Source organism: Geotrypetes seraphini, chromosome 16 (genome assembly GCF_902459505.1).
Source record: "Geotrypetes seraphini chromosome 16, aGeoSer1.1, whole genome shotgun sequence".
Lineage (NCBI taxonomy): Eukaryota > Metazoa > Chordata > Amphibia > Gymnophiona > Dermophiidae > Geotrypetes > Geotrypetes seraphini.
This window is the reverse complement of record NC_047099.1, coordinates 25,541,671-25,685,849: the sequence shown is the minus strand read 5'-3', so window position 1 is coordinate 25,685,849 and position 144,179 is coordinate 25,541,671. Positions and strand designations below refer to the sequence as shown.

The following is a 144,179-nucleotide window of genomic DNA, read 5'->3' as shown; positions in this document are numbered from 1 at the left end:
TTTGTAAAGTGGTGATTGTTATGTATCATTTTTTTCAAATTTACATCTACTGTCTTTATATTTTGCACAGTATTAGAGGACATGTGTTACTGTTTTTGTGATGTTGTGGTGTTGCATTGTATGCAGAGTCTGGTTTTTTGGCGGTTCAGTTTAACTTTTATCTACATATTTCTATTTTTAGTTTGTGATTATTCCTTATTGGGTGAGGGTGTATCTCTGTTCTGTGTGTATGAAAAGAACATAGTTTTCAGTTGGCATTGACTGCAGGATCAATTGACTGTGCGGGATCTGACTTGTTTAGTTTTACAATGTATGTGTTGGTGTTCTAGTGCTCACTGCAGTGTTTAAGATGCTGCCTTTTCCTAGGTACACTCTTGTTGTGCGATATGTGGATTGTTACTAAAAATCATATTTTTCATATGGGGGGTGTGTCAAAAAACGATGGGCCCCGGGTGTCACATATGCTAGGTACGCCACTGGAGAAGACAACTCTTTGGGGAGGCGGGAAGATTTTGGAAGGATTGATATGCTGCTATCCTCAGAAATTGTAGCTAAGAAAATTTACTTTCTGAGGACAAGTAGGATACAAGTTGTCAGACATGGATATCCTTAGCTACAGGCTGCCTTTAAACTAAGAAGAGAAATAATTTCTACAGCAAAGTCAAAAGTTAAACAAACCATGTTAACATTTTCTCTCATGTTTTTTAAAGAAAGAGAACCTGAAAATAATATATACTGACACCTGGGGATTACAGCTGGGTTTTAGATTTCAAAGAGATGTTTGCAAGACATTTTGAGCAAACCTCTTGTTACAGGACAGATAGGGAAAATGCTTGAGTACCTGATTGTAAAACCGCTTAGATAACCTTGATAGACGGTATATAAAATCCTAATAAAGCAAAAGCAAAAAAGCATCTAAACATATGAAAGGAACGCCATGTTGCAGCCTTGAACCTAATCTCAGGTGGGCTGCTGATGCCATGGTAGCTCAGACACTGGGAACCTTGTCATGCCCTTCCAGAGTCAGACTTATATTGGTATAACAGAGAGATGCAATCTGCTAATTACCCAGCAAGCATTTACCATAGCAGATTTCAGGTCTAATAGAATCAACAGGGAAAAAAATTTGTTTGGACTTTCCAAGAGCATCAATCAGCTCTAAACAGAGGGTTAAGGCTCTTGTGGACATGTGGTCTCAGAAGGAAAGAATGCTGACTGGGTAAGGTAGAACTCCAATACATCCTTCTGTAGAACTTAGGAAACATGTGCAGAATCACCCTATTAGGAGAAAACTCTGAATGTGGCAGATAAGTCAATAGGGCCTGACATTCTATGATATTGTGTGCCAAAATGACTACCATCCAAAATAAGACCTTCCAGGTCAGATACCTCAGCTCATAAACCAGAGAGGCTCAAAGGGAGCTTTCATCAGCTGGAATATATGGTTCCTGGACACAACAGACAGTGTGATAGGAAGCAAACTTCATATAAGCCTAACAACTAAAGACTTATCAAAAGTGAGTTCATACTCTACTGGACTCTTAAAATAATCACCCTTTCTACTGACAAATGAATGAAAGCTAATACGGTACTCAGAATTTACCACAGTTAAATGGATTCAACAATACTAGTAAAAGAAATATTAGAGGTTTTTTTTTATATGTGTATTTTTTATTAGAAAAGGAGATCCTCAGAGATTCACTCATACAACATCTATGCTTTAAAACCACTTAGAGGTGAATTATCTTATTTATATCTTTCATCGGGCTGCCTTTATGTGCGCCAGCGCTTAAATCTAAAAACTGTACCTCTGTGATGAACTTTATACTCTCAGTTTTCTCCAAAAGTTTAAAACATAAAATATGACTACTTATCTTATTCATTTTGCTTATCCAAAGTTCATTGATCATGCTCCACCAGGAAAGCTTGATTATTTTCTCATTTCTCTAGGTGCCCTTTCATTCTTATCTCACACCCAAGCAAAGGTTTCATTTTTCACAACTTTCTCAAGAACTCAGGTGGCAACCTTCAAGCTCATATGGCATTCCAGCTTCAAAGCTCCTGGTTAAACTCACTGAGTTCACAATGAAAATCATGGCATAGTCCGCACCATGATTTTCATTGTGAATTCAATCAGTGAGTAGATTTCTGGGAGTGATTCATCATTGGCAAGCAGCAGCGTCTGAAGTCAGACATGCTGGAAGAGGGTGGAGGTAGAACTCAAGGCCTTAAAAAATGCACGTGGAAGTGGTGGAACTATCAGACCCAGAGCCATGCACAAAGGGATCCAAGCCTGAGAATGAAGCAAAACCGACAGATCCTGAATTCCTGAATAAAAAGTCAAAAACTAGTCTTAGGGACATTTGGAGCATTGAGACAAAGCAGCATATTTCTGCATCTCAATGTCCACGAATTTGAACTTGGAGGATAAGATGTGTGGCGTGTGAGGGGAGTGTGTGGTGCAGTGGTTAAAACTACAGCCTCAGCACCCTGGGGTTGTGGGTTCAAACCCACACTGCTCCTTGTGACCCTGGGCAAGTCACTTAATCCCCCCATTGCCCCAGGTACATTAGGTAGATTGTGAGCCCATTGGGACAGACAGGGAAAAATGCTTGAGTACCTGAATAAATTAATGTAAACCGTTCTGAACTCCCTTGGGAGAACGGTATAGAAAATTGAATCTCTATAATAAAACCCTAAGCCGCACATGCACACTTCCACTTGCGTGTTCCGTATGTCTGTGGCCTGAAGAAGTGCACATGCGCGACTACAATACACTCGCGGCCCTGTGGGGCAATGGCAGCAACCGAGTGGTGGAGAGCAGCCCCGCTCCACCCGTTGACCCTCTACAAACCTCCTGGCTCCAGCGGCATAGGCAGCACTTTAAACACGCTGCTTCGCACCCTTCTACTGCCGATTTCCTCTGCCGCATCTCTGATGACATCATCGTAGACAGACGCGGGAGAGGAAATCGGCAGTAGAAGGCCGTGAAGCAGCGTGTTTAAAGTGCTGCCTACGTGGCTGGAGCCCGGAGGTTTGTCGGCGGTGGGAGGGTCAGGAGCAGGCCAGATCAGCAGAACAACGGCAGCAAAAGAAGGGGGAGGGGCCGAACGGAGCAGGTAAGAGAAGAGCAGATGGCGGTAAGAGAAGGGAAAGGGGGGTGGGGGAAAATGCTGCTACTGCTATACAGGGACTTGGAGGGGAAGGGAAATACCGTTGCTGCTTCTGCACAGGAAAAGGGGGGGGGGATAGGAGGGAAGTGGGATGGAAATGCTGCATAGGGAAGTGAGATGGAAATGCTGCTGCACAGGGAAATGGGGAAAAATGACAGACAGACAGCGGGAGGGAGAAAGAAAGAAAGAAAGACACAGGGGCAGGGAGAGGGACAGAAAGACAAACAGAGAAAGGGGGCTAGGGAGAGAAAGAGAGTCAGCGGGAGGAAGACAGACAGACATATATTCTAGCACCCGTTAATGTAACGGGCTTAATGACTACATAATAAAACCCTAGGCGCATGTGCACTCCTACCTGCATGTCCCGTATGTCCGTGGCCGGAAGGAGTGCGCATGCGCGCCTACAACTGCCCCACACTCGCGAAGGGAGAAGATACAGAAACAAAGAAAGACTGACAGACAGCCAGGGAGAGAGACAGTAAGACAGGGGGCCAGGAAAGAGACAGAGATACACAGGGGGACAGAGACAGAAAGAAAGGGGGGCAGGGAGAGAGATAAAAAACATGAAGTAAGAAAGAAAGAAACGCCTCAGCGATCCATTGTGCTAAAAGTCTACACATCTATTCTAGCACCCGTTAATGTAACAGGCTTAAATACTAGTAAATAAATATTAGACAAACATGTTTGTTTGTTTTTTGTTACATAGAAGTTTCTGGACCCCTGTTCGTTTACAAAAATTAGATAGTTCTAAATCTAATAGATACTGGCACTGTCATCTTGATGTAGGGACACTGGATCATCTGCTGTTCTATTGTCCTTTGATACTTAACTTTTGGAAGTCAATATGGGGACATATTAATACCATACTGGAGGCATCAATTCCATTGAAGTAGATATATGCGGAACGTTATTACATATTGACCGCTATAAATGCCGGCTTTTCCTTATTATGACCAGGATAGCCATGCAAATGATTACTCACAATTGGAAGAATTGGGATCACCTTAGTTTTCCTTTTTGGTGGGCGAGCTTATGTTTAACTTATAAATATGAGAAAATGAATGCTGACATGCTGGGGCATAATAAGATATTCAAATTAGTTTGGGGTCCATTGACGTCTTTTGTAGATTTGCTATAGTTGTCCTTTATCTTTATTTTCCGTTGTTTTTCACCCACACATCCAGGGGGGATGGGAGTGGGAGGGGGGTATATCTTTTGTTTTGGCATTATTCCTGATGGTAATGATGAATGGGGAAGGGAATTTTTATCTTTTGTATAGATACTGATTGATTATAAGTGCTTGGTTGATCATCATTACTTGTATATAAATTGTATTGCACTTTTTGTTGGCATTAAAAACTAAATAAAGTTAAAAAAAAGAATTGTCAGTGAAACACAGAGAGAGCGTGGGGTGCCCTTGTTGAAAATTCAGATACTCGGCATTCAGAGTTCTTTCTGAACAACAAGTGCATTAATTTCACTAACAAGGGTTCAGTTCCCAGCTAACAAGCCTCAAGAATGCAGTTTTCAACAAGTACTACCAAGCCTCAGCAGGAGCCCTGCTGGGAACTCTAGTCAGACAAAGCAATGGTCAAATATGATTATCTATTAGGCTTATGGGCCCAATAAGCAAATCTGTATGTCCCCCCTCCAGGGAGGACATACAGATGGAGATGGTGGTGGTGGTGGAGATGTAGATTAGAGATTTTTCTGTGAATGAGACCAGACCCCACCTCATCAGTACATGGTCCGAAAGACCCTGCCGTGACAGAGCATCTTAACCGGTATCAGGAGTGGAAAGTGAGGCACTTGGTGCATCTGCTTTGAAACTGAGCACCATAGTAACAAAGTAGATAATGGCAGATAAATACCTGCATAGTTCATCTAAATCTGTCTAGCCATAATTGGAGCACAGACCATGGAAGTCTACCCGGCACTGGCCTTATTCCCTATCTACTGCGGTTGCCTTTTGAGCACCACTAACTTTGTTTAGATTCCATTCTCTTTCCATGTAAGAATCCTTTCTGCTCATCATGGGAAACCTTTTCAAGTCCATTCAAATAACATAGATACAATGCCAATACTGGAATATCTTAATAGGTAGCCAAAGGGGCAATTGCAGTTGAAATATATAGGCAGGACAGAATGGGCAGTACAGAGTCATTGGGATAAATAGATGGGAGGAAGGAGGCTAAACTGAAGGCAAATTATATGTACAATTCAATAAGATATGAGGAACTGGCTAAATTACAGGTGAGCAGCAAGCTAGTCCAGGTGCAGAGTGAGCTGACAGGAAGTCTGCACATGTATTAAAGGCTTGGGAGAAGAGCCAGGCTTTCAGCTGCTTCCTGAGGTAGTTTTAAGTTTGGTGTAGCCCCTCTGGGAGTGAAGTGTGGATAATGATGCTTCTGAGAGGACCTTGGAGGCCTCAAAAGGTGTGTAGAGGGCCCATTTTGACTGAGGACCTTGAACAAAGACAGTTTCAAATTTGGCCTTGCAAGGTACTGGTAGCCACTGCAGTTTTTTCAGAAATGGTATGATGTGGTCAGTCATGCTGCAGCATTCTGAATTAGTTGGAGCTGATGCAAATTATTTTTGGTTTGACCAATATACAGGTTGTTACAGTAATCTAGCTGTGATATTATCATAGCATGGACTAGTGATCAGAGTTGTCTTCTTGATATATGGAGAGAGACTTTGTAGCTGCCACAGATAATAGAGACAGTTTCTAAAGGCTACTTGAATGTACAGAATTAATGTAAATGATGAGTCTAGATCCATATTTATCACTTATATAGTGCTGAAAGGCATACACAGCGCTGTACTGACCTATGATTTTGGGAGAATTTGTACTTCCATAATCAGGAACAATGCGATGATTGGTCTCTTTGAAATAAATGAAACTTAGAAGGGGAACCCAGGCAATAAACTACACATTCTCAGTGAACATGCTTCTAAGTTACGCTCCAGTAGCAGGATTCGTCCATTACCCATGTGTGAGGGCTTCTATCCTGTTTCTACTCTGAGAAACACTGTTCTAGGAATGTGAAACTTCTCTGGAGCTGCAGATGGAAAGCCAGGAGATAAATCCTGTTCCATATTGTTCTGAAGTGCCTCTGTTTTCATTGGAACCAACTGTATATCCGCTGCCTGTAACCACTGATTCACTAAGCCCTGTCAATTCCAAGGACTCTAGCAAAATATTTCAGATTCCATGGCAACAAGGGAGAGAATGCAGCTTGCCAGGGCGTGTCGAAAGCTAGAATAACCTTCATTTTATATTGTACAGTTTATTAGTCACAAGAGATCTTGAGACAGCCTGAATTATCCAGGTTTTCTTTCTTTTGTCAACAAAGAGAAAATGGCAGGTCAGTGAAGCCTTAAAAGTGCAAAGGAACTGATTTAATGATGCTTTGCTTGGAATAATCCAAGATTGGGGTTTTTTTCCTCAAGCTATATTGTTCCAGACAGTAGTCAGGATCTGTTTGACCAGCAGCTTCCCTCTTATTCTCTCTTTGACTGTCAACTTTTTTTTTTTCTATTTTCTTGATACTGCTTAGTGTTAATAATGTAAGCCACTTAGAAGAATCTTCCCTTTGGCGGGATATTAAATAACCTGTAACCAGAAGGGAAAGTCCCAGGAGATGGGCCCTCCCTGTCCTCTAGTGACTAGGATGTTTTTCTGCCATAATAATACTAATAATTTATTCTTATATACCGCCAATAATCAAACATTGTAGAATACGTCCAGGGCACAATTTGGACATTTGGAGCTAGACCTGTTTTAACAGCAAATAAGAGACAAAAATGTGCCAAAACTGACCAGATGACCACTAGAGGGATATAAGCATAAAGCCCCACAATCTCCCAGTGGCTACTGACCCTCACCCACCCCCCAAAGATGTAAATGAAACAGTACATATCTGTCTGTATGCCAGCTTCAGATGTTATGGGAAATCCTAGTGGAGCTGCAATCGGGTCCCTGGAGTAACCTCGTAGTCAGTGCAGTGGACTACAGAGAAAGGGACTTAGGCCCATATCTACTCTAACTAGTACACCAGTGGTAGATGTGACTCCTCCAAAACCTACTGTACCATCACATAGGTGACACCTGCAGGCAAAAAGGCTGTTGGTGTGGTATACAGTTGGGTCCAGTAGTGGGTTTTGGAAGACTCACCATACAATATAAGGGAGTTATGGTGAGGTATGTACTCAAGACCTTTTATATGAGTGCCCCCTGAGATGCTCCTCTGCTCTGTGACCAATGCTGCTTCTTCCCATCAAGAATTTTAAAAACTCAGTCTTTTATCAATAAAAAGAGATTATGTACCTACCCTGGTAAGCTCTTTTCTAGTAGATAGGTGAGACATTCTAGACCAGTGTTCTTCAACCTGTTTACACCTATGGACCGGCGGAAATAAAAGAATTATTTTGTGGACCAGCAAACTACTAAGACAGAAATTTAAAAAAACCCCATCTCCACCCGTCCCCACAAACCATCTGATCCCATCCGCACAAGCCTCAAATAGTTATGATGTTATATTGAACGTATTTTATTAAAGTATAAAAAGAAACAATATTCTCTATAATTGTCATTTTATAAATACAAATAATACAGAGCAAGGATCAACAAAACCCCCGTCTCCCCTCCCCTTCACATATATCTTTTCTACTATCAAGAAAACTGAATAAGCCAAATTATTACAGAATGCTACACAGAAATATCATGCTAACAGAATACCGCAGCCCCACATGACAGGAATAGTGTTAGGGGAGTGCAACTATGGCAACTGCCCCCTAGTCAGAGAGAGCCCTAAGCCAGCTGGAAGCTAAAGATGCACTGTCTGGGCTTTGCAGTCCCCAGTTATTTCTAACACCAGCTCTAGCAGAATACATATTTCAAATCTGATTTATTCTAATCACAAAATGGAAATAAAATTATTTTTTTCTACCTTTTGTCATCTCTGGTTTCTGCTTTCATCATCTTTTCACTCTCTTCAATCCAGCATCTGCCCCTTCCATCCACTGTCTGCCCTCTCTCCCTTCCATATGGTATCTGCCTTCTTTCTATCCCTTTCCATCCAGCCTGCGCCCACTCTCTCTTTTTTACTTGATTCATTCCAGTTTCACTGCTCTCTTCATTTTTATCTACACCAGATCTTGCATCTCTTTGTCCCTCTCTCCTTATTTCTCTGCTGACCCCCTTCCCAGCATCAGTCTCTCTCTACTTTCTCATTTCTGTCTTTTCATTCCATCCTGATCCCTTCCCTCCTCTAATCTCCCTGCCAGCTATTTCCGTCCTTTTTTCTTCCTCACCTGTCCCCTTCTCCCTTCCCTCCACCCCTTATGCAACAGTAACTCTCTTCCCTTCTCCCTTCTCTCCTTCCCTCTCCAGCAAATCTTTCCTCTCTCTAGCCTAGTGGCAGCTCACTATGTGCTTTTAACTTCGCCACACAGCTGCCGCTAGCATTAGTTTAGCCGTGGTTTCATCAGGCAGCCTCTGAGCCTTTACTAGGCTGGCCCACCTTGCATCATCGAAGCAGGCTGGCCTAGCAAAGGTCCCGAGACTAACTCATGAAACCGTGTCTAAACTATTGCTAGCGGCAGCTGTCTGGTGAAGTTAAAAGCACACAGAGCTGCCACTGCTGGTCTGGGGGTGCAGAGACAAGGCGAAGGCAGGAGTCCCGGCAGATATGTGATGGCAGCAGGAAGTTGCAAGTCAGCTGATGCCGGCACCAAAGCTTCTCTTCCTGCCCAGTGTTCAGTTTGCGATACACTGAAGGTAACTGCCTGGAGGGGACCCGAATCCTTCATGGACTGGCAGTCAATTTTTGCAGACCGGCGGTTAAAGAATACTCACATGGACTGCAGAAGGAATCCACTTGGGATTTTTTTTACTCTGCCTCCAGTGTACTTCACAAATCAGCTTAGTTCCTTCTAGCAGTCAGTACCTAAGCATAGAAAGGCACCCACACATGTGAAGTAGAGGCACCAGTAACCATAGGCTAAACCATTGTTCTGCTCATAAACAATTAACATCACCGTTAACTGCCAACACAGGCATCAAAGGAGCTCAGAAACTACTCCCTAACAAGTTGAACATATGTACAGATTCTTCACAACCCCAAAAGGCTGGCTGGTCACCAAGAATCAACTTGGAGAAGCATAAGTAGACTGAAAACTGAAAGCAGGCACAGGAAGGACAGGGCAGGAAGTCTAGAATGTCTCACCTATCTACAGGAAAAGAGATTACCAGGGTAAGTACATAATCTCTTTTTCCAGTGCAATATGTGAGACATTCTAGACAATAGGGAGGTACAAAAGCAGTCCCCCTTAAAATAGCTAGGGTAGGCTTGCTGCGCAGGCCCTTAACATAGTAAATGACAGCAGAGTGATACTCATTTAAGACCCTCCTCCAGTCCGAGCAGTAGCCTTTTACTCCTACCCTCTGCTTCCTCCCCGCCAACCAATTTCTGATCCATCTGTGTACGTCTCCTTCCACCCCATGGTTCTTCAGTTTCCGAAGTAGGCGTTCATGGGGTACCTTGTCAAAGGCTTTTTAGAAATCTAAATATACAATGTCTATGGGGTCCCCTTTGTCCATCCGTTTGTTAATTCCTTCGAAGAAGTGCAGTAAGTTCGTTAGGCACGATCTCCCCTTGCAGAATCCATGTTGGCTTGTGATTAGAAGTTTATTTCTTTCAAAATGCTCATCGATGCTGTCTTTTATCAGCGCTTCCGCCATTATCCTGGACTCAGAGTCATCACTCACATTTCATGAACAGATAAACTCTTTGGTGAAAAAGTACTTTTTTAGTCTACTCATGTTGAAAAAAGTTAGATCATTATTCTTCCAGAAGCATTTTTCACTGTTGGTACAGTCCACTGTGTTTGCTCAATTGGACTACAGTAATTCTGTGTATCTGGGTATCAAGCAGGACAGTTTGCAACGTCTTTAGCTGATACACAACATGGCAGCGAAACTTATTTTCGTAAAACGAAAGTACAATCATGTCTCTCCTTTGCTCAGAAAGCTGCATTGGCTTCAAATCCATTTTAGGATTCAGTTCAAATGTGCATGTGTTGTTTTTAAACTTCTCTATGGAATATTTGATTCTTTGATCCCTTTACACTGGAATACTCTCAGATTTTGTTACTTGAGGAACACACAGAGGTATAAATTATCGTTCCCTTCTTTTAAGGGAATCAAATCTGCGGGGAAACTTAGTCAGTCCTTTGCTTTCAAGTTGGTAGAGATTTAGAATGGACTTCCTAACTATATTAGATCAATAGGTTGCAATGGTTTTGTAAAACCTTAAAAACTTTGCTGTTCTCACAATATCTAAACGGTTTACCTACAGGATCTACTATCTGACAACAATGCAAGGTCTATTACTATGATAGACTTAACTAATCCCTTTTCTCCTATCTTCTCATTTTTATGTTTTCTGGTCTTTGACCACTTGTAAACCAAGTTGAGCTTCGACGGAAGATGACCTGGTATATAAACTGAAGGCTAGATTAGATTAGAATGTTTGGACAGATGCTCAGATGGAGACTGCATCCCACGCGCAGCCGCAGCTGATCCGCATACCACGGTCTTCGAGGCCATTCAGGCGCCACCAGAATGACACGCCCAGGATGACTCACAATCTTCTGAAGGACTCAGCTGATCATTGGCCAAGCAAGAAAGACATAGATAAAAACTCCCGGAGGCCACAGTTGCACCAGAGCATCGAGCCCCTCGCTTCCAGGCTCAGATCTGCGACTGAATAACTATGCCTTCTTGTTCATTGCCATGGCCATGAGGTCGAAACTGGGCTGCCCCTAGTGCTGTACAATTGCTCACAATGCCTCCAGTGTGAGGACCCACTCGCCCGGATCCAGAGTCTGTCGGCTGAGAAAATCCACTTGAACATTGTCCACTCCAGCCACATGCGCTGCCATTAGCACCAGAAGATGATGTTCCACCAAAAGGAAAAGCAGGCGAGCTTCCTGAGCAAAGGAAGAGCTCTTGGGCCTGCGAGCCTCGGGAAGGTAAACACGGCCTGCAGCCATATTGAAAAAAACTCCCAGGAATTCTAGCGACTGCATGGGTGACAGATGACTCTTCCTGTAGTTGACAAACCAACCCAGGTCTTCCAGCACCTTGAGTACCTGCCCCACCATGTATCCCCTCTCTGTCAAGGAGAGGGTTCTGATCAGCCAGTCATCTAGATAAGGGTGAACTTGCAACCCCATCTTCCTCAGATGAGTGGCCACTACCACACTCACTTTGGTGAAGGTCTGGGATGCTGTGGCTAGCCCAAAGGGCAGGGCCAACACTGGTAATGCTGATGCAGAACATGGAAACACAGAAACTTATGGTAGGCTTGAAAAATGGGAATGTGCAAGTACGCCTCCATCAGATCCAAGATCCAGAGTCGATCTCCAATCTTCTGATCCTTTCTTTGGTACGATAAAGTATACAGAGTATCTGCCTGAGCCTAAGAAATCACGTGGCACCGGCTCTATAGCTCGAATATCCAGCAAGTGCTGAACAGTAGTCTGGAATTTGTGTGCCTTGTCCAGGCTCCCGGTTGAAGAATCCATGAACCAATCTGACAGAGGTTGGGCAAATTCCAGTTTGCAGCTTGACCAAATAATTTCCAAGACCAACTGGTCTGCTATAATGCGCATCCAGGCAGGCAGAAACTCCAGGAGCCGATGCCCTATCCGCAGAGGAGCAGGCGGCTCCCTGGTGTCATTGTGTCTCTCGGGCAGGTCTTGCAGGACAGGCAATGGAAGGTTGGGAACACCTGTAGCCTGCATACCAACCCTGGGAATTCTGTGAAGATCTCTTCAATGAGGAAGAAACATATTGCCTGTAGTCATGAAAATTTCTATGTGAGCCATAAAAATTAGAATGCCCAGAACCCCTGGAAGATCTGGCTCTACTTGTGCAGACCCTGAATGGCTCGGAATTCAGGATGGGACAGAGATTCTTCAATATTACATATGTATATGGGAGGCCAAATGACAAAGTCCCTTTCAGGGGCCATCTCAGAAATTCAGCGGAGGCAGGAAATGGCAGGTCTTGGACTTTTGCTCCTCACCAGCCTATAGAAACATGATGTTAGATAAAGGCCAAGTGGCCCATCCAGTCTGCCCATCCGCAGTAACCATTATCTCTTCCTCTCTCTAAGAGATCCCACGTGCCTATCCCAGGCTTTCTTGAATTCAGGCACAGTCTCTGTCTCCACCACCTCTTCCAAGATACTGTTCCATGCATCTACCACCCTTTCTGTAAAAAAAAGGCTCAGGCGTAATCTAAGGAAATACTATCACCTCTTAACTTCATCCTAAGCCCTCTCATTCCATAGCTTCCTTTCAAATGAAAGAGATGTGACTTGTGTATTTACATCACTTTAGGTATTAATAGTGCTACCAAACGCACGCAGCGCTGCAGAGTCACAAAGAGTAAGAAAACAGTCCCTGCTCAAAAGAGCTTACAATCTAAACAGGCAAGACAAACAGGATGTCATGGATACAGTTAAGGGGAACTGTTAATCAGCAGAGGAGTAGGGTTAAGGATTGAAAGCCATATCAAATGGTGGGTTTTCAGTCTGCTTTTAAACAAGGGAAGGGGCTTGACGGACAAACTTGGGTAATTTATTCCAGGCATAGGGGGCAGCTAGATGAAAGGAACAAAGTTTGGAATGGGCAGTAGAGGAGAAGGGTAACGTTAAGAGTGACATATCTGAGGAACGGAGTTCTATGGGAGGTGTATAAGGAGAAAGAAACGAGGAGAGATTGAGGGGCAGCAGAATAAACATACTTGTAGGTCAGCAATAAGATCTTGAAATATATGCGATGGAAGATAGGGAGCCAGTGAAGTAACTTAAGGAGAGGGGTGACATGAATGAGCATAGCGAGGTTGGTAGAAAATAAGTCACACAGCAGTTTTGCACAGATTGCAAGGGGGAGAGGCAACACTGAGGGATACCAGTTAGGAGTAGATTACAGTAATCTAAGAATGAGGTTTTGAGAGCTTGAACAAGGGTTTGGGTAGTATGCTCAGAGAGGAAGGGGCAAATTTTGGTGATATTGAAGAGATAGAAGCAGCAGGTCTTAGCAGCTTGTTGGATATACGTAGAAAATGAGAGGTCAGAATTGAAGACCACGCCAAGGTTGCGAGCAGAGGAGACTGGAACAATGACAGTATTATTTACAGAGATGGAGAAAAAAGGAGGAGGAGCAGAGGAAAGAGGAGCAGCTCAGTCTTGGACATATTTAATTTCAGATGACGGCAGGACATCCAGGCAGCAATTTAAACAAAACAAGCAGAGATTTTTTCTTGGACTTTAGGTGAAATTTCAGAGGTAGATCTGGGAGTCATCAGCATATATGTGATACTAGAAGCCATGGGAAGAGAGCAGGGCACCAAGGGAAGTGGTGTAGAGAGAGAAGAGAAGAGGTCCTAAGACAGAAACCTGGGGTATACCAACTGCTAGCGGGATAGCAACAGAAGAGGACTTTACAACACATACATTAAAGGTGCATTGGGAAAGGTAGGAGGCAAACCAGAAGAAGACAGATTCATGGAATCCAAATGAGGACAGCATATCAAGGAGTAAGCTGTGATTTACAGTATCAAAGGCAGCAGACAGGTCAAGAAGGATAAGGATAGAATAAAGACCCTTAGATCTGGCCATGAACAAGTCACTGCAGACCTTAGTGAGGGCAGTCTCTGTGGAGTGTTGGGGGCGAAAACCAGATTATAGAGGATTGAGAATCTGTCGAACTGAAAGGAAGTCCAAGCAGCTACAAAGAATAGCATGTTCGAGTATCTTGGATAGGAATGGAAGAAGGGAGACAGGCCGATAGTTGGACGGACAGGAGGGGTCCAGCAAGAGTTTTTTGAGAAGTAGTTTAACCACCACATGTTTGAAGGCAGCAGGGACAGTTGCAGTGGAGAGATAGATTGAGAGTATGGCATATGGGAGGGATAACAGTATGTGAGATGGGGTCAAGTAGAGAGGTGGGAATAGGTTCTGAGGGGCATGTAATAGTCTTGGCTGAAGACAGAAGTTGTGCAGTTTCTTCCTCTGTGATTACATTGAAAGCAGGAAAGTCAGCAGTAGTTGACAGAGGGACAAGCAGGCGGGACCCAGACAGGAGAAGCTTCCTGAGCTGTTTGGGTGAAGGATGAAGGGGAGGTGCGAGGTTGAAGTTCAGGAGAGTGGATGGTAGGTAGGGGAGGATGTGACTTTGTAGTGAACTCAAGGGCGATCTTGCAGACCTTGTCATGGAAGTAATCAGCCATAATATGGGGAGAGAGGAGGGGTCGGAAGTGGGGGCACCTTTCCTCCAAAGTATACAGATTGAGATCTTTAAGTCTGTCCCCATACGCCTTATGATGAAGACCATGCACCATTTTAGCAGCCTTTCTCTGAACCGACTCCATCCTTTTTATATCCTTTTGAAGGTGTGCCACACAATATTCTAAATGGGGTCTCACCAGAGTCTTATACAGGGGCATCAATACCGCCTTTTTCCTACTAGCCATACCTCTTCCTATGCACCCTAGCATCCTTCTAACTTTTGCAGTTACCTTTTCAACTTGTTTGGCAACCTTAAGATCATCACATACAATCACACCCAAGTCCAGCTCTTCTGTTGTGCACATAAGTTCTTCACACTTGTGCCACACTAGTCAGCACTAATTTTTAAGTGAGATATATAGAGTCAGGCATCAACAGGCGAAACAGAGGGTGTCACTGAAAGAAATTTCTGTATCTGAGGGCAGGGAATCTATGACAGAACTCTCTTACTGAATCAAGGGTGACAGTTCCTCTATATCGTAAGGGTTAACAAGGGAAGCACTGTGACTGGATTCCCTATATCCAAGAATGCAACAGGTTTTTCCGTATTTAAGAGTGGGTGAGTGACTGTGACAAGGTTTCCTTTAGGAAAGCATGGAGGGGAACTATAATAGGAGAAGAGTTGTCCTGTGCCTGCTACAGAAAACAAAAAACAAGGGAAAAAGTATAACTTTTTTTTTTGGTTTGTGTTATACCGAGGGTTATTTGTTGTTGGTTTTTTAACTGAGTGCTATAGAGAACAAGCAGGCACTGTTCCTGCTGTGTGATTCAGTCTGATTAAGTGCCATGTTCTATGCAGACAGGGATCTTGTGGTTTTGGGGTTGGAATATGGGCAGGGCACTAAGAAGACATTCCTAGGCCATGACATTTATCCACATCTCCCTTCTCCTGTACGTTTCCATGCAGGACAAAAACTGGCGGTGCTCCCAGGTGGTGTGAGCTGTTAGCAGTTCAGCTATTCAGTAAATGTTCTCCTATAATACTGCATCATCACAAGCTAGCCCAGCACAGTAAGGATGCAGATGGGAGGGCTGAGGCTAAATCTGCAGGGAAGTAGAGGAAGGCGGAGAATAGGGCAGCATCCAGGCTGAAGAGGAAGGACCTGGACCACATCCAGATAACTTTCCTGGCAGGATAAATTGTACATCTGTTCCCGCGGTAATAGTTAACAGTTAATAAGACAGTAGGAGATGGGTTCTGGAGGGGGAGGGGACTGATTATATTACAGAGTATTACTGCATTGCTCTATACAGTCACAATGTTAGGACACGATGTGTTAGTTGGTTATATAATCATTACTATGTTGCACTGTGGTTCTGTGACTAACCACACACCATTATTTTAACTAGTATTTCAAGCTGTCAGGCACTTGTTGGGCAGCCATCTTAAAATAAAGAAGGGAACTTGTAACAGGGATCTCAAAGTCCCTCCTTGAGGGCCGCAATCCAGTCAGGGTTTCAGGATTTCCCCAATGAATATGAATGAGATCTATGTGCATGCACTGCTTTCAATGCATATTCATTGGGGAAATCCAGAAAACCCGACTGGATTGCGTTTGAGATCCCTGTATGTAACAGGTACAGACACACCCTTTGTTTATATAGCTGTAATGCAGAACTTGGCTGGAAGAACAGGGTGAACTTTAATCTGAATCCTCTCATCAGCTGGAAGTAGACTACCTGGTTGATGTCATTTGCACAAACTGTACCATGTACTTTTTTGTAATTAACCTAACCACTGATAATCGTGACTTGCGATCTAACAGGAGTGGTTTGGCATTGGTTTGCCGCCTTTCTTCAGGATCGTACTTTTAGAGTAGTTACGGATGGTTCAACATCTAGAGATAGATTATTGAACTGCGGGGTACCACAGGTCTCAGCCCTTTCACCTATTCCGTTTAATATATTTTTGAGTCCTCTGGCAAGACGAATTCAGGAATTATGATTAACATGAGCAAAAATTGCTGTTTTGTTGTATTAAGTGGAGTGTGTATGTGAAGGTTGGTTATAATGAATGTGTTTTTTGTAATAAGGCTCACGGGAGGGAAGTAATTTATTGTATGTTGTATGTTGATGACAAGAATCAAAACAGCAATTGATTAACATGAGCAATAACTGCTGTTTTGTTGTATTAAGTGGAGTGTGTATGTGAAGGTTGGTTATAATGAATGAACGGGAGGGAAGTAAAGCATAGTTACTTACCATAACAGGTGTTATCCAGGGACAGCAGGCAGATATACTCACGTATGGGTGATGTCACCGACGGAGCCATGGTACGGACCACTTTAAAAGTGCATCGCCACTTTAAGTCTTTAGAAAGTTCGCAATAGCCCGAACCACACATGCGTAAGTGCCTTCCCGTCCAATGTAGTGCACGCAGTCCCTCAGTTAAGATAAGCCAGCTAAGAAGCCAACCTGGGGAGGTGGGTGGGTTGTGAGAATATCTGCCTGCAGTCCCTGGAAAACACCTGTTACGGTAAGTAACTGTGCTTTATCCCAGGGCAAGCAGCCAGCATATTCTCACGTATGGGCGACCTCCAACCTAACAGAAATGGGATGGTGGGAGTGTTGGCCTTTAGGAAAATACATTTTGTAATACAGATTGGCCGAAGTGCCCATCCCATCTGGAGAAAGACTCCAGACAGTAGTGAGAAGTGAAGGTATGAACTGAGGACCAGGTGGCAGCTTTACAGATTTCCTCAATGGGAGTAGATCTGAGGAAAGCCACAGAAGCTGCCATAGCTCTAATTTTATGGGATGTGACACAACTCTCCAGTGCCAGTCCAGTCTGAGCATAACAGAACAAGATAGAGGCGGCCAGCCAGTTGGAAATCGTTTTCTTAGAAACAGGATGCCCCAATTTGTTTGGATCAAAAGAGAAGAACAGTTGGGGGGGATGCTCGATGTGGCTTTGTCCAGTCAATATAATAAGCCAAAGCCCGTTTAAAGTCCAAAGTGTGCAAAGCGAGTTCTCCTGGATGAGAATGAGGCTTAGGAAAAAACACTGGTAGAACAATCGATTGATTGAGATAAAACACTGAGACAACTTTTGGTAGAAACTTTGGTAGAACCACTTTGTCATGATGAAAACTGTGAAGGGTGGATCTGCTACCAACGCTTGGAACTCACTGACCCTCCTGGCAGAGGTGAGAGCAATATGGAAGACAACTTTCCAGGTAAGAAACCTGAGATGAGCTGTGGCCATTGGTTCAAATGGTGGCTTCATCAAACTGGAAAGAACATTAAGGTCCCAGACAACAGGCAGAGGCTTGAGAGGTGGTTCACATTGAAAAGTCCTTTCATGAATCTGGAGATCAAAGGATGAGCAGTAAGAGGTTTTCCCTCGACTGGCGTGTGAAAAGCTGTAATAGTGCTGAGATGGACTCTGACAAATGTAGATTTGAAGCCAGAATCAGACAGATGAAGCAGATAATCCAACACCAAATCCACTGATAAAGAAGTTGGATCATGATGATTAAGAAGACACCAAGAAGAAAACCGAGTCCACTTTTGTTGATAACATTGCTGGGTGGCTGGAGGCATCAAGAATTTGTCGAACAGGCTGAGAGAGATGTAAGGCAGATGGAATCAGCCTGAGAGAAACCAAGCTGTCAGGTGGAGTGATTGCAGGTTGGGATGTAAAAGTGATTCCTGATTCTGAGTAAGCAGAGTAGGAAATACTGGAAGAGGTATGGGCTCCCTGGAGCTGAGCTGAAGTAGAAGGGAGAACCAATGTTGCCTGGGCCACCAAGAAGCAATGAGACTCATGGTGGCTGCCTCTCGTTTGAGTTTGAACAGAGTCCTCAACATGAGAAACAGACCCGTCCAATCCAGGAGAAAAGCATATGCTTCCAGAAGGAGGAGAGTAAAGTTTGGAGCAAAACTGGGGCAACTGGTGATTGTGAGGAGCCGCAAACAAGTTAACTTGTAAAGTGCCCCACTGAACAAAGATGGACTGGAGAGCTGCAGAGTTGAGAGTCCATTTGTGAGGCTGAAGAATTATGCTGAGGTTGCCTGCTAGGGAATTCTTCTCCCCTTGAATGTAGACAGTATTTAAGAAAAGGTTGCGAGCCATTGCTCAAGTCCAGATTTTTTTGGGCTTCCTGGCATTAACAGGAGAGAGCCCGTGCCTCCTTGCTTGTTTATGTAGTACATAGCTACTTGATTGTCCGTGCAAAGGAGGAGGACTTGGGTGTAGAGAAGATGATGGAAGGCCTTGAGGGCATATTAGGTCGCTTTGAGCTCCAGGAAATTGATGTGAAATTTCTGCTCCCTGGCGGTCCAAAGGCCCTGAGTCTGAAGATCGTCCATATGAGTCCCCCAGGCATAAGGGGATGCATCCATCGTGATGACCTTGTGATGAGGGGGTAAGTGAAAAAGGAGACTGCTAGATAGATTGGAAGAGGTCATCCACCATCGAAGCGACTGCAGAAGAGATGATGTTACAGATATATGTTGTGATAGATGATCCATCGCTTGAGACCACTGAGAAGGGTCCACTGAGGAGTGCGAAGGTGTAGTCTTGCCAGTAGTGTCACATGAACAGTGGAAGCCATGTGGTCGAGCAGAACCATTATGTGCCTTGCCGAGATGGATTGAAGAGGAAGCAGTGCTGACAAAGGCGGATGAGAGCCTGAAGGCGATCTTGAGGAAGAAACACTCTCATGAGAATGGTGTCTAGGATTGACACAATGAACTGCAGACACTAAGTTGGAAGAAGATGTGATCTGGGGAAGTTGACTTCGAATCCTAGAACCTGAAGAAAAGAAATGGTCTGAGATGTTGCTTTGACCACTTCCTGAGAGGATATAGCCTTGATCAACCAGTTGTCCAGGTAAGGGAAGACTTGGAGGCCATGTGATCGGAGAGATGCAGCCACTACAATCAGGCACTTCGTGAAGATTCTGGGAAAAGATGCCAGACCGAAGGGATCTTGTACTGGTAATGAAATAGATTTATTTGAAAACGGAGGTACTTCCTGGAAGCAGGATGAATTGGAATATGTGTGTAGGCTTCCTTGAGGTCCACAGAGCATAGCCAGTCGTTCTGATTGAGGAGAGGATAAAGCAGGGCGAGGGAGAGCATCCAGAATTTCTCCTTGACTAGAAATTTGTTGAGAGCTCTGAGATCCAGAATGGGTCTCAGTCCTCCTGTCTTCTTTGAAACTAAGAAGTAACGGGAGTAGAATCCCTGCGCCTGCTGATTGAGGGGAACTTCCTTGATGGCATTCAGCAGAAGGGATTGAACCTCCTGGAAAAGAAGGGAGGACTTTGCAGGGTCCAAAGCAGCTTCTCTCAGAGGATGGTCTGGTGACAGGGTGTGAAAATTGAGAGTGTAACCCTGACAAATGATGGTGAGAACCCAAAGGTCTGATGTTATGAACTCCCAGCGATGAAAAATTGGAGACGGCCTCCAAAGGACTGAGGCAAAGTCTGCAGAATGTCGACGTTGGCTATGCTCTGAAAAAACATGTCAAAAAGGCTGTGTAGGCTTTGGGGGAGCAGCCTGTGGTTTTTGCTGCTGATGTGGTTGCTGTTGTCTCTGTCTCCTGGGTTGAGACTGAGCAGGAGTTGCAGGTTTTGCAGCAAACCTTCTCTGATAGGAAGAAGCTTGTCTGAAGGAACGAGAAGATGGAGTGTCCCATCTGGTCTCATGAGCAGACATCTTCTGGGTAGCCGTGTCCATGGCGGGACCAAAAAGATCGTCTCCTAGACAAGGTGCATTCACTAACCTGTCTTGATAGTTGACATTTAGCTCAGAAACCCGAAGCCAGGCCAGATGTCTCATGGCCACCGACATTGCTGCAGCACGTGAAGTGAGTTCAAAGGTATCGTAGGTGGAACGAACCATATACTTTCTAAGCTGGAACAGGTCAGAAATTAAATGCTGGAAAGCAGGAAAGCTTATGTTCTGGAAGATATTTCTGGAAAGTAGCAACTTGTTTGACTAAATGCTTCATGTAGAAGGAGAAGTGAAAATTATAATTGTCAGACCGGTTGGCTAACATAGCATTTTGGTAGAACATAAGAACCATAAGCAGTGCCTCCGCTGGGGCAGACCAGAGGTCCATCATGCCCAGTAGTCCGCTCATGCGGCGGCCCATCAGATCCAGGACTGGTATAGTAATCCTCTATCTATACTCTTCTATCTCCTTTTCCTTCAGGAAATTATCTAATCCCTTCTTAAACCCAAATACCATACTCTGTCCTATCACACCCATGGAAGCGCATTCCAGGCATACACCACCCTTTGGGTGAAGAACTTCCTAGCATTGGTTCTGAATCTGACCCCTCTTCATTTTTCCAAGTACCCTCTCGTTCCTGTAGTTTTCGAAAGTTTGAAGAATCTGTCCCTCTCCACTTTCTCTATGCCCTTCATGATCTTGTAAGTCTCTATCATGTCCCCTCTAAGTCTCTGCTTTTCCAGGGAGTCGTTTACCAAACCAATCCATGGCCTTGCCCTCTCTGCCAGGAGGTACCGAGGCATACACACTAGCCCCCGAGGATTTCTTTAGGGTAGATTCTACCAGGAGAGACTCGTGTGGAAGTTGGGGTTTGTCAAACCCAAGAATAGGTACCACCCTATACAAAGAGTCCAACTTACGAGCCACAGGAATAGTAAATGGTGTCTCTAAATTTTTGTAAAAAGTTTCTTGTAAGATATCATGAAGTGGAAGCTTGAGGAATTCCTTGGGTGGTTGATCATAATCCAAGGCATTCAGGAACCGTTTAGATCTTTTAGAATCAGCTGCCAGAGGGATGGACAAAGTCTCAGACATCTCCCGAAGAAACTTGGAGAAAGAAGATTTCTCAGTGCTTCTTGGGCCTCTACAAGGTCAGCAGGACTTGGCTCACTGCTACTTTGAACTGCGGCCCAGATAGGGTGGGAGAACGCTTCTTAGCCAGCTTACCCACTGAAGGATGCGACACCGAAGATGGTTCCACTAGTGTCGAAAGTAGCGGTGTTGATTTGGCCAGTGCCGCTGACGTCGAAAGTGGTGTAGTCTCCTTCCATTGCGACACTGAAAATAAGCTGCTGTTGAATTAAACGATTCTTGTTCTTTTCTGTAGAGAACAGTGGGAACAGTTATCAGGACGGTGCTCGGGCCCCAAACACTGGAGACACCAGCAACGCGGGTCAGTCACGGAGATGGGGCGAGCACAACATCCACACTTTTTTAAATCTGTCTGCAGGCGGGACATTGAAGGAAAAACAGACTTGGCTAAATCAAAACCTGAGGCAAAGGTGGTCGAACAGGCCCCGCCGGGCTGAACCCGTGTAAAGAAAAAAAAAGAAAATTGTTACTTTTTTTTTTTTTTTTTTTACTGAAAACGATTAAACAAATAAAAGAAAACGACTGAAAAGTCAAAAGTCCGCGTGAGCGGGAAGGCAGCGGAAGAAAAAGTTTCAACAGTCGTTGAAAAAATGTGTCTTCTTAGCTCCGAAGAAACTAAGAAACTGAGGGACCGCACGCCCTACGTCGGGCGGGAAGGCACTCGCGCATGCGCGGTTCGGGCTATCGCAAACTTTCTAAAGACTTACCCTGTTTCCCCGATGGTAAGACACTGTCTTATTTTTTTTGGAAGGCCAAAATAGGCTCTAGGGCTTATTTTCGGGGGGATGCCTTATTTACATTTTTTTCTAAAAAGGGGGGGCTGTCTTATTTGACGGCTGAAGAATCGGTCGGCCGAAAAATCGTACCGTGTATGGCCAGCTTTATCCATCCTACCATATATTGTACCATTTAATGTCCCCAATGTTCTCCATCAGGGAAACACAGTAAAGAGATTATTCTGTAGTGCAGCATCAGAGGGGACTTGACAATGTGAAACCATTTTTTATATACTGTATGCATTTTAAACAGGCTTTATATACAGTAAGTGGTATTGCTCACAGCAAAAGAAACCTGTCTGCGTGTCTCACTTTTGGATGTTCTGGCCGTGAACAAACTCCTGCAGTCTCCGTTAGGGAGGGATGAGGGAAGCTGCCTGTGTTTCCTTGCGCGGAGTCACGTGCGCGCGCTGCAGTCCTGTCACTTCCTCCTCTTCACTTCATGACGAGGCGCGGCACGCAGTCATGGAGGCAAATACGGTAGACGGAGGGACCACACGGAGTCACCCACCGTACCACCCGATTCGGGTAAGCGCAGGTATCGGTGGGTGGCTTATTTGCGGGGGGGGGGGGGTGCCTTATTTTACATTTTTTTCTAAAAAGGGGGGGCTGTCTTATTTGATGGCCCTGCCTTATCATCGGGGAAACAGGGTATAAGTGGCGAGGAACTTTTAAAGTGGTCGGTGACGTCACCCATACGTGAGAATATGCTGCCTGTCTGTCCTGGGATCATTTTATTGTATGTTGATGACAAGAATCAAAACAGCAATCGATTAATGATTAACATGAGCAAAAATTGCTGTTTTGTTGTATTAAGTGGAGTGTGTATGTGAAGGTTGGCTGTAATGTGTTTTCTTGTAATAAGGCTCACGGGAGGGAAGTCATTCATTGTATGTTGATGACAAGAATGTGCAAAGTGTAAACAAAGTAACAAAACATGTTTTGCTTAACAAGTTTTGGATTATCAATATTTATTACAGTTGACAACGTTGTGCAAAATAGCTTACATGGCGTTTCGTTAAGCGTGCACTTTTTGCAGAGCCGCTCTGGTGGAAATGATCCCCGTCAGGAAAGCCGTTGCACTGAACGGCTGATTAAAGACAGCAGGAGAGGTTTCTCCTGGGGCGGGGCCGGTGCTGCCTCTGCTGCTCCCTCGCGCCCCCCAGCGTATGCACTGCGCGCGTGCCTCCGTCTGCTCTCAGTCTTGCGGGCATTTTACCTTTGAACTCTGAGTCTTTATGGTCCGACCCGTTCTCGTTTTGGAAAGGGGGGGGGGGTTCGAGGCGGGCGGACCCCCCCATCCTTCACGCTCACCGGGAGGGGGGGGTGTCGAACGAGGCGGCCCCACCCTTCACGCCCACCGTCATCTTTGGTGAGTACCTCGTCACGCGACAGGGGAAGGGCGGGAAGCGGAATGGCGTCACGACGCCCTCGCGTTGCCCTGGAGGCGGCTTGCCGGCAACGTCGCTCGGGTTTCTCGTCCAAGAGTAAGGGGGGAAGGGCGGGGAGCGTCGCCAAGGTCGATGCTGACGTCAGAGCAATTTTCACCTTTGCTGCAGTGACCCCCCCCCTCTCAAAGTTGGAAGCACGGAAGGTAAGGGGAAGAAAGTGAAGAAACTGGGGGACACCCGAGACGTGGGAAAAATCGGGGGGGGGGGGAAGGAGGGAGATGAGGAAGGGAATAGGGGGGAGGATGGGGGAGATACTTGGGTTGGGGAGAGATGAGGAAGGGGGAATAGCGTAGGGTTACCACACGGCTCCAGGAAAAGGAAGACGGATTGAGACATCCGGGTTTTACTTCCATTGCTTTCAGAAGAAGTAAAACCCGGATGTCTCAATCCGTCCTCCTTTTTCTGGAGCCATGTGGTAACTCTAGGACTAGGGGAGAGGAGGATGGGAGAGACACTGGGTTGGGGGGGAGATAAGGAAGGGAATAGGGGAGAGGGGACACTGGGTTGGGGGGAGATAAGGAAGGGAATAGGGGAGAGGAGGAGAGGGGACACTGGATTGGGGGGGAGATAAGGAAGGGAATAGGGGAGAGGAGGAGAGGGGACACTGGGTTGGGGGGAGATAAGGAAGGGAATAGGGGAGAGGAGGAGAGGGGACACTGGGTTGGGGGAGATAAGGAAGGGAATAGGGGAGAGGAGGAGAGGGGACACTGGGTTGGGGGGAGATAAGGAAGGGAATAGGGGAGAGGAGGAGAGGGGACACTGGGTTGGGGGAGATAAGGAAGGGAATAGGGGAGAGGAGGAGAGGGGACACTGGGTTGGGGGGGAGATAAGGAAGGGAATAGGGGAGAGGAGGAGAGGAGACACTGGGTTGGGGGGAGATAAGGAAGGGAATAGGGGGAGGATGGGAGAGACACAAGAGAGATAGGCAGGGAAGGGGATTGGGGAGACTTTGCAGGGAGAGATTGGAGATGTAGGATGGGAAGATGGAGAAACGAGGCATGAAGAGAGAGAGAGAGAAGGAAAATGGGGGAAAGAAAGGGAAAAGCAGTGTATGAGGGAGGCTAAGTTATAAAGACAGTTTGTTACCTTATTAAATAGGTGCTTCCTTTTTATCCTACTAGTACAATCCAGATGAATGGATTAAATCCCCCTACCAGCAGATGGAGGTAGAGAAACCGAGCTCTTCCAGTGATAAGTGCTGGTGCAGGTTGATGTGATGCAGCAGGTTTGTTTTACTAGACCTAAGTCCCCAAGGCACAGTCCACAGTTTGACCTAGATTTCGGGCCATGGACTTTATCCCAATTGCACTTGGAAGGGTCTGACTGTCAAGAGCCTCAGGCCTTAGCCAACAGACTTTCATTTACCTCCCTTTTTACAAAACCGCAAAAGCGGTTTTTAGCGCCAGCTGGTGTGCTGCTTTGACGCTCAAAGAACAGTGCATAGCATTTAGCGTGCCAGCTGGTGCTAAAAAAAAACGCTTTTGCGGTTTAAAAAAAAGGGGGGGTTAGTGAGGTAAATTAGCAGCAGCACCTAAGGTTTCTACCTCCTTTCCTCACCCACCCACTGCAACCCCAAATTAAATTGTCTCTGAGATTTTATTCTCTTAGGTGTGTGTTAGGGGAGTAAAGTTACTTTTAAAATGACAGAATAAAAGAGCAAAAACTAAGCAATGAGCTCACAGCTTAATATGCTTTTATGTACAATATGCATACAAAATAACTCTAAATAATGCCAAATGTCCTCAGATTTATTAGGGGGCCAGCATGGGTCTTTGAAACATAGAAACATGATGGCAGATAAAGGCTAAATGATCCTTCTAGTCTGCCCATCCAAAGTAACCATATCTATTTATCTCTCTTTTAATTTTAATTTCTCTCTTTTAATCTAATCTAATCTGAATTTCTGGATCATACTTATCCATTACTGGTTCAAGGCAATTTACAATTTAAGATACCCAAAGGTAGAATGAGTAGTATTAGTTACATCTCATCGATAAGAGAGGGTAATTCCTTGTGAGCAGATAGGACAAAAGGGGAAGGGAATACAATTGCATAGAGAATGGCAATTTCAGATACACAAATGGGATAAGAGGGGATGCAGCATTAAAGTTAAATAGGGGCACAGATTGATAGGGCAATGGAAAGAAGACAATTCTTAGCTAAGTAAGCTGGAGAAACTACTGAGAAAGAAGGAATTTGTCAAAGAAGTATGTATTCAGCTTTCTCCTAAAGGAAAGGTATTTTCTCTGTCCTTGTGGATGTGGGGAGGATGTTCCAGGTTCTTGTAGCAAAGTAAGCGAACAGTGTGTTTGAATATTTGTTTATACAGTATTTCACTCCTCTGGATGAAGGGATGACCAGTTGATGAGTGCTGTTAATTCTGGTAGATGTGAAGGAGGCACGAGAGAACAAGTGGATAATTTGTACGAGGCAGTTGGAATTGAGGTTATGAAAGATGATGCAGGATAGTTTAAACAAAATCCTAGCATTTATGGGTAGCCAGTGAACTTTGTGGTAGGCAGAAATGCGGTCATATTTCTTCAAGCCAAAGATCAGTCTAATTACAGTGTTTTGAATCAGTTGGAGTTTGTGCATATTGGAGGAGGTTATGCATAGAGGGAGTTGCGGTAGTCAAGTTCAGTTAGGACAAGCATTTGGACTAAACTAAACTAAACCTTAAGTTTGTATACCGCATCATCTCCACAATCGTAGAACTCGGCACGGTTTACAGGAACTGGTATAAAGAAGGAACTCCAAAGTAAGGGTTATAGGAACTTAGTATAAAGAAGGTTTAGAGGGATTTAGTATAAAGATGAAATACCATAGAGCGGGGATCTCAAAGTCCCTCCTTGAGGGCCACAATCCAGTCGGGTTTTCAGGATTTCCCCATTGAAGATGCATTGAAAGCAGCGCATGCACATAGATCTCATGCATATTCATTGGGGAAATCCTGAAAACCCGACTGGATTGCGGCCCTCAAGGAGGGACATTGAGACCCCTGTCATAGAGGGAGGAAGCATTACATTTTTGAGAATAGCCAAGTTTTCAGATGTTTTCAGAATAGTTGGAGGGAGCCCAGATTCCGAAATAGGACCAGTATAGCGAAGTGGTGGCTGTAGGTCTGTATCCATCTGCAAAACACTGAAAATAAAACGACAGGAAATTATGTCAACAAAAAAAGTGATTGAGAGAATAATATATCCAATAGGCAAAAAGCATCCCATAACAAAATAGTTTAAGTCTTAAATTTTGTCAAGCTGCATTCTAATCTTAAGCTGATGCATTCCATATGGAAGGTCCAGAACCACTAAAAATACAGGTCTGAATTGTATCCAGACAAATAAAGAAGGAATTGACAGATAATTCTGATTGGAAAAATGTAGCCTTCTGGAAGGGTAATATGGGATGAGTAGTTGAGATAAGTAAAGTGGTTCTGTGGAGTTGTATACTTTGATAATTAACTACAGAATTTTTGTAATTGTTTATTTATAACAAACAAAAAAAAATCCCAGCACAGCGAAACATCAATACAATACAGAAAACAATACATTCCGCCAATCTGCAAAACAGCAAAACCCATTAATGTCAACCCCTCCCCCACTTCCCTCCTACCCATCCCTCCCTGTGTTCAATAGGCAATTGATGTTCTTTATTTAACAATGGACATGGCATGATCAAATTTCCTTGACCCTCATAAGGAATTTTATGGCCATGTTTTGGACAATTTGTAATCTATGAAAGTCTGAATTTCTAATATTATTCAGAAGAGAATTGCAGCAATCCAATTTGCATGTTACTTGGGAGCAAGAGATGCAGGGCCTGTGGGAGTTGGCAACAAAGCAGTGCCATCAGCAGCGAGATGGGCATAAGGTTGGGGGGGGGAGGAACCTATTCCCATTCAGTAGAGACTCTGGCGTCGGAGGAGGAGCCTCAAAAAATTCAATCCATTTCTGACTGTATGAGGCAGGTGCTGGTGGAAGCCAACTCCCTAATTCCCCTGTGGCAATATGTTTAGTGATGTCATTGAAAGTATTCTATCTCTCTACCACCCTTTGCTGGTGGGAGACACTACCCATATGTCTGGACTGGGCCAGCAGGATTCAAGGAAAAGAAATTGGCATGTTTGAACACATTTTACCTTCTCTGAAAAATTATGTATGTATTTCTTTGGCATCTCATAAGCTACTGGAATAGATAAGGTGGAAGAGTTGATTATTTATTTAAGCATTAAGTAAAAAAACTAATTTTATTTTTGTTCTGTCTGTTCCTCTTCACAGCTTTGCCAAAACAGGAGTGGTAGTTATTCATAAGACAGGTTTCTTGGAGTTTGGACAGTGTGATACCAGGAGATTGGCACTTCTCTGGGAGTTTGAACAGCACGGTTCCAGGAGATTGACCCTTTTCTGGTTTGGGCAGCGCTGTACCTGGAGATGAGACTTCTCTCTGGGAGCTCAGGCAGTGTGGTACTAGGAAGCTGGCTCCTGCTCGGGAAAGCATGGTACCAGGAGACAAAGTGACTCAGTGCCAGTAGTGTGGTGGGATACTAACTGCTCAGTTGAAGGCTGCCTGGGAAGGGTCACCAGTACTCCACAGAGCTCAGATTGTATACAGAGAGTGTAACAGTATGTTTAAGTTCAGTGTGAGACTAATTAAGGGGTTGATGCAAGTTACTGCTTGGCTTCAGGAACAGCCAGTGCTTACAAACCTCCTTTATAGGATAAGTGGACCAGCCTCTTACCTTCCCTCCCGAGACCTCACGGTAAGTATCCCATGCAGCTGTGGCTCAGCTAAGCCAGTAAAATACCTCTAAGGTACAGAAATATTTAAAATATCTCTCCTATAATTTCTGCACTTAGATGAGGTGTAGTGCAGAACCAAAATCAAATAGCAGAGGAGTACTTTGTAATCACTACCTGATAACTAAGTTTTGTCTGTGCCTTTCTCATTGAGGGCCCAGGGTGCTGAAGGCAATGTTTTCACATTTCTCTTTTTTGGGGGGGTTTGTAGGTGACATGGCCTCGTGCTGAGGAGCACAAGGACTTCTCTCTTCCCAACTCTAGCTGGAGCCAAAGCATGAGGAATCTCTACAACAAGTACATGGAGCTGAGTCAGCAGGGGAGCTGGATACGACTTCCTTCTTACAATGCAACTGTGACACATTTTACAGGCAAGGCAGGAGAGGCTATTTGCAAATTTCTCCCCAGTTCTAATAGGATGTGAGCAGAGGTATATTTCAGGGTCACTCCCTTCCTCCGTTAGCTGAAGGAAACGGGACTGATGCCAGAACATCTGCTAGTGATGGCTGAAAAAGAGGAAGGGCTCAGTATTTCTTTGTGGCCACTTCCACCTCTTGTTCCCCAGTACCTCAGAAATTTGTTTTGTGATTGCATATTTGGGTGTATATTGTGTGTTTCTAGTGCAATAGGCACATCATTCTGGAACCCTCTAATCATGAGATCTGGTGTAAAGAGTCTCATTAGCATTTTCTGCTCTGCTTCCTATCACTCTGGGCTGTCCTGTAAATCCTCAGTTTTACTCTCAACACGCGAGATGATAGGAGTCTGTCTGTTCTGCTTCTGTTTATTTTTCATTTAATTTCAGCTTTTTTATCCGGTTGTGAGGCTGCTGCAGAGGCTTCCAGTTTTGGGACTAAAATACAGTAAAAAAGGGAAACAACCCTTCAGACCGGCACTACCTCAGGATTTTTTTTTTTTTAACAGAACAGACTCCACAGGCTCTCAAAGCAGTTTGCCTTGCTTGATTGCTCCTCTAAAAAAATGTGGGGAGGTGGAGGAAATGGGGGGAGGGACCCCGCTCAAGACCCGCTGGGTTTGACACCCCCGAGGTCAGACAGACCCCCAAACAGGGCCCACCCAAGCTCAATCCGGCCAAAAACAGGGACTAGAAACCCCTAAACAAATTCCAACAGCCCTAACAAGGGAGATGGGTACAGCTCACTCAACACCTGCTGGAGATTGAAAGACTGATAGGAATAGGGGAAGGTATCTCTTATGTACTATTCAACAGTTTTGTTTTCAGTCTCCACCTGCTGGTCATGATTGGGATATATACCCACTCGTAAAGATTAACCTCTACCGGTCTGGAGAGTGCTAAAGAAATACACATTTACTTGGTCACGTATGTTAATCTAATCTGGAATTTCTGAGGCGCACTATGTCCCAAACATGTTCAAGGCAACCTACTGTTTGAAAATATGGGAGTACAAATTAATGCATTGCAAACAAGATAGCAGGAGATACCATTCATAAAGAGATAAGGATGGCTCAGTTATTTGAGAAGTGCAGAGGTAGTTAGAAGGCTTGAGTTAGTAGGTTGCATAGTATAGGCAGTAGGGGTTCCTGGTTGGGTCCTATAGTTGTTGTTAGGATAAATGGAATCAAAAAGGTAGGTCTTTAGCTTCCGTCAAAATGTTAGGTAGTTTTAACATTGCCATTTTCTATGTGGAAAATCTTTATAAAATTATCCCCTTGTGTAAGATATGTTGGGGATGTTCTCTGTAGAAAGGCGTACATAAGAACATAAGAAACGCCTTCACCGGATCAGACCTAGGTCCATCTAGTCCGGCGGTCCGCACACGCGGAGGCCCAGTTAGGTGCGCCCTGTTAGAGACCCGGATTTCCCGTATCCCCGGATATGATTTGCAAGAAGGTGTGCATCCAACTTGCGCTTGAAACCCTGAACACTAGTCTCCGCCACAAGCTCCTCTGGGAGAGCATTCCAAGCGCTCACCACTCGCTGTGTGAAACAGAACTTCCTGACATTTGTCCTGAACCTGCTGCCACACAGTTTCAGGCTATGACCTCTTGTCCGTGTCACATCTGAAAATGTCAGTAATGCTTCTTCCTGATCTATTATGTCTAATCCTTTTAGTATTTTAAAAGTCTCTATCAAATCCCCTCTCAATCTTCTCTTTTCGAGGGTGAACAGTCCCAGTTTTCTGAGGCGTTCTTGGTAGCTCAAGTTCTCCATACCTTTGACTAGTTTCGTGGCTCGCCTCTGCACCCTCTCCAGCAGAGCCATATCCTTCTTGAGGTATGGAGACCAGTGCTGGACACAGTATTCTAAGTGTGGTCTGACCATTGCTCTGTAAAGTGACATTATGATGTCCTCCGACCTACTCGTGATCCCCTTTTTAATCATGCCCAACATCCTATTTGCTTTCTTTGCTGCCGCCGCGCATTGAGCCGATGGGGGGGAAAAAAGAGTAAAATACCCTACAAAAACTTGCCAACAAAATTCTGTAAAACCAGCAGAGAAATACAGGGCAGCTAATCGATCCTTTCCATCCATTCATTGTAGAAAAATTGGGAGAATCGGATAAAGAAAGCCAGTTAAGTGTGGCACTGCTGGATGTATGTCGCTTGTGAACTGCCTAGGTACTTAGGCGGTTTTTAGATTTTTAAAATAAATAAATAAATGAGGACTCTTCAGTTTGAAAACCTGAGCCCTCAGCACATGTGATTCTTGGATTGAAGTATAATTTCAAAGTATGGCCTGTTCTTATGTACAGGCTGAGACACTTTAATGATAATTGATTTTTTAACTTATTATACTGTACCACTTACTGCAAAAGCATTAAAGGGGTTTACAATCATAAATAAAAAGAAATACCATTTCACTAAAAGGAAGCAGGATGTTGGGCTTGATGGACCTTCGGTCTGTTCCAGTATGAAAAAAAATTCACAACAAAAAATAAGGCACGTAAAATGCACAGTACTAAATCCACATTCAGCAACATGAATCAGTACAGCCCAAACTGATAGTGATGCTAGTATTTCTTCTTGACAGAGCAATGTCCAAACAGTGCGAAACCCCAAGTGACCACTCGTCTCTTCACCAGAAACTTGGATGTGGAAGGCCTAGGCTTTGAATACGTCGTGTTCTACAACCAAGCTGAGCAGAGGACTGTCTGCATTTTTCAGGCAGGCCCCTACCTGGAAGGTTCCCATGGGTAAGAAGGTCCTCCCTTCCGCTGTGTCCAGTGCTCTGCCTTCAGTTAGTTCAAGAGAAGCAAAATGAGTCTAGCAGTAGAGTAATGCACATACATAATGCTGCAGGCTTAGCTCAGCTGAGCTATCAAGACTAATGCTTTCTTTGCACCTTACACTGTCCTTATACCGTATCTTGATATGTCCATTTGAAGATTATTGTCACATACAGGTAAACCAGAGTGGTTTCCAAGTTTTATTAAAATTTGTTATCCCATCAGTTGGCTACCTGGGAAGCAAGGGATGCTAGGGGGTCGTGGAAGCAGAAGCTCTTATTCTTAAGCATCTGGGAACCCTATTTGCAGTCCTTGCATTCCAAAGGCCATAGTACGATACTTATGTGATTGTCATAATTTGGGCCGTTCGCAGTTGAGTGGGAGGAGTACCTGGGGGGGGGGGATAGCTCTGGAGGGTAGTGGTCTATTTGAATTGGAAATTGGCTCTGAGAATGAGCTATTTGGGTGCGGAGGGCGTTCTTTGTCATTGGGGTTTTATTTTATGTTTTATTTTTTTCTTTTTGTAAATTTTGCTTCTATATCTGAGTGGGGGGAGGGATGATGGATGGACTTCTCCAGGGCTCATAACAGTCTAGGGCCCTGGTGTGCTTTGTTTTCCTAGACTCAGGTCTGTCAGTGGGGTAGGTGATTTTTGCATATTATTTATGATGACTGTCTCCCTATGTTGTTGGTATTGTTCCATTGTTTCTTACTTGAATGCGATATGTTTAGTTTGTTTATGCTGTTCTGCTATTCTCATCAATAAAAATCATTTGAACATAAAATTTGTTATCCCGCTTATCAGATTTCTAAGCGGTTTTACAAATTTTTAGATGGGGGATATACAAACTTTTGTCATTAAATTAAACAATATATATGTTTATATGGACATTTTGGACTGAGAATAATTACAGGAGGTAAGAGGAGAGAAACACAATTTTGAAAAGGATAGGAAGACGTAGAAGGGTAATACAAGTAGGAAGGGGAATTAACGTCTGAGATAGAGAATGGAAGCAAACTGTCAGATGTTATAAGTCAAATGCATCTTTGAATAGAAAAAACTTTAGGTTTGGTTTAAATTTTTTAAGGTTGGGTTCTTCCCGAAGGTGATTAGGTATTGTTCTATAACTGATGGGCTCTAGTGTCATGTATTATCTGTTGTGGTGATGGTATAACTAGTAGATGTTGAAAATCATTTTTATTAAGGAGTCAACAAGAGAAACAGGCAGGTTACAAAAGAAAATAGACAAACAGATGCATCAACGAAAAAGGAGACAATGTTGATTTTGAGATCGGAGTATTCTGTTAGGTGTGTAGGGAATTACTAATTTGTTTACAAATTCTGGTTTATTGGAGGTTTTAGATTTAAATGTTAGTAAAATAATTTTTTAAGTGATTCGGTATGAAATTGGTAACCAGTGGGCCAGTCTCTGTCATTTGTTTGTACCAGGTTAATTCACGGGGGTGCAATTGCAACAATCATCGATTCTACAGCTGGTATCTGCGCTATCTGCACCGCTGGGAAGGTGATGACCGCAAACCTCAATATTAACTACAGGAGGTGAGTGACTGATTGGGTAACACTGAACACACTGACAGTTACAAAAGGAAGTTCTACGGGTAAAATATGCTTCAAATGTTGGAAATAGAACCTCCATTTACATGAGCTGTACTTAAGTTTTGTGTTTATTCATTTTACAGAGCGGCTCACAATAAATAAAGCACACATTGCCATGTCACTCACATCATTACAATAGTTAGTGCCCATATTTCATACTGCAAAACAGATGTTTCTTCAGTAATTTCTTTTTTTTTAAAATTCTTTATTCATTTTATAATTCACAACAAGTGTACAGTAAATATCAATTAGAATACAATATCACTTGAAAATCTTTTTTTTTTTAACAATTCTTTATTTGTTTTCAAATTGAACAAGTGCACAAAAGAGTATATTACACTAAAATATTCCACAATATCACTTTGATATCTATACATAAAAATCTAGTACATCAATATCCCCCCTACCACCCACCCTTCATCATATTTTCAATAAAATACACTTGAAAATCTACCATATCATACAACAAAAAGATATAACCCCCACCCCCTCCCACTTCCATATACAACAAAAAATATACCACATGAATATAATATCTTATCATTCATATATATTATTGATAGAAATCCAACCCCCCGATCCACATGTAAGAATTAAAATTGGGAAAAGTGTAAATTATTCATTAGAATAATTTAAAAATGGCCCCCACACATCCTTAAATTTATTATAGTAACCTTTTTGTACTGTCTTCAGTAATTTCTTAAAATCACACAAATTTCCCTGCTGTCATATATATGTTGGTATTCCACTCCACTCTTGAGGACTTGCACAGGAGAACATACTAGTTCTAGAGCTCACCAGCCTAAGATGTTTAACTGGAAGAATGGACAGGTCTACACGAGTAATTGAATGAAGTTTGATAATGGAGCATAAGGAGGGTCAAGATAAGGAAATTGGGTCATTAGGGCATAGACAGGGGGTGGGTAAGCAGAGTGGGCAGACTTGATGGGCTGTAGCCCTTTTCTGCCGTCATCTTCTATGTTTCTATGTTTAAGGCAGAATGGAACATGCCAGGGCCATACCATGCACACACAAATAGACCATCACTAATAGTCTGTAGAGTATACGATCTTCCAGTTTTAGCCAATATAACTTGACGTAGAAATCGGTTACATGATCGGTCCTCTCTAGTCGAAACAACGTTCTGACAAGCAAATTTTGAGTGACCTGTAGTGCATTCAGCACAGTTTTGGGTAATCCCAAAAGCACTAGGTTACAATAATCTAACCACGACAAAACTGTAAGATTATTTTAAAAGTACCAAAACTCAGGTATGGCCTCAGTTTGCCCAACAAACGCAATGTGAAAAAGACTTCCTGTATCAACACCTGGACATGTCCCTTAAAAGTGTTTCTAGAGAGAGTGTTTAGGTGGAGCTAGGGCAGAGCTGCAATGCATGTGTGTATACTTGATAAAATACATCTATATTGTCTATAGTTCATTTTAGAAAGCATTCGAAAGTCTATTTTGTTCAGTTAACTTTTGGGGTTGAATTACAAGAAATTTGATATGGTGATAGAGTAAGATGGCAGAATCTATAAGCAGTGGAGAATACTTGTATCTGCTGCCTGAGGAAACTGGTGGCAAAACCTTTGCATCAAAGAGGCCATAGCACACTCTTTCGCATTCTACGGAACTTCTCTCGCCTTTAAATTATTTCTTCTTGCTCTGTTCTCATCATCCTCAATTTTCATCAGCAAGTCCTCACAATTTAGCTTCAAAACATTGAACGTTTTTGTAATCCTTCAGTCTCCTGGTCATGGATTATTACTCTTTCTTCGAAGTCGTTGGGTCATTGGCCCATATCATCTATTTTTCAGTGGAGCCTCTCCACGTCTGCTTTAAGCTCAGATTTCATTTCAAACAGTGAGGATTGGAAATCTGTTATCCAGAGGTCTACCTTACTAGTCAAAGTGGCTCCATTCCCCAGATCTAAATTGTGATCACTCTCCAACACAGCATGCTTTGCGGGCTCACTGTGCACATGAGCCGCCACCATCGTGTCAGTTCCGGGCACTGAGTTGCTGCTGGCTTGAAATGCAAAAGTTTGTAGATCCAAATGCAATTTTTTTGCCCACTATAAAGAAAAAGCGCTTAAATGGTGAGCTCCCACACTTATTAGCGCTAAATGCGCAATACAAAGATGCTTATAATGCCTAAATAGCATGGGTTTGGCTGGAGCACAACATGCTCCCTGATGACGTCACCAGAAGTTCCAAATTTCAGACTTTAAGTAACAGGTAGCTAGTGAGTGTTGATAGAAGGGAAATCATATAATCATGGCAAATCAGATTAAGAGTAGTTTTTTGGATAAGCTGCAGTCTTTTAAAATAAATATTTAGATTTATATCCCGTCCTCCCTAAATAGCTGAGTGCACTCCTTCCACCAAATATTTCTCAGCCATATTCTTCATGGAGAGTCTGAAAAGTGATGACCTAGAGTTTATTTTGAGGACCAGGAAGACATCTGCCCTCGAAGGTTTTATTTATTTCCACATGTTAAAAACCCACCAGGCAGCACCTGCCATAAACACAATCCAGCATGCCCCTGTTCCCTTACTACTATCCTGTGCTATCTTTGCAGCCCCATCGTGCTGGGTTCCACGGCGGAAGTACAGTGCAGAGTGGATAAAATAGAGGACCGGAAGATCTTCCTGAGTGCTGAGATCCGAAATGTAGATGGCCAGGTGCTCCACACAGAGGCAACCAGTAAGACAAACTGAAACAGTTCACCAACCCATCACCACACTATATATATATACACACTATATATCAGGGGTACCCAAAAGGTCAATTGCGAGCGACCAGTAGATGGCAAAGGCAACTTGAGTCGATCAAGGAGCCCATCCCGGGCTTCGCGATAGACTCTCGTTGCCTTTGCATTCTCCCTGTTCCCCGACGCCACAACAAGCCAGCAGCGACTACAGAAGCGCTGGGCTTGGCAGCCTTCCTCCCCCCAATGTCAATTATGACGTTTGAGAGGAAGTTCTGGGCCAGCCAATGGCTGCCTGACTGGCCCGGAACTTCCTCATTGACGTCGGGGAAGGGGGGGGAGAGAAGGCTGCTGGCCTGTTGCGGCGTCAGGAAACAGGGAGAAGTCAGCAGTGGCTTGGAGGCCTGTTCCGAGACGTCGGCAGTGACTTGGGGGCCTGTTTCCAGACAACAGCCCCAGCGGTGGCTTGGGGAGACAGAAAGAAAGGGGATGGGGGCAGGGAGAGAGGAAGAAAAAGTTGGGGGAGGGAATGGAGTGTGTTGGGTGGCAGGGGGCATGCAGGGAGAGAGGAAGAAAAAGTTGGACTTATGGAAGGACAGAGATGTTGGTTGGGGAATGGAATGAGGTCTGGAGGAGACGAAGTATGCAGGAGGCAGAAAGAAGGGAAGAAATGTTGGATGCAGTCAGAAGAAAGTGCAACCAGAGACTCATGAAATCACCAGACAACAAAGGTAGGAAAAATGTTTTTATTTTCAATTTAGTGATCAAAATGTGTCCGTTTTGAGAATTTATATCTGCTGTCTATATTTTGCACTATGGCCCCCTTTTACTAAACCGCAGTAGCGGATTTTAGCGCAGGGAGTCTATGAGCGTCGAGAGCAGCACAGGGCATTCAGTGCAGCTCCCTGCGCTAAAAACTGCTATCACAGTTTAGTAAAAAGGGAGGGGGTGAGGTGCCATTGCATATTTTAAAGTCATCTGCCTTGACCTCTTTGAAAAAAACCCCGAATATAAATGATAATTAACATTTTCTCTGTATTTTTTTAAATTTTATTGTTGGTAGATCATTTTGACTTAGTCATTTTAAAAGTAGCTCGCAAACCAAAAAAGTGTGGGCACCCCTGCTGTATAGTTATAGTATCTTATAGTTTAAAACATGGCCTGTAATGCTGGAGGAAGAGAGAGGGAAAAATACACCAGGGAATGCTGCAGTAGAGAGAGAGAGAAAGAAAATACCAGGGTGTGCAGCATTAGAGAGAGAGGTTGCCTGCCAGTAAGTACAGTACTGGGCACACGTGATGAGAGTGTGTGCCAGGACAGACTGCTAGACAGAGGCTCCTAGTGGTTAGAGAGAAGGAAGGGCAACACTGGGCACAGAGAAAGCACCAGGAGATTCAGGACCAGACACAGTGCTTGGGACACACATAGAGAGCAGGGGGACACCAAGGGGAACAGCGCTGGCAACAGAATTGCTGGCAGCTGCTGGATGGATTAGATGTTTTTATCTCGTAGAAGTTCCTAGCCAGGTCTTACTTCCTGTCGCTCTTCTCTTCTGCTTTTCAGTTTTATTTGTTCAAGTATAAATGTCTGAGTGAGTTGTTAAACTCCCCTCCAGAAGGAATGGAAGTGTCAGAGTCATCAGTCATTGTTCTTTTCTGCTGTTCACTGCCATCTCAGCCAAGGAAAACAGGATCACAGCGAGCAAACAGTTCAGAATAACACATCCTGGTCCACCTCAGGCTCATCTCTTCAGAAACTTCTGTATTTCTTCAGTATTATAGGCCGATTCCTTACAGTGGCAGCTTTGTGTGTACTATAGTGTGGCACTAGAAGAACTGTTTGACCCAGTGTGGGGTTCACAGTGCAATGTTCAGAGCTACGATCTTGGAGATCCCAAGGGCATGTGCATAGCACGAGTTAGGCAATTGTTAATATTCAGCCTGCATAGTTCCATCTAGCAAATGCTTCCCAGCTCCTCTTGTCCATGGAGAATTCCCTTTGCTCAGACTGCTGGAAAAGTGAAAGAAGTTGTGAGGAGAGAGGGTAGGCCACGGTCCAGCACTTACGAGTACCTTTGGCAGATGTTGAACCTCATTGCCTTTGTTAGATTTGTCATCTAAGCCCCTGGGTCCAGCTCAGAGTTAGGCCAAGAACTGCCTGACTGGTCAGCTTTGAGCAACATGTGTGGAAGAGACTAGCTATCCAATCAGGATTTGGCCACTATAACCAGCAACAAAAAGGCCCCAGCAAGGGATACCTATGGGGAAGAGTATCTGTCATTAGGAGTATTCTCTGACTGAGCCATTTGTAATGTGTCCCTGCAAAGCCTCGTAACACACACTGCCCTAGATGTACAGAAAAGCACTCGGAATTCATTCTCTAGACACAAAGCTAGAGATTCCACCACAAGAGACTTGGCTCGCTGGGACTGAAAGTGTTTTAAAATATTTGATTTTATGCTGTAAAAGTCAAAAGAATTACCGATTGTATTTTTGCACTGAAGTGTATTTTCTTAAGGTGCGTGCTCTCAGGGGCTTGCTGTCTTCTCTACTACTTGTTGTAAACTTTAGGAGACAGGGTTAGCAAAGCCACAGCTGAATAAACTGGGAATCAAAGTGGTGGTGGTGGTGGGTGAGCTCCTGGCGCTATTTCACAGTGTTTGTTAAAGCACATCCATATCCTGCAACACAGCCACTAGGAAGACTGTTGCAGGGTCCTTTTGAAGCTGTTATGGGCTGCAGCCTTTCTGCTAATAAACCTTTACAGTTTTGGAGCCACTGTGTCCATTTATTTTCAGAGTGCATTCTGAAGTTGGCAGTGAATGGAGTAGGCTTCATCAGGAGACAGATGTTAATCTTGTGACTCCTTTGCAGATTAAGAGAACAAGTAAGAGATGAAAATAAAATTGTGTGCTTTTTTAAAAAAATATCCCCTGTAAATTTGGTCCCACTACTACCCCAGGGCATTGTAGGAAGATGGATGGAATTGAGACTTAGGGGAGCTCTGCATGGTTGCAGTAATTTCCCCCGGATGTCTAAGTCCATTTGTGCATGTGGAGTGGTGGGAACAGCTGGAGTTTGCAGTGCCCTCCCTTCCTCAGCAGTTCTTTCTTTTTAACTGAAGTTGGGTTATTGAAAAGCACACACCATTACAGTGTTGAAAGATGAGGCAAATGCCTGTTAATGCAGAGTTCACATCAGTGTGGGAAAGAAAAGAAAAACACTGTGTGATCTTCAGGGTTAAGTAGGATAGTGATTAGGGATTTGTGGACTTATAACAGTAGTCCATGTATTCATAATCTCCCATTTGGACTACTGGAGTGCAGTCTGTACTGGAGTGCAGCCATTCTCAAGTTGCAACTGGCCCAAAACGCTGCAGTGTGGCTTTTATACTGAATCACATTGATGGCTGGTGAATCAGGGGCCAGTACAGGATTTTCCACTGGGCCTGAAGTACTTGCAAGAAACGATGTGTGATTATTTTCAAATTGAGCACCAAAATAATTTTAAAGGATAGCAGGGAAAAAGGAAATGAGTGGACTCACTCATGGACTAGTTTGAACACATTCTGTTTAATTACTATTATCATGCAATGTGCTCTAATGCAGGCCTACACATCTCTGGCCCTCGAGGGCCGAATCCAGTTGGGTTTTAATGATTTCCCCTCGTGAATTTGCATGAGATCTGTTTGCCTGCACTTCTTCCATTGCATGCATATTGATCTCATGCAAGGGCCGAAGTTGGGCACCCCTGCTCTAATGTGTGTCAAGCATTTATGGAGATGTGACACTTACTCCCTTCTGACATCTCTGTCACACCCAGCCTGATAAAAGAAAACATTAAGCAGCCAGAGCTTTATCTGTAAGAAAAACTCAGTGGGAAAGATAATGTTTTCCGTTTTAATTGTATAGTGCATAGAGAAGGAAACTTAATTCTGCACAATCTGGAGGGAAGAATTTCCTGCAGCGTTGGGCTGTAGGCTGATTGCTTCATAATGAAAAATTAGGTTCTTACCTGGATAATCTTTCTGTTAATACACACAGGAGTCGCTATGTTGTGGTAGGTAATCAATCTGTTCTCTCAAACTGTTTGCAGAAGAGTGTCAATCACATCTTGCAGCTCCTCCTTCACCAGTGGAGTATTGTGCTTGTTTATTAAAAACTTTCTATACCACATAACAGTCTAAAAAAGGATCCAAGCGGTGTACAATATATCATACACATTCATCAAGAAAGGAACTCCATTTAAAAATAGGATAGAAAAGAGTAAAAGCAAAAGTTAAAATTTTTTTGTTGTTTTTGTTTTGTTTTTTCATCCTAAAATACTAAGTAATCAAGATCTCCATAATAATAATTCTAATTCTAAAAGCAATTCTAATAAAAACAATCACATCTCAGTAAACTATAATTAATACATAGTTAAAAAAAATTTTTCCATATCAAAAATTAATCACTATATAAATACAGATTACAGTCCCAAACTCAATTATTCAATTTGAGAAAGCCAATTGAAAAAAAATGCGTTTTTAGGTGTCTTTTAAAGTTTATGTATGATTCTTCTTTTCTCAAATCTATGGGCAAATTATTCCATAACCACAGAACTAGATAAAAGAACGCACAATCTCTAGTTGGCACAAGATGTGCCTTCGAGATATGAGGAACGACTACCCTATTGTCATTCAAAGATCATAATAAACCAGGTATCTCAAAGTCCCTCCTTGAGGGACGCAATCCAGTTGGGTTTTCAGGATTTCCCCAATGAATATGTATTGAAAGCAGTGCATGCACATAGATCTCATGCATATTCATTGGAGAAATCATGAAAACCCAACTGGATTGTGGCCCTCAAGGAGAGACTTTGAGACCCCTGTAATAAACGTATTGGGGCATAAAATAACACCAAGTTGGAGAGATATGAAGGCTGTAGCTGAAATAATGCTCTATGTGCCAACATCAAGATGTTTTCACTTATTGAAAGTGTAAAAATGAATAAAGAATAAAAAAAAAAAAGATCTTAAATTTGATCCTAAATTCCATTGGCAACCAATGGAATTTTACATACAGAGTAGAGAATGACACGGTGACAAAATTCATCACCGTTCCCGTCCCCGCGGATAACCACGGGAAACCATCTTCATGTCATTCTTTAAAGAGAGAGGGAAGAATCGAAGTATAATTGGGCACAACCACTGACCCGCAAGCTTTGCTTTGAAGAATGCTGGTGAAGAAGGACTGAGGTTGAAACAGACACTACAATCTCTGGTATCCAGAGCAGATATTGTGATGTCATAATGCCTCATTCCACCAGTGCCTAAGAGCCAATCACATCAGTGATGTCACAATGGCTTCATTATCCTTGGCTCACATAAGAATCAGAGTATGAATGGCCACAACCACTGACCTGCAAGCTTTGCTTTGAAGAATGTTGGTGTAGAAGGACCGAGGTTGAAATAGACACTAGAAAATGACATGGAATTATTTCCTGCGGTTATCCGCGGGGACGGGGACGGTGATGAATTTTGTCACCGTGTCATTCTCTAATACAGAGGTGTCACATGATCACAAATATATGCACAGCCTAATAATCTAATCGCAGTGTTTGCACTGTTTTGTAAACGTTTCAACTGTCCTAACCCATACCTTGTACTTATTGACTGAGCAAGGTACTATTCTCTCCTCCCTCTCTAGGATTTTCTTCTGACTGTTGGAGTTGCCGTGTGTGATTACAGAATTCTTAGTACATGTTTACTATTTGAATACCTTATTTGTCCATTTATGTTCTCGAACACCGGCAATTACTATGTTTGTTTTATATGTTATGTTCCACTTGTTTAAAAATTTCAATAAAAATATTTGAAATCATAAAGCAATCAATCTCCAGTGTAACAGAAGATGGGGGGGCTGGGGGGGGGCACGGTGAACTTCTCTGGAGATATCATACATTTCTGTTCTGCTGTGTTACTCATGAAAAAAGAACAATAATTAGCATGAACTTGCAACACAAATGTATCCATGAACTAACCTGCTGTGTGCAACCTAGCACTAAAACACAAGGAGAACAAACTCTGATGCACAATTTGATGCACTACTTACTTGCCTCCGGCCTTGATGGCACTCTGATCAGCCAATCATCCAGGTATGAAGGTACGAGTCTTGTATTCCCGTCCTGTGGAGGTGAGCTGTGACTGCCACCATCACCTTGGTAAAGGTGCGTCGGGCCATTGCCATCCTGAAAGGTAGAGCCACAAACTGGAAATGCCTTTGCAGGCCATGGAATCTCAAATATTCCCATTTTCCTGGACCACAGGAAATATGAAGATGCGCCTCCATCAGATGTAGGGAGGCTAAGAATTCCTCTAGAGCATGGGTAGGGAACTCTGGTCCTCGTATTCCAGTCGGGTTTTCAGGATTTCCCCAATGAATATGCATTGAAAGCAGTGCATGCAAATAGATCTCATGCATATTCATTGGGGAAATCATGAAAACCTGACTGGAATATGGCTCTCAAGGACCGAAGTTCCCTACCCCTGCTCTAGAGCAGTGGTTCCCAACCCTGTCCTGGAGGACCACTAGGCCAATCGGGTTTTCAGGCTAGCCCTAATAAATATGCATGAGAGAGATTTGCATATAATGGAAGTGATAGGCATGCAAATCTGCTTCATGCATATTCATTAGGGCTAGCCTGAAAACCCGATTGGCCTGGTGGTCCTCCAGGACAGGGTTGGGAACCACTGCTCTAGAGCCACTACTGCAGTGACTGACCAAACCATGGTATTCTCAACACTGCTTTCATGGACTTTAGGTCCAGGATTGGTCTCCAGCCTTCTGTGCCTTTTTTGGGCACCATGATGTGTATATGGAGTATCTGCCAGAGCCCGATTCTTCTTTGGGAACTGGTTCTATAGCTTGAATGTCCAATAGTCTTTGTACTGGCCTCTTTTTCCGGCCAGCCAGCTGCCGAGTCGATGAACAGATCTGAAGGAGGGCGATAGAACTAGATCTTGTGGTCCTCTCAAATAATATCTAGGATCCAGTTGTTCAGAATGCCAACAGCTTCCTGCTAATGTACAGGGGTATGGCTGCTGACCTGGTTTATTCTGACTTCTTGGAGTTTATGCCAATGCAGACCCCAAGGGATGCTGGCGGTTAGGGTTGTTAAATCTCTGTCTTGGCCTGATTTTAGTGATATTGCAGCTCCAACCACCATATGTTCCCTCTGAGGCCAATCTTTTTATGCCCAATGTTCTTGATTGGCTCTACTATCCCAAAGGCATAAAAAGCAAGGATACTTTGTATAGCCACCATATCTAAGAAACTAGAGCTGATGCAGTCTATCCAGTGCAATTTTCTGAATCAGTGCCCCAAATGACCCCAGGAAAAGATCAAAAACCCAAGGCACCAAGAAAAAATGTGCTGTGATTGGAGAGGGTGGGCAAGGGCCATCATTAGTGGGATACTGAGCACTTGGTCTGCATTAAGTGTTGATTTGCTGAATGCCCAGCCAACTTGAGGATACCGTGCCATGAAGCATCCCAAATTACAGCACAAAAATCTAAAACCAGCCTCCCCAAAAACGCAGCTACTCAAAATTTCCTGCAACCAGCATTCCAAAGCAGCCCAATTGGGCGAGAAAACCATGGACCTGGCAACTATGACTATATTCTACTGATGAAGGAGGAGGAGCTGAAAAAAGTGATTGACTCTCTTCTGCAGTTTCTGAGCACAGATTGATCATCTAACGTAACTTACAGAAGGCATAAACAGATAAAGTGAACATGAGTGATTTTACATTAAAAAAAGAGGATGAGCACTAGGTGAAAGCAAGGGACAGCAGCAGCAGTCTACAGCACTTCCTCACCAGAGGGCGCTGCTTTTCCATGAGTCTGATCCTACATATAAGCTATATAGTTATAACAGGCAGCCTGGAAGCAGGAGTGGTCTTACTGGGGAGGATAGAACAAAAGGATATTTCACCAGGGAGAGCTCTGGAAGTGTTTTACTAGGAAGAAAGAAGGAGAGAGCTGTGAAACTGCCTAGGTCAGTGGTCTTCATTAATTTTTAAGATGGGGCTACTTTGGATTCCAATGAGTTATAGGAAAACCGCCAACTTTCTTGCCATGCAGGGTCATGACACTGCTGACGTCTATCCCCACCAGCCCAAATTTCACCAGGGGATATCCTCGAGGAGGTGTGCATTTCCAAATACAATCTCTTTGTCTATTGAGAAATGCCTTCACCTTCAAGCTTGCAGTTCTTCTTCCATCCACTTTCCCCCCTTCTGTCCTGAGCCTGGGATAAAGGCAGAATAGTAGAAAAAAACAACCCAGAAAGTCAATAGGGTCAGATATTTCTGGGGGCCACCACTGGCCTAGGTAGTCCTCTAATAGGTGGTATATCAAATGCAAAATAAACTTGATAGGTGAGAGCTGTGGAGGTATCTTACCAGGAGGGTAAAAGATGAGAGCAGGAGGAAGACATACGGGAGGTGTTACTGTGGAGGACTGTTTACAGGAATTGGTTCACCAGGAAAGGGGGAGGAGCATAGTAACAGTAAATTATGGCAGAGAAAACCTAAAGATGTGCTAAGCTGAATTTCTTCCATGTTGGTAATTTCTAGCTTATGTACTCAGGTATAAACTAATCCTAACTTTCTCTTCCACCATGCTTTTTATCTGTCAAAAATTACAAAGACTAAGGGACACTCGATGAAGTTACAGGGAAATACTTTAAAATTTTTTTTTCACTCAGAGAATAGTTAAGCTCTGGAACGCGTTGCCAGAGGTGGTGGTAAGAGCGGATAGCGGAGCTGGTTTTAAGAAAGGTTTGGACAAGTTCCTGGAGGAAAAGTCCATAGTCTGTTATTGAGAAAGACTTGGGGGAAGCCACTGCTTGTATTAAACAAAATGCAGGAGAGTAGGTTCTATTCAATGCACATAGTGAATAGACCAACTCTATTCTCTTGAAATCTTGAAAATAATTCTGTACCTCAGACAATCTTAAAACAAGCTTTTTCCTCCTTGTTTTAAGATTGTCTGAGGTACATAATTATTTTCAAGTTTTCAGGAAGCCACTGCTTGCCCTGGACTGGTGGCATGGAATATTGCTACTCCTTGGGTTTTGGCGAGGTACTAGTGACCTGGATTGGCCACCGTGAGAACAGGCTACAGGGCTTGATGGACCATTGGTCTGCCCCAGTAAGGCTGTTCTTATGTTTTATCTGATCTTTGAACTTTTTTCCAAGCAGCACCCTTCATATCTGTCCCAAGCATGTCTTCCAATTGTAATGTAATCCAGCATCTCCCTTGATAGACTGTGCCTCCAAAGGAGCAAATGGGCAGCTGTGAGCTAAGGAACAGTCATTTCCTATGCTACCTTCGGGGACTTGAAGAACGGAAAGAGATGGAGAACTAAGACCGAGAGAGAAAATAGGACCTAGTGGAGAGCATATGATGGGGGAGGTGCTAGAGATAAAGAGATTGGGGAAGGGGTTGAGAGAGTTAGATAGACCTTAAGGATTGGCAGGGTGTGTGTGTGGGGGGGGGAAGCAAGGTTAATATGGGAGAAATAAGAGTAGCCCTTAAACCGAACCCTGAACTTCAGAAGTGGTTAAAGCTGCTATTGTGGATTATCATACTCTGGAGGGCTGGAGTCAACTTTTCAGATGAACTGAGGGTTCAAAACTCAACCCAAAATCCCCTTCCCTGGATATAGTAAAAGGTAGAAGTGGGGAAGGGACTTTGCACATCAGCCTCTGTTCATCAGGCAAGCCCCTCTTATCTGTACCCTTCTCTTCCATTGCCAACTCCAGACTCTGTCCCTTCTTTCTTGCCACGCCATATGCCTGGAACAGGCTGCCTGAATTAACATGTCGTACTCCATCCCTAGCAGTTTTCAAATCCAAGCTAAAAGCCCACTTTTTTGAATCTGTTTTCAACTCTTAACTCCCACTCTCTGCTGCCAGATACCTAGACCCACTGTATCATTTCCTCTACCATAATCTCCCCAACCCTGAGATGTCCTGTCTGTCAAATTAGATTGTTAGCTCTTCTGAGCAGGGACTGTCTATTGAATGTTAAATGTACAATGCTGCATATGCCTTTCAGTGCTATAGAAATGATAAATAGTAGTAGTAACTCCTAGAACAGTGTCTCTCAAACTTTCTTGAGCCAGGGCACACTAAAGGGAGTGGCCACAGCTTGAGGCACCCAGAAGTGCGTGGATGTTGCCGTGATGACATCACCGCATATGCGTGACATCATCACACCAAAGTTCACATATGTGCAGAGGCCCTCCAGATGGGCCCTGAGATGCCAGTAGGGGGTACCTTAACCACTCCACACTCTTATTGCATAAAAATTTTCAATGAAAAACAGATACCAAAATCCACAGAGAAAGAAACAAAAACAAGAGAAAAATAAGTGATAAAGAGGACCGGAAGGGTATCAGACAGCCCGGCACACAAGAATAGAGTGCTGGGAGCGATTCCTCATGTACCCCACGGAACCTCCACCACCTAATATTATATTATTATATATTCTTTTCAAACTTATAGTAGGTTTTGCTTGGCTACATTGTTCATTTCTTTGATGCTTATTATGGCTGTTTAGATTGCTGTATTGTATGTCAAGTAAACATTACTTAGCTTTGACTTTCAGCTTAAAGATCATTCCCCTGAACGCCAACGCGTTTCGATGTCCTTTATCAAGGCAACATGGGGAGCTGAGAATCAAAGAACAAACCATTATATTCACAAAAATGAAAACTCATATCTAATTCAGATACCCCCCTCATCAAAACCTTAGATTACTTACATTTAAGTTTGAACATACACTGTATACCACCAACCGGCTGCAAACGCACGCCGGGGCAGACTCACTCTGGGATTAGGGGGTACCAGCAGGGAAGAGGGCCGGAGAGAAGGAGAGGCTCTGGCGCCAGCTGATTGCCTACAGCAGTGTTTCTCAACTACTTCAAGCTAAGTACCCCCTAAGTCTAACAAATATCAACTGAGTACCCCAACCACAGACCTCCTTAGGCTGGAAAAGCGGAGACTTAGAGGAGACATGATAGAAATCTTCAAGATCATGAAGGGCATAGAAAAAAATAGACAGGGACAGATTTTTCAAATTAAGGGGATCAATAAGTACAAGGGGGCACTCAGAGAAATTGAAAGGGGAGAGGTTTAGAACAAACGCCAGGAAGTTCTTTTTCACACAGAGGGTGGTGGATACATGGAACGCGCTACCGGAGGATGTGATAAACAGGAGCACGCTACAGGGGTTCAAAGAAGCTTTGGATAGGTACTTGGAAGACAAAGGGATTGAGGGGTACAGATAAGAGTAAAGGTAGATTATAGGGATGGGATTAGAGGTAAGTTACAAAATAAATCAGGGACCACTGTTCGGGCACTAGGCCTGATGGGCCGCCGCGGGAGCGGACCATTGAGCAAGATGGACCTCTGGTCTGACTCAGCGGGGGCAACTTCTTATGTTCTTATCCCATCCCATTTACTAATTGTAATGTAATTTTCTCAATTCATTTTTCATATACAGACAATATACACAGCAGATATAAATTCTAAAAACTGACACATTTCAATCACTATATTGAAAATAAAATCATTTTACCTACCGGCAATCCTCTGCAGGCTGCTGTAATTAGCTTTAAAGGTGAGACCAGGAGGCCAGGGGGGAAGCCGGAGGACGCTAGAGAGAAGGGGGAAACATGCAGGCCTTTGGCAAATCGGGCAGTGCTGGCTCTGTACCGTGTAGGGAAGTCAGCTGGCAGGTGCCTCTCTTCCTCCTCACTGTGCCGCGGCACACTTGGAATCTCAGGAGGCACACAGTTTGAGAACAATTCATTTATTGAAAGTGCATAAACCATTAAAACATACACAAAATCATGTAAGCCTAATAAAGTGTTCATAATCCTTTTAAGCTGCACCCCAAGACGGTCTGTGTTTCGGCTTCTGAAAAAAAGTCTTCCTCAGGGGTATGCTTGTAATCTCTATAAAACAAAAGACATATATAAATGCATCCATGTAACTCACACATAAATGAGTAAGAACAGAGCAAACTACAATTAAATATCAACAATGATCATGAAATAGCGCGTCATAATTACAAATTATTATACGTGTTCTATTCCGCTATACGTGGGGTTGCTCTTTCCTCTTTGCTGCTGGACATAATAGTATAAGGTACTCACAAAACTGAAGAGTGTCTTAGTGGAGGAGACAGCATGATGTGGTCATACCAGAGGATGAGGGCGGTATGGATAGCTGCAGAGCGATCTTAAAGGAGGACAGGGTGGCTCAACTATTAGGTAAGACTAGGCAGTTGCCTTGGGCAGCAGCTTGTTGGGAGTAGCAAAGAAAAATGAGAGGTCCTGTCCAGAACAAACAATGGGTTGTGCAAGCTGACCCACAATCCATCGATCACATGACCTCTTATCCCTGACAGATGGAAGACCAAAACCTTTGAACAAGCCACCAGGACCAAAACATTGTGTTAGGCTCCCAATGACATTTTAAGCACAGAGGTGACTCAGCTCCTCCTATCTTATACAATTGTTCCTGAGTAAAATAAGCCCGATAAAGCACCCTAAGATAACACTTCCATAACCACACTCCCTCTATCAATTTTGATAGGCCCCAAACATTACATAACAGATCCCAATGCTTGGGCTTTACTTTAAAAAGGTGCCATGTTTTGAATATATAGACCTGTGACCCATTAGACTTTTGACTTGTGGACCCATTGCCTGCTCTGATCCTGACAGCCAAAGAAACTCAGAAACCATCAGCACATTCTTTAATCTTCCTTTTTACAGATTTTTGAGATCAAGATTGTTGTATTTAATAACCAAAATCTTGAGGGTGGGGGATGGAAAATTAAAGATAGGGTATAAAGCTGAAGGTTTGCCTAGGGTCCATACATTACCCTTGCACTGGCTCTAGAGAAGCAGACAGTGGCACTCAAGACTCTTGAACTGTGAATACTGTACAAACAGCTGAAGGAAGAAGACCTCAAGGGAAGATGTTATCTGATCATGCCACCTTCCTTCAGCTTTAACAATGAGTCAGACAGCTGAAAATTATTTTTCAAATTTATTTGTATGAATTTTAAATCTGTTTTACCAATTTTAGCTGAAAGCAGTTAGAATAAAATCAGAAATCCACCTAGAATACATGTGTCAAACAAGACCTAAAGAATAGTGTGATAGAATTAGTGACCGGTCTGTATATTAGGCTAAATTCCTCGTTGGCAAGCGGCTACAATCCATCTCTCCCAGTATCGCATAACTGCTGAAAAGAGTGAATGCAGGGCAGGGTCTGACTGGAGGACAGGATGTGTTGGGATCCCTCTTCTGGGTGCTAGCTACCTGCAGGGGCAGTAACATGTGAGTAAGTGCTTCTGGAGGAGGGGGGAAGGGTAGAAAACAAGGTGTGCGCAAAGGAAACTTTTGCAACCGAATCTCCTTCAAGTGGTTTTGGTGGTGCTGGAAGGTGAGCTGCAGCGAGTGAGGCTGTTGATTTTCCGCTGGGTTTCGCATGCACACCGATGTAGAGATGGAAGCAGGAGATAAGACAAAGTTGTTCGTGTCATGTTTGAGCAGTGAAGACTGAAGGGAAAATTGACTGAACACCACCTTCCCCCAGTGGGTGTGTGGATCCCAGAGAGCTCAGGGGAAAGCTCTCTGGCCTGAGTGCCACGCTTTGTATTTCCCTGTCTCTGGAGGGCTCCCAATCTAAGTTTGTACCTGAGGCAAAGGAGGGTTAAGTGACCACAAGGAGCAGCAGTGGGATTTGAAGCCAGCTCTCTTGGATTTTGAACCCAGGGATCTCTGCTTCTAGCCTTCTGCTCCACCTATGTGGGGAGCCTAGCTTTTTAAATCGGCACGATTGCACGTACTCTGAAGTAGTTGTCAATGTATGTGTGTATTCTGCATTTACAACTAAGCCCTTCCTTTGTCCAAACTGTACTCCGTTACTCCCAGGTAACTCACACTCAAGAGATCTTTAATGCAGGTAAAATCCAGATCCAAAGTAGACTTCCCATACAGATCATTACCCCAGCAACCGAGCATGCTGCCAGCCCCCTGAGAAGGAAAGCGTCATTCTGTCACTCTGGCTAACGAGATTCTCCTTGGCACCTCTGCTCACAAGGGGGGCTTGCTCAGCTAGCTTGAAAATGAAATTCTCTGTGAAGCCCCAGATGCTTCTGGGTAACCAGACATCCACAATGAGTGTTCATCAGATCGTGGGCACTGAGTATTTCGACAGAAATCCCACCCCCACTTCCCTGCACTTAGTGAAAGAGTATTTCAGTACAGTATTTGGGGCGCACAAGCCTCAGCCACCTGCAGATCTGGTACCGAAGCATCATGTGTGGTGAAAATCTGGAATGAAGAGCCTCTCTTCTGCAGGTGCAGCATGAAAGTCGCAGACAGTAGAGACTGAGGCAGTTGCAGGGCTGGATGGTTTTGGTGTCACTCACTGCTTTAATGAGATGGGCTATTGCAGGCCTTTCCAAACCCGCCCAACAGTCAGTTGTGTTTTCAGGATATGCATGAGAGAAATTCAACATATTTTGGAAATCCTGAAACCCTGACCTGCTCTGGGGACCCTGGGACCAGTTTGGGAAGTTCTAGGCTGGTGGCCACAGGTAAAAGTGAAGCTAACCCTTGCATACAGATCTTAGAGAACTGCTGAATCTGGTTCTTTGAGATAGTTTGTGTTCACTATATAAGTAAATTCTATGTCCTGAAGAGCTGGCTAAGCTGGCTGAAGAGCTGGCTAGAGATACTCCCTTGTGCCTTCATGCCAGGGGTGTGCATCTATTCTGGGTCTGATAGCAGATTTGAGGGAGGAAACCTAAAGGTGGTTTTTGCCATGTCTGTGGCCTGAGAGACTTGTCAGTTAGTAATTCTAGTGCTGACAGGAAGCCACAAAATTTAAGTAACTGACACTCTCCTTATGTAATCATCATCGAGCCAGACCAACCACTGGCCTGGCCAAGAGCAGGGAGACAAAGGCAGCGGATGGATGGACGCACAGACTATCTATAGGAGGATACTTGGGTTTAAGCGGACTTTTGTTGTTTGTCTCAATAAATCCACTAGACTGTAAGACTTCCAGCAGTCTTCGTGTGATGCTTGTTACCCTTCTGAAAGTTTATGTATATTTGCTTCTGAATGGGCATCTTGTGCCAACAAATCTGAGGGGTGTGTCGTGATCCAACCCATTTTGAAGAGGCCATCATAAGATCCAGCATTTCCAGAGAACAACTGGCCCATTTTTAATTTAAGTATAGTGTCTAAGGTCATGGAGTGAGTTGTATTTGGACAACTTTTTTCCTGGGTTGACGGTGTTTCAATTCTTCATCTCCACAAAACATTTCTGTTCAAACCATAGCACTGTACTCTTCAGTGATCTTCATTCTTTCTTTGATGCAAGCAAAATTGTCCTCTTAGTGTCTTGGCTGCCTTTGATCTAGTGGATCAAACCCTTCTTGTGCGCCATGAGTCTATTGGTCTCAATGGTTGTGTTCTTTCATGGTTCCTTCTTTCTTATCAGACTGTACCTTTCTGTTTCTACTTCTGGGTATCATTGTAGACAATACAATGAAACCTTCCGCCCAATGTGGGGAAGCGGCCAAAAAAGCAAACAAGATGATAGGAATTATTTAAAAAAGGGATGGTTAACAAGACTAAAGATATTATAATGCCTCTGTATTGCTCCATGGTATGACCTCACATTACATTACATTAGTGACTTCTATTCCGCCTGTACCTTGCAGTTCTAGGCGGATTACAAAAGAGCTAACTGGACATTTCCAGGATAGTTACAATTTTTGGTTGCAAGTGAGATAAGGAAGCTGGATATTTCCAGGAGATATTGCGAATTAGATAACAAATAAGAATTGGACATTTCTAGGCAATATTACAAATAGGATAACAACTAAGAAAGCTGGACATTTCCAGGAGCTTTACATTTTAGAGAACTGTATTCTTGGTTGATATTTAGAAAAGGAAAAGAATACCAGAGAAGTGGAGGCTTTGTGAGGGGAATTTACCGAGGAGGAGAGGGAGGGGGTGAGAGTTAAGGTATCTGGACATATTTCTTGAAAAGCAGGGTTTTGATCTCTCTTTGAAATGTTTTGAGGTCGCTCGTTGTTGTCAGCAGGTTGGAAATGGAGTGGTCGAGTTTTGCTGCTTGCGTCGCAAGTAGGTTGTCAAACATCTTCTTGCGCTGAGTACCTTTGAGTGTAGGGTAGGTAAATGGGGTCAGAGTTCTTCTTTGTCTAGTAGTGAGGATCTGATTTAGGTGGTTGTTTAGGTAGGAGGGGGCAGAGCCATTTAATGCTTTGAATAGTAGGCAGTAAAGTTTGAATTGAATTTGTGCTTGTATTGGTAACCAGTGTGAGTCTAGGTAAGCAGTGGTGATGTGGTCGTATTTTCTCAGTGAGTAGATCAGTCTGAGAGCAGTGTTTTGTATAGTCTGTAGTTGTTTTAGCATGTTGGCAGGGCATGGCAGATAGAGGGAGTTGCAATAGTCCAATAGACCCAAGACTAGGGATTGGACATTGAGCCTATATTGCTCTATGTCAAAGAATTTTCTTATTTTACGTAGATTTCTCATGGTTAAAAAAGCTTTCTGGGTTGTCTTATTGATTTGGGCTTGCATTGTGCAGCATCTATCTATCGTTACTCCTAGGAGTTTAAGTTCGGGCTGTATTGGGTATTTGGTGGCCTTAATTTTTAATTCTGTGATGGTGGGGGTTTGGCCTTTTCGAGCAGAAGGAGTTTTGTTTTGTCTGTTTAGTTTCAGTTTGTGGGTTACCATCCATTTTTCCACTTCTTCTAGTGTTTTTTCCAGTTTTACTGTTGAGGTGGGATCAGGTGAGTCAAAGGGGAGGAGTATGGAGCTGTCGTCTGGTCAATTCAATTCTGGTCTCCTTATTTCAAGAAAGATATAGCGGCACTAGAAAAGGTTCAAAGAAGAGCGATCAAGATGATAAAAGGCATGGAACTCCTTTCATATGAGGAAAGACTAAAAAAGTTAGGGCTCTTCAGCATGGAAAAGAAAAGCCTGAGGGGAGATATGATTGAAGTCTACAAAATCCTGAGTGGAGTAGAACGGGTACAAGTGGATCGATTTTACACTCTGTCAAAAATTACAAAGACTAGGGGACACTTGATGAAACTGTAGGGAAATACTTTTAAAACCAATAGGAGAAAATATTGCTATTCCTTGGATTTTGGCCAGGTACTAGTAACCTGGATTGGCCACCATGAGAACGGGCTACTGGACTTGATGGACCAATGGTCTGACCCAGTAAGGCTATTCTTATGTTCTTTCTATTTTCTTGTACACTCAGGGGCTTCCCAGGGCTCTATTCTTTCTCCTCTATTATTTAACATATTTCTCAGTCCTTTGACAACCCTGTTTCAGGGGTTCAATATCAAATTCTTTATTTATACTAACAATATTCTGCTAGTGACCTGTTTGTCCTTCTACAGTCCTATCTTTCATCACTGTTTGATTGTCTAGCTTCTAATAAACTAGTTCTTAATCCATCCAAAAACCACGGCCCACTTTCAGTTCTTCTTCTCCACTTTGCTATCTCTCCTACTGTTCCTCCCAGTACCTAGGGGTACTTAAAGATTCTCAGCTCTCATTTCAGGATCAGATTTCTCATGTAGTCAAAGTTGGTTTCTTTTAGCTTAGGCAACTTCATTTAGTCAAGATTTTGATACGGCCTCTTTGCACACTTTTCATACATGCTTTTGTCATCTCATGCATTGACTATTGTTATACTGTTTATTGTGGTATTTCTACTATTCAGTTGCGTTGTCTTCAAACATGTCAGAATTCTGCTATCCGGTTACTATGTAAAGCAAAGAAACACGATCGCGTCACTCTATTTTATGTTCAATTGCATTGGCTCCCAGTTAAATACTGTATATGGTTCGAAGTCTTATGCTTAAGTCATAAATCATTACATCTTGGGTCCTCGTCTTACCTCTCTTCCTTGACAGTCCCCCACACGGTGGGACATTTTATGAATCGGGTCACTGACTTTAGTGCATCTAGCCCAAAGTTCCTCACTAGCTGAAACTTCCTTGTCCTTTGGGATGTCACAGTGCGGTTTATATTTGCAGTCCAGTCCTCAGATTTTGGGGTCCTTCCAGATTTCAGGCTGAAGAAGGCACTGAGTTATATAGGAGAGCAGCTTAGAATTGGTTCCCCCAGAGCCACTTAGAGCCCCAGTCAGTGGGAGGCATTGATGGTGACTGTTATGGTTTCCTCATGTCTGGCTTTTGACATTTTCTGTGCATTGGTTTCCTCACTACATTCAGTACAGGGAGAGCCCAGATAGTAAGTGCTAAAGTGGGACAGGATATACCACCCCCACCTTGTGTCGCTGTGGAACTGAGGGATTCCTAACTAAGCATTACCACTGTCACAAAGTGCCACGCCTTTGGCCCACAGAGAAATCTGCTTTCATGCATTCTTCCTGCACAAAGGAATTGGCTTCTGAATTTCAGTACTCCTCCCTTAACAGTAGTATTTCACAGACTGGACTTTTTCAATCACCCTTTCGCTCTCTGCTTTTAATTTTATTTTTTAAATTGTAAACCACTCAAATAATGTACAGTGGGCTGAATATAAAAATTTTAATAAACTTAGTGAATATGAATCCTGACCTTCTGACCTGTCCTACGGCCGTACACACATATGATGCAGGCATAGGTCGTACATCTGTCCTAAGCCGACCTTCATCCATGCATGACATTTACCACCTTTTACAAAACTGCGATAGCAGTTTTTAGCGCAGGGCAGTGCTCTGAATGCTCTGTGCTGCTTCCAACACTCATTGGAACTCCATGAGTGTCGGGAGCAGCGCGCTGCTTTCAGCGCACCAGTCTGTGTTAAACATCGCTATTGCGGTTTTATAAACATGGGGGGGGGGCGGGGTGCACTACGAATCTGCAGGACTTGAGGAACATTTTTGCCGACTATTTGAGGGCCACGTGTTGAAGGCCATTGCATCAGGGAATTGGCAATTAACTGCTTAGCTATCAGAAGTGGAGAGGCCAAAGTACCACCCAGGTGGACATTTAGCTACTATCAATTAAGAACTCATGTACAAGGTAAAGAAATATAACCACATCACTCCAATACTCCACAAAGATCAATGGTTACCGATATCGCATCGAACTTACAAAATACTCCTACTTGCTTTCAAATTTAACTAACCACTCCCCTGCTTTCCTAGATAAATACCTTATCCCCTATGCCACTTCACGGGCTTTAAGATCTACTAACCAGAATCTATACTATCTATACTAACTATTCCCCCAATTAAGGAACTATTCTATACTCGCAATACTATATTTTCTGCCGATGGGATTGTTTATCAGGACTGCATATTGGCAGATCTGGCCACCGAATCTCAGATAGAAAGATTAGTGGATAAATCAGCAAAGTATCTAAGGAGCATTCTTCCCCTCAATTTTATTATTATTAACTAGATGATTGCCTGGCGTTGCCCAGATATTTTTTTATCCCAATCATCTGTCATTTTCGATAATTTTTACATGTCACCCCCCTTCCCACCCCTACAGTATTTTTTTCCCATTGTCGGCACGCCATTGACGTGCCACCAATTAAAACAGATAAACAGAACAAATAGAGGTTAGGGGTAAGTGTATTATATGCCACCGTTCTGTTAAATATGTTTTTTTTGAACCTTGTCAGTTAACTGCTTTCTTGGCTATGTCCCGAAAAGATAGCGGAACAACAAAAAGGTGCTCTAGAAGTTTAATAAGTATCTCCTACCTCAGCACTATGCTTAGCATATCTCTTGAATGATTATTATTCTTTTTTTCTTTCGCTTATGTGAATCCTTGGATCTTAAGTTGAGGATTTGAGTTGTGCTAGATGAAATTATAAATTCTTTTTATTTCTTATTTCCTTTTTAAAGATAATCAAGGTATGAAGGTTTTTATACTTTGAGAGAATTGTTCCATCTAACTAACTTTCTGTACAAGTGTTTACTTGATATGTAAATGTGAAAACTTATAAATAAATTTTAAAAAAAAGAGGTTAGGGAAGTTCTCACAGAGGGAATGATAAAACAGACATGGCTACTTTACAATGGTATTTTCTCCAGTTATACTTAGCACCAGGTACTACTACTTACGACTTATATAGCGCTAAAAGGCGTATGCAGCACTGTACATTTTGACATTTAATATACAGTCCCTGCTCGGAAGAGCTTACAATCTAACTTGGACAGACAGACCCGACATATAGGGTCGGGGATGCAGAATAGAGAATGACACGGTGAAAAAATTCATCACCGTTCCCGTCCCCGCGGATAACTGCGGGAAATAAACCCATGTCATTTTCTAGTGTCTCTTTCATCCTCTGTCCTTCTACACCAGCATTCTTCAAAGCAAAGCTTGCGAGTCAGTGGTTGTGGCCATTCATACTCTGATTCTTCCCTCTTTCCTTAAAGAATGACATGAAGATGGTTTCCCGCGATTATCCGCGGGGACGGTGATGAATTTTGTCACCGTGTCATTCTCTAATGCAGAACCCAAGGTGAAGGGTAACACAGGCTCTATGAGGTGCTGCCTTGGCTTTGATATCTAATCTAATTAGGGATTTATGGATCGCTCAGTGCCTATAAAAGTTCAAGGCAATTTACAATTAGATAAGAGCACATAGAACATGGGGAATTTACTAAGTTGTCGATAAAACATTTTACAGTCAAGCGTTTACAGAAGTCGTCAATACCACGTTTTGCAAACAAGAGGAGACAATGCGAGCGACACAGTCTCCCCTTTCTGATAATCTCTTGTATCTACTCACCTCCCTTCATCTGTAACCAGAACACTAGCACAGGTCAGTGTGCAGGAGGTGTCATAAACATGGCGTGCGGGTGCAAGGGGTGGCAAAGACACGGTATCCTGGTGCAGAGGGTTATCAGAGACATGGTGGTCCTGGTGCAGGGGATTTGTGCATCAATATGTCAGAGTACAAAGGGGGGGGGTTGCCAGTGCTTGGGCATCAAAGGTTACAGATCAGAGACTTGTAAGCACAGGAAAGTGGGAGCAGCTATGTGATAGACTGTGGGCTGATGTGAGCTTCAGGTGGGTGTGAGTACAGGGCAGTGGTGACTCCCAGGTCTGGACGCTCCCTCCATGCTTGTTAACTTTGCATATACATTGCCCATCTTCCAGTAAATTTTCAGGTACTGCTCAGGGGAAAAACCTCTCCGAGCCCCAGTGAGCAAGAGCAGAAGTGCCCAGCACTGAGCCAGCAGTGACTCAGAGACATTCAGAGCTCAGACTGCGGGGAGAGCTGACACAATCTGAGCGAATGAAACAGCTGCTCCCCAACTCACCCTTCATCCCAAAACAGTCTATCCTTTCTCTTCCAGCCTCTCCAACCCTTCTTGCTAAACTTTTCATATCCTTCCTACACCATCTCCATTCCACCTGAGCATCTTTATCCTTCCTTCATCAGTCTGTCCCTCCCATCCCAGTGTCTGTTTCTTGGACTCCAGCCTCTTCCACCCCCTCAATCTCTTCATCCCTCCTTCATTCTCTTCCTCCTACCCTAGCCTCTCATTCATCTTCCCTCGGTCCTAGTGAATGGGATGGGGTTTTATCCCATTGTGCTGTGTACTGATAACCAAACTATAGGTTCTCCATTTGGGAGTACGGGGGAGGGGGGGAAGCAAAAGTCTCACAAATCTTGATCATCATTGGTTATGATGTCATACATTGCATGAACCAATCAGACCTCAGTTCATTTGAGGTCATCCATGATTCAGTTCTAGCCATGATTAGGATGTTTCCCAGCTTTTGTCATTTTCTAATGTAAGGTAAGTGTGTGCGGATTAGATACTTGTGGTCAGATCTGTAATGCATCTAATAGTTTATAGAATCTAGTTTCCCATGCACTCCCAATTGTTTGTGATCTGATCAGGGTCTAGTTTCAGTGGCCATAATCACGCTTTGGATTGCTTTTGAGTTTCCACTTATGGAAAAGGTGTGACCTGCATCCGTTTTGTGAGCTGGGAAGTATGTGGAGCTCCTGTGGGATCTCGTCAGTAAGGTTTCTTGTAGAGCTCATCCATGTGAGCCAATATTGAATAACAGCAATGCGCAGTCCCATACGGAGGACTGAGCACATTTTGATCTAACACAAGTTGTGGGTGCTCTCAGATTTCCTTGGGCTGTTTTAATGTTGGGTTGCGTCGGTGGAGTTCGGCAGGCATAGCATGCAACCACTCAGTGGGATTTATTCCAAAGAGTACAATTAATCAGATATTTTTGCGAGTACTTGATGTTTGGACTCGTGCTTGATTTTTAGAGTACCTGGAGCAGGTCTGCTTCAGCTCCCCACCTCATAGTGGCCCTTTTCTGCCTATGTACTGCCCTTGGCTTCATCTTCTGTCGTGCATTTTTTAAATATGATTCTAAAAAGTGAGGTTTTCTGGCTCATCACCTAGTTCTCCCTTAGATGGTTTAATCGCAGTCTCAATGAAATGATAATACTATAATTCTCCTTCCCTCTTGCTTTTTTCTCCATGTACTCTAGTCTTAATTATATGTGAACTGAGTCGAGATGACCCGGTATACAAACCGAAGATTAGATTAGATTAGAAAGTCCCAGCTTGGAAGTTGCAGTCTCTTGATTGTTGAGGCAGTGAAATGAGAAACTGATTTTGATGGCTTTTCTTTTAGTCCCTATTTGCAGACGTTCCCTTCCAGCTCTGAAACATCCCTTGTAGAGATCTGAGCTGTGGACTAAGGGACCAAAATTCAGCACCTGACTGAGATAGTCAGAGGCAGTATTCGGACAGTGACACTGAATGTCTGAATATTTTTTGACTGCTTCAGCCAGCTTAAAAAAATTAAAAAAAAAACCCCACCAACCTCAGCAGCTGAACATCCATCTGACAGTGTCTGTCTTCTGGACGGCGAGGGTAGAGTAGTGTGCCTAGACAAATTCTGACTTACAAGTTTCCAAGTTTATTAAAATCTTACTATCCCTATCCATCGGTTACCCTTCTGGGCGGCTTACAGTCTAAATATGACAGTTTTATCAGTGAGCAAGTAGACAAAACAATACTAGAATCCAAGATTAAAATCGAAATACAATTTACTTTGTAAAAAAGGGGAAAGGAGAGTACAAATTGGTAATCTTGTGTGCTGCGGTCTTTCTCTAGCACAAGAAAAATCAGATATTCCAAACTTATTGTGTCTACAAATAAAAATATTTTAAGATCTGTTTTGAATTTATCAAATGAATTTGATATTCTTAGAGATAATGGTAAAGAGTTCAATACAACAAAGGAAGTGGCTGCTAAAGACAGAAGTGAGTTTGAGGCTATTAGAGAACCGTAAGGCAGGTCAGCAGGAGTTTATTTAGTTATTTTTTGGGGGTTTCTTAACTGCCTTTATGAAGAGATTCACTCAAGGCAGTACAGCAAGTTGAAGTCAACATAAAACTTATAATTTGTTAACAGCATAACAGTAGTAAAAAGATCAAATATAAATACAAATACAAAGAATGAGGCCAAGTTAAGCTCTGGAACGCGTTGTAAGAGGTTGTGGTAACAGCAGATAGTGTAGCTGGTTTTAAGAAAGGTTTGGACAAATTCCAGGAAGAAAAGTCCATAGTCTGTTATTAAGACATGGAGGAAGCCTCTGCTTGCCCTGGATCGGTAGCATGCAATGTTGCTACTCTGGGTTTTGGCCAAATACTAGGGACCTGGATTGGCTACCGTGAGAACAGACTACTGGGCTTGATGGGCCATTGGTCTGACCCAGTAAGGCTATTCTTATGTTCTTAAGTTAAATTAGTAAATTGAAACTTAATAATAGGACTACCCTGAAGCAGTTTCAACAAGGTGTCAAAATAGCAGATGTCATTTAATGCAAGCAAGTGCAAAGTGATGCATGTGGGAAAGAGGAACCCAAACTATAGAACATAAGAACTGCCGCGGCTGGGTCAGACCAGTGGTCCATCGTGCCCAGCAGTCCGCTCACGCTCAAAGACCAGTGCCTTAACTGAGACTAACCTTACCTGCGTACGTTCTGGTTCAGCAGGAACTTGTCTAACTTTGTCTTGAATCCCTGGAGGGTGTTTTCCCCTATGACAGACTCCGGAAGAGCGTTCCAGTTTTCTACCACTCTCTGGGTGAAGAAGAACTTCCTTATGTTCGTATGGAATCTATCCCCTTTCAACTTTAGAGAGTGCCCTTTCGTTCTCCCTACCTTGGAGAGGGTGAACAACCTGTCTTTATCTACTTTGTCTTGAATCTCTGAAGGGTGTTTCCCCCCTATAACAGCCTCTGGAAAAGCGTTCCAGTTTTCTACCACTCTCTGGGTGAAGAAGAACTTCCTTACGTTTGTACGGAATCTATCCCCTTTCAACCTCACAAGATGCTGGGTTCTATGTTAGGAGTCACTGCCCAGGAAAGGGATCTAGGTGCCAGAGTTGAGGATACGTTGAAACTTTCAGCTCAATGTGCGGCAGCGGCTAAGAAAACAAATGGAATGTTAGGAATTATCAGGAAAGGAATGGAAAACAAAGATGAAAATGCTATAATGCCCTTGTATTGCTCTATGTTCTGGCCGCACCTCAAATACTGTGTGCAGTTCTGGTTGCCATATCTCAAAAAAGATATAGCGGAATTAGAAAAGGTACAGAGAAGGGCAACAAAAATGGTAAAAGGGATGGGACGGCTTCCCTGTGAGGGAAGGCTAAAGTGGCTAGGGCTCTTCAGCTTGGAAAAGAAATGGCTCAGGGGTGATGTGATAGAGGTCTATAAAATAATGAGTGGAGTGGAAAGGGTAGATGTGAATCGCTTGTTCACTCTTTCTAAAAATACTAGTACTGTAATAGGGGCATGCAATGAAGCTACTAAGTAGTAGATTTAAAACAAACTAGAGAAAATATTTCTTCATACAACGTGTAATTAAACTCTGGAATTCGTTGCTGGAGAATGTGGTGAAATCAGTTAGCTAACTGGGGTTTAAAAAATGTTTGGATAATTTCCTAAAAGAGAAGTCCATAGGCTATTATTGAGATGGCTTGAGGAAGTCCACTGCTTATTCCTAGGACTACTTGGGATCTAGCTGGGTTCTTGGAACCTGGGTTCGCCACTGTTGGAAACAGGATACGGGGCTTGATGGACATTTGGTCTGTCCCAGTGTCACAATTCTTATGTTCTTATGCTGAAGATGATATAGACAATTTATAAAGGTTGTTTGAATTTGCAGGATTGGAGTGAGTGATGAGTCTAGCAGTATGTCGAGATTCCTGGCCTGTGATTTTAGGGGGAGTTCATATATAAGAACATAAGCAGTGCCTCTGCTGGGTCAGACCAGAGATCCATCACGCCCAGCAGGACCTGTATTGTAAGATATTCTCGGCCTTTCAGGAGAAGGGATATTGAAGCAGAGAAGTCGCTTTTGTGGTACTGGTCCGAGCTGGCCTGGATCAATTGGGACATCAAAGGAGTTGTGCGGATGAGATGTCAATAATTCAGCCACGGGTGTAAAGTTCACTTTATTGATAGGAGCACTGTGAGGACTCGAAGACTCGCCACTGACAGTGTTTCGGCATCTATGCTTTTGTCAAGAGTCTCAACGGCTGGTACTTCTGTCACATAAATAGAGCATTCAATACAAAATAAAAAATATTTTCTCTAGTTAGAAGCGAGCAGGAAAATATCTGGTGTCCAAAGCGAAGCTGAGGGTCACGAGTGAAAAGATCAATTGGGGACTTGGAGGATAGTGAGACTGACTGGGTTATATTTTATTTTTAATTTTCTTTTTGCTTTATTTTTTTGGGGTTTGTTTAATTTTGCTATTTTTTTTTTCTGCTTTTATTTTTAGGATTTTTCTTTGGGGGTTCTTTGATATTGAAGTTTTCCCTTCTGTTGTACCTTTTACATACCTATAGTACTGAATTTATTGTATTGTCTTTTAACTCTTCCTTCTCTTTATATAAGTAAATGTACCATATTTTTCGCTCCATAGGACACACCCTTCCATAAGACGCACCCTGCTGTAGAGGAGGAAAATCCAAGGAAAATAATTCTGCTCACCGCCCTGCCCTTTACCCCGTCCCCCATCTAGTGGTCTAGTGGTAGGTCGGGATAGGGTGCAAGGCAGATCTAGTGGTAGGCAGCTCCCCGTACCAGGCATAGCAAGTCCATGCAGATGGCCCTGGTCACCGCCTGGACATCTTTGTATGCCTCTTCCTCAGGCACCCCCCTGACCCTCAAATTGCATCTTCTGGAGCGATTCTCCAGGTCCTCAGTCTTGTCCCACAGAGCTTTCTCACTTTGGTGTGTGGAGTCCAGTTGCTGTTGTACTGCAATTGCATCTTCCGCCACCTCATTTAGCCGAGTTTCCACCGTCTCATGTCTATTCCGCAGGACTGCTATCTCAGATCAGAGATTGCTTGCTTTAAGTCAGAATGCATCAAGTGCAACTCCTTTCATATCTTGCATCATCCCCAACAGAGCACTCCACATTTTGATCTGCGGCGTCCTCATGTTTTTCTATCAGCGCCGCTTCCACTACCATGCCGCATCTAGAGCCCCCCCCCTTTTACTAAATCACGCTAGCGGTTTTTATTGCTGGGAGCCATGCTGAATGCTGCGCGCTGCTCCCGACGTACATAGAGTTCCTATGAGTGTCGGGAGCTGCACTCAGCATTCAGCACAGCTCCCGGTGATAAAAACCGCTAGAGCAGTTTAGTAAATATTTTGCACCACCATCTCAGATGCCTTTGCGGGACTCGCCGGTGTGTTTCTATCGGTTCCAGCTACACCATTTGCGTAGCAGTAAGCCTCTAATTTTTGCTGTGTTGTCATCGGCACTTTAGGAAGTAGGATAACGCATATCTGAGCTTTTACATTTAGGGTGGAGGTCCGGTTTGCAAATGTTTGCTAGGCCCCTATAGAGCTTCCCTCTTAGGCGACAGCCATCCAGCGAGGGAGGGGCAGGAGCGAGGAAATCTCTTGCTGATACAGCGCTGAAGTAGTAAAAAAAAAAAAAAAAAAAGGTACCAGGAAGGGTGATATTCGCTCCATAAGACACATCCTTATTTCCACCCACTTTTGGGGGGGGGGGGGGGAAATAGTACGTCTTATGGAGCAAAAAATACGGTAATTATTTCTGTCATAGGTACTATGGTTAGATTGTGAGCCCATTGGGATAGAGAGGGAAATTCAAAGTACCTGATTCGATTTTTGGCCATTACTTAAGTCAATTTAATTGTTTTGTAATTCACTTTGATTCCTTTGGGAGATTTAGCGGTATATAAGACACCACATTACATTAAATATTTTGAGGTCAGATATTCTCCTATTACTGGTAAGATATAGAGGTTTTGATGAGTAGGCTCTAAGTCAGTGTATCACAAACTGTGTGCCACAGCACACCAGCATGCCTCTTGAGATTTCAGGTGTGCCATGACACACTGGTGAGGAGGAGAGTCATCCATGCTGGCTGACTGCCTACAGGACATGCCTCTCACAGCAAGAGGCACGTCCTGTAGAAAGTCAGCCGGTGCAGATGACTCTCCTCCTGGCCGGCGTCTCTCCTCTCCCCTCACCTCCTGGATCCCTCCACCGAAGCGGGTCGCGGCCAGATGGGCCTCCGCGCACTTCCGGGTGCCTACCGGCCTTGGCACTGGATTTAGTGTGCCACCGGCCGGAAAGTTTGTGAGACACTGCTCTAAGTATTGGATGGCTGTCTTAATGAGACGTCCATTCTCTGGAGAGTATCAGAGGTAGATGATTGATCAACTGGGGGTTCCAGTGTTTTGCTGATGTTGCAGTCCCGCTTCTCTGAATCTGCCCTGCCTGAAAAATAGATATTTCTCGGCTGTCAGCAAGGTGTCCATCATGAATGCTGTCTCCTTGGTTTTCTGCTTTTGGAAGATGATAACCTTCATTGCTCCCACTTTATGGAACACCCTTCCGTCGGATCTTAGGCTAGAAACATCCCTTGAAAAGTTCAAATCTAAACTAAAAACATTTCTCATTCTGACTTTCTTCTTTTCAATAAAATCCCTAACAGCTTCTAAGCAGTCGGCATTACAGAATCGAAACGCTTCTTTTGAAGCGACCCCTACCCTATCCTAGTGTACTAAGCCCCCCCTCTCTTCCCTCCTTTTTATGATTTTAATTTCTCATTGTATTTAATCTCTTACCATTTCCAACTTAATTCTTTTTGTACCAGTAAGTCTGCATGTTTTGTCACCCCCTCTATTTTTTATTTTTAACTTTTCATTTTATTTTTAATAATATTTAATCATTGTAAACCGTTTAAGTATGTTGTTGATAAATGGTATATCAAAGATTAAATAAACTTGGAACTTCACGTTGCCAACCTGTTAAATTCTTCATCACACAGCTACTAGCCCGGAGCCAGTCTTTTGGATCTTTTCAGTATACGTACTTATTGGGTCTGCCTGTTAGGTGTATCCTAGAAATACTTCCTAGTTCAAAGAGGGCGGAAGACTTTTACAGGTCTTATGAAACCAAAGAGTTTTCAGCTGTGGCATGTGTCGGTGGGAGGTACTGTTTCCTCACCATCCTATGGATTCCCTTCCTTCATTCTCATGAGATTGAAGTAAGATAGGGATTAGAGAATGACACGGTGACAAAATTCATCACCGTTCCCGTCCCCGCGGATAACCGCGGGAAACCATCTTCATGACATTCTTTAGGGAAAGAGGGAAGAATCAGAGTATGAATGACCACAACCACTGACCCGCAAGCTTTGCTTTGAATAATGCTGGTGTAGAAGGACAGAGGATGAAATAGACACTAGAAAATGACACGGGTTTATTTCCCGCGGTTATCCGTGGAAACAGGAACGGTGATGAATTTTGTCACCGTGTCATTCTCTAATAGGGATCCATCTGTCTTTGGGAAGTACCCTTAAGGTTAAGAAAGGGAAAGGGGGGGTTCGTTCATTCATTGCGGTCTATGAGCCAAAGCAGTGCAGTGTGATGTGACAGGGATACAATGTAGCTCCCATTACCTGCAGGCATAAAGGAGCTGGGTTGTTATGTGTGGGAAGGGGATGCAAGCACCTTTCTTTTCCTTCTCAGTGGGCAGATAACCCCCCTCTGTCTCTATGTGACAGCAACTCTTTAGTAAGTGCCAGTTTTAGGCCTGGTTAACACTTTTCATGCTATCAGACTCTGTCATGAGGTTTGTGTTGACATCGCCCCACCTGCTCCGGGACATAGTGGCACCCTCCCTCCCCCCATCCAAACAAAGCTTTTACGTGTGCTGCTAGTCGTGAGGCCATGGACCATGCTGGGGGGAATGAGGGCCAGGTAGGTCACAGTCTTCCTCTCTATTAAGTGACTGCGGTTTCCTGCCCCAGAAACAATGAAACGGCATCTTACTCCCTAATACTAGGAAGGAAGTGAGAGCTGAAGAATTTGTTGGTAGAGAGGGGGATAGGGTAGGTTTGGGGAGAGGGAGAGAGAATTTTCAAATTAAACTCATTTTAAAAGATTGATCAGCGAGATAAGTGTGAAACCCCTGCTATCAGCCACCCACCAGAGAACTTCCAGTCCTCACCTCTCTCTTCACTGTTAAGTTCCCTTCTCTCTTCTGATCGCTCCGGTCCAAAAATTAAGAGAAAAGCAGGCAGCAAATGCATCACAGTTTTTTTTAACCCTAGCAGCAGGTGTGTATGAGTATGGCACAACTTTCCCAGGTGCTGAATAGCTGTGGTGGGGAAGGCATGTGGATGGATCAGCTGAAAACCTCCCGCAACGCAGCTGCAGCTTTCACCTGCAATTCACTGCCTTCCCACAGCTGCCAACAACGGTCATGCCAGCGTGAGATGCTTTGCTGTAGCTTTGGCAGTCTCGGTCTTTCCCAGTAGGAGGGGCTGTAGGGAATTGGGCAGGAGTGCTGAGTATGGGAGAAAACTCTTTGCTTATGCAGTTCTTGTTTCCAGCAGGGGGTACCATACGGAAACAGGGAGGGTTGGCTGTAAGAAGCTCACTACCCCTGCATGCCCAGCCTCTACCTGCATAAGAACTTAAGAATAGCCTCACTGGGTCCATCAAGCCCAATAGCCCGTTCTCACAGTGGCCAATCCAGGTCACTAGTACCTGGCCAAAACCCAAAGAGTAGCAACATTCCATGCTACCAATCCAGGGCAGTGAACAGAAGAGTTCTAGATCAGTGTTCTTCAACCACCAGTCCATGGACCAGTGCCGGTCCACAGAAATTTCCTGCCGGTCCACAGGGCCAGCACGTGCATCAGGCCCCAAACAGTGTTCTTCAACCGCCGGTCCACGGTGCGATCGATGTGGCATTATCTTTGAGCCAGCTCCCTCTTCCTAACTGATTCAGTGCACAAAGTCACAGGCAGTGGCTCCTATGGGCATCCTGCGCCTGAACCGGAAGCCTTCTCTCTGACGTTGCAACGTCAGAGGGAAGGCTTCCAGATGAGGCACAGGTCGTGCAAGGTGCAATTAGTACTATTATGGGGGTGGGGAGGAGATTGGGTAGAGATGGGCGGGGTCTGGCCCACGACTTAGCCAAGTGTTCTTCAACTGCCAGTCCACAGAATAATTATTTTATTTCTGCCGGTCCATAGGTGTAAAAAGGTTGAAAAACACTGTTCTAGATGATACTAGCTTGAGGCAGAAAAATGTGTACTGCAACAATATATATATGTATATAACACTAATATAAATAATAATACAAAATTTTTTTGTAATGAGAAGATCTCAGTGTGGATTGGTCAGTCAAATGAACGGAAACTGTTCAATCCTTCAATCCGTGCGCGGGTGCAACCCAGCACACCACACCATCCTAGAATCTTGCTCGTGTGTAGTGAATCAAAATAACAGTGCACAAAAACACTCGTGATAAATCATACAAAATTATATAAGGCTCCTTCTACAAAGGTGCGCTAGCGTTTTTAGCGCACACTCCGGATCAGCGCGTACTAGAGCGTACGCTACCCGAAAAACTACCGTCTGCACAAGAGGAGGCTGTAACAGTTAGCGTGCGCTATTCCGTGCGTTCAGGCCCTAAGGCACCTTTGTAAAAGGAGCCCATAAAGTTGCAGTACAATTCGGGGTTTCTTATTTTGACCGATCCAGGGCAAGCAGAGGGAAGGCTTAATAACCCCCATGTCTTAATAACAGACTATGGACTTTTCCTCCAGGAATTTGTCCAAACCTTTCTTAAAACCAGCTACGCTATCCGCTTTTACCACATCCTCTGGCAACCCGTTCCAGAGCTTAACTGTTCTCTGAGTGAAAAAATATTTCCTCCTATTGGTTTTAAAAGTTTCATCGAGTGTCCCGTAGTCTTTGTAATTTTTGACAGAGTGAAAAATCGATCCACTGCTCCACTCAGGATTTTGTAGACAATGATAGAGAGCACAGATAGGAGGAGGTTGCTTCCCTGGCCGGGAATCAAACCCATGCCTTGGCAGTGAGAGCACCAAATCCTGACCACTAGACTGCAGATAACGGGCGTAATTTTAACAGTCAGACACATAGCTTGACTTCGCACGCTCTTCCATTTTCTCAGTCGCTGGCCCCTCTTAATGGAATACGATCCCTTCTGAACTTAGATTAGAAACGTCCCTGGAGAAATTTAAAAACAATCTCAAAACTCTCCTTTTCAAAGATGCATACTCTCCTGTTCTGCCCTTTCTTGCCTCTATGTTTCAGGATCACAGGAAACAAGATGCAGACATGTAGTGTATTTTAACTTTTTTTTTCCCCTCCCTTCACTTTTCTTTGCACTGTTTTTCTATTACATATTGTAGTTTTCTCTTCTTTTGGGGTGTGGGTTTTTTTTTTTTTTTGGGGAGGGGGTTTCTTCTCCCTGATATTTTACATTGTAGTTATTGTAAACCGCATTGATACTGTTTCTTTGAAATGTAGTTTATCAAATAATAATGAAACTTGGTTCACAGGTGTTCCCTTTTTCTGCTCCCTTCAGCTCAGGTGCTCGTGGAGTGGGGCTGAAGGGGACATAAAGAAGGCTTGAAGCAGTTTTATGGTTTTGATATTTCTTTCAGATGTAGCCAACGTCTTTGCGTTGGTACAGCATTCAAGTACAATAGTTCCTCTTTGAGAAGCAGTGTTGAGGTTAGTTTTATGACAATTAATACATAATGCCAAATAAATCAAATGATGTAAATTCATGCAAAGTAGCTCATTATGAGGTAGAAAGATTGACACAGCTTGTGTTTAATCATTTTACCATGTGTGCGTTGGGTCTGCAACATCAGTGATACTTTTGAAGGTGTAGCTTTTCTTCCAGCGTGTGTGACAGGACCTACCCGCTTCCTTGCCTCCTACCCCCTTAGCAAACTAATGTCTAAACCCCTGGAGGGACAGTGGTGCCCCTTTCTCATCTCCATCCCATGCCAAAGGGCTGAACTTTCTGGGGTCTCTGAAACTTACAGCGGCCCTAACCCAGTTAATTACATTTTCCCCAACCTTAGCCTGGGACAAAAGATTAGAAAACAGGACCCTTCCTCACTCTGAGAGCCCCATCCCATCCAAAATTCAAAGTACTGACCCCAGATGCTAAGCCAAAACCCCAACTCACCCTTCAAATAGTGAAATCTTGGGGGAGAGGGGGGAAGAAGCAATCCTCAGTCTCTTCCGCTTCAGGGGCCACCGTTAGCAGTGCATCAGAATATATCACTAGGAATCAGAGAATGACACGGGGACAAATTTTTCCCTATCCCCGAGGGAACTCACTTTCCCGTCCCATCCCTGTGAGTTCTTTTCCTGTCCCTGCCCCATTCCTGCAAGCTCTGACCCCATCTGCACAAACCTCAAACACTTTAAAATCACAGGGATGGGGCAGGGATGGGACGTGGAAATTGAATTCCTGTGAGCACGGGGACAAATTTGTCCCCGTGTCATTCTCTACTCAGTAGTGCATGTTATTAGCAGGTAACTATTTAGTGCCTTTTAGTGACCAGAGCCTCTGACTTTTTACCTGAGCCAATGGAGGGTGAAGCGACTTGTCCAAGGATTGTAAGCTCTATTGAGCAGAGATTGTCTCTTACGTTTAATGCACAGCGCGCAGTATGTCTAGCAGACATGATAGGTAGTACCTATAGACATGATAGGTAGACCTATAGACATGATAGGTAGTAGTATTAGTAGAAAGGAGTCTTAGCGGGATTTGAACCTGAGTTTTCCTAGTTCACAACCTGCTGCTCTAACAAAACCTGATTTAAGTGAAACTTGTAGTAATAATGTGAGAGAATGTTTTGTAATCCGCCTATATCCTGTATAAGGTATGGCAGAAGTACTGAATTATATTCAGTTTGTTCTTTAATGGATCAGGTTCTAATAGAAGTCTTTCCTTTATGCTGATGGAAATTCTTGTGGGTTGGGTTAGAATTTTCCTGTGACTGTGCTATTGGTGCATTTGACTGAGTCAGGTCTGCCCCGAGCACCTGTTTGGCTCCCTGATAGGTCAGTCAGCAGAGGTGGGTGTCTCAGAACAGCCAGTGCACTTCAGACTTAGACTGGGGGCAGGAGCAGAGCTGGGACTGGAACTCTGCAGGTGGCAGTGTAGAGAGTGAGAGCCAGCAAGGGACAAGGACAGGTCTGGGAGTGGAACTCTGCAGGTGGCAGTGTAGAGAGTGGGAGCCAGCAGGGGACAAGGACAGGACTGGGACTGGCACTCTGCAGGTGATAGTGTAGCAAGTGAGAGCCAGCAGGGGACTCACCAGGGAGGAGATAAAAGTGCAGGACTGGGGCTCAGTCAGGGACCAGTCTAAGAACTGTACCCAGCAAATGTAGTAGCAATACTAAGACTGATATGCAGGGAATGGGCAGGGCTGGGAATTAAACTCAAGGAGGGCCAGAGACATAAGAGTTAGGGTTTGATACCTAATTGGGGAAGAGATAGAGGGGCTGGGAGTGGGCACCAGCAACGAGTTCTCACACTGACACCCTGCTTCTCTGTGCCAGTGAAGTAAACCTTGTGTGGGCTCTGCAATGAGAGGTAGGTAGGAGATGTCTCTTGTGATGTGACTCTGCAACTTTGTTCATGACTGTGCTCTGCATTCTCCAAAACTGAGAAGAAGGAAGCACAGACACCGTGAGCTTTAGTACACTGTATGTGCATGGAATGAGAATATGTACGGTGCACAGTTTTGCGTGCAGAAGCAGAGGCAAAAGTATCTGTAGTATAACAGTGTTTGGAAATTCTTAGTGCATACACCACATGTGTATATGCATAGCATAAGCAATGTAGATTATGTACTGCATATCAATATGCATATACCATACCTGTGTGTGGAGTGGACCGTATTTACACATTCAACATGTGTGTTGGATGTGTGACATTTGTTGATAGTGTATGCAGAATGTGTACTTCCAGTGTGTGTTTATGTAGAATGTATGTGGAAGGTGCATATGGGGGGGGCGGGAGGTTTGTGCATGTACAGTGTGTGCATGTATTATGTGAAATGTATATGGAAGGTATCATCTACTGTAATTCGCTGATTGTACAGCTCTTCTTCTTTGTGAACCGCCTAGAAGTCGCAAGATTATGGCGATATAGAAAAATAAAGTTGTTATTATTATTATTATATAGTGTTATGTGGAGTATATATAGACAATATGTACACACTCAGTATGTGTGTTTAGAATACATACAGGCTGGGAAGTTATGTGTCATGTTTACTGATAGAGTGTGTACATTGTGTGTGAGGAGTGTGTATGGAAGGTGCTTATATACACTACGTGTTTGTCTATGTGTGTGAAGAGTATGTATAGGCCAGAGAGTTATGTGTCATGTTTGTTGAAGTTGTGTATGGAAGGTGCACATACAGTATACATGTATGCCTAGAATGTGTGTATATACAGAGCACGTGCAAAATAAGCATGTTTATACATGTAGAAAGATCTGATCCTTCATGAGGAAACTTTGGCATTTCAGAAAGGGGGGTCAAAAACTGTGTTTGAGCGCTTCTTTGGTGCAAGCGCTGTGAAAGTTGGAGGTTACGAAGTTCTTCGTGCATTTTAGAACGGGGGTCAAAATCGTAGCTGAGCACTATTTTGGCGCAAGCTATGTGACGGTTTGAGGATGTGCTGTTCTTTTTTTTTGATGCTGTTTTTTATTGTGATGTATTTGTATCTTTTGTGTGATTTTGTATGTGATTATTGTTCTCCGCTTAGATTTGTGGATAGGCGGGTTATAAATAATTTTAAATAAATAAGCTGCTCACAGTTGTGAAAAGGAAAAGCCGCTACTTCTCACTCCACAGACTTTGCATGGTTTCATACTGAATGTTCCTGGTTACTTTCACTTTGAGTAAAATTATATATCGAGCAGCAGATTTCTAAAATCCCCTTTCCAGGGATAAAGCAGTTTTAGTTACGGAAATGGTCCAAACCTAAAAGGTGATGATGGTGATGGTTGAATAAGTGAGGTGTATGATGCCGGGCCTTGGGAATTTGGATAGAAAGCATGGACCATTTTGGTCTTATTTGTCATTGTTCACTATGTGACTATAAATGGCTTTGAAAATTCCCCCCCTGCCCCCCCTGGGCACACTTCCCATGAGTATATGTGTACTTATACTGTGAGAGCCTTCCACTGCAATTAGTGGGAGTGTATGGTGCAGTGGTTAGAGCTACAGCCTCAGCACCCTGAGGTTGTGGGTTTGAATCCTGCACTGCTCCTTGTGACCCTGGGCAAGTCACTTCATCCCCATTGCCCCAGGGATAGAGTGGGAGCCCACTGAGACAGTTAGGGAAAAATGATTGAATACCTGAATAATTTCTAATCTGCATAGAATTGTAGGATATATGGAATATAAATTATTTTCTTTTTTTATATATATATTTCTTTATTCATTTTTAAAATATGGAAACAGATGTACAATAAATCAAATCATAATATACATTTTCACTTGAAATTCTACAGACATCTTATACTATAAATTACCTCCCATCCCTCCCGTCCAAATATACTTGTAATTGCTTATCACATTTTACATAAAACCCACCCACCATATATATACTAACTGGGAATAAATACAGTTATTTATTATAGTAATTTATTAATGGTCCCCACACATCTTTAAATTTCTTAAAATAACCTTTTCTAACCGCCAATGTTTTTTCCATTTCATACACATGACACACCGAATTCCACCAAAAACAGTAGTTTAACCCTCTATAGTCTTTCCAATTGTATGTTATTTGTTGGATGGCAACTCCTGGTAAAATCATTAATAGCTTATTATTATTCGAGATTTGACTTTTGGCCCTCATAGATATCCCAAACAAAACTGTATCGTATGACAGGGCCACATGATTCTCTAACATACAATTTATTTGACCCCAGATCAATTTCCAAAAATTATTAATAAAAGGACAATAAAATAATAAATGATCTAGAGTTCCAGCCTCAAGATGACAATGCCAACATCTATTAGACTTAGAGCAATCCAATTTTTGTAAACGAACAGGGGTCCAGAGTGCTCTATGCAACAGGAAAAACCATGTTTGCCTCATAGACGCAGACATTGTACATCTTATCCTCCATATAAATTATTTTCTAAAAAAAATGACTTATGCATATGTATGAGGCTGCTTTTCCATATTTAATATGGATACATTGATGGTCTCTTTGAATGAGGTTCATAGCAAACAGCAGCTCTGATCTAGATGCATGAAACTCTGCTCTTCTTCATGTGTTCTCTGATCTGACTCTCAGGGGTACGTATGGGTGCCCCTCTACTGTGTTCCTTCTGCCACGTTGAGATATGGTGTTTGCAAGAGGGGGAACCTGATATAGATAAGGTGCAGTGATGTTTAAATGAGGTGATGGACTGTTTTAAGAAAAAGGCTTTGATAAAGTGTTTAAGAATAGGTCCAAAGGGATGGTGTGGACCTTATCTTGGGGGAAGCCACTGCTTGCCCTGGATCGGTAGCATGGAATATTGCTATTCCTTGGGTTTTGGCCAGGTACTAGTGACCTGGATTGGCTTGATGGACGATTGGTCTGACCCAGTTAGGCTATTCTTATGTTCTTAAATGGATGGGATACAGGGGAAAAGGGAGGAGTACAGTATGTGAAGAGCTCAGGAATGGAGCCTCAGATTCAATCCTCTGAGACCAGATCTGAAGAAGAAGGGTTACCTTTAAAAGCTAATTTAAAAAAAACGCATGAAGGTAATCTAATAAAAATGGTATCACCTTATTTCATTTATGTTTTGTTTTATTTCTTTATATTACCTTTAAAAAAAGTAGACTAACACGGCTACCACACCATTTTATTCATAGGCTGGTGAAGAAAGCTTAGGGGTGAATTGCAACAGATTTGAGGCCTTCAACCTTCTCTAGATATTCATGTTCTTGAAGACAGTTATGATTTCACTAGTGGCATCCTCTTTGGATTATTACAGAACTTGGTTGGCGGGACAACCAAAGGATGTATCTTGACCGAAATGCAGTAGCTAGGACTGATAATGGGGAAATCTCATAGACAAAAGGTTTCCCCATTGTCAAGTTTATTAGGTTTTTATATACCGCCTATCTAAGTGGTTTTACAATCAGGTATCTGTCCCGGTGGGGCTCACAAGCTATCTAACGAACCTGGGGCTATGGAGGACTGAGTGGCTTATCCAGGGTCACAAGGAGCAGCGCAGGATTTGAACCCACAACCCCAGGGGGCTGAGGCTGTAGCTTCAACCACTGCACCACACACTCCTCCATTGTTAGAGGAAATGCTGCCCATTTTAAGTAGCAGCCGAATAACAGAGCTGACAGTGACTTTTTGGTCGGTCGGAGAAGAGCCTAAATATTTGACAGTATAATTGGGATTTCTTATCAAATTTCCTCTTTCTGGTTTCATTCAGGGCTCATCCCTTTTCAGTAATACTAGAAGCAGGGCACTGTAAAATCAGCAAAGAGAGCAGAGTGGTTTCATTATTGGCCCCTTCTGGTAAAATGAATTAGGTAAAGAGATTCATTTGGAACTGGATGTTAAAAAATTCTTCAAACTATTGGAAACCTAGTTCCCAGTTTCGGGGAGGGAGATGTCATTATGTAGGTAAAAAGGTAGCCGGGAATCTTACAGAGGGTGCACTGTTTGCATGATTAATTTTCTAAATTTCTGTGAATAAACAATATATGAATTTTTTAAACATTGACTCATGGTTAGCATGCGCTATCTGCCCATTTTTATTGGGGTAATGGCACCAGCTAGGATAGCAGACTTGGGGGTGGGTCAGTAGAGTGGGCTATGGCCCTTATCTGCCGTCATCTTCTATGTTTCTATGTATTTGTAAATAACCTTACTGGTGAGGACACGTTTCTATCTAGTCAGTTTGGTTTGCAGATTTATAACTTGATCATTGAGTGCAGCCTAGGGTGTTTCTTCTGTCCTTACTATAAGATTGTTTTAGTAGACCAGTTTGCAGGAACTTTTCAGCTCCTGTAATCTGAAACTCTTGAAAAACTGTGTGTGTTCTTGGAAATAAATCCAGGAAAAGATCCATTTCTAAGGTGATGCGTGTTGCAATATATTTGTGGGTTCAAATGCACGAAAGCCTCATTATGCAGCTGAAAGAGCAGCCTTCACTCCCTAGTGTGTTCCGATTACACAGGTTTCTGCAACACACAGATTGTATATGCAGAAATGGACCGTCAGAACCTGGGTCTGATTACAGAAAAGCACTGCTACTTGTAATCAAATGTCTCTTCTGAAAGGAGGCATTCTCCCTGTAAGTTAACCAGTCTGCCTTTGCATTCTCTGAGGAAGCCTGAGATACACAAAGACTAATGGAGAACACATCTCCTTGGGTATGTCCCATATAGAGAGCCTTTTGTGACTCCTTACAGTAGAGCAAATTCATCCACTCAAAAGAGGACAGATTTGGGCAATTAACCTCCATAAAAACTCATGGAAGCTCTGACTTACTATACAACTGGCTGATTTATCTTGAGAAACGTTAATATTTTACACAACTCACTATCGGGATTTCATGACTACTTGTAGTACACAAACAGTGTTGTGTGCCCTGCTTGTAGAGGTTAGGCTGCTGCTGGGAGTGTGTGGTGCAGTGGTTAGAGCTATAGACTTAACACCCTGAGGTTGTGGGTTCAAATCCTGCACTGCTCCTTGTAATCATGGACAAGTCACTTAATCCCCATTGCTCCAGATACATTAGATCGAGTGGGAGCCCGCCAGGACAGTTAGCGGAAAATGCTTGAGTACTTGAATAGTTTGTAATTCACCTAGAATCGTGGAATATAAATTATGAAAGAGAAAAGATGGGTGCTAGGAAAATAAATTTAAAAAAAGTTGGACCTCTCCAGTATGTTTGATTTGGTTGATAACAATATATTTTGATCAGTGGATACTCTGAGATGGTTTAAAGGTTTTCTTCACCATTTCATGGCAATTCTTTAACTTTTATAGTTAAAGGGGAAACACATCACAGATCAACAAAAAAACCCCAAAACAACCAACTCCACTAATATAGACGTTAATATGTACTATAACATGTCCAAGGAAAACTTTTCCACTCCTCTAAATATACTAGTCCAAAAATATTCCATAATTTCATCCACCAAAATGTGCACTTATCTTTAAAGAAGACCCATAGTCCTAAATTTTTTGGACCAATATACTGAACATCTAGAGGAATGGAAAAGTATTACTTGGACTTTTATAGTACATATTAACGTCTGTATTAGTGGAGTGTTCGTTGATCTGTGTGATGTGTTTTGGTTTCTTTTCACAGTGACTTTGGGCAATACCGAAGTCTTTTCTCTACTTTTTGTGAAGATCTTCGTTCTTTGGCTTTTCTTTGTCTTGTTTTCTTTATATGGGATGGTATAGCAGGTAGGTTTTTGTATTGAATTTTGTCCATTTTGCTTTTTTTGATTTGTTAAATGTTTGCTTAACATGAGATCTTATCTGGTCAGAGTGAAATTAACTTATTCAGATAAATGGTCTGAAAGTTGTGGCGTCCCATAGGAGGCCCTGTATTTGCACAAAATTAGAAAAGCTTTTCATGTATGCTGATGGTGACATTGCTATGCTTTCCCCAATATCCATTGATACAGAGATTAAATCTAGAAGAGAGATGTGTATTTCTTTGATCAGTAGCTGCCTAAATGACATAATTAGTCATCCAAAATTAAACAGGGATAAAACTAAGCTCCTTCTTGTGGAAGATAAGGACAAGAAAGATTTGTAGAATTATTTAATTATAGATAATGTAACATACAAATTATATTATTCAAAAAGGCGTCGGATGAATTTGTGGTATGTCTAGTTAGAAAATGAATGGTATAGAGAGCAAAACTTAAATGGTTGCCTGAGTGTTTGATGTTTCGATTGGTGCTTCGATGGCGACTCTGGCTGTGAAAAACTAAGGCTGGTACTGGGCCGACTTGTACGGACTGTGTCCTGCATATGGCAATTTGGTTTAGGATGGGCTGAAGAGGGCTTCATTGGAAACTCTAGTAATTTGGAATGTGAGGGCAAGTTGATTCTGTTTAGATCAGGATTATCCTACTATTGTTTTTACTTAAGTATCGATGTGCTTTTTTGTACGCTCCCAGAACTGGATTTTCTGATTTCATCGAAAAATATTTCCTTAAATTACTCCTCAGCCTATTCATCTCTTAACTTCATCCTACGCCCTCTCATTATGGAGCTTCCTTTCAAATGAAAGAGACTCACCTCATGTGCATTTATGCCACCTATCTTATCTCCCCTCTTCCATCTTTCCTCCAAAGTATATATATTGAGATCTTTAAGTCTGTACCCATACACCTTATGACATAGACCAACGACCATTTTAGTAGCCTTCTTCTAGACTGATTCCATCCTATTTATATCTTTTGAAGGTGTGACCTCCAGAATTGTACACAATATTCTAAATGAAGTCTCACCAGAGTCTTATACAGCGGCATCAATACCTCCTTTTTCCTACTGGCCATACCTCTTTCTATACACCCAAGCAGCCTTCTAGCTTTCGCTATCACCTTTTCAATCTGTCTGGCCACTTTAAAATCTTTATATAGCATCTGCCTTGAACATAGCAGCATAGGCAGAATATAAGAAACGGGACAGAAAAATACAGAATCTGGTGAAAGTAAGGAGGTGAGGCCTGCCCCATCTATGCCCAGTTTCATTTCTGGTGCAACACCATAGACCCCCCCCCCCCTGTTATCTCTGGCTTTCCTCTCCCCTTCTTGACACTAGGGATGTTCTGTGTTTATCCCAGGCTTTCCTGAATCCTGTCACTGCTTCTGCCTCCTCTGGAAGGCTTCTCCACGCATGCCCCAAGTTGCACCTCAATGGCTTTTAACCTCTCATGAACAGATTTCTCATTACAAGTGTGTGGGGTGGGGAGGTACCACCCATTCCTGAGCTTTTGTCCTGTTTGAGAAGGGCGCACTGAGTTTGGGCAAGAGATACAGTTGCAAAAACCTAGAGAGATTTTGGGTGGTGGTTAGGTAACCCCCCCCTCCTATCTGGAAGGGGGGATTCCTAATTCTCTCGATTTCAGATGAGGAATTGAGATACCTCAATAAAGATATACAGAAAAAATGAGGCTGTTTTATCAGAAAATGTAAGATAGGTGTATGATATATGAGCTGAACACTTACGCACTTATTTTTAAAATCAATTGGTGATAAATATCAAAGCAAGTTTGTAATGACTTCAGTTGTGCTTAACCACTTCTTGTAACCGATATTTAAGCACTAAGACTGAGGTCTTTTGCCTCCTGTTAAGATTGCATTACCACTTTATTATTGAACAACATAAGAATTTAAAAAAAGATTGTAGTTCTTTGAATTTAATTTAAAGATCAGAGTGCTGAAAGAGAGCTTTAAAACCAGTCCAGGAACATAAGACTTTATCAGATTCCTAGTGCCATCCCCAGGGCTGAGGGGCAACCATCTATCCTCCTTCCCTAAGCCAGATCAGCCACAGAGTCAGCACCCAGGATTATCTCAAAACATTACCAAGAGTCAAAGTCACAAGCTCCTATAAAAATTCAAAAGTATACTAAGCTCTGCTTCCTGGTGTCACTCCAGATCCAGATGTGCCCTTGAGTCACAGTGGACTCCTGGCAACCATGACACAGAAGTGGTTTGCCACTGCCTTCTCCCAAGGCATGCAGGGTTATGTGACTTGCTCAAAAGCCACAGTTGCTGTTGTGGGATTTGAACTTGGGCCTTTCCGGTTCTCAGCCTTCTTCTGTTCCACCCATTAGACCACTCCTCTGTTCTGTTGAGTCACTGCTCCCGACACGTGAGCGCGTTTGAGGAGGCGATGGGACCACATCGTGTGAGATTTATAACACCTCTTAATTCTGCTGTGGAACATCCCTCCCCCGAACACGCAGTTACACGTCTAAACATGCGGCGTTTCCGCAGCATTTGTGCTTCCATGCAAACGTAGCTGTTGAGCTGTCGCTTTCCATTCCCTCACCAGCACGCCATCCTTGCCCACACCATTTTCTTCACTTTTCTACAGAAAATCTTTTTTTTCCCGTTCTCAGTTGTTGCTTGATGATGTGAAGCAGAAAAGGGGGTTTGTCCTACAGATGATACCATTATACACTTCCCCCTCCCTATTTGCGGTTCCGATTATCCGCAATTATTTTTTTAGGTGGAACCCCCCCCCCCTGCGTTTCGGACCTTCCCTGCCTCCCTCCAGCTATCCCCCCGGCATCCTGGCCTTATCTGGTGGTCTAGCGGGCTTTCGGGGCAGGAGAAATATTCCTATGCTCCTGCCCCATGCAGATCGCCAATAGGAAATGGCTGCCGTGAGCTCCCATCGTAGTCTCTCGAGACTACGGGAGCTAACAGCAGCCATTTCCTATTGGCAATCTGTACGGGGCAGGAGCATAGGAAGATCGCTCCTGCCCCGAAAGACCGCTAAACCACCAGGTAAGGCCGGCACAGGCTGCCCAGCCCAGAGAGGAACGATCTTCACTCTGCCCGGCCCGACACCGAAGCAGGGAAAGAGGAGACCGAAGCACCCACACTGGCCTCTGCAAATACGCACGGAAGGAGGTGATATGAGGCAGAGACCACCAGGTAAGGTCTGGGGTGGGTCATAGCCGGCACAAAGTTATTTGCAATTTTTCACACTTCGCAGTCCAATTCTGCCCCTAACCCCACAAATACCGAGGGGGAAGTGTATAGTAACATGAACTGTGGCCTCGGGATCAAATGCTGTTCAGCCTGAAGATTACTGAGTGACCTGCAGAAGCCAAGGGCCAGGTAGAGGTGAACAAACTTGTGCACTCGTTATATTGTGGCTGCACAGAAAATTACCTCTCTACTGGTTTTCCTTAATTTATTTTTAGTTATGATTTTAATGCAGATAGCTAGTCAGACATATTCATATATATGAATTAGGTACAGTATAGGAAGATAGAAATGGGTTAATTACATTTGAGAACATGCTGTATTTGTCTTGGGAGAGTTAGAATTTTTAAAGGCTCTGATACCATCAGATTACAGGCAGTACATCAGAAGCCCTGTCAGATAACACCAAAATTTCCTTGCTTAGTCTAAGAGGCAAGGAGTGGGCAAGCTGTGCTAACAGTGGGAGAGAGGAGCCAAGTCAACACCAGCACCTGAACTATGGAGGGGTGGGGGGGGGCACTGCCCCCATGCGAACCAAATACTATAATAGTTCTTCAAGTGAGCACTGAGGGAGATACAGAATCCACTCACACAATTATCTATCTAAAATCAGATGTATCTGTGTGTGTGTATGTTCCAGCATAACTCTGAAACGCATGGAAAGATTTCAACCAAACTTGGTATACATATCACTTACTATCTGGGAACAAACACTGTGGGGGTGGGAAGGGGGGGGGGATGACTAAAAATGATCGAAAACAACAGATATTAGTGTCTAATCCATAGTTTTCGGACTCCCTAAGATGAATACTGACACTCCCAATGACGTTTGTCCAAGTTCAGCCTCATACAGAGAGCCATTCTTGCTGCTAAAAATGAAGATGTCCATGAAATAAACAATCAGATACTTCCCGTTTTACCAGGCGTAATCACTGAATACAAGTCTATCAATACCGGAAGATTGGGATAAATAAATATCCGGGCAACACCAGGTGATCAACTAGTATCACTATAAATAATAATTTAGTAATTTGGAAGTCCTCAGTGTGAGTTGCATAAGTCAGAAAAATGAGCAGCGTTCATTACTTATTTCGCGCAAGAGCACAAGTTTTTCATTTTTGTTCTCTTAGAAGGTTGTGGAGTGTTGTAGCACTTTTGAGATTGGTCTCTACTCATTCCATTATTATTTACATGTTTATATTATTATTTGATCGGGTTTACACTCTACACTATTATAATTATGCACTCAGGAAGATCCTGTGATGATGTGCTGGATTGAGCCTTGTGCTCTTTCACGAGATAAGTATTGAACACTGCGCGTTTTTCTGACTTATGCAACTCATACTGAGGACTTCCAAATCACTAAATTATTATTTATAGTGATATAATTGTGTGAGTGGATTCTGTAGCTCCCTCAGTGCTCACTTGAAGAACTATTATAGTGTTTGATTTTGAGGTGTTCCTCCTCTGGGTTTTTCGTTTTGATTGATCTACCCATGCGACCCAAGGCACGCCTGTAGAAGTGTATTCCTGCGAAGAGATGAGAGGATGTGATAAGGACTTTTAAATATCAGTGAAAAGTATTTTCTTAAACAGGGCATTACATGAGGAGGTTCTCATAAGGTCCACCCAGGATCAACCCTCAGAAAATATTTCTTAATGGTTGCAAACTTATGAAGCTTGACCTGGTGACACTGCAAGCCATGAAGCTAACCTTGGTTATTTTTTTCCTCGTAGTCTCTTTTGGCCCCTTTTACAGTGGATCACTGTTGATAACATATGTAACTGTCGGTAGTCTCTAATGGACCTGTGGTTTAAGAAGGGGGTGTGAGGGTTTCACTGATCAGCTTAAGGGATGTAGAAACCAACAAAGATTAAGAACATAAGACTAGCTTTATTGGGTCAGACCAATGGTCCATCAAACCCAATAGCCCGCTCTCAAGGTGGCCAATCCAGGTCACTAGTACCTGAGCAAAATCCAAGGAGTAGCAACATTCCATGCTACCGATCCTGGGCAAGCAGTGGCTGCCCCCATGTCTTTCTCAATAACAGACTCTCTTCAACCTGTCAGAATGTTTATCTTTTCCTTTATCTCTATCTTTCTCTTATTTATTACTCTCAAGGTGCTTTAGTTAGATTGTGAGCCTTCGGGACAGTAAGGGAATTTCTAAGTACCTAATTAACTTATAATTTTAATGCACACTAATGTATATTTTCTGTGAACCGCTTAGAACCTAACGGATTAGCGGTATATAAGAAATAAATTACATTACATTACATTACATTACTATGGACTTTTCCTCCAGGAAATTGTCCAAAGCTTTCTTAAAACTAGCTACGCTATCCGCTCTTACCACAATCTCTGGCAACGCGTTCCAGAGCTTAACTATTCTCTGAGCCATGTTCTAGAAAATCTTGTTTAAATTTGACAAATGCTGAAGGTGGAATAGGAAGAGGAATCGGGGCTCAGTCAGATTTGGGTTACATTGACAAATTTTTGTTTTATGTTTACATTTTAATAAAATTTGAAATACCAGCCGGCCTTCTTGGATTAAGTATGTTTACAATAAAAAAAAAATCAATGTTGTGTATTGTGAACTGCTGAGAAAGTTCTGTTTACTAGTATCAAAATGTCTCAGAATTGAGTGTTTCGCTGCATTTTGCATTGTTGGAGCCTTATAGCGGATTGCTTTTCATTTAGCTCCTTATAGCAGGTTCACTGAAGTAAAACGGATCTATCAAATCTGACTGCTTGAGTAATTGATGTTTCTGCCCACATTTCAGTTCAGTGGCTGTGTGGCTCATTATTTGGGTTTGGCGATTTTTATCACTTCTCATGAGTCTTCCCCAGTCTGTCTCCAGCCAGTGCTGAGAAGTGGGTAAATTGCCCCTGCAAAGAACGAGAATGGGGTGGGGAGGGTTGGAGAATTTTAGCCACTGTGGATATGTATCCCAACCTTGCGTTGAGGTGGAATAAGGCAGAGCCTGGATCCTGGAGTCACGAGGCTCAGAGATGCTGACACAGATCTGCCCATTGACAGCTGTTTCAGTCTTGTATATGAGTTTGTGATTCATAAAAGGACGGAAAGAGAAGTTTCTAGTTTAACAAACCTGCTTTTCTTCTATGTGGTGAGATACTTGCTGATAATTGTGGGGTTTGAGGGTTTCCTCTTGCTGTGTACACAGCCGAGCCTGCTCCCTGCTTTTGGTTCCTTAAGATTAGCTCTCACTAGCCTCTGGGACCCCTGTGTTCCTGATGAATCACACAAAGGATTGGCTACTTGGGAAGGATTCTTACTTCTTCCTCCTCCTCCACGTGTCCTGAGACTGACTTTCATTGGCTCCTCATTATCAGCCCTCATTAGCCCCCTTGTTTTAGGATCTTTGGGTTTGGCTGTTGCTAGCTCTTCTCCAGACTCTGAGTCCAACTTTCATTAGCCTCTTTTGCTCTGAGCTCCCTGGGTCTGGTTCTCATTAATCTCCATTGCTCTGATCTTCCTAGGTCTGGCTCTCACTAGTCTCTGCTCTGGACTCCCTGGGTCTAGCTCTGACTAGCCTTACTACTCTGGAGCATTTCCTGGTCTAGAGTCCTGAGGGGCTACGCGCTGGCATTGCTTTCGTTTTGCAATTTTTTCTGTTTTTATTTACTGCACAGGTCCTGGACCTGTTGGGCCGCCGCGTGAGCGGACTACTGGGCACGATGGGCCTCAGGTCTGACCCAGCGGAGGCATTGCTTATGTTCTTATGTTACTTTTGTGCCACCAGCCTCCAGGGCCTCTCTCTCTCCTTCCAACCTCCTCTCCTGCTATTTCTGTCTCTCCCTTCCCATCCAGCACTACCCTACTCCATGCTCTTTTCTCCAGCACTCTCTTCTTTCCATATTTCTCCAGCCCTCTTTATTTATTATTCCATTTTTAGTCTGTCCTCCCAAAGGAGCTCAAAAAGGGTTACAAATCAGGTACTCAAGCATTTTCCCTATCTGTTTTGGCAGGCTCACTGTCTATCTAATGTACCTGGGGCAGTGGAAGATTAAGTGACTTGCCCAGGGTCACAAGGAACAGCACAGGGTTTGAACTCTCAACCTGAGGGTGCTAAGGCTGTAGCTCTAACCACAATGCCACACTCTAGTTCTCCCACCTACCTCTTTCCTGGGCCCAATTGCTGTAATTGAATCTTTGGGCAGCTGGCAGCAGCAGTGACTTAAGCCTGTTGCCGCCGGCCTGCCTCAAAAGCTGCCTCTCTGCAAGTCCTAACTACGCAGGAACAAGAAGTCGCTGTAGAGATGAGGTTATGTAGCAGGCTGCTGCTTGCCCAAAGATTCAAGTACAGTGGCCGGGCCTGGGGAGGAGGTACATGGGGGAGTCGGGAGAACCGGCTAAACCCGGAGAGACTCTTCCCCCATTTTTTAAAAAAACTGTCCGGGCACTCGGACAGTCCTCTAAAAAGAGGACATGTCTGGGTTTTCCCGGATGTCTGGAAACTCTAGCTTCAGGGCTGGCTCAACCTATGCGCCAGGTAAGGCACTGGCCAGGGTGCCGGTGCTAAAGGCCACCAAAATCACAGTTCGGACTACCTTCAATCTCCTAAAGCAATGTTTCTTAACTCAGTCCTGGAGTACCTCCTTGCCAGTCAGGTTTTCAGGATATCTACAATGAATATGTATAAACTTGATTTGCATACACTGCCTCCATTATATGCAAATTTATTTCATGCAAATTTATTTCATGCATATTCATTGTAGATATCCTGAAAACCTGATTGTCAAGGGGGTACTCCAGGCCCGAGCTGAGAAACACTGACCTAGAGGGATGGATGCTGGACTGAGATTTTGGCTTTCTTCATCACCCAGTGTTCACCTGGACAATGAGAGAGAGAGAGGCAGGCAGGGAGGGATAGTGAAGGGAGATACCAGATTGTGGTTTCAAGTTTTCTTTATTTTTGATATACCGTTTATCAGACAGGTTTCTAAACGATTTACAATAAAATGAGATTTATAATAAAATGTCAAAAATAAAAGAAATATCATATCTAAAGCTAAAAGTACAGGAGCATTTACGCACTGACGTACATGAGACGAGAGGAAAATAGGAGAAAGGAAGTTTGTAAATACATCGAGATAAAAAATAAAGAGAGGTAAGTGGAGAAGGGAAATACATTAGGGTAGAGCTCGCTTCAAAAGAAGCGTTTTGATTTTCCAAAGTACTCCAGAGAGTGAAAGTGAATTGTAAAAGGGAGCTGGGATTAAAGAGTATAGATGTCTTTAAAAAGAAAAGTCTCGAGTTTGGTTTTAAATTTTTCTAAAGAGTTTTGTAGTCAGAGGTCTGATGGAAGGGCGTTTCACAGAGGGAGCAGTGACTGTGAAAATGGATTTGCGAGTGGTGTCATAGAAAAGTTCCCGTATCGAAGGAACGGTGAGTTTATTTTGGTTGCTGGATTTGAGAGCCCTACAGGATGCATATGGTGGTGGGGAGTTGGAGGACGCCAATGGTGCATGTGGTGATGGGGAGTCGGAGGACACCAATATAAAAGTTGGCTTAGGGCACCACAGTCACCTAGGGAGCTTGTGCAGGACTGTGTATCGCCAATCTCAGAGCTTTCCTGAATGGGACACTGAATAGCTGAAGCTCCGCCCCCCTAAAGTGGGACAGAAAAGCTCTGCATACAGAAGACTGGAAGGGGCACTTGGTGGCACAGAGGGAACGGGATTTATTTTCTTCCGAGTCCTGGAGTTTCATCGTATGAATTTAAAAAAAACAGCTGAAATTTATCCTCTTGCTTTGCAGCTTCATAGTGATGATGAGCGACAGCTTCAGTGTGCTCTGGAAGATGAAACAGATTATGGTTTTAGGACGAGTTCAAATGGGTATACTCTCTCATCTTTTACCTTGCACAAACTGTACAAACACCCGTGGCATTAAGAGGAGAAGTTCTGCGTTTCATGTGCTGAATTGATATGAAGCTGATATGTGGAGAAGCCAACTTTCAGAGTTAGTGATGGCTCATGTGAAAGAGAGTTGTGGTCCCTCTTTGATTTACAGAATCTAATTTTCTGCAGCAGGCTTGAGAAATGCATGATTCACAAACTGACTCTGTTACCTACATCTGCCTTGCGACCCTCCTTGGAAGGTGTGTCTCCCCTTTGCTTCCTCTGGCACCCACCACCTCCACCTCACTCAGTTAAGTCACTTAAGTCCAGGAAGTCCACCTCACTCAGTTAAGTCGCTTAAGTCCAGGAAGAGATGATATACAGCCTACTTCCATCTCCTCCTTCCTCCATCCCAAAATGGAGAGTCTCTAGGGGAGAACGTGGAGGTCTCTTTGAATCACTGGCGTCTGACTCTGATTCATGTGGTGAAGGTGTGACTGCTTCACTGCTACAGGCCTTGTGCTGTCTTCAGGAAAAGAGAAGGTGTTAACCAGAAAAGAAGTGATTTGGTTTTATTGAGTCCACTGTACGAGAGCGGATTTTTTTTAAAGAGTGCTGTTTTCATCTCCGCATGAGTTACAGCCTGCCGTCTGAAATGAGCCCAGGATATATAACTCTCCCATGTACATTACTGCAAAATTCCCAAACTTACTTCGTAAGGGCTGTCACCCAGTCTGCTTTTCAGGAGTCCTATACAAATCGATAAAGTGTGTGGCCCTGACAGACTGTACATTTTGACTTGCAGCTGTCTTCTTCATTCTTTACAAATACGGGACATTTCAGAAGAAGCTGATGTTATGTTAATAGGTTTTCTATTCCACCTTTATCTATTCAGTTCAAGGTCCGTTACCCAGGAAGATACAATGGACAATTTGACACGGACATTCAATAGAGTTGCTAGTACAGGTAGATCAGTGCAAGTTATTCATACAATTAGGTTATAGTTACAAATAAATTGCTACAAGTACAAGTAAGTCGTCATTGGCTCGACGTTATATCTCAGGGGTTGCATTAGGCAGTTTAGAAATGGGCTTTTACAATTACCATTTCAGTTACTTTAGGGCAGTGGCGTTCCAAGGGGGATGGGGGAGGGGCAGCCTACCCTGGGCGCAGATCATGAGGGGGTGCACCCGGGGTCGGCATCATGGTCCGGGATCTTTGCTGCTCTGCTGGCATCGGGCTTTCCTCTCTGCTAGGTCCTGCCTTTGAAGAAGCAGGAAGTAGGTGGGACTGGCAGAGAGGAAGGCCCGATGCCAGCAGAGCAGCGAGTTAAGGCTGCTGACAAAGAGAGAACTCGCATACCTCCGGGCATGCCTTCTAAAGCATCAGTGGCAGTGGCTAGCTGTTGGAGGCAGAACTCTGAATATGCTTCTTGTGGCCGGCTGCCGGTGCCTTCCCTTTGTTGCATCCCAGATGATGTCGCCCTAGCAAAGCAGGACATAAATAGCCCAATTAGCCCTGCTTCTAACGGCTAGCTACCACTACTAGGCCCAAAGAAATGTCAAATCTCATGGGGGGGAGGGGGTATTGGGCAGTTCCAGAGGTGCTACACAGGAGGATGGGAGGGAGAGATGGAAAACTGCTATACAGGGGGATTGCAGGGAGGGACAGAAAGCTGCTGTACATGGGGGAGAGAGGAAGAATTGTTGGACATGGGCTGGAGAAGAGGAAGGGAGATGCAACAAAGAGGTAGAAAGGGGTGAGAGGGAGAAATCCTGGATATGGTGGAGGGGAGAGAGACATGCAGAAGCACAAGGCAGGGAGGGAGAGAGAGAGAGAGAGAAAAAAAAAAGAGAGATATGGTAGACAGTAGGAAAGAGATGTTGGATATGCCAGTGGAAGGGACGGTACAGAGTAGTGCTGCCCGATTCACGATTCGAATCAGGTGAATCGATTCAAATCAGTTCAGTTTTTAAAAAAATCGGCCTCCCGATTTGATGACCGACTCTTCCCCCCCGTGCCTTCCTAAAGCAGGAGCGGAAGCGCTGCCTCTTCTTGGCCGTCCACTGCTGCTCCTGCTTGAGGGGGGAGGGTCAGTCAGAAAGGCCTGCACGTTCCCCCAGCTTCGCCGCTCTTACCTTAAGCTAATACGGCAGCCTGCAGGGTCGCCAGTGCTATAGCGATCCCTGCAGCTGCCTGTCGTCCTCAGCAGCACATTCTCTCTGCTATGGTCCCATCCCTCCTCTGACATCAGGGTCAGGATTGCAGCAGAGGAAACGTGCCGCTGAGGACGGCAGCTGCAGGGATCGCTATAGCACCGGTGACCCTGCAGGCTGCCGTATTAGCTTAAGGTAAAAGCATGGAAGCTGGAGGAACATGCAGGCTTGCCGAGGGAGCAGGCCTTCATGGCGGGGGGGGGGAGGGGGGGGCAGGCCTTTGTGGCGGGAAGGCAGGCCTGTGCAGAGGGAGGAGGAGGAGGAAGAGTTTCTTTGCAGTGGGGAAGCAGGCCTATGCAGAGGGAGGAGGAGGAGGAAGGAGTAAGAGAGGGAAGGGGAAATGCCAGACCTGGGGTGAAGTGAAGGGAAGAGAGAGACCAAACCAAAAAGAGGGGGAGGAAAGCAGAGGAGAGGTGTTGGACTAATGGAGAGAGGGAGAGAGAAAAAAGCAAGATCACAAGGGAAAGGGTACAAGAGGGACAGATACTGCTCCAAAATAGATGGGCAGGGTGCAGGATGGCAGGAGAGATAGTAGGAGAAAGCCTGTACCTGGGGAAGGGAATACAGGAGGTAAGGAAGAGAGAAAGAAGAAGCTGGATATGGGGAGAGACATGAAACAGAGATAAGATGCTGGGCATGGAGGGAGCATAGGAACAGGGACACAAGGGGAACACTACTGGAGAGGAGAATAGGGACAGGGACACAGAAGAGAGATACTGGATGAAAGGGTAGTTGAGAAAAGGAGAGATGGTGGATCTGTGGATGGTGAGGTCCATCGCTGCAGCTGCGGGGGGATGGAGATGAAAAAAAAGGAAAGATGCCAGACCTCTGGGGGAGGAAAGGGAAACAGAAGGGGAGGACAGAGATGGTAGATGGATGGTTAGCACGGAGAAAGAAGAAAGAAGGAGAGCCTGATCAGAAGACAACCAGAGCCTGGGACCAACATGATTTGAAAAATGACCAGACAACAAAAGGTAGGAAAAATAATTTTATTTTCTGTTTTGTGATTACAATATGTCAGATTTGAAATGTGTATCCTTCCGCTTTTAAAAGCTTTCTGAACCTGAGATAGTGTAATTGAAAGATGGATGACATGGAGAATGGAGTTTTATTTGGGACCCAAGGAGTAACTGGAGTCCCTGCTGGAGAGCTGAGCAGTCATTGACTTGGATAGAGTCCCTGCAAGGAATTTGAGCAGTCATTGGGCTGGATAGAGTTGTTGCCAGGGAACTTAGCAATTATTAGAAAGAATGAATTAGACAGAATAAAGTCCCTACCAGGGGTTTGGGCAATGATTGGATGGTATACGGTTCCTGGCAGGAAGCTGATCAGCAATTGGATGGGGTGAAAAACCTGCTGAAAATCTGGAGTGGGAAGAAGGAGGTTCTTGCCAGAAAGGTGAGCAGCAATTGTGTGAGATACAGTCTCTGACAGGAATCTGAGCAGTAATTGGATGGGGTCGGGAATCCCTGCTCAAGATCTAAGCAGTGATTTGGTGGGATAAGGTCTCTACTGGAGATTTGAACAGTTATTGAGTGGGTGTTATTTGGGGGGGGGGGGGTAATTCTACCGTAGATCTGAACAGTGATTGGGTGAAATGGAGTCTTCAAAGAGGATCTGAGCAGTGATTTTGGAGGAGGCGTTGGGAACAGTTTCTGATGTCTGAGATCCTACTGACCTTTACAAGGAGTTCACGTTACTGGCAGGATTCAGAACTTGAAAGCCTGTGTTACTGGCATATCTTGTTGTCTTTTTTTTGCTTGAGTAATATTGTGCTTCTTCCTCCGACTGCAGGTTACAGCTGCTGACTCAGCCTGAAACCTTTTCCTACCTCCTTCATGTAGCAGAGGCAACCTCAAGCCGCTTTCTCTGGGTTCATTTCATTTTTAGCACCTTGCTGGAGCCAGGAAAGTGGGCAGGCAGATGCAGCTGCCGAAGGGAGAGGTGTCAGCAGAACGGGTCCAAGAGGAGCTGGATTAGAGGCAGACATGGTAGTTTAGGCCAGGCAGTGGTTCCTAACCCTGTCCTGGAAGACCACTAGCCAGTTGGGTTTCTGGGATAGCCCTAATGAATATGCATGACAGATTTGCATATAATGGAGGTGACAGGCATGCAAATCTGCTCCATGTATATTCATTAGGGTTAGCCTCAAAACCTGACTGGCTGGTGGTCCTCCTGGACAGGGTTGGAAACCACTGGTTTAGGGACTCAGATGGCACACCAACTTTAGCTGGGTATAGTCATCCAAGGGCTTGGAGGGCATGGCAGCATGGTCCACCTCAGAAGATCCGGAGCCCAAGCTTCCTGCTTGGGCAGGATTTTCCACTACCGGCTGGTTGTCTCTTTTCACTTGTGACTGCAGGTGAGACAGAGGAGGAGTTCTTTGGAATATCTTACTAGATTCAGTTCTTTCCAGCCCCTTTTATTTGAATAGGGACTAGAATTGATTTTGCTGTTTTTATGATAAACCCTAATTGGTCAATATTCAGCCAGCGGCAGTCAGTGTGTCTTTAAATTCAGATGGACACTGCCAGCTGAATTAAACCTAGTTTTTCAGTGCTGGCTCCTATCCAGGTGTCATAAGTTAACAGGTAGCCATCTGGGTATTGCTACTGAAAATTAGCAGTGCCTGGGGAACTCTTGGCTGGGCCTTACTCTATCCCTGGACTTTCCTGGCACTGACAACATTCAATGGTCCTATCCAGCCCTATTCAAGTAAGGGCCATCGCATATCCAGATTGGAACCATTCAACGGGAATTAATTGGGCTACAGCAGCTTCTGTCTGCATAATACCCTTTGAAAATTGGTCCCCTAAGTCTTTTAGTGTTCTCATGAAACACTGCAGGGAGTTTGAATCCATGTACACTGTACAATGAACATACAGACATGCGAGTCTGTTGTTGACATCTTGCTATTACAAGTCAGACTTCTCTTAAAACCTCATTTGTTGTCCATTCCGTATATGAAGTCTGCTAAATTAAACTTAATTTGACAGTAAATAGACAAGGGAACTATAGACTCAAGTAACCACTTTGGCAGTTGAAAGGAACCGAAGGATTCTGTGGGGGACTCTAATGCAAGTCCAGAAGCCTTTTCGGACACCTAGGTAGAACATACTGTAGCCTCTGCATTGTTGCATGTCTGAAGGGCAGTGTCCAAGGGGCAGGACACGCCCCTCTTTTGAGACCGTTCGGAGCCCATGAGGATTTGGGAAAGGACTGAGGCGTCATCCTTCTACCATGGGTAAGAGGAAAGCAAAACTTCATTTCCTAATTTCAATTTCGGGACCAATGGATTGTTTCTTATCAGCTTTGTCTTCACCAAGGATAGAAGAGCAGGAAACTTTAAGCATGCCGTCAGCTTCTCTTTCCTCAGAGGTCCTTCACCACCTCCCCAGCTGTTAACTTCTGTTGGAAAAGTAGAGACATCCTCCAATGCTGAGGAGGTAGCTTCTTCCTCTCAAATTTCTGATATAACTGGACTTAATAAGGTGTAGCAAATAGGTGAGGGGAAGACTAAAGGATTGACTCCTGTCCAGATGGTTATGGAGCCAACCCTTGATGTTCTTCCTAAGGTCAAAGTTATCACTTTAAATCATATATGGCTAACCATTAATAGAATTGAGTCTTCCTTGCAAAAAACTGTTTTGAAATTGTGTCAGTTTTCCTCAGATGCAACAGTTGAAATGAATGAACATGATAATCAAATAATAGAGCAGGGAAATAAATTAGACAAATTGGATAAATCTGTAGCTAACCTACAAAGTACGGCTCTATCTAATATTAAAGAGAGTGTTTTGTTTCATGCTAAATTAGAAAAAATGGAGAACTATATGAGAGTTAGGAATCTTTGTTTCCTAAATTTTCTGATTACGCATTTCCTTTCCCCTCTGGAGCTAGAAAGAATGTATATGAGGGAAATTTTGCAATACCCTGATGTGGGTAATTTTCAACCTGTTAACCTCTATTATGTTCCGAGGGCTTCTAGGGAGGAGGGAGCGGAAGGGGAAATTGATAAATTAATCTCTCCAGATAGCTTAGATCTATCTTAGTTTCTTGAATCATCTAAAGCAGTGGTTCTCAACCTTTCTAATGCCACAACCCTTTAATACAGTTCCTCATGTTGTGGTGACCCCCCCAACCATAAAATTATTTTTGTTGCTACTTCATAACTGTAATTTTGCTACTGTTATGAACCCTAATGTAAATATCTGATATGCAGGATGTATTTTCATTGTTACAAACTGAACATAATTAAAGCATAGTGATTAATCACAAAAACAATATGTAATTATATTTTGTGAAATATTTATTTCTAATTACAAATAAATGTATGTGGGTGTATCTGCATGTGGGCGGACCCGCCTGGAGACGGATAGAGGAGCGGTGTCTCGGTTCCTAAAACCAGTATTCTTCAACCTTTTGACACCTATAGACCGGCAGAAATAAAATAATTATTTTGTGGACTGGCACCAGTCAACGGACCGGCAGTTGAAGAACACTGGGCTAAGTCGTGCCCATCTCCACTCAATCTCTGCCTCAGACCCCTCCCCCATAATAGTACTAATTGTAACACCATTTTTTCCATTCATTTTTCATATATACACACAATATAATTAACAACACATAATGGTTAACCACAAAATTAAAATACACAAAGCACACTGTATGCTTTTCAACATTCATTCCTACCAGAAAACAGATAGCCCCATGCAAATGCAGGACCAAAAACTAAATACTAATGTTTACAAACAAACCCTAAGATGCAAGACTCTGCAAGCAATACAACCCCAGAGGAAAAGAAACAAATGCATTTCTTCCTGAACAGACAAATAAATCACTAAATAAAATAAATAAAAGCATTTCCCCTACCGTTGTTGTCTCTCTCCCTCCATGTGCCTTGCCTTCTAGCCTGCCCCCCCTGGTGTTATCTTTGGGAGGGTCCACACAGCGTCTTTGTGCGATCAACACAGCGTCTTTGGGCCAGCTCCCTGAGTGCTGCATAGCACAAAACTGTGGGCATCGGCTCCTTGCACGCATCCCGCGCCTCATCTGGAAGCCTTCCCTCTGACGTTGCGACATTTTTGTAAACCGCTTAGAAACCTCACGGTTATTAGCGGTATATAAGAATTAAATTAAAATTAAAAAAAAATTAAATCAGAGAGAAGGCTTCCGGTTCAGGTGCAGGCCATGCGTAGGAGCCTTTTCCCACAGCTTTGTGCACCGCAGCACTCAGGGAGCTGGCCCGAAGACGCCATGTTGATCACACCATGGACCGGCAGCTGAAGAACACTGTCTTGGGCCCGATGGACGTGCTGGCCCTGTGGACCAGCAGAAAATTTCTGCGGACCGGCGGTTGAAGAACATTGCATAAGACCATCGGAAATATGTGTTTTCAGATAGTCTTAGGTGACCCCTGTGAAAAGCTCATTCGACCCCCCCAAAGGAGTCGCGACCCACAGGTTGAGAACCGCTGATCTAAAGACACAATTACAAAACATGCTACACTTTTGGTAATTTTTTAAAACAGAGTTAGAAAACAGACCATTTTGAAATTATATTTTACTAAAAAACAGGCTCTGTTTTGTAGTCAACGAATTCTTATATTTCCAGATGTTTCTAAACAGACCCAAATGAAGAGGAAACAGTTCCTAGCACTTAGGCCCAAAGCCTTAGTGGTGGGTGCAACCTTCTTCTTAAAATTTCCATGTAAATGCCTTATCTCATATGTAAGTGATAAATATATCTTTTTAGACCCAGTCCAGTTAGAAGGTTTTCTGAAGGATAAACCAGTTCAAACAGTATCCTAGAATTAATTTCTTTTTTTTGGCTTTAATTTCCAACTAGGGAGGATAAATGAAGAAATACATAGATGTAGATGCCACATTCTGCCTATTTAGCTGTTTTCCTTATATTAAATGTATGTTGCTAAAGGGAAAGTACTGTCAGCCAGATAATGTGGACTAGATCACTGAATGATTCTATTTTCTTAAAAAAAACCCAAAAATCCAACATTCGCCACTTTCCAGTCTTCCAGAATCCTTCCCGATTTGATCGACAGATTGGCTATTAGTTGAAGCAGTTCAGCTATAACCCCTTTCAGTTCCTTGATTACCCTCGGGTGGATGCCATTCGGTCCCAGGGATTTATCATTTTTAAGCCTATCAATCTGCCTGCATACCTTTTCTAGACTGACCAGCAACCCTATCAATTTCCCGTCTTCGTTTCCTGCGTATAGCCTGTTGGCTTCCGGTATGTTGTGTATATCCTCTTTGGTAAATACGGATGCAAAAAATATGTTCAGTTTGTCGGCAATGGCTTTGTCCTCCTTTAGCACTCCCTGTATTCCATGGTCATTCAACGGCCCCACCGCTTCCTTGGTGGGTCGTTTCCCCTTAATATATCAAAAGAATGGCATTAAGATTTTTGCCTCCTTGGCTATTTTTTCCTCGTAGTCTCTTTTGGCCTTTCTTACCGCCTTATGACATCCTACATTGATGTTGTTTGTGCTTATTCCAGTTTTTGTCCGTTTCTGACCTAATTAGTAAAACATCACTCACTCCTCCAAAGTTGTCCAGCCTCTTCCTTTCCTTATTCTCTCCTTCAAGCTCAACCATCAACCACTACCTTACCCCCCCCCCAAGGTATCAAGCATATCTCCTTCTTCACCCTTTTCATCGTGGCATGATTTGGTATGCAGCACTGGCATGGCAGAACACCATCTTTACACAAAACTCAACATAGCTGGCATGGGACCTTGCACATGTTCGATGCTGGTAGCATCCCATCCTTTCCAAACTTCCTGTTGGAGGGAGGGCACCAACTTGAGCCATGCAGGTAATCAAAGGCATCATGATGACCATGCTAAGTTGTTTAGACTTTAGAGCGGCGAGTGAGGGCGGGAGGTGTGTTCCCTGCCGAGGACACAGGCAGGGAGAGAGCACAATCGCGCGCCTTCAGCCACCACATGCGCCTCCAGCCCCTGCAAGTGCCGTGAGGTGTCAAATAGAATACCGCCACAGAAGCACACCTCACGGCGCCAGGAATCACGAATTTTCAAGAGCACATGCGCGCGCTAGGGTTTTATTATTATAGATATTAGATGAGATAGATTTGCATCTCAAGGAGGCAGTGCATGCAAATCCACCTCATATATATTAATTGTAGATATCCTGAAAACCTGACCTGCCTGTGGCTCTCGAGGACCGGAATTGCCTACCCCTGCTCCAGGAAATGTTATCACAGTCTGCAAATCCAAGAGCAGTCAGTATTCAGAGAATCCAGGCTCCTAACTGGGAGAGATAGGCATCTAAATTAGCCTCTTTGAAAACTTACCAAAATGTGTCTCTCTCAGAGGCAGAGAAAAAAATGTTAGGAGCTCGGGCTAATGCCGAGAACTCCGGAGCTGATAGCAAACAGCACAGAAGCAATGCTGGAAACTAATGCCATGCAAATTGGATGCATGCTGCAAGAGAGGAAGCAACGTGTCTGGCAGATGCACATTAGACTTTTGCAGTACTAAGCGCAACTCTGAGCTGGTGTTAGATTTCTAGAAATGACCTCAATAACATCCATTTGATTATCTTTAAATACTAATTGGGCTAATAGGTGGTGCACATACTGTTTCCTCTGCTAGATCCTTTTCAATACCATGTGCTGGTTGCTGACACTAGTCCAGCACTGATCGCCTCTAACGCCAGTATTAGGTTCTGAGCATCGACCCAGAGGTACCTAAATTCAGATGAATTTTCAGAGGAAAATAGGGGACAAATTTTGAGTCCTTATTAGATGTTGAATGTCAGACCCATAGAGTTTTATAGAATCTACACTGGGGGTGCCACTGCACCCCTTATTTATTTATTTTAGGTTCAAACAATTTTTATTGATGCAAACAATAGTGCAAGCAAAACAACTGAACACAAAAGGTTCATAGTACAAACATTGATGCATCATATTCAACACAATATCAAGTATGTACAGGAGATAGGAACAGCAACAATCCCCCCCCCCTCAAATCGACTCATGGCAAGCGAGGCCAGAGTCGGTAGAATGGCCCTCCGAGGCCCTGGACTCTGATGAGCCCCGAAGAAGCCACTCCACCTCCCTCCCCCAACTCATCCCCAATACATAAACCTGTGACTAAGTGCTAGAACCATACGAACCCCCCCCCCCACGCCTCCCCTCCCCACGACCCCCAAACCCCCCCACATTGGTACTCTCCACCTCACCCCACCATAGCTCACCATTGCTCTCTCACCCAAGCAAGCTGAGCGCCCAGATCAGGACACCCATCGTAAAATCTCTATTTATTTATTTTAAAAATTTCTACACCGCCTAAGACCTAAGCGGTTTACAAAGTAAGCACACATAATCATGTAGACACACATAATTAGTAAAACATCACTCACTCCTCCAAAGTTGTCCAATTTACTAAAACTAGCACATGGCTAATAGGACTTCAATAAAACAGATTGTCAAAATCTGAAACATCACTACCTAGGTCATGGATTGAAGCTAAGAGGGGTCAAGGCCATGACAAATGTCAGAAAGTTCTGCTTCACACAGCGGGTGGTGAACGCCTAGAACTCTCTCCCAGAGGATGTGGTGGAGGAAACCACCATTTTAGGATTTAAGGTAAAATTGGACGCACATCTTCTTGTGGGACACATTGAGGGATACAAATGACTAAGGTATTCGCCCAGGTAAGCCTGGCTGAGCCTCCGCGTGCGCGGACCACCGGACTGGATGGACCCCAAGTCTGATCCGGTGCAGGCATTTCTTATGTTCTTATGTTATGTTCTTAGTAAAAGGCTTTCACAAACAAATATGTTTTTAGTTGCTTCCTGAAGGACATCTTATCTTTACATAGCCTCAAATATCCTGGTAAAGCATTCCATTTCAGAAGACATGCTACAGAAATGGCTGTTGTTTGCGTCTTTTTGTAATGGGTTTCACCAAGCACCTCTACTGATAGCCTCATGGCAGATTCTGAACTTAATGTTCTAGAGAGGGTATATAATGTTTCAACACCTGCTTTAAATACCACAGTGTTACCCCCATAGATCGCTTGGTGAACAACCATCAAAAGTTTGTAATCAATTCCACATTGAATTGGCAACCAGTGGAGACTTTTCAATACTGACATTGGTTAGAGCCACAGCCTCAGCACCCTGAGGTAGTGGGTTCAAATCCCACACTGCTCCTTGTGACCCTGGGCAAGTCACTTAATCCCCCATTGCCCCAGGTACATTAGATAGAGTGTGAGCCCACCAGGACAGAGAGAGAAAAATGCTTGAGTACCTGAATGTAAACCACTTAGACTATAAGTGGTATATAAATGCTTAAATAAATATGCTCATTCCATGCCACCCCTGTAATCATTCTTGCCGCTGCATTTTGCACAACTTGGAGTGCCCTGATTTTATTTTTCGCAATACCCAACAATAAGGAGTTGAAAAAAATCCAGTCAGGACAGAACCAAGCTCTGCACCACAATTTGAAAATCCAACCTAGACATCATATTTCTCACTCTTGACAACAATCATAATTGAAAGAATGCTCCTTTAACAACTTGCAAAATATGTCTGCTTAGAAAGCTGCGCATCCACAATCACCCCTAACATCTTAATGTGTGACGCCATAGTGAAAACCACATCTCGTATTTTCAGCTCCCCCAACCCTAACAAGGTTTCATCATTTCCAACAAACATCATTTGTCTTTTTTTATATTCAAAATTAGTTTATTATCATGCATCCACAATGTAATGCGCTCCATACACTCAGTCAATTTCCTCTTTACGAAATGTACTCCCTCAGTCGCTGGAAGAAAAAAACAGCCTAATTGTGACCTGGGTTTATCCAGCAACTGCGTAGCACTGTATCTCTGACTATCACATCAGCTTTACTAACCTCCACCCCCCACCCCCCATCAGAACCACAAATTCCTGTACTGGATTAACCTGATGCAAGAGGAAAGATGGATTGGGGGTGGGGCTAGAGACACTTGTGCTTTGCCTTTGGCTCATAACACTGAGGCAAAGGCGGGGATTAGCAGTCTCTTACTGCCCCCTGGTGGTGGAAACTGCCTATAATGCTTCAAGCTTTACATTCCAAAGGGGAGAAGGATGATGTGTGCATATGTGTATGTATATTTTATTTATTTATTTGGTTTGTGTTACATCTCATCCTCCCCAATGAACTCAGAACGGGTTACTTGCTTGACATGCATACTCGTAATGGGTGTCAGGTCAAAAGTGCGCCGGGACAAAGGCGCGTGCAGACAACTGAGCGCGCGCTGGAGAAAATTACAGTTTTTAGGGGCTCCGACGGGGGTTTTTGTTGGGGAGCCCCCCCACTTTACTTAATAGAGATCGCGCCGCGTTGTGGGGGGTTGTAACCCCCCACATTTTACTGAAAACGTCACTTTTTCCCTGTCTTTAGGGAAAAAGTTCAGTTTACAGTAAAATGTGGAAGGTTACAACCCCCCAAACCCCCCACTACGCCGGCACGATCTCTATTAAGTAAACTGAGGGGGCTCCCCAACAAAACCCCCCATCGGAGCCCCTAAAAACTGTAATTTTCTTCGGCGCGCGCCTCCGTCTTGCGCTCAGTTGTCGGCGCGCACCTTTGTCTTTCGCGGAGTTGTCTATGAACCCTCGTAATGCATAGATAAACCGTCTATAAATTTACATATGTACAGTATAGTTTGATCTAGTTAAAGGACATGCATTAGAGGTGCTGCTTGTTGACAAACAGTTTGGGTATCTAAGTGTTCTTAATACTGCAAACATGAATAAGCATACAAACTGCACTTTAATACATTTGCCTCTAAACTGCTTATTTTAATTACAAGACTACTGTATGTATGAATGTATTTCTCTTGACAGAGCTATGCATACATACACAAAGTTAAGTTTGGACCGTATTAGGACCATATAAGGTTGAATCAATTGTTAGAATTTGTGGATAAAAGGGAGTTACTGAATTGTCATCAATACGACTTTAGGAAATATCATAGTGCAGAATTCTTGCTAATTACAAAGACTAGGGGACACGTGATGAAGCTGCAGAGAAATGCTTTTTAAAAACAATAGGAGGAAAATATTTAAATCCGACATTGCTTTCAGTTTTGAACGATCAGGGGATTGAGTTTGAAGTGAAATTGTGTCTGCAAAGTTTGGGAGTACTTCTGGATTCAAATTTGTCAGTGTAAAATTAAGCGGATCGAGTGATTATATATATATTTTTTCTATTTATGAGTTTTGAATAAGAACATAAGAGCAAGTAGGCTTAAAGGAATGATATCGTCATCTGATTGTTGAGCGGATGTGCAAAGTTTGATGTTTAACACTAGATTATTGTAATTCCTTGTATCTGGGGATGTCATCAAGTAAATAATATAAATGTGCATGAGTCGAGTCTCTTTCATTTGAAAGGAAACTCTGCACTGAGACGGCATAGGATGAAGTTAAGAGGTGATATGCTCCGGAATAATCTGAGGAAATACTTTTTTATGGAAAGATTGGTAGATGCGTAGAACAGTCTCCTGGAAGAGGTGGTGGAGACAGAGACTGTGTCCGATTTCAAGAAAGCCTGGGATAGGCACATGGGATCTCTCAGAGAAAGAGATAATGGTTACTATGGATGGGCAGACTAGATGGGCCATTTGACCTTTATCTGCCGTCATGTTACTATGCTTCTATAACCATGAATCTCTATGACATCACAATGCAGGTGTAAAGAGCCTTAGCCTATAGGAAGAGGAGATGCAAATGTTAAGAGCCTTAGCCAACAGGGAGAGGAAGAGATAATGGTTACTACGGATGGGCAGACTAGATGGGCCATTTGGCCTTTATCTGCCGTCATGTTTCTATGTTTCTAAATTGCAGGCGCAGCAGATTGTTCAAAATTCGGCAGCTTGCTTGATAGCTGTAGCATTACTTTTTTTACCTTTCATATTGGATTTTGTATGTTTCTAAATTTTAGGTACACTAAAACGCGCAGGACAAATGCGCACTGACAATCGCGCGCAGGACTTATGCGCGCTGGATTAAAACAGTTACAGTAAGCGCTCCAAGGGGTGTGGGGGGGAACCCTCCCATTAAACTTAGAAGTGTTCGTGCTCCCTTTGGGGGAGTGGATGGGGTGAACCCTCCCATTATAGAGGAAACTGCTGTTTTACCTCGTTTTGGGGGTAATCAGCAGTTTCCTCTGTAATGGGGGGTTCCCCCCCACACACACACCCTCCAACGGGAGTGCGAACACCCCCCTCAGAGCGCTTACAATAACTGTTTTATTCCGGCGCGCAACTGTCGGCGCGCATTTGTTCCGCACAGTTATGACGGGTCACCAGATTTTCTCATACCGATTTTGAAGGGACTTTGCTGGCATCTGGGGTTATGTTTAAAGTTCTGATATTGATCCATCATCAGTGGATTCATGTTAAAGTACCAAAATTATTTTCAAGCGTTCTATAATTATACCAGCCAAAACGTGCCTTACAATCAGAATCTGTTATGCGGTTGAGCATACCTTCACTATTAACTTATTATGGTTGACTAATTTACACTTGTATATATTGTTGGAGGGTTGGGTTTTGAAGTCTAATAACAAATTATAGAACAAATGGTATATGTTATTATATTATGTAGGATGTATTTGCTTGAATACAATTTTGGAGGGTGGGTTAGAACATAAGAAACGCCTTCACCGGATCAGACCCTAGGTCCATCTAGTCCGGCGACCCACACACGCGGAGGCCAAGCTAGGTGCTCCCTGATGGAGACCTTGATTACCGGGGTTAAATCTTCTTTTTGAGAATTTGTAGAGTTTCAAGTGATGTTGTATATTGATTGTTGATATTTCTATACACTTGATGTAAAATTTAAAATGAATAAAGATATATAAAAGTAAAAGTACACTTGTGTGTTTTCTAAAAATATGTGGAACCATTTGCTGGCGTATTTGAGACTGTTCACACAGTCAACAGTTTAGGAACGGCCTAAAAATTGTGTTGTGAACACTTTCTTAGGGGATTAGCTCCTTTTACTAAGGTGCGCTAGCGTTTTTAGCGCACGCAGGAAATTGCCGCACGCTATGATTATACAAATAATGCCAGCTCAATGCTGGCGTTTAGGTCTAGCGCACGCTATTCCACGAGTTAAAGCCCTAACACAGCTTAGTAAAAGGAGCCCTAATTGTAGATGTACCGATTTTTGAAGATTTTATATGGGTTATACCACTGGTTCTCAACCCTGTCATGGAGGACCATCAGCAAGTCGGGTTTTTGGGATATAGCTATAATGCATATGCAGGGCGCAGATTTGCATGCTTGTCAGCTCTATTATATGCAAATCTCTCTTATGCATATGCATTAGTGCTATTTTGAAAATCTGATTGGCTGGTGGTCCTCCAGGACAAGGTTGGGAACCACTGGGTTCTACTGTAGTTAATTATTTTTTTTTTCCAAACTCTTTATTCATTTTATATTTTACATCAAGTGTACAGAGAATATCAAGAATTCAACTAATACATCACTTGAATTTCTACAACTATTCATGAAAATAAGATTTAACCCCATCCCTCCCACCCAATCGATATGAAATAATACATATAACATAATATATTTTATAACATTTCTTTCATATCTAATAATGAAATCAAAAACAAAATCCCACCCCAATTCAACAATTATGTTAAGTAGGGAAATGTGATAATTAATCAACACAGTAATTCATTAATGGCTCCCACGCATCCTTAAATTTATTAAAATATCCTTTTTGAACTGCTAACGCCCTTTCCATTTTATACAAGTGGCACACTGAATTCCACCAAAAACAATAGTTCAATCTCCTATAATCTTTCAAATTATAAGTTATTTGTTGGATGGCAACTCCTGTCAATATCATTAAAAGTTTGTTATTATTGGAAGAAATTTGGCTCTTAACTCTCATAGGCATTCCAAATAAAATTGTGTCATACGACAATGCCACATGATTTTCTAACATACAATTTATTTGATCCCATATCGACTGCCAAAAAGCCTTAATAAACGGACAGTGAAATAATAAATGATCTAAAGTTCCAGCCTCGAGTTAATTTTTGTGATGTGTTTTTGTTATTGTCTGATATACGTTATGTATGTTTTATTGTGACTTGCTTTGGTTTAAAGTGGGATATAAATGAAGAAATACAAAAAGAAATGTTTCAATTATATTTTTACATTTGTACTCTCTCAGCCCAAATTGAAGTGATTCCGTGTAAGATTTGCGGAGACAAGTCATCGGGAATTCATTATGGAGTCATCACCTGTGAAGGCTGCAAGGTAAGGAGACAGCACCTCACCCATCCCCTGTCCCTGTCAGTGATCAGCACCTCACCCCGTTCCTGCCGGTGACCAGCACTTACCTAATTCTTTTGCTTTCACCTTAGGGTTTTTTTCGGAGGAGTCAGCAGAGTCACATCAGCTATTCCTGCAGCCGTCAGCAGAGTTGTCAGATTGACAGGACAAGCCGGAACCGCTGTCAGTACTGTCGCTTACAGAAGTGTCTGGCGCTGGGAATGTCTCGAGATGGTAAGCTGGCACAGGACCTGTTATTGTGTGGTAACCATATCATAAGTGTGTTCCTGGGTGAGCAATACTAAAGAGCCATTTGTTGCATGAATCCATAGTTTATGCACAGAAAAGTCTTATTGTAAAATTGACCAGACATTAACTACGTTAACTAGTGAAAGTATGGGTGTAACTGCACACATTATTCATAGCAAAAAACACATTTCTGATGATGCAGTTTGTTTTCAGGAAATTTGTACATATTGAATAAGAGGTGTAGATGTCCATGGATCTTTATCAGAAGGAAAGTCTTCATGTACTGGCTGCACAGATTAAGGGCTCCAGGGCCAACCAAGTTGAGAAAAATGAAGCTATGTTTTACCTTCTCCAGAGAGCACTTAATAGTCTCCAGCACTAACAGTTCCTTCTAGTCTGTGTGTTATTCTCTGCCAAAGATTGCTTGTTCCCCTCAGTATCCCGAGAGACTGACTTTCTAAACAGTTCAGGTTCCACTTTTTAGGGCTCACACTGATAAAATGATTTATCAGACAGGATGGGTCCTGAGATCCTCCATCTCTACCACAAGCCTGCCTAGGGATACAAAGAGGTGGTGGTTGGTGAGGGGATAAGCAGGCAAGAGCTTAGGGCCTGCTCGCTCCCTGCAAAATGTGGGTCATGATGGAGAGTGGGCTGTAGAAATCTGACCACACTGGTTAGAAATGTAACCACACGAGCTCTGTGTGTGTGCGCACTTGTGCCAGGTCTCTGCATGCCTAGAGAGGAAGTGATTAGGGCATTGTATACAGTGCAATGAGATGGTTTGAGAGGGACAGGAAACCCACAGTATAGAGGGTTGACATTGTATTTTCTATATACACAGTACAATGAAAGACTATTACGTACATACACATGCACACAGAATATGGGTATACTCATTCTCATGTATGCATGCACAGATATATGGATACACTCATTCACATGCATGCAAAGACTTACAGGTATACTCATTCACAAGGCCCCACCTGTGGGCGGGATTTGAGCCACCTGGGCCAATCAGATCCTAAGGCCAGCTATTCAACGGATGGCTGGCCTGTTGGACGGACGGGCTTGGCAACCGTCCATCCGACCAACGTTTTTGAAGGTACGGGGAAGGGGGGTGGGGGGTGGGGGGAGGATCATGGGGTCGGCGGGGGGGTTGCGGGTCGGCGTGGTGGGTGATCGGGGGCTCAGGGGGGGGCCCTTGCATCGAGAGCAGGAGGGCTTGGGCTCCTTCCTGTCTGATCATGACGGGGAGATTCGGGGATGCCGCGGGGCAAGAGGGCTTGGGCTCCCTCCTGCCCTGATAGTGTCAGGGAGTTCGGGGGTGCTGCGGGGCAAGAGGGCTTGGGCTCCCTCTTGCCCCGATCGTTGTAGGGGGGGGGGGATTCTGTAACCGGTGTTGTTTTTGACAGACACCGGTTACAGAATCCAGCTTTTAGGCGAAGGACTGGCTCCTCCTTTGCCTAAAAGTTCTTGTTTTGGGCGTTTGGGACTTAGGCTTTTTGTAGGTTGATTATATGATGTAAGTTTAGATGTAGTGGTGGTCTGGGCATTTAAACAGCTGAACGTAGAGGCAGGCCATTATTAAAAAAAACACTTTTGGACGTTTTTTTTTATAATGGACATTTTCCCTGCTTCTACTTTCAACGTTTAAAGCCTTACGCCAAAAGGGGACTTAGACTTGTTTTTGATTATGCCCCTCCACACGTTTTAAAATAAAAAATAAGGGGAAAGACTAATTTAAACAACAAAGATTCAAAATTACAAAAATGTAGACAAACACAAAATTATACATAACATAAACAAAAAGGAGAGGAGGAAGAACTACAATGAGTACAAGAAAGAGAACATACATGGAAAAAACAATAGGGCAAAGGGAGTCAATGAAAAAATGAAAAGAGGGATTTAATAATCAAACGCATCTGTAAATAGAAAACTTTTTAAAGCGTCTTTGAATGTATGTAAATTTTACTCTGCCCGAAGATGAGTTGGTTAGGCATTCCAAATTGTAGATGCAGTTATTGAGAAAATTGTTGATCGGCGGGTATTTATAATTTTATATTGGATTTTTTTCCCCATTGATCTCTTTTTCATTTAATTATCAAAAGCCATTCTCCCTCGCAAAAATCTGAAATGATCTTCTGACTGAAAGTAGACTTCTTCCTTCTCTGATAATCTTTCGGAGAACATTAAAGACTTATTTATATCAAAAAAATTTTAGCTGACAAATAAAGGATTGCAATTGATAACTTCTTTACCCAATTATTCGCTTTCCTTGTTCTTTTAATAACTTTTTGTGAACCGGATTGAGCCCTTAAATGGGATGAACCGGTATACAAGACCAAGGATTGGATTGGAACCTAGAGCAGATGTTGACTGGAGGATCTTAAGGATCTGTTAGATTCATACGGAATAAGAGATTTGTCTAAGAAAGCCAGTTCCTTAGTTTTAAGGGTTTTAAATGTTAACAGGGCAATCTGATTAAGCGCCTTTTCATTAATGTTTCAGCTGTAAAGTTTGGGCGGATGTCAAAAAAGCAGCGAGAAAGCCTGTGCGCTGAAGTGCAGAAGCATAGGCAGCAGCAGCAGCAACAGCAGGAAGAGATTCACAGTCGGAGGCAGCGGTTGCGGCGTGCACAGTCTCACAGTTACAGGTGGCATCAGCGGCACGAAGATGTGCACACTCACAGGCGTCATGATACAGAGCCTTTCAGTCGCAGGCAACAGCAGCAGGAACAACAGCATGAGGAGGTGGCTCATGGCCACGGACAGCGGCACGCAGAGACACACGGTCACAAGCAGCAGCGGCGTGAAGACGTACGCAGTCACAGGCATCACAGCGCCGAGCTGTTCAATCCCAGGCAACAGCAGCATCGAGAGGTGGAACTCAGTCATAGGCAGCGGCAGCAACAGGAAGAGGCGGTACACAGGCAGGGGCAGCGGTATGCAGAGTTTCCCAGTCCGAGACAGCAGCCGTGCACCGAGGTGGAGAGATTGGATTATTCCTCAGATCTGGACAATAGATCGAGACTGGCCTCCCCTGCAGGGCTTTTGGAGGCCTCTCCCTGTTCTGTGGTCTCTCTGAGCAGAGAGGCGAGACTGAGTTGGTCCCTAGGCGATGCCCATGCTGCGGGCTACTGTAATGGACTCAACAGAGGTCAGAGCCTGCGAGACAAGGAGAAGCTGGACAGCAGCTTTGCGCCAGAATACAACCCGAGAAGTGAAGCAGAGGTGTGGGGAAACAGGACCTGTCCACTGGAAATGCAGTTGTCCCCAGAACATCTGCAGTGGGACGTGGGCAGGATCAGGAGGCACCCAGCCTGTAGAGGGTCAGAACAGCAGAACCCTTACCCTGACATGAACTACTGTGCCTTCCTGCAGTCTGTAGACCCGTCCGTTACAGAGATCGGTGAGTGTCGAAGGCAGCCTGTCTGCACCCCTGCCTAGAATCACCACCTCACTCCAGCTCCATCAGTCAAGCTGCTCTAGGACTTGGGAAGGGCGGTTTCATTTTACAAAAATTTTTCTTTATTACCCAAAATTCCTTACACGATTACAAAGCGTTCAAGATATCCATTTGGGATTTTATAGTACCACTGTCCCCTCCCACCCCCACATAATATCTATATCCCAAAGGGTTCTCATTCTTGCTTTCACCTAACATGCCTCCCCCTCTACTCTTTACCCCTTGCAGGGCTCTTCCACCCTCTAGTCCTGATTTTTGATCTGTGGTATATAATGGTGTAGTTACCTGGGCCCACCCAAAATTGTGGCACCTAAGTCCCGCTAGCTGCAAAGGTCCTGCTCTGTTGGCACAGAACGCCCCCTGCTGCTGGCAGCACTCTCTATGGGTCACTGCTGCTCTGGCTCACCCCCACCCCCATGCATGCTCAGTTTTTCTGTATGCACAGGAGGGAAGAGGACCAGCTTGACGGCAGTCCATAGGGAGCACCATTGGCTGCAGCGAGTATGGAGGCATTCTGGGCCACCAGAGCAGGACTTCTTCAGCTTGCTGGGCTTGGGGATCCTGGCCAGCTCAGGTATACATTGGAATTTGAAGTCATGTGGGGAGGGGGGGGAATACTGTGTGCCTACCCACTTTAGGTTCAGGCCCACCTACATTGGCTACGCCCCTGGTGATATGATGTGAGAACTAAAAATCCCTGTATGCAATGCAGCAAAGTCAATGCCAGATCATCTTGTTTGAATTCGGAGCCAAGGCGAGCTGGTTTTAGTGTTTGAGGGCCATGCTGGAGTTCTAATCAGTGCCTTCATGTCCCCTGCAGAGCACCTGACCCAGAATGTGTGGAAATCACATCAGGAGACCTGCCAGTTCCACGTGAAGGACCTGCAGCTCCTGAGAGGGCTTCTCTTCACCCGGGAGGAGGTGGCGAGCTACCACTGCAAAGTGAGTGGCCACCTGCAGTGATGCTGCCAGGCCTTTGGATCCAAGAGCAAACATGGAGGATCGGGGGAGGTGCTGGGCGGAAAGGGAGGCAGGAGTTATACTCCTATATTCTGGAAGTGGAGAGAGATGTTGGGGATCCAAGTTTGAGAGGTTTTGCGTTTTGTTATTTTCTTTTACTTCTCTCTAGTCCATGGAGGAGATGTGGGAACGCTGTGCTTGGAGGATCACTGAAGCTATTCAGTATGTGGTGGAGTTTGCAAAGAGAGTGGACGGGTTCATGAGCTTGTGCCAGAATGATCAGATTGTGCTTCTCAAAGCAGGTACATACATTTATTTATTTAAGCAACTCTACCTTTACATTCAGGTACAGGAGGTGGAAGGTTCAGTGATTGGCCCCAGGCTATAAGGAGCCACAGAGGGATTTGAACCCTGAGTTCCTCAAGCCCGCTGCTCTAACTATTAGGCTTAAAGTCCCAGCTTCTTACCAGGAACATGAGACAGAAGCAAATCCTGATGAGACTTTGCACATCATCCCTTCCCTGCAGTAAGAGCTGAGGATGGAGCACACGGAATCACCCAACAGTTCAGCCTTACGCCTTTATCATTCTCTCTCGCTTTACAGGAGCCATGGAAGTCATTCTGGTGAGAATGTGCCGAGCCTTTAACTCTGAGAATAACACCGTGTTCTTCGAGGGGAAATACGCAGGTCCTGAGATCTTCCACTCCCTTGGTATGGTGCCTTCTTGTAGAGAGGGAAAGGACACGGTGGGAAGGGACACTGGCAGGTTGGGAGAAGATAGAATTACCATATTTGTGGAGACAGAAAAAAGGACACATGACCCTGCCCCCACTCATACCCCACACCTGTTTCCCACCAGTCACACCTCTCCACATTTTATCCTAGTCTCCCTTCGCAACTTCTGTATCCTTTTAGCCCTCATCTACTCTCCACTGCATCTCATCATCCTATCAGTCTCAGCTCCATCCCTATCTCTTCTTCCCTCCCTTGCCTCCAAGGCCATTCTTCTATCCTTGTCCCCATATTCTGCCCCCCATCCAGCCTCTCTTCTTTGTCCTGTACCCCTACCTCAGGACCCCTTCTTCTCTGCCCTCTCCCCATGGTATTGCATCTCTCTTCTTCTCCTCCCTGGATCCACCGTTTTTCTCAATCTCCCTTCCATACCCGCATCTGCCTCCTTCTCCCTCTTCACCCTCTGTTCCTCAAAAGTTCCCCATAGTAGCATCTCTCCCAACCTCCCTAGCCATGGGTATTTCTCTCTCTCCTTCCAGCCAACACCCCCACCTCACCCTACTCCACAGCAGGTGCTTTTCTTTCTCTCTCCCCCTCCAACCCTAGACCCATCCCCAGGACCACCCAGTTCCACCCATTCCCACCCCACAGGGTTGCAGACTTCCTGCGCACGGCCATCAGCTCTGCTGATCACCCGCCCCAGAACAGAAAGTTGACGTCAGAGGGGGCAGGGCTGGCAGAACTGACAGCTGTGCACAGGCAGACCGCAGACCCATAATCCTAATCCCCAAGCTCCCTGCACCTGGGGTAGACCGCTCTCCCGCCCTGCCCTTGGTACACTACTGCTTCTCAGCCCCACCCCCACTCCCACCCCATGCTGCTCTTTGATCTCTTGAGTTGGGATTTTTTTGCATTCCCCCAGTGTTGCTCTGATCGCCTGAGTTTGCTATTTTCTTTCACCAGGTTGCAGTGATCTCATCGGCTCCATCTTCAGCTTCTCACAGGCGCTGTCAGAGCTCCAACTTACGGAGCAGGAAATTGCACTCTTTTCTGCTCTCCTGCTCATGAATGCCAGTAAGAGGCCGATCTCTTGTATATTCTTGGGGCTCCTAGGCTGGGAGTGAGGTGAGGAAAGGAAGGCAAAGACAGCACAGATACTGAGAGAGGAGAAGCACTAGTACATGTGCCTGGGCTCAGGGAAGAGGGTATGGCTTGCCCTGCCACTGGGCAGACTAGATAAAAGTTTAGGGTAGCAGTATGTAGGGATCCCAAGTCTAACATGCTCCCCCTCCTGAACCAGCTGTAATCCCTTTCCCAGGCTGCACTGAAGGTACGTACTAGAGAATGACATGGGGACAATTTTGTCCCCGTCCCCGCAGGAACTCAATTTCTCCATCCCATCCCTGTGAGTTTTCTCATTGTCGCTGTCCCTGCCCATTCCTGTAAGCTCTGCCTTAACCGCACAAGCCTCAAACACTTGTGATTTAAAAGTGTTTGAGGCTTTTGCAGATGAGGACGGAGCTTAGACATTGGTGGAATGAGGCATTATGACATCACAATTTGAGCTCCAGAATGTTGTTACTTATAAGAACATAAGAATTGCCGCTGTTGGGTCAGACTACTGGTCCATTGTGCCCAGCAGTCCACTCACGCGGCGGCCCTTGGTCAAAGACCAGCGCCCTAACTGAGACTAGCCCTACCTGCGTATGTTCTGGTTCTGCAGAAACTTATCTAACTTTGTCTTGAATCCCTGGAGGGTGTTTTCCCCTACGACAGACTCCGGAAGAGCGTTCCAGTTTTCTACCACTCTCTGAGTGAAGAAGAACTTCCTTACGTTCATACGGAATCAATCCCCTTTCAATTTTAGAGAGTGCCCCCTCGTTCTCCCTACCTTGGAGAGGGTGAACAACATGTCCTTATCTACTAAGTCTATTCCCTTCAATACCTTGAATGTTTCGATCATGTCCCCTCTCAATCTCCTTTGTTCGAGGGAGAAAAGGCCCAGTTTCTCTAATCTTTCACTGTACGGCAACTCCTCCAGCCCCTTAACCATCTTAGTCGCTCTTCTCTGAACCCTTTCGAGTAGTACCATGTCCTTCTTCATGTACAGCGACCAGTAATGGACGCAGTACTCCAGGTGAGGGCGCACCATGGCCCGGTACAGCGGCATGATAACCTTCTCCGATCTGTTCGTGATCCCCTTATCATTCCTAGCATTCTGTTCGCCCTTTTTGCTGCCGCCGCACATTGCATGGACAGCTTCATCAACTTTGTCGATCATAACTCCCAAGTCTCTTTCCTGGGAGGTCTCTCCTGACATCCCCGGACATCCTGTATTCGTGCATGAGATTTTTGTTACCTACATGCATCACTTTACACTTATCCACGTTGAACCTCATCTGCCATGTTATTGCCCATTCCTCGAGCCTAATTATGTCACGTTGCAGATCTTCGCAATCCCCCTGTGGCTTCACTACTCTGAATAACTTCGTATCGTCTGCAAATTTAATCACCTCACACGTCGTACCAATGTCTAGATCATTTATAAAGATGTTGAAGAGCACGGGTCCAAACACCGAGCCCTGCGGCACCCCACTGGTGACGCTCTTCCAGTCTGAGTATTGTCCATTTACCCCCACTCTCTGTTTCCTATGATCCAGCCAGTTTTTAATCCACGTGAGTATTTGACCCTTGATTCCATGGCTTGTAATTTTCCGAAGTAGTCGTTCATGCGGAACCTTGTCAAATGCCTTCTGAAAATCCAGATATACAATGTCGACTGTGTTTGAGGCTTGTGCAGATGAGGACGGAGCTTAGGCATTGGTGGAATGAGGCATTATGACATCACAATCTGAGCTCTAGAATGTTGCTACTTATGATTTTAAAGGGTTTGAGGCTTGTGCAGATGAGGACGGAGCTTTCAGGATGGGGAAGGACTGGAAAAGAACTCACGGGGATGGGACGGAAAAATTAGTTCCTGAGAGGATGGCGAAAAATTTGTCCCCTTGTCATTCTCTAGTCATGTTATGTTCCTTGAAAAGAAAGCCTCAAAAATGTCTCTTGCAATATTCAAGGCCCATTTAAAAGCCCACCTCTTTCAGAGTGCCTTCGACTCTTCTCACCTTGGGTTCTGCATCCCCGCTACTTCATGTCTTGTCTGTCCAAGCTAAACGCCCCTTCCCTGTACCTTCTTAATTTTGGTGCAAGCCGCCACAAACTTGCTGCCTGCATCGGCTTTGGCACACTCTCTCTCTCTAATGGTGCAGGTCCCAGAAGTGACGTCAAAAAGAGCACCGAAGCTGACGCAGGTAAGTTTGAGACGGTGCGTGCCGAAGTTAAAAAGTTATAGGGGAAGAGAAGGGGTGAACACTCAAACAAATATAACAAAACACAAAAATGTAAGCTAGATTATAAGCTCTTTCGAGCAGGAACCGTCTATAAATGTCAAAATGTACAGCACTGCATATGCCTTTCTCCTAGGACAAGCAGGATGAGTCAGCCACATATGGATGTTGTCCCAACACCTCCCAATTTGCAGATAAGCTCTCCAATAGCTCAGAGAGATTTTTTTTTTTTTTTTTTTCTCTGAGCATGTGCAGTGCCCGGGCCCCACTGGGCATGCCCGAGCCCTACCCATTTCCCCCTGCTTCCCCCTAATCCCCAGTCTTTAGTTTCCGCCCGTTCCCATCGGTCGGATTTTTCTACAGCTCTCCATTACAACTTTTCTACTCAACTTGAAGATGCCTGAATCATCTAAAGAAACAACTGGGATGCAGGAGGAGGATGAACACACTGGATCCTCATGAATTGTGAGCCCACTGATTGGATCTGGCGCTCGAGGTTTCCGTGTGGCTTGCATTGTGCGCACATGTCACCACGTGCACGCAAGCTAAGGAAGAGGGCACCGAGAGACTTCATGAAGAGAAGTGAGGCCCGAGAATCTTCCTCCAGCAGCCATCCTCATTGGAGCGTAGCAGCGGGGGATCCACAGATGAATCCAGTGAGGAGCCTCCAGGACATCCTGGCTCAGTCAACCCCCCCGACTGCAACTTGCCCGGTCGAGAAATCTCTCCCGGAAGTCCTGCATGCTGTCGCTAGCCGCCAGCCCCTGCAGGAAGCCGATAGGAGTCTCACCAGACCGAGAGATCTCTCCAGGAGTTCCTGCATGTTGCTGCTTACAGCCAGCCTCCGCAGGGCATGAAGAGAAGTGAGGCCCAAGAATCTTCCTCCAGCAGCCATCCTCATCAGAATGCAGCAGCGGGGGATCCACATGCTACAGTGGCAAGGAGCCTCCAGGATGCCCTGGCTCAGCTAATCCCCCCGCCTGCACTTGACCCGGTAGAGAAATATCTCCTGGAGTCCCTGCATGTTGCCGCTTTGAACCAGCCTCTGCAGGGCAGCCGATAGGAGTCTTGCCAGACCGAGAGATCTCTCCAGGAATCCCTGCATGTTGCCACGCAGCCATCCTCTGCAGGGCAGCCGATAGGAGTCTTGCATGCTGCTGCGTAAATCCACAGCCTCTGCAAGCAACAGATCGGGGCTTTCACCCTCCAGACGGCATGCTGCCTCTTACAGCCAGCCTCTGAAGGGAGCCGATTGGGGTTCAAAGATAAGTCCTATCTGCTTGTTTTTGGGAAAACCTCTATTAATCTGTTGCAGCCCCGAGGGCTCTGCCCCACCCTCCTCCCAATCTGAATTTAAGGAGAAAGAATCTCCCATGCTTCTTTCCCTTGGAGAGGACCTGCAGACCTCTCCCCCCAGTAGGAGACATGCTGCCCCAGAGTTCAGCTTATAAAGGACATGCTGAAAAAAAACCAAAACAACCAACTCGATGTTTCTTTCCCTCTTGGGGTCCTGCAGAGTCTACAATTCACACCTTTCCCACCCCGCCCCCCTCTCCCTCTCAGGTTGGGAACGAGGAGTCTGCCTTTCTCAGCAGGGTGCTGATATCTTCAGAGATGCGGCATGTCAGACCATGCCTCTCCAAGGATGGGGGTTTGAAACTCCTCAGTCTAAAAAGCTGTTTGCTCTTCATAAAACCTAGGCAGAGTGCTTTTCTAGCTAGCATGAGGGACTCTGTACTATTCATGATTTCTATAGCACTGAAAGGCATATGCAGCGCTGTACAGTTTAATATACAATAGGCAGTACAGCAGCAGAAGCCCACTCAAGAGGCATTATCACTCCTTTTTCTCTGCCTCCAGGCACAGTGGGAAACGCAGCCAGGTGCACTGGCACAGATGAAGGGGTGCATCCTGCCCCTTCTCTGCAGGCTCTCCCCCCTCTCAAGAAGGACAGAGAAGGGCGGTGGGATACATGGAGCCACCCAACCAGTCAAGTGGAGCAGCACATGAACCTGCGAACCACCAGGGGTGGGACCAGCAGCCACAGTTAATCCTCCTGCTGACCCACTCCTCTCTCAGCGGGCTACACTCCCCACTATGTCCCCCTTTAGAGGGAGCCACACACAACAACATGGCGCGGTTCAGCGGCATGCCATGCACCCAAGCAACGGAGGAACAAGCTACACACCAGCCTCCAGCCACGCCCCGAGTCACCACCCACAAAAATAAATAAATATTTACTAAAAAAAAAAACAAAAAAAACCCCCACAAACGAGGACTCACCCCACGTCCCTCCAGAAACTCACAGCCTTTCTCAAGATCCACGTGGGTGGACAACAAGTACCCAAGACAGAGTACTACAAGGCCTGAACTACCAGTACCAGTACTTCACGCAGGCAGTGGCGATTCCAGTCCACAAGAACCTCCTGGACTGCAGAGACGAGATTTGGCTGACTCCCTCCTCAGGGCAACCAACATCAAGGAGACTGGGATTGAAGTACCAGATCTTTCCAGCCCAGGGATTCGACAACCCGCAGCAGCCATACATGGACATTGCGGTAGCTAAAGAGAAACAGGGCAGCACGACCCCCCCCTCCAACCCCCGTCAGGGAAGGACCTGAAAAACCCTGGTTTCCACGGGGAAAAAGACCTTCGAGGGCGCAATGCTGAGCGCACGAATTGCTGCACTCCAGTTCCAGATGCGGCTTTATCAGGAGGCCAGTGAGAGAAAATAAATAAATAAAATAAAATAGAGACTCCAGCTCACAACTGAGCCAGTCCACACTGGCAGCAGTCTGTGCCCCAGCGCTCGCAACAGTAACATAACTGCTACGCAAACAAGCACCGCCCGAGGGGCAGGGGCATCCAAGACAAAAACAGAACCTTGACCACCCTCCGGCCCAGCAGGATCAGATTGTCTGCGAAGGCTTGGCCCAGGATCACCATCGACCAGTGGGCCCTCAGCATCATCAAGCAGGGATTCCGAATTCGTCTCCACTCCCCCCCCCGAGTGGGCGGGGCACCCTCCATCTGACGACCCAACTTTCCTGCAGCAAGGAGAGGACCTGCTTCGGCAGAATCAATAGAGGCGGTGATGAACAGAGGAGATCACCAAGGGGTTTCTACTCCAGGAACCCCCGCGTCACCATGGACAAGGACAACGCTCGTCCCTGGATCTCTGTAAGCTCAACAGATGCATACACAAGGTCCAGATGCACTCTCTGGGTACAGTCTTGGCCCTGTTACAGCCCGAGTATTGGCTAGTATCCCATGCACCCAGCCCACAGGAGGCATCGTCGCTTCTAAAGCCAAGACAGACGCCTCCAGTACAAGGTCCTGCCCCTTGGACTCTCAACGGCTCCAAGAGCGTTCACAAAGTGCGTGGCAGTGGCACTTCCTCGCCTTCAAGGGGTGCGCGTCCTATCTTATCTCGACAGCTGGCATACCACCATAACCCTCCTCCAAGAACTGGCTCGGCCTCCACAGCCAGGCAAGGGATGCACAAAGCGCTAAGGCGCAGGTCCAGTCGGTACATCCCTCGGCTAGGGAGTCACCCATATGTGGCTGACTCATCCTGCTTGTCCTAGGAGAAAGTGTTGTTACTTACCTGTAACGTAGGTTCTCCGTGGACAGCAGGATAGTCAGCCACACAACCCACCCGCCTCCCCATACGGCCGACCCGGCCACAGCTAGGAACATCCTGGGGATTAGGGGGAAGCAGGGGGAAATGGGTAGGGCCCGGGCACTGCACATGCTCAGAGAAAAAAAAAAAAAAAATCTCTCTGAGCTATTGGAGAGCTTATCCGCAAATTGGGAGGTGTTGGGATAACACCCATATGTGGCTGACTATCCTGCTGTCCACGGAGAACCTACGTTACAGGTAAGTAACTACACTTTCAGCGATAAGTAGTGGTAAAACGAGGGTGTATGATACACCCGCCACTAAACGCCTTGTTCTCCTGTTTTTCTCTTTTCACTCTCACAGTGGCTTTTCCTCATTCTGTTTGCCCTCATCCAGCTGTTTCTATAATCTTCCTCTACAGGCCACCCCTGGATACAAGAGAAAGGGAAAGTGATCCGTCTGCAGTGTGACTTGGCAACGGCCTTCAAACAGCTACTCAGGACACATCATCGAGAAGGAATCCTTGCCAAGGTGTGTGTGTGTGTCTTGCTACATGGGTACTGTATGTGTGTGAGGGGCAACGGGCATGCGTGGGTCTCACCGTGTGGTATGTCTTGGATTTGTGAAATGTGCTTACTCAGAAGTGTGTTAGTTTATGCTATTATTTTCATTTTTTTTTTTTTAATAAAATTGTTTTATACCATCTTGAATGGCTTTTGCTACGAAGAGGGTATATAAAGGTTTTTTAAAAATATACAACACATAATAATAATAATTTTATTCTTATATACCGTCAAAGCCATTGTAGTTCAAGGCTTTTCACAATAAGCAGAAGAGCTGGACAATCAGCAAAGTAGTTACAATGTAAAGTCGTTGAGTACATGTATGCAGTATAAAAAGAATCATAGAAAAGAGGTAATCAAAGTAAGGTTGTCGAATACATGCAAGCAGAATATAGTGGTGAGGCTTTAAAAGTGCTTAGCTACGTGCATACATGTAAGTGTTAGGGGCATTTTTAAAACTCTAAGGCATCCAAAAAATGGCATAAAACGGCACTTGGATGTACTAATTGCCAAGATGTCCAAGTGCTGATTTTCAAAACTGCTGTTCTACCCACTGTGCGTCCAAGAGTAAAGGGAGGAGCATGTTGGAGGCGGGCTTTGAGCTGGCTTAGACTTGGATGCCTTGCAGCGATAATCAGACCTTCCCAGGACGTCCTGGATGGATCTTAGATGTTCTGAGCTAGACCTGTTTTACAAACATTGTAAGTGCCAAAAAGGTGCCAAACTGACTAGATGACCACTGGAGAGATTAAGTAATGCCCCCCCTCCCACCCCCCTAAAATTTGAATGAAACAATACATGCCTGTCTCTAGAATAGCAGCACCTGGTATGGGGAAGCCTAGCAAAGCATCACACAGATGTCTTAAATAGCCTGGTGGGTGGGCTAGTGAACCATAGAGAGGAGGACCCAAGCCCATGCACCACTCTTAACCACTACATTTATGGTGGAAAGTGTGAGACTACCAGAATCCTACTATACAGTATTGCCATATAGGTGCCACCTGCATCCATAAGGGCTATTGTGGTGGTAGACATGTGGATATAGTAGGTTTGGGAGGAGTTTTGTAGAGCTCACCATATATTATAAGGGGTTATGGTGAGATGTACTTCTGGCACCCTTTACGTGAAGTTCACAGCAGTGCCCTCTAAGGTGCTGCACTGCTCTATTGGTATATGTGGCCAGCCCGTTACAATGCTGGCCCCTCCCACGTCCAAATGATCTGGATGTTTTGAACTTGGACAGTTTTGTGGTTGAAAATGGTGAATAAAGTTGGATGTTCTGGTGGCCAAGACATCTAACTAGGGGGTCCTTTTACTAAGGCTCTATGGACGCTTTAGCATTTAGCGTGCGCTAAATCAGCGCGCCTTAGTAAAAGAGGGTGTAGGTGATCCCCCCCCAAAAAAAGAAAAGGATGTCTTGCAGTGAGGCTGGTTTCAAAAAGAGCTGTTTCTCCTCCTCCGACTTTGGACATTTTGCGGGAAACATCCAAATTTAGACTTAGATGTCCCTCTGTGTTTCTTGTGTATATGTCCACGTCTTGACTTTCCTGTAAAATAAATATTGTATTTCCTTCCCCTGCTATTTGGTTTTCGGATTGCAAACCACGTGCATATGCTTGACATTGGAGGTGGTATAGCAAGTTTTAAATAAACTGTAAACTGTGTGGCTTTGTAAGTCTCGCTGCATGTGTCTGTGTGGAGAAGTTAGTATGTGTACATGCCTGCCTCACTTCATGAGTGTAGAGGTCTTCAATGTAGTTTCCAAGTTTATTAAAATTTGGTATACCACTTAAAAACTGTCAAAGCGGTGTACATTACATTTTAAAAAGAAAGAGAGTATAAAAATTTGGGGGATATACAATTAAGACCTAAACCACAAGATAGACTGAGACAAATAAGAAAGGGGGGTAGAACTACAGTTGCAATAGAAAAGAAAACCAAAAAGGGTCAACACAAAGGGGGAGGGGAAGCTATGCACTTCCATTATTTAATTTTAAGGGAAGTAGGTGGTCCAGGATGGAGAGACTATCATCTCTCATAAGCGTCTTTAAATTTAAAAAAGTCTTTAAGTAAATTATACATTTTGGTGGAATTCAGTCTGCCACATATATAAGATGGAAAAGATGATAGCGTTACAACAAGGGAATTTTCATAATTTTAAAAAAATATGGGGACCATTATTTACTCTAATGATCAGATATCTTAAGCACATGGGTAGTTTATATTTGGGTTGGGATGGGGAATATGTATCATATGGAAATGGGAATATTGTAAAAAGGGGGGTATTTATTTTATCTTATAAGAATATTTGATTGTAAATACAAGTGATTTGTGAAAATTGTTTTATTATCTATAATTCACTTGATGTAAGAATCAAAAATGAATAAAGATTTATTAAAAAAAAAAAAAAAAGTCTTTAAGTTCGTTTTAAATTTATCAATATTTTCATCCTCTCTTAAGTGGTAGCGAGTTCCAGTGTACAGGTGCGGTAACTGAAAAGATACGTTTCCGGGTGGTGTTGTAGAAAAGGCGTCTTAAGGATGGGACACGTAAAAGGAATTTGATTGCTAGATCTTCATAAGGGATAAGTAATCTATCAATAAATCCCGGTGTGTGCAAAATTTTTGTTTTAAATGGAAGCAGTAAGATTTTATAGGTAATTCTGTGGACGGTAGGAAGCCAATGTGATTTTATTAGAAGGTGTATCCGATTATTCTCCCAAGTGAAGCTTTGTTTCTTTCATTTGACAGCTGCCTCCAAAGGGAAGACTGCGCGGTTTATGTCAGGAACATATGAACAGACTCCGACTCTTCCGGGATTCGCACCCAGCTATTGTGCATACGTTATTCCCCCCTCTGTACCAAGAACTCTTCACCTCTGACACTGACTCCCAGAATGCCATTCAGTGACTAGATAAAAATCAGTGACTCCCCCTGCTTCTCTCTCTCCTTCACTTCTTCTCTCTGCCTCTCTCTCTCCCCCCACTCCTGTCTCCCCTCCCTGTCTCTTCTCTCCACAACTTATCGACTTATTGCAGGTCGCCTTCTCTCTCTTTTCCCTTCTTCCCTGTCTTTCCTCCACATACCTCCTTGCAGCCCTGAGGTCACCTCTGCAGAAGAAACTTGTCTGTGTTGTCAAAAAGGTTACACAAATCCAGATAGCAACCTCCTAAGTCCTTGAAGGGGACCCAGATTGGAATGCAAAGGGGGAGAGAGAGAGAAAGAGAGAAACTCACACTGGCACACAAAAGGATCAATATTGAATAAAACAGAAGCTTCTGCAGCAGTGATGGCAGCCATTTTGAGAACAGAGCCAAAATAGGCAGATGACCCCTTTCGAAGCTCCTCCATGCTGGATTTTAGGTTCTTCTTCCTTCAGAATGAGCGTGTTATCTGGAACTGGATAAATAAGACAGGTCATGCAGGGAGATCTCACCCCCTGTGTCTCAGGCTTCAGGGGTCATGACGGCCAGCTTCCATCGCCTGCCTGGGCCTGAGCTGAGCTGCCATTAAGAAGAGAAGCTGAAGTGAACACACTCAGGAAACTTTCCTGCTGCCCTGGTTCTCAAGCGTCAGGATGGAAAATTCTGAAATAAATCAGAGAGAAATCTTATATGTTAGCAAAAAAGTGGAGAATTCTTATAGTGCTGCATGAAGATATCATCTGCAAAAGATTATTAATCATTTTTACTCTCCAGATCTCGACTAGTGATTTCCAGTGAATGATGAGAAACTGCCTTGTGTCTGAATCTTTAATTTTTGGGAGTTGTCACTTCTCAGCCCAAAGTCTCTCTTGTAGGAACAGTGGTATTTGTAAGCTAATCTAAGCAATGGTCGTAGACTAACGTGACAGTGTAGGAATGATCAGTCTGTGTTCTGCCTGTTGAATGGCTATGTGAACATGAGTATGTGCTGGCAGGAATGGCTGTGTGCATTGTATGTGTGTCAGTCCTAGTGAGTGTGTATTTGTGTGTGTGCATGTCTTAAGAACATAAGAATAGCCTTACTGGGTCAGACCAATGGTCCATCAAGCCCAGTAGCCCATTCTCACGGTGGCCAATCCAGGTCACTAATACCTAGCCAAAACCCAAGGTGTAGCAATATTCCAATACAGGGCAAGCAGTGGCTTCCCCCCATGTCTTTCTCAATAACAGTAAAAGTTAGGGTTTCCAGAGGTCCGGATTTACCTGGACATGTCCTCTTTGTCCGGGTTTTGAAAAGCAGATTGCGTCAGGAGGGACATCCACGTATGGGGGAGGCAGGGCTTGGGGGCGTGGTGTGAGCATAACAGGGCGGGTCTGGGGACGGATCTATGGGTCCAGATTTTACGTAAGTTAAATCTGGTAACCCCAAATGAACATGTGAGCATTGTCCCCGTGGCATTCTCTAAGCCAGGCTAACTCCCATGGTCAACAGTCAGACTCGATGTTCAATGCTGGACTGTTTCTGCTGGCCAAAGATACTGTAGGTATTTTGGTGGCTGCCAAACTAAGCCAGCGATGCTCTGAATATTGCCGGCTGTTCCTGGCCAGTTAAATGGTTTTTAATATCAGGTGGATAATCATTTTTGGCTAAAACCGAAAACACAGGCAAAAATTAAACTATACTTACTCAAACTATAATTAAAGGGCACAAGATATATGTTTATCTACTTTTTACTATTCAAAATATTAAATGAAACTAGATTTTTAGCAAAAGTGCTCAGAGTGCAACATCTTTACCCCCAACGGAATATGTGGTGTCAATAAGCATCATTGCACTAATCTAATAATTATTTTATCAAAAAGATTCTGTACTTATCTCAGATCGTAACTGTTGCTTCTAATTCAGTTGTTTAAAAAACAGCAGGCAGCCCTCGGTAATCCATATGTGCAAGACCTGTCACTTTAATCATAAAAAATATTCAAAATGTATGCTCCAATCCACAACCCAAAGGGAAAGATATTGGGCCTGATATATGAAGCCGCAGAAGGCAGCGCAGCTATACCCCAAGGACGGTGGCAATCCCAGATAGTCAATTAAGGCCCAGGCCGTATCCAGCCACCAGCATTGAATACCTGCATCAAGGTTCAGCAGTTCACACTTAGCCAGTCAAGCCCATTTTCATCAGTTGGCCGGCTAAGGCTAATGGCCAAATATAGACCTGCATTTTAGGCAGGTCTATTTGGCCATGTGCCTCAGCTGGCCAGATGATGAAAATTGGTGGTAATCGGTTGTCTCCTGCTGAGTATCAATGGGTAGCCACTTAGCCAGCTGGGAGCCATTCCTGCTGAATATCAGGGGGCTAGTCTTCTTGAATATTAATTGGTCTCACTGTAAAATCTGTTCGCTCTTCTGCTTAGAATAAAATTTTTGCAAAATGCTTCTTCAGGAGGGCTTATATTCAAAAATCTTGTTAGAACAGAGTATTAATTGCTTTTATTTGTCGGTATCTTCCAAAGAATATCTACTACTAGCTCCCAATTAGCTTGACTACATTCCAAAGATGTTGTGCTGTGAAAATATTTCAAAAAAAATAATCACCTTATTTCCACATAAATAAACAACCAAATACTTTTATGGTCACACAGCGACTCTAGATTTCTAAGTGAACGCTCAGACCCATGACCAAACTCTAGTGAAAAGTCACGGAGTCAGTTATAATAGAGACCATCACAGCAACTTCACTGTCTCTGCATACAAGGAAAAGATAGGTAACTTATCTGAATGCAGAATGGCACTGCTGTTGCTTTTTCACTGCTCCGGGTACATATTTAAAGTACTAACACCCGCACCGGGCATTTTGCGCCCGCACCTGGAGTACTGTGTTCAATACTGGTCGCCGTACCTCAAGAAGGACATGGCGGTACTCGAGGGAGTGCAGAGGAGGGCGACTAAGCTGATAAAAGGTATGGAAAATTTTCCATACGCTGACAGGTTAAAAATGCTGGGGATGTTCTCCCTGGAGAAGAGGAGACTTAGAGGGGACATGATAGAAACCTTCAAAATCCTTAGGGGCATAGAGAGAGTAAATAAGGACAGATTCTTCAAACTGAGAGGAGCCACAAGCACTAGGGGTCACTCGGAGAAATTGAAAGGGGACAGGTTTAGAACAAATGCTAGAAAATTCTTTTTTACACAGAGGGTGGTAGACACATGGAACGCGCTTCCGGAGGAAGTGATAGGCCAGAACTCTGTACAAGGATTCAAGAAGGGTTTGGATAGGTTCCTGGAGGATAAGGGGATAGAGGGGTACAGATAGAACTTGAGGTAGGTTATAGAAGTGGTCAGAAACCACTTCACAGGTCGCAGACCTGATGGGCCGCCGCGGGAGCGGACCGCTGGGCGAGATGGACCTCGGTCTGACCCAGTGGAGGCAACTTCTTATGTTCTTATGTTCTAACACATTGCAACTGCCATAAGCTGTTAAACAGAGACAGTGAACTTGCTGTGATGATCTTGCTGGGCGAGATGGACCTCGGTCTGACCCAGTGGAGGCAACTTCTTATGTTCTTATGTTCTAACACATTGCAACTGCCATAAGCTGTTAAACAGAGACAGTGAACTTGCTGTGATGATCTCTCCGTGACTTTTCACTAGAGTTTGATTATGGGTCTGAGCGTTCACTTAGAAATCTAGAGTCACTGTGTGACCATAAAAGTATTTGGTTGTTTATTTATGTGGAAATAAGGTGATTATTTTTTTGAATTGTTATATGGGTATCACACCTTTGAAGAAACAAGGTCCCTTATATTTTATGTGCTGTGAAAATAACCATGTTGAAAGCAATACGTAAATGATGAGTTGATTTAATAAATATGCTTTCACACAAACATTCGCCAACTAACCTTATCAAAAATAATTTAAAAAAATCTTTGCTACATTTGTTCTTAATATTGCCTTCTCGGTCCCCTCACGGTAGGATAACTTCTCTGTTCAAAAATGCATGCCGTCATTTAAACTGTGATGTATACAGACACAGATTTAACATAAAAATCTATTGAGAGCTTCATTTGCTACAGCATGTAAGTATTGCACAAAAAGAGGGTTTTAATACAGTTTGCAAATTGGAGCAAAAAATGGGCCACTCAACTTCACTGTTCTCTTGGTCCTCTTGGTTTACTACTGTCACAATAATAAACAAATTTTTGTTCGTTATGTAACACAATAGTGAATGCATTGCCATGCTGGATTTGAACCTGCAGTACAACTGTATGTTGAAGTCCTTTAATGTTGTGCCCAGCCTTTCAGCCAAAACTGATACTTGACAGAAAAGGGATTTAGGACCAGTTTTTCCATCATAACCAAAACAAATTTGGTCGGCCTCAGTTCTAGTCATTACAGAACCCACAGCCTGCCATACAGACCTAAGGCTAGCACTTTATTTATTGAAAGTATCTTAGAGCATATTTGAACACTGCAATGATTGGGTGGTGAGGCGGAGTAATCAGCCTTCATGTCTCTGAGCAGAGTTCTAAGTATGAAATAAATTTTTTTGAATGTATGAATCACATTTTTTGATGATCCAGCAGTGACTTTATTTTGTTTCACTGACCACTTTAGTCACTCCATAATACCAACGGTTTGAATTGGTTACCCCTGTATATATTTTGTGCCATACAGACCTGGCTATGTGAGAGTCTGCTTTTCCTCCAGGATTCCTAGTTATTACAAGAATTATAGCCTGCCAGACAGACATGATCATACCTCTGATCATACAGTGGAGTCTTCATCCTTCCTCCCATGATTGACCAAGAAATACAGGAACTGAAAGCAGATAAAAACCATACAGCCTATCCAGTCTGTCCATCCACATCAACTACTAGTCTCTCCAATCCCTGGATTCCAGAAACATCACTGTTCTCTGTTTTAAAAGCGTTTCCATTAATTTACTTCCCACAGAAGTCAGACTAACAGGCCTGTAATTCCTTCCTTACTTCCACTTTTGTGGAGAGGGACCATATCTGCCCTTCTCCAATCCTCTGGTACCACCCCTGACTCTAGAAAAGCATTGAAAAGGTCAGCCAGAGGACCCACCAGAACTTTACTAAGTTCCTTTAGTATAGGGTTACCAGACTTCCGGATTTCTGGAGGTCCGGACGGCTTTTCAAAATCCACTTTGTCCGGGTTTCGAAAAGCTTTCCTTCGTGCAGGAGGGCATCCATGCATGCACGGATGTACTGACCGACGAGAACAGGCAGCGGAGGGCGGGGCTGGATTGGAGACGGGGCTAGGGTGGGCATGATGGGACGGTCTAAGGGTCCGGATTTTCCAGATGGAAAATCTGATAACCCTACTTCAGTACCCTTGGATGTACACTATCTGGCCCAATCGCTTGGTTCACCTTTAGTTTGGTTTGGTTAGTGAGACACGAGAGTCCTGAGTCCTCCTGAGCATCACATCCCCACTATAGTCTCCTTTTGCAACTTCCTTCCATCTTTGGCAACAAACCTAGCATGGAAACCTATTTTTAGTGTATTGTAACAGTGGCCTGGACATCTCCAATATCAGCCACCTCATCTCTGTGAAATCCTTCTCCACAATCAATCCTAGTCCCTGAAACCCAATCCTGGACGGCCGCCTGGTTTACAGTAGAGGTTTTATCAGGGAATAACGCATGTCAAAATGAGTGCTTCCACAAGAGAAGTCACTGATCGGAAATCTATATGGAGGTTGTGGTGATAAATCTGCCATTAGAACTCAGAGCCCTGTGAGCACCGCTGAAATTGTAAAAATCCTGAAACCAGACTACGTCGATGTAACATCAACAGAGTTCTCCTGTAAAAGGATTTTTTTTTTTTTACCATCAGAGACCTCTCAATCCTGGTTTGTGCTTCTGTTTGTTTCAGGGCTAATTTCTGCTCTGATCACTAGCTGGTTTCAATGGAAGAGAGGGAAACAGCCCCCACCCCAGGCTCTTAATCCATTTCATTCTCAGTGTCCCTTCCTCCCCTCATTGTGCCCCTCATCTGCTTTTTAATAAAGGTAAGTGCAGCTGCTGGAGGTTGGGAAGGGGGAAGAGTGTCTGCCAAGTCTCACAGTCTTGTACACAGGTACCGGTAACTGGAGATGGATATTCATAATTGTCCCTGCTCATTCAGGCTGTCACTTAAGCTGAGCCAGGTGGCACTTCTTTGTCATCCTTAAACTGAAAAGTTTGCAGCTGAAATAGATGGGATGGGATGAAACAAAGTTTTCTGACATATCTTCACTGGTAGGTAGAGGGGCTCATTTTCTTCGGAGGGGGAATTATATCCATAGTACCCATCCCTTCACTTCCCTGCTCAGCCAAGGCATGTCCCTAAGTGAATATGGAAGCCTGGGGCAGGAGCTGGGAAGAGAAGGGAAGATTCCCTGGGACAGGAGCTGGGAGGAGGTAGGGGAAGGTGGGATACCCTGGGACAGGAATTGGGAGGGAGGGTAAGATGCTACTACTGCTATTAATCATTTCTATGTAACCACTAGACATATGCAGTGCTGTACATCAAAACATAGAAGAGACAGTCCTTGCTCAGAAGAGCTTACAATCTAGTCAAGACAGACAGACTGGTCAAGCCACTGTGCTCAGGTGGGGCAATTACAGAGGGAATGATAAAGACAGATACTGGTACTTAGGTGGGTTGGAGTTTGGAATTGAAAGCATCTTCAAAGATGTGAGCTTTGAGTCTGGATTTGAATACTGCCAGAGACCGAGCCTGACGTATCGAGTCAGGCAATTTGTTCCAGGCATACAGTGCCTTCACCCTGCAACAAATCTAAAACTGCTTTAGACCAAGGAAACGTTCCTTCCTTTTTCTCCCTCACTCTTCTTTGATGGAGCCAGCCTTTTCCCTATAGTTGTCAGGTGACTCCAGGTAAGCGGGGACAGGTTGAGGCACTCCTGGGTTTGCCCTACTGTGCAGGTATGTGCTTCCTATCACCCTCCTTCAGGTGATCAGAAAAAGGCATGTGGTATATTTTTTGTTGTATATGGAAGTGGGAGGGGGTGGGGATTATATATTTTTGTTGTATGATATGGTAGATTTTCAAGTGGTATTGTATTCTAATTGTTTGATATTTACTGTACACTTGTTGTGAATTATAAAATAAATAAAGAATTAGAAAGAAAAAGGCATCCCCTGCAGGCAATGAAGGGGGCAAAAAACCAGGAGCAGGAGTGGCTGAACAAATCTTTGAAGTCCTGGAGCTACCTAAACTGTCACTACAAGTCTCATTGCTGCACCCTGAGGTGGTACAAGGGGTTAGAAGATGATGGTATCTTTGGTAGGGACTGAGTGATGTCTCCCTTGTGGTACAAGATGGCTCTTACACGGACTAAACATGTCCTACTACTTTTTCTTCTCTCTCTCTTTAATGTCTCCTTTAGTCTTTTCCTGCCACCCTCAATTCTTGCCTTGGAGAAGCTGGTCAGAGATATTTTCTGTGTGTAAATTAATTATCTTGAGAGCAAAGGAACCTCTCTTGCCCTTTCTGGAAAATAACCAAAGAGGAGCCATGGGACCTGGATACTGGGAATGAAAAAGAGGCAGAAATGAATTCTGTAAACAGGGCCAGCCCTCTCAACGAGCATCCCTGGTTTATGGCCACATAATGAGTCCCTGCACATGGCCCTGTGTACCTCCCAATCTCCCATAAAGCAGTTACTTATTGTAACAGGGATTATCCAGGGACTGCAGGTAGATATTCTCACATGTGGGTGAAGTCATCCACGGAGCCCAGTTGCGGACAGCCTCGCAAGCAGCCTTGCTTGTAAAACTTTAAGAAAGTTCACAACTGCCACACTGCGCATGCGCGAGTGCCTTCCCTCCCAAGGTAGGGCGCATGTCTCCGCAGCGTCTCCTCAGTTCAGATAGCTAGCTAAGAAGCCAACCAGGGGAGGTGGATGGCTTGTGAGAATATCTGCCTGCTGTCCCTGGATAACACCTGTTACGGTAAGTAACTGTGATTTATCCCAGGACAAGCAGGCAGCATATTCTCACATGTGGGTGACCACCAAGCTAACCAGAATGGGATGGTGGGAGTATTGGCAATTCAGGAGAATAAATTCTGTAACACTGACTGGCCAAAATGGCTATCCCATCTAGAAAATGCATCCAGACAATGAGAAAGCCTGCGCCCACTGAGATGCCAGGGTCCACAAAGGAATTCTGAGGTGAAGTCTGGCAAAAGGAGTCATGTGAACGGTAGAAGCCATGTGACCTAGGAGAACTGTCATGTGTCTTGCTGAAATTGAAGACAGAGAAGACATTTTTTGGCAAAGTTGAATGAGAGCATCCTGATGTTGTTGAGGAAGGAATACTCTGAGTTGCACAGTGTCCAGTACAGCTCCGATGAACTGTAAAATCTGAGAGGGCTGTAGTTGGGATTTGGGAAAGTTGATTTCAAAGCCCAAACTTTGGAGAAACCACGTAGTTCGTTGGGTCGCTACAATAACCCCCTGATATGTTGAATCTTTGATGAGCCAGTCGTCCAGGTACGGGAACACCTGAAGACCATAGTTGCACAGAGCTGCTGCCACCACAACTAGTCACTTGGTGAACATTCTAGGAGATGATGCCAGGCCGAAGGGTAGCACTCTGTACTGAAAATGAAGATTTCCCACCGAAAATCTGAGGAACTTGCGAGAGGCTGGATGAATGGGAATGTGAGTGTAAGCCCCTTTGAGATCTAGAGAACATAACCAATCATTCTGATCTAGAAGGTGATACAAGGATGCCAGAGACAACATTCAAAATTTTTCTCTGACAAGAAATTTGTTGAGTGCTCCGAGATCCAAGATAGGTCGCAGATCGCCCGTCTTCTTTGGAACTAGGCAGTAGCGGGAGTAAAACCCCCTGCTCTGCTGTTCCAGAGGAACCTCCTCAACGGCACGGACATGAAGCAGAGCCTGGGCTTCCTGAAGAAAGGTGGTCTGCAATGGATTGGAAGGATACTCTCTTGGAGGCAGATCTGGAGGAATCTGGATTAAATGAAGACAGTAACTTTCCCTGATGATTGAGAGTACCCAGAGGTCGGAAGTAATGAGTTCCCAACGTTGGTAAAAATGATGGAGACGACCCCCCAATGGGAAGAGGAGAGGACAGAGGCAGAATGATTGAGGTTATGCTCTGTATTAGATGGTCAAAAAGACTGAGGCCTTGGGTGCAACAGGAGTCTGAGGGTTTTTTCTGCCTTTGCTGTTGTTGTTTCTTAGGGGGTGCCCTTGAATAAGGAGCCTCCCGCTGAGGAAAATGCCTCTGGTAGGATGCAATAGGCCTGGAGCCTTTAGAGGTAGAAGGCTTAGGCTTTGGCCTGATGATGGAAGCAAACAATTTCTCATGTTCAGAGAAAACATTTGATAGCTGCTTCGATAGACATCAAACAACTCATTGCCTTGACAAGGAATGTTGGCCAGACGATCTTGAAGATTCGGGTCCATGTCTACAGTGCGAAGCCAGGCAAGTCGGCTCATTGCCACCGAGAATGAAGTGACCCTTGAGGAAAGTTCAAATACATCATATGAAGATTGAATAAGATGAGTGCGAAGGTGAGCCAGTGTTGCACAGCTGTTGAAACTCTGGAAGCCGATGCTGTGGCATATATTTGGTAAAATCAGGGATGGTGTTGACCAAATGTTTGAGATAAGAAGTGAAGACAAAGTTGTAAATCAAAACTCTGGTTGTCATAAGTGAATTTTGATATAGGTGACGGCCAAACTTGTCCATAGACCTGCCCTCTCTTCTAGGCGGGATGGTGGCATAAACTTTGGCAGGATTGGTTCTTTTTAAAGAGGACTCCATGAGAAGGGACTGATGGGATAATTGAGACTTTTCAAAGCCCTTACAGTGGACCATCCTGTAGCGAGATTCCAACTTCACTGGCACAGCGGGAACAGAATAAGGGTGTATCAAGATTTTGTTTGAAGGTTTGAAAAAGAAGTTGATTAATGGGTAATTTTTGAGATTCCCTAGGAGGATGAGGCATACCCATTTCTTCCAAATACTCCGTGGAGTATTTGGAGTCAGACTCCAACGTGATGTTCAGATCCTTACTCATTTGACAGAGAAACATGGAAAAGTATACCTGATCTGAAGAAGGACAGATGTAGAAGTTACAGCCCCTCTGGGGACAAGTGATCACAATGTGATCAATTTTTCCATTGGCATCGGAAAAGGGAAACCAATCAAGACTAAAGCCACAACCTTTAACTTCAAAAAAGGGAATTATGACAGCATGAGAACCATGGTTAAAAAACAGCTCAAGAAGGGGAAAACACAAATCCAAACAGTTGATCAAGCATGGTCTCTTCTGAAAAACACCATCATAGAAGCACAGAATCTTTACATACCGAAGATATCCAAAGGAAGGCGAAAAAAGGTCAAAGGCGAACCAGCTTGGTTATCCAAAGAGGTGAAGGATGCAGTGCGGGAAAAGAAGAAATCATTTAAAAGATGGAAACGAGAAAAAACGACGGAGACCTGGAACTGTCACAAAAGCGACCAGAAAAAGTGTCATATAGTGGTAAGAGACGCCAAAAAAATCTATGAAGAAAAGATAGCGAAAGAAGCCAAAAACTTTAAGCCCTTTTTTAGATATATAAAAGGAAAGAAACCAGCAAGTGAGGCAGTGGGCCCTCTCGACGACCAAGGAAGGAAAGGGTCAATTAAAGAAGACAAACAGGTTGCCGATAGGTTAAATTCATTTTTTGCATCTGTCTTCACAAATGAGGACACTGCAACAATGCCAGAAGCAGGGAGGATATTCACCGGAGGCATAGAGGAAAGCCTCGCAACAGTAAATGTGGAGTTGGACATGATATACTTTCAGATTGACAAACTAAAGAATGACAAATCCCCTGGACCAGACGGAATTCATCCGAGAGTATTAAAGGAACTTAAGGTGGAAATTGGGGAACTATTACAATCCTTAGCTAACATGTCAATTAGAACCGGGCAAATACCAGACGACTGGAGGATAGCAAATGTCATCCCAATTTTCAAGAAAGGATCAAGAGGTGAACCGGGAAACTACAGACCTGTGAGTCTCACATCTGTCCCTGGGAAGCTAATTGAAGCAATAATTAAAGATAACATTGTACAACATCTGGAAGATCACAACCTAATAAGAGCTAGTCAACACGGCTTCAAGAAAGGGAAGTCATGTTTGACAAATTTATTTCAATTCTTTGAGAAGGTGAACAAACACATGGATAGTGGACAACCAGTGGACATAATTTACTTGGACTTCCAGAAAGCATTTGACAAGGTCCCGCACGCAAGGCTTATGAGTAAATTACTAAGTCATGGAATAGGAGGAGAAGTGCACAGATGGATCGGCAAATGGTTAGAGAACAGAATGCAGAGAGTAAGCATAAAAGGGAAATTCTCGGACTGGGAGAAGGTGACTAGCGGCGTGCCCCAGGGCTCTGTTCTTGGGCCCATCTTGTTCAATATTTTTATAAATGACCTGGAAGAGGAGACAACAAGCAATATAATCAAGTTTGCAGATGATACAAAACTATGTCGGGTAGTGGGCTCTCAAAGGGACTGCGAGGATCTTCAGAAGGATCTGAACCAGCTGGAAAAGTGGGCGATAAAGTGGCAGATGAATTTTAACGCAGACAAATGCAAGGTAATGCATCTGGGAAAGAAAAATAAAGAACATGAATATAGGATATTGGGTGTGACATTAGCCAAATGCGAACAAGAAAGGGATTTGGGGGTACTGATAGACAGAACCCTGAAGCCATCAGCTCAATGCGTGGCGGCGGCGAGGAAAGCAAACAGGATGTTAGGCATGATTAAGAAGGGGATCACGAGTAGATCGGAAGACGTCATAATGCCACTTTACAGAAAAATGGTCAGACCACACTTAGAATACTGTGTCCAACACTGTTCTCCATACCTTAAGAAGGATATAACTCTGCTGGAGAATGTGCAGAGGCGAGCTACGAAACTTGTCAGAGGTATGGAGAATTTGAACTACAAAGAACGCCTCAGAAAACTGGGACTGTTCACCCTCGAAAAGAGAAGACTGCGAGGAGATTTGTTAGACTTTTAAAATATTAAAAGGATTTGATAAAATTGACCAGGAAACAGCATTACTGACATTTTCAGATGTGACACGGACAAGAGGTCATAGCCTGAAACTGAGCGGCAGCAGGTTCAGGACAAATGTCGGGAAGTTCTGTTTCACACAACGAGTGGTGGGTGCTTGGAATGCTCTCCCAGAGGAGGTTGTGGCAGAGACTACTGTTCTGGGTTTCAAGCGCAAGTTGGATTCATACCTTCTTGCAAATCACATCGGGGGATACGGGAAATCCGGGTCTCCAATAAGGAGCACCTAACTGGGCCTCCGCGTGTGCGGATCGCCGGACTAGATGGACCTAGGTCTGATCCGGCGAAGGCGTTTCTTATGTTCTTATAAGGACAACCTCGTGAAGGAGAAGGTGACCTTAAGGCTCCTCTCATCGCAGAGAACGAAGGTGAAGCTTCTCTGGAGTACTGATACCTGAAATTCGAATCCATAGGTAAAGATGACTCACTGAGAGAATGCATAGAATACCTTGCAGGAGAACTCGAGTGGCGAGAGTGGTAAGGCTCTGCAGGAGGTCTGCTCAACTGAGGAGTTGGAGGCCTCAAAGAGTCTCGATGTCTGGATAAGCGAAACCTGTCTCAAGAAGATGACCTGGGCCTCGATGGGTACCTCGACAGCTGATGTGGAGAACTGTGCATCGAATCACGGTCCTGTGATTGAGTCAGATCCAGCTTGGAAGATGAATATCGAGGAGTCCTTGCCCTATGCCTCTTGAGAGGAAGGAGGGCTGGAAGTCAGAGATAGACGTCGCGACACCAAAAAGGACTCAGCTCCTTGTGTTGAGGTATCTCAAGGCACTCATAAGGACTCAGCTCCTTGCATAGAGTGTGCAGACTCCGACTGAGACACTTGCAAGGACTCGACTCCTTGATTAGAGTGTGTAGATTTAGCTCGAGGCACTCTTAAGGACTCAACTCCACATATAGAGTGACTAGGATGAGCTCGAGGCAGTGCCAAGGACTCGACTCCTTGTGATACTGCTGAGTGCTCAGGCTGGGCTGCAGGAAGCAGAGTCGAGGCAGGAGTAAATTGGGCAAGCATGTTACCAAACTCCTGATGAAGAATAGGCTAGATCATATCCTGCAAAACCAGGACCAAGACCAGTGGATCTGGTACATTTGGTGTGACTAAAGTCTCCAAGGAAGATGAGGAAGAATGATGCCTTGATTTATTGACATGCTTCTTGGGCAGCTTCGAAACCACCGGTTCCAAGGGTGGCATGCCTGGAGGAGTTTGCTTAGCTACCTTACCTGAGTGAGACAGTGAGGATAATGGCTCCTCAGGAGAAGATTTAGCAGATTTGCCCGAGGATGAGGACTTCCCAAACGAGGAAGGTTTGATTAAGGTTGAGGTTGATGTAGAAGTTGGGAACCCCGTAAGAGACTTGAATGGATTCGGGGTTGAGGTCGAGACTGGGGTTGGAGTTGGTGTTAGGACCTTAGGTAAAGGTCTATCCATACCACCGAATATCTTCTCTACCTGAACTCTATGACATTTAATGGCTTGAGGTTGAAGGGTAGCGCAGCGGGCACACGACTCCGGACAATGGTCGGGTCCTAAACACACCACTTGTGTGGGTCAGTGAGGGATATCGCGTGCTAGCAGCGACTACACTTCTTAAAGCCTGTGACCGGCCGGGACATAAGACTGGAAAATAGCCGTGGTGAAATCAGAGCCCATAGGCTGAGGCTGCGGGGTAGGCCCCGCCATGACACAAAGAAATAAAGAAACAAAACTTAACTTTTTTTTTTTTTAAATAAAGAAATGAACAAGCAAAAAAACACAATGAAAAAAATTACACGAGCCGCGGTGAGAGAAGACACAAAGTAGAACTAAGTCTAGCGCAGAGCTTCGAAAGAGGACTTTTCAGCTCCGTGGAAAACTGATAACTGAGGAGACGAGCGCCCTACTTGCTTGCGAGGCTGTCTGCATCCGGGCTCCATGGATGACGTCACCCACATGTGAGAATATGCTGCCTGCTTGTCCTGGGATAATCTACTCCTACCCATAAATAACAGCACCATTTACTGGCACAAGAGCTAAATGGCCAGCTTGCCCTAAAGCTGTGTTCATAGGAGCCATAGAATGGGAAGAAGGCGTTTGGCTGCTGGTAGAACGTTCCTGCTGCTCCCTGACCTGTACTTTGTCTCTTTTGCAGGGCAAAGGTCCAAAGATGACTGTGGAGATTCTTAGGTCTCAAACCCTCCTGATCCTGGCAGCTGCCTTGGCTAGGGTGGGTAGCAGCTGCCCTGTCAGATGTGAATGCTCATCGCTGGATTACTCAGTGCTGTGCAGTCGCCAGCACCTGAGCACAGTGCCAGCTGATCTGCCCCCCGACTGCCAACTCCTGGACCTCAGCCAGAATCAACTCCGTAGCCTGAGCAGGACCATGTTTATACAGCCCCGAGTCCTGCAGGAGCTAGATCTGAGCCAGAATCTCATTGCTAGAATTGAGCCTGGCACGTTCAGCCTCTTGCTTGAATTGCGGACACTACGCCTAGGAAAGAACCAGTTGAAGATGGTAGCTCCCGGCACCTTCGCCGGCCTACATTCTCTGGCTGAGTTGGACATCAGTCACAATGGCATCGCTTTGCTGCTGGAGCGCACTCTACAGGATCTGGCTGAACTTCGGAGCCTGGATGCCAGCCACAACCAGCTCCTCTTTGTGGCCCCAGGGGCACTACACAATCTACGGCAGCTGCATTGGCTCAGCCTGGAGCATAGCAACCTGGCCTCTGTGCCATCGGCAGCTCTGGCACAACTGCCCCAGCTGTATGAGCTGCGACTGGGTGGCCTGAGCACCCGCAGCCTGCGCTCCGGCACCTTTCCGGCACTCCCGCAGCTGCGGCTACTGCAGCTGGACTGGTGGCCAGCGCTGGGCTGGTTGGAGCCCACTAGTTTGGGAAAACTAAATCTGAGCTCACTCAGCCTAACCCGTTGCAACCTGAGCCAGCTCCCCTGGGCTGCCCTGGAGCCCCTGCAGCATCTGCACCACCTGGATCTCTCCCATAATCCTCTGGCTGAGCTGCCAATCCTGCCGCCACTGCTGCCGTTGCGCTTAACTCTTCAGCACCTCCATATGTCCAGCTGCCGCCTGCGGACTCTGCCAGTTGCAGCCCTGCAGGGCTTGGTTCGCTTGCAGTTGCTCAATGTGTCCAACAATGAACTTCAGACGCTGGAGGAGGCAGCTCTGCCAGCTGCCCTGCACACGCTGGTGCTTGCCGGTAACCCACTATCCTGTGACTGCCGCCTCCTCTGGCTCTACAGCCGCCGGTACCAGCTGCACTTAAGACTCCGCCAGCCCTTCTGTGCTAGTCCAGCCACCCTGCGGGGATTATCACTCCTGGATATTACTGAGGCTGAGCAGCTTACGTGCAAGAATGTGATCACAAACTGCTCCTCTTCTTGCACCACTATCACTCCCAGCCGCCCCCCAATGTCCTTGCGCTTGGACACCATGGCACTGGCGATGGTGCTGGCCGTTGGCTTCCTGCCCTTCCTCAGCTCAGTCAGTATCTGCTTCCTCTTCATCTTCTTCTGGAGTCGCAGCCGGGGCAACATCAAGTACAGTGCCCAAATCACATATGTGCCTCCACGGCAAAGGAGTGGCAGCTCAGCTGATGAAGACGACAACAAATTTACCATGAAGCTGATGTAAGGTGTTGGGGGACGAAATTCTGCTAAGCCATGACTGAAAAGCTTGGGACCCTCTTCTAGGACAATGGAACACAATTCGGTCATGGTGCTGATGGATCACATCCCACCCTGGACACTCATGGATCTTGATTAAAAAAAACCAACACATTTTGTATAGATACCCAGCCATTCTTAGTACCTGCCATGCGGATAGGTGGAACTTTGCATAATGCATACGGGAGGTGGCTTTCTTTTTAAAACTCTAGCTGAGTGGAAGAGAAGCCTTAAGCCTAGAGTAGGGGGCTGAGGAAGCCAGAATTTAAATCCCACTGTGGCTTCTTGTGGCATTGGCCACGGGGGATCATTTGTTTCCTGCAGTATTCCAGCAGGAATGTATGGTGGAAATTCATCCTAGTTACTTCCTTGTTTAGTGTAATGATTTCCTTCCAGCTATCAAGAAGAGTGGGAGTAATCGATTCATCTTCTTCAATGGGTGGTACATCTTTATTCAATTATCTGTACCGTTCTCCCAGGGGAGCTCAGAACGGTTTTACATGAATTTATTCAAGCATTTTTCCCTATCTGTCCTGGCAGTCAATGGGGGGATTAAGTGACTTGCCCAGGGTCACAAGGAGCAGCATGGGTTTGAACCCACAACCTCAGGGTGCTGAGGCTGTAGCTTTAACCACTGTGCCACACTCTCCCATCTTGTAATAAATTCTTCAGACGATCCTCTGGGAAACTCAAAATTTGGTCCCACGCTGGAAAGGCCATGTCGGGTTGACCAGGGAAAGACAAATCAGTAAACCAAAAGAAAAGGAAGACCTGTTTGCTCCACAGTAGAAAAAAGCGCAAGAGAAAAAACTGTTTTCTTTTGTTTTGGTCTCTAGGACTTTTTTCTACTGTGGAGCACTCCTTTTGGTTTACTCCTTGTGACCTTGATCAAGCTACTTAACCCTCCACTGCCTCAGGCACAGACAGATTGTGAGCCCTCTGGGGACAGGGAAATATCCAGTGCACCTACATGTACTAATTGCCTCCAGCTACTTCTGAAAAAAATAAGGTATGAGCAAAAAGAAAACTCCTTGGTTAAATTAGAAAACTGTAAAGCCTTTTCACTTCCTTGCAGAAAGTAATGTGTCTTAATTGCACTCTGAGTAGAAGGTCTGTGGGCTTCCAAGCTCTTTGATAGATAATCATTTGGCTTCCATTCTGTACAAATACTGCACCCCTTCTGCTCCTTCATCTAGAAAGGGCAAATCTCCCAGTACTGGGATTCAGGCAGGGCTCAGACTTCTTGACTACTTGGGGTTGGGGCCGTGCCCTGAGATTTGAAGAGCTCAGCCTGCTTCTTTGATAAATGAAACTTAAGCAAGTTAAAAATGAAATGCAGAGCAGGCCTGCATATAAAGTCTTGACATCATTTAGTTGATAAGAATTCCACTTCATGGAGGGCAGAGGCCCTTCCTCAGATTTGACACTGGTTTAGGGGAGCTCGATGTTAGATGTGTTGGAGGGGGATGGAAGGTGAAAACAACCTGGAGAATTAAGAATAAATGAAAAGAAAAAGCATGTGAACTGCTGCAACCCTAGAGCTCCTTCTTACCAGTGTCAGAGATGTATCCAGGAGCTCCTTCCCTCACATGCTCCCTTGGCATCGTGTTCTCGGTAGAAAAGTCATTAGGTTACATGTAAGCAGGGCCCGTTACCCTCAATCCTTTCACGAGTGTATGAATAAAGCATGCAAAGCTTACACTGTTGTTGACAAACGAATGCAAAGCCGCTGCTTCTGCCCTGCCATTTAGGTTCTACACATCACCTGTGCAAGCTGCCCTTGGTGGCCCCAGACTCAAGTTTACAGATTGGCAGCAAGACAGGAATTCATTCCTCACGAAGTCACGTTTCACTCATGAATTTTGATAAACACAGCCTGGAAGTGAGCATCGTAGAGGCAGAAGGCAAAGCGTCATTTAGAAAGTAATACAATAGTGGGTGCCTACTGCCCCTCCAACCAGGCACTCATAACAGCCTCTGAGGCCCTTACATTAGACCTGCAGTAACTGCCAGTGCCTACATTTCTTACTTATTTATTTATACATTTCTTAGTTATTTAACTCTATATTTAGCCTGTTCTACAACAGATTACCAAGAAACATACATAATCGATTAAAACAAATGTGGCCACAGAAGGGCAAAGAGCTAAGCCATTTGAAATGTGAAAACCCAAAGTTTTAACTGTATATGGCCATGAAATCAAGGGTAAAATGTTTAAAATGACTGCACCACAATGCTTTCTCACTTGCACGAAATTTAGCTACAGGATTAGCTTCTGAGAATGGGATCAAGGGTGTTAGCTGAGTTTACAAAGGTTTGGACATGTTTTCCAGCCATCATCTGTCACCCAATTGTGTAATAAGGAGGAAAGAAATCACGGTAAGGATAGATACAGCTCTGCAAATGCCCCTCACTTCTTGGCATTCCCTGCTCCTTTTTCTTAACCCTTCCTGCCTTGAGCCCTACACTGTGTGGAAAAGTCTTCTCAGGATCTGTAGCTCTAAAAATGGACCTCAAAGGTCTGGAATAATTTATGGAATTTAAACAGTGGAATCCCTGTTTAAAAAAGGTAGAGAGGGAGGAGGGCAGGAAGAGACAGCTAGAACGGAAAGGGGAGAATGAAGCAGATGGAGGCGAAGAAGAGGCGCACAGCTAGAGGGTTAAGGAGGAATGAAGGAAAAGAAAGAGCTATGGAGGAAAAGGAGAGAGTGAAGCAGATAGAAAGAGGGGGGAGGAAGGACACCTTGCTAGAGGAGAGTGTGGAAGAGGCAGACACAGGGGAATCAGTGCACCTTAAAAAACAGTTAGGGGGAGAGGACGAAGTAGAGGTCTGCAAGGGGACGGGGATCGCGGGAATACCGCGGGGGTCCTGCGGGAATCCCCCCCTAACCCACGGGACTCCCACGGGGATCCCCTTCTGGCCTACGGAACTCCCACGGGGACCCCCCTCTAGCCAATGGGACTCCCACGGGGATGGAAGGCTTTGGAAGCAGGATTCGTCCATATAATATAATGGACACACATCAGCCTTAGTAAAAGAGGGGGTTTATAAGTTAATTACCTGAACAGAAAACAAAAAAAGGGTTTCACAAAAGGGATTCCACAAGGAAAACAGCAGCACAAACACAAAAGAAACTGTGGAATTGATGATCCTGTCAGAAGTAATTGCTGCTTTTTATGGGGATGAGCGGGGATGGAGATAATTCCTTGCGGGGATGGGTGGGGACGGAGATGATCCTGATGGGGACGGGTGAGGACGGAGAGGATCCTGGCGGGGATGGGTGGGATTTCTGTCCCCGTGCAACTCTCTAAGAAGAAGCATAGAGCTAGAGGGGGAAAGGCGGTGCGGTGACATTTATAGCAGGGGATTCAGATGAGCTAAACCATTCAGGTTTTCAAGATTTTCATAATGAATATGCATGAGCTCTATTTGCATATTCATTGGAGAAATCCTGAATACTCTAGATCACGTCTTGGTCTCTTTCTGAGAGTTACCTGTGTATAACATTTGCTACTTCTCTTTTTGACTTCTGTACAGATGTGAAGAAACGGCCACCATTCTGAAATCTGTCCTTTAGAGTTATACAAAGACTGACATTATATGGTGTAGAACTGCAGATTCAATTAAAAAAAAAAAAAAAACTTTCATCAATGCAGACTTTGTGATATTTTGAGCAAATAAGGAGCAAGTTATGGTGGACCTAAAAACAAGAGGCAAAAGCAGAGCGCAGCAGACACTGTCTAGTCTCTGAAATGAAAATAAATTATTCATTATAAATCCATCTAACTCCAGCCCATCGATATGAATATGAACTAACATTTAGGAGTGAGGTTCATTATTATGGTAGATGCAAAACTATTCTTGCCCCCATAGGCAGTGTAACACTTTTTTCTTGGGGGGGGCCCAAATCTCCACCCTGCCCCTGACCCCATCCAAGCTCTGCCCCTGACCCCCACAATAATGATAGTATTAATTGTAATACCATTTTTTTTCCATTCATTTTTTCATATAGATACACAATATAATCTTATTAACAATACATAATGGTTAAACACAAACTTAAACTACACAAAGCACATTGTATGCTTCTCAACATTCATTCCTACCAGAACACCTGGCCTCGGTCACACATGCAGAATACAGATAATAACCCCTATGCCACACAGGACCACAAACTAAAAGTAGTAATATACACAAATGAAACCCTAAGAAGCCAGACTCTACATGCATTATAACACCCGAGAAATAGAAAGAAATTTTTTCTTGAACAGTGCAAAATATAGACAGCAGATATAAATTCTCAAAACTGACACATTTCAATCAGTAAACTGAAAATAAAATCATATTCCCTACCTTTGTTGTCTGATGATCTAATCATCTTTTCCCAATCTCTGGTTGCACTTCTTTCTGTCTGTGTTCTTGGGTTTCCATAGCCTTCTTATCCATTTGCTGTTTTTCTCTCCTTCTTCACTTTCTGCCCTACATTCATCTTTGGCCTTAACTTTTAACATTCAACTTTCTTACATTTTTCAGCTTTCTTCTCAAAATCTACTTTTCCGTGTCTTCCCTTCCCATCTATCCATGTGTATCATCTTCTCCCCTATTCCCATCTATCCCATAAGAAGCATTTCTTCTCTCTCTTCCCTGCCGCACCCATTGCTGTGCACCATCTCCTCCCTCTCTCTTTCCCCTTCCCCCTCCATCCCTGTGCACCATCTTCTCCTTCTCTCTTTCCCCTTCCCCCTCCATCCCTGTGCACCATCTTCTCCTTCTCTCTCCAGTGGTCTGGCATCTTTCTCCTTCCCTCCCTCTTCCTATGGTCTCTCTCCTCTCCTTCCTGCAGTCTGGTATCTTTTTCTTCTCTCCTTCCTTTATCTGGTCTGGCATCCCTCTTTTCCCTTCCAGTGGTCTGGCAACTCTATCCTTCCATCACCCTTCTCCAAAATCTGACATCTCTCACTTCTTTGAGTCATCCCTCCCAGTGTAATATTTTTTTTCCCCTCCTCTCCACCACTATCATGTCTAACAATTCTCCTCTTCTTCCTTTCCTCATCTCTCTTGCCCTCCCACTCCATGCACCTATGTACAACAATTTTCTTTTTCTCTTCCCTCCTCCAGTGGCATCTCTCTTTCCCTCACTTCCCAGCACCCCATCCATTCATCATCTGTCCTTCCCAACCTCCTCTCAGCGGTGCAACATCTGTCCTTCCCCGTCTCCCATCCCAGCCCGTGCAGCCCTTCCCAACCTGAGCAACATCTGTTCTTCCCTGCCTTCCCACGCCATATCTCTCCCTTTCCCACTATCCTATCCTCCTATTCTATACATCTCCCTCTACATCACCCCCAGGTCCACCATCTCTGCCTTTCTCTTTCCGCCTTCCCTTCAAGTATCTCAGTCCCCTTTCCTTCACCGCACCCAACTACTCTGTTTTTCTATCCTTCCAGGGGGTCTCAAAGTCCCTCCATGAGGGCCGCAATCCAGTCGAGTTTTCAGGATTTCCCCAATGAATCTGCACGAGATCTAAGTGCATGCACTGCTTTCAATACGTATTCATTGGGGAAAACCTGACTGGATTGCGGCCCTCAAGGAGGGACTTTGAGATCCCTGCTCCAGACCATTGCCCACTAGTCTCCCCCCATGTTTCTAGCCCTATAAGTCCTTCCCCACCTGGCACGTCTTTGCAACCCATCCCCTATTCTAGTTTAAAAAAAAAAAACAAAAAAAAAATCCCACCCCAAACACCTGTCCTGGGGGCTTGACCTGTCCTGCTCCTTCGCCTCCACTCGCATTTTTGCTACAGGGGAAGGCCGGCTGCGGCCTTCCTCGTGCCGCGCGCGCTGAAAAAGGCAGTTGGGCCATTGTTGGTCACGCGGGGAAGGAGGCCGCAGGCCCCGTTGCAGAGTTGGTGTTGAAGGCGACGTCGGGCCGGCGCGCTTAGCTGCCCTGTCTGCACCCCCCCCCCCCTAACCCTGTAGCTCCGGACTTCCTCCCACCCCCTCGGGTCGCTATTATTTTAAACGTTCCGCAGATTAAACTTTTAACCCCGGCCTGCCCCGGAACTCTTCATGCAGCCGCGGCCCGCCTAGGCGGGAACAGGAAGTGGCAGCTGCATTTAGGGTTCCGGGCTAGGCCGACGGCAGAAGTCTCATCTGGTGGACGCTGTACAGCGGCTGCCGGAATATTTTAAAATAATAGCGATGGGGGGGGGGGGGCGAAGCAGCGGCAATTTTGGGGGGAGGCCGCGGCCCCTGTGGTCCCCCTCTCCCCGTTCCGATGCCTATACCTGCCCCCCCCCCTTTTTTTGGGGAGGGGGGATTAGAGATTACACTTTTTCAACTACCAACGCAAATTATTCCTTTAGCATCACAGATCTTTTTTTTGTTTGTTTGTTTAGGTTTGAAGGCTGAGAGAATCTTTTATTAATAATCTTTTACTAATCTGATACTAGACCCATTTTATTGCTCTATTGACATTATAGGATGGAAACAAGCCCAACTTACAAGGCTTTGCTTTAGCAGCCAGAGTTCAAAATTCAGTCATTGGCAAAAAAAAAAAATAATAATAATAACTGGAGCTACATAAAAATCCTGAAAGTGAATGTTTCCTGAAAACACAGCTGAAAAGAAACTAATGTTTCCCACTAAACTGGTTGAAAAAAACAACAGCTCATTCAGCCAAACACATTCCATCCTTTCAACTGAAGTAGATATTTCAAACACCATTTATTAGTTCTACTTTATTCACATTTGAAATCACCTCTAAATTATCTACCACCATAAAACATCAATTACATCAGACTACAACATTTAAATCATATGCATCATTAGAATGCATTAATACTTCTGCTTATTTATGTTATTCAGTTTTCTATACCGTTCTCCCAGGGGAGCTCAGAATGGTTTACATGAATTTATTCAGGTACTCAAGCAGTATCCTCTATCTGTCCCCGTGGGCTCACGATCTATCTAATGTACCTGGGGCAGTGGGGGATTAAGTGACTTGCCCAGGGTCACAAGAAGCAGCGTGGGCCTGCACCCACAACTTCAGGGTGATGAGGCTGCAGTTCTCAGACATACTGTAGTATGCTAAAAGATAGCATGGCAAACACTAATAGAGATGGCAAAATATAGCTAACAAACATAATGTGATAAAGCAAAATTATGATGTAAAATTATGGTAGAATCACTCTTTGGAAGCTACCCCAGTGAAAGTGCTAATGGCCAGTTTCTGATTCTGGGAGCGCTGGGGAAGCAAAGGAAAGGAATCTGAATCAGGCTACAGGGTTCATTTATTTGATATACTGCTATCTCACAAGTAAATAAAGCAGTTTACAATGGGCTTCTTTTCCAAAGCTGTGCTAGTGGCTGCTACGTGGCAAATGCTCCGACGTCCATTAATTCCCTATGGACGTCAGAGCAATTATCTAAATACTGTAAATCTAAATAAAATAGAAAAGAACTCCATCCTAAAAAGAAAAGTCCATCCCCTTAGTCAAACTGTAGAATCGGGACAGTGACCAGGTGCGCTGGCTCTCAGTGGACTGGAAACGCATGTCTGGATTAGAAAGGAGGGCAAAGAAGAGGAAGGTTTGAGGCTTTGGCACCTCAAGATGAGAACATAAGAATAGCTTTACTGGGTTAGACCAATGGTCCATCTAGCCCAGTATCCCGTCTTCACCTTTGAAAAGAAACCTCACAAACGTGGAGGTAAAAACCGAAAAAGGAACTGAAAAGAAAATCCAACCAAACAAACCCCATAGTGTTTCAACTACAAAAAATGCCCATTTTCCTAAATAAAATGTGCTGGTAAAAGTTGAGAGACCACCACAAATCATAGATCAAAGGCCCCCAATTCTTAGTTACCTCCTATAATCTTGGGACTTGAAAGTGTAGTAGTGCACTTGATAGATACATCGTTTGGTGCACAAATGCTGTTATCATCAATTTTGATTGTTTGTTAGGTGCTGTAGGAATCCTTGCGACGTGATGAGTTAAAGATCCAAAAGGAAGTCAATCAAGTTTTATTAGTTCAAGGATTGTTTATTTTATGTTTTTGGTGCTTATCGTGGACTTATTTTGGGGCATGCAGTTTTATCTGATTGAGTGGTATGCTGTTTAAATTATATTATTAGATGGTTATTATATATATATATTATTATATAACTGTACAAATTAAAGAACTAAGAGGTCCTTTTATTAAAGCATGTTAACTGATTTAGCATACGCTCAGTCTAAGGCATCAATTATATTCTATGGGCGCCTTAGCATTTAGTGCATGCATGCTAAATCAGGTTAGTGCACCTCTACAGCTGGAATTATATGGTGATTCAGTGTAGGATGGGCTGGGGATGGCATCAATGGGATCTCCACTAATTTGGAACATGAGGATGTTACTGGCCAGACTTTACAGTAGATAATCCTGCAAACAACGGGATGGTTGGATAGGCTGGAGTGAGCTTAGATGGTAACTTCAGCAGTTAGAACCTAGGACACCACCAGGTGGACTTTAGTCCATGGCCCAGAAATATCAAAGAAGAGACAAGTTAATTTAACCATGTATTTTTAATGAGAATAACTAATGGGCAGACTGGATGGACCGTTCAGGTCTTTATCTGCCGTCACGTACAATGTTACTATATTGCTAGTCTGACGAGGTCCTCCAGAGTCTTCCCCACAGTAACTGTCAACATATCCAGCCACCTAGTTGCAGATCGCCCTCTTCACCTAGTCCCTTCGATCTTTCCAAACATGATGTCATCAGTAGGCGATTAAAAAATTCAGGTCAGAAAGTCCACTTATACTTCTCAGTCTCCACTCTTTGCCTGCACCCCTTTCCCAGCATGAAAGATGATTTCTCCTCCTGCTTGCCTTTTGGGGCTCCCTCTAAGCAAAAGGAGAGAACATAAGAATAGCCTTACTGGGTCAGACCAATAGTCAATAAAGCCCAGTAGCCAATTCCCACAGTGGCCAATCCAGGTCCCCAATACCTGGTCTAAACCCAAGGAGTAGTAACATTCCAGAACCCCAAATAGTAGCAACATTCCATGCTACCGATCCAGGGCAAGCAGTGGCTTCCCCCATGTCCTTCTCAATAACAGACTATGGACTTTTCCTCCGGGAACTTGTCCAAACCTTTCTTAAAACCAGCTACGCTATCCGCTCTTACCACAACCTCTAGCAACGCAGGGTGCAGGAGGAGTGGGTCAGAAGCATGAATGTCAGCCCTACTATTGAGCAGCTTGTTATTTTATTGTGTAAAAAGCAGAAAATGTAATAATCTTATCTTACTCTGGCCAGTAGCTCCCTTTTTTCTGTCTCCTCCTCATGCCCTGAGTGGCCTTGAGCCATGTGCAGGGGGGTCCTGCTTGCAGCAGACCAGGCTCACCATGCAGCCCATGTGGAGTCAAGTCAGATGGAGCCTTAGTGCTGGCTCCCACATGTCACACGATTGTCGCTGCCCTTTTTCCTTTCCTGGTGCAGAAAGTATGGGTTGGAAAGTGAGCTCTAGCCTGGGACCAGCGATCGCAGCCTCCCCCGGCTCCCTCTGACCGTTCGTCTGTCTAGAGGGGAGGGAAAATGGCAGTGGAAGCTAGCAGGAAGGAGAGATACAGTGACAGCAAAATGAGGGCTGGAAACAGAGGGCATTGGCCTGTTTCCCTATTACCTTGTTAGAGGGTTCAGTGCCTGGATTGAATTGCCTAAGGCTTTTTGTTTTGTTTTAATCTGATTGGGGATTCTGTCAGGGCTCTGAATCTCTGACGCTTCCGTGTTTGAGGAGAGTGGAGGAGGAACCCGAACAATGTGCTGACCTCAGATTAGTCAGCCTTCAGCTGTCAGGGGATTCAATGTCTGTAGAGAATCCCCTGATGGCATTATGCTGGCACAACCTATCGGCTTGTACGAGTAGCTGACAGCCAGCAACTTTCATGGTGAAGGAGCCAAGAGCCACCAGCACAGTGCTGAGAGCGAGCAGCTAGCACAGAGGTAAGGAGCCTGCAGTGAGCAACCCGCAGTCAGGACCTTCACTGAATCCCCTGAAGGCCCTGACTGTATGCCACTGGGAAAAGGAGAGAGTGAAGCAGATAGGGAAGAGACACAGCTAGGGAGGAAAGGGGGGAAAGGGAAAAAGTGGGGAAAGGGTGTGAAACAGAGGGAGGAGGAGAGGAAGAGACATAAGAGCATAGGAGCTGCCATACTGGGACAGACTAAAGGTCCATCTTGCCCAGTATCCTGTTTCCAACAGTGGCCAACCCAGGTCACAAGTACCTGGCAAGATCACAAGGAGCGACACAGATTTAATGCAGCTTATTTTAGGACTAAGCAGTGGATTTCCCCAAGTCCATCTCAATAATGGCTTATGGCCCTTTTTTCAGGAATTTTCCAAACCTCTTTTTTTTAACCCTGCTAAGCTAACTGCTTTCACCACATTCTCTAGTAACTGAATTCCATAATTTAAATACACCTTGAGTGAAGACACAGAGCTAGAGAGAAAAGGTGGAGAGTGAAACAGAGAGAGTGGGAGGGGAGGGAAGAGAGACATAGCTAGAGAGAGAAGGGAGATAGTGATGCAGATAGGGAGGGGGGAAGAAGAAGAAACAGAGCTAGGGAGGAAAAGGAGAGAGTGAAACAGATAGAGAGGGAGGAGGGGAGATAAATAGAGCTAGAGGGGAAAGGAGGAGAGAGAGCTGGAGAGGAACAGATAGAGCTAGAGGGGGAAAGGAGGAGAGTGAAGCAGATGGAGATAGGGAGGAAGTGCTACACAGCAAGAGAGTTAAGGGAGAGCATGAAACAAATAGGGAGAAAATGAAGACACACACAACTAGAGGGGAAAGGGGAGGATGTGGAAGGGTCAGATGCAGGGGAACCAGTGCAGGTTAACAATCAGAGAGAGGTAGAAGAGGGGAGGAAGAGACAGAGCTAGAGGGGAAAGAGAGCGT

The 144,179-nt window shown here is 44.3% G+C and overlaps 3 protein-coding genes across 7 annotated transcripts; all 3 read left to right on the top strand.

Annotated features, from left to right (window-relative positions):
• The first annotated feature begins 23,389 nt into the window (after positions 1-23,389).
• On the top strand, positions 23,390-41,763 carry THEM4 (thioesterase superfamily member 4). Of its 5 annotated transcripts, none has more exons than XM_033924927.1 (8): positions 23,551-23,741; positions 24,720-24,764; positions 27,876-28,357; positions 28,606-28,765; positions 31,408-31,570; positions 33,054-33,164; positions 35,806-35,930; positions 37,498-38,707. In XM_033924927.1, exons 3-8 carry the CDS (start codon positions 28,223-28,225, stop codon positions 37,515-37,517), a joined length of 714 nt encoding a protein of 237 aa, XP_033780818.1. In that variant the 5' UTR covers positions 23,551-23,741; positions 24,720-24,764; positions 27,876-28,222; the 3' UTR covers positions 37,518-38,707. The 5 variants fall into 5 exon arrangements, with proteins under 5 accessions (XP_033780819.1, XP_033780820.1, XP_033780818.1 ...); XM_033924926.1 differs by having other exon boundaries at positions 24,720-24,823; XM_033924928.1 differs by lacking the exons at positions 23,551-23,741; positions 24,720-24,764 and adding an exon at positions 23,390-23,519.
• A 28,142-nt stretch (positions 41,764-69,905) lies between these two features.
• Positions 69,906-118,194, top strand: RORC (RAR related orphan receptor C). Its single transcript, XM_033924945.1, has 10 exons — positions 69,906-70,008; positions 101,459-101,544; positions 101,652-101,793; positions 104,320-105,219; positions 106,097-106,218; positions 106,406-106,538; positions 106,841-106,948; positions 107,933-108,043; positions 114,357-114,466; positions 117,249-118,194. Exons 1-10 carry the CDS (start codon positions 70,002-70,004, stop codon positions 117,405-117,407), a joined length of 1,878 nt encoding a protein of 625 aa, XP_033780836.1. The 5' UTR covers positions 69,906-70,001; the 3' UTR covers positions 117,408-118,194.
• A 13,530-nt stretch (positions 118,195-131,724) lies between these two features.
• Positions 131,725-133,209, top strand: LINGO4 (leucine rich repeat and Ig domain containing 4). The gene has a single exon (XM_033923367.1). It carries the CDS (start codon positions 131,725-131,727, stop codon positions 133,207-133,209), a length of 1,485 nt encoding a protein of 494 aa, XP_033779258.1.
• The last annotated feature ends 10,970 nt before the right edge of the window (positions 133,210-144,179 follow it).

Coding starts and splice junctions, on each gene's coding strand:
- THEM4 (XM_033924928.1), top strand. CDS start 28,223: ATGTTTAAGTTCAGTGTGAGACTAATTAAGGGGTTGATGCAAGTTACT. Junction 31,571..33,053: donor TACCTGGAAGGTTCCCATGG/GTAAGAAGGTCC, acceptor TGTTTGTACCAG/GTTAATTCACGGGGGTGCAA. Junction 33,165..35,805: donor CTCAATATTAACTACAGGAG/GTGAGTGACTGA, acceptor CTATCTTTGCAG/CCCCATCGTGCTGGGTTCCA.
- RORC (XM_033924945.1), top strand. Junction 101,545..101,651: donor TCACCTGTGAAGGCTGCAAG/GTAAGGAGACAG, acceptor CTTTCACCTTAG/GGTTTTTTTCGGAGGAGTCA. Junction 105,220..106,096: donor CCCGTCCGTTACAGAGATCG/GTGAGTGTCGAA, acceptor TGTCCCCTGCAG/AGCACCTGACCCAGAATGTG.
- LINGO4 (XM_033923367.1), top strand. CDS start 131,725: ATGACTGTGGAGATTCTTAGGTCTCAAACCCTCCTGATCCTGGCAGCT.